Raw genomic sequence first — 140698 nt, 5'->3', positions numbered from 1 at the left:
AAGTTTACGCTGCCATTTTAAGCACTTAATGGCTTTGAAAATCTTGCAAAAATCAATTTCTCATCTTTACAAGAAATCGTGTGAAGAAATGGGAATATTGTATAGAAAATAGCACTGAAAGTAAAAATGATGTGTCATAATAATTAATAGAATAACGGAAAATAAAAGTTCTAAGGAATATAAGTGGATAGGTGATGTGGAAAAAATATATACATATATAAATGCAATGTCAATTTTTACAAAAAAAACTTTATGCATAATCTGCGTATGTAATTCCTTCATTATTTTATGTCAATTTATAGATCAGCTATTGAGTGACTGGATAATATTATTTGTGCACTTAAGTTATATAAATTCGATGCTAACTTTTATTTTTTTTCTGATTATTAAGAGACCGAAGCAATTTAAGGAATATCCTTGGATATGTCTAAAGTTGAAGAGATATATCTAAGTGACTGTACTTTAAAAATAAAAAAGACATAAACTGAGATTTTTGGAGTTTTATAGCTCACACTATGGAGAAAACATAAATAAGGTACATAATTTTTAAGGGCTGGAGTGTATTTTCACTGAGCTGAGGTGTCTTGAGTGGCATGGATGACCATTCAAATCATTGTCTTCAATTATTCATTCAGAAAATCTTGTTTCGCTTGAAATAACTCGTAGTAGTATTAAATAACTGTGGAAGGGTATCCAGGTATAGCTTAGTATTTATACTGTAATTGCTCTTTTATTAGGAAATTATAGATATATATGCTAACTTTTTTGAATAAATGTTTGTAGCACCTTGTTAACTTAAAAAATATAAATCTAAGTCACTCAGAGCATCGAACCAAAATCCCTGGTCTTTCATTGGCCACAAATCTTGAGAGCTTGAATTTCTAAAGTTGTACAAGTTTGCTGGAAACTCACTAATTTAGTCGATATCTGAATAAGCCTGTTGCCATAAATCTAAAACATTGTAGAAGTCTTACGAGTCTTTCCACAAGTATTCATTTGGAATCTCTCAAAAAGCTTATTCTTTCTGGCTGCTCAAATATCATGATTTTTCTAGAGCTCTTTTGTATATAGAGGAGTCATCTCTAGATGGATCTGCAATCAATGAACTGCCCTCATCCATTGAGTATCTATCCAAGCTTGTTATACTGAATCTTGGAAACTGCTCAAGGCTTGAAGGGCTCCCAAACAAAATATGTAAGCTGAAATCTTTGCAATACTTTAATCTCTCAGGTTGCTCAAATCTAAAGAGCTAGCCTGACGAACTTGAAAATTTAGCAGCTTTGAGGGAGCTGAAAGCTGAAGGAATTGGTACAAGAGAAGTATCTTCATCAATTGTATGTTTGAAAAATCTTAGTAGATTAGTAGATTATCTTTCGAAAGTTTCAAGGGTCGTGAGGAGTGTTGCGTTTATTGCCTGTTTCAGTTGGCTTAAAATGTCTAATGCATTTAAAACTAATTGATTACATCATCACAGAGTTACCTGACAGTATTGACCAGTTATCCTCATTGAGAATTTTATTTCTAGACAAAAATCATTTTGAGAGAATACCAGAAAGCAACATTCACTTGTCTTATTTGTATTGGCTTAGCATAAGCTATTGTGAGAGGCTCCAATCCTTACCAGAGCTAACTTGTGATCTTTGTGATTTTAAATTCTTGCACTTAAATTTGGCGAATTTGGCGATCAAATTCAGAAGAGCTTATCCAAACCATACTCAAGAAAGGAATTGAAAACAAAAGGCTGTGGCATTTAAATTCTGTTCCCCTAAATTACAGAACACAACGGTGCACATATATAACAAAAACTTTAACCATGGCGCAACATATATATTTAGTTCTGAGAAGTCATGAACTTTTGAGTGCTGTGCAAAAGGAGATCTATAAAAAGACTCCCCTTACAAAAGGTACCACCGGTGATTGACTTACAGAGTATTTCAACCTCTTGGGTGGTGGGGGTGGCTGCAATGGTAGTTCCCCTTGCTCATCAGAGCTAAAATTCCAAACTGAATCTTCTGTTGAATCAGCAAAATCTTGGGCGTACAACAAATGAATCCCGCATTTTGTCACCTCACAAAAATCTACACACCTCCGATCCTCGAGATAGAATTGGATAAAAACTTCATCACTGTAATAATATTCATCAAAACCATCTGAAAACATATAGAAATCGAAACCCACGAAAACGTGATCCGACCCAATATAACGAGGGCCAGGATAACCATCAGACCAACCAGTCAAGTGGCCAACTGCAACACGACAGAGTCCATCTTCAGTTTTGAGTTTGCATTCACAGAAAACTTGAAAACCCCAGCCATCATCATGATGGTCTCGAAATGCAACAACAGCACATAGAGCAAAGCCAACAAAGTTATAACTAAACCAATCCGGTGGTAACTTGAAGGTTGCAGAAGATCCCATGCTTTGAAACATAAACCATTCCGGAAGTTCACTTCCAGGGAAACAGATCGTACCACTCGGGATCTCGCAAAGTTGCTGTACCAAACAAAATCAATATTATTAACATTGTTAACTTTAACATCCCATTCCTTTCCTTAGGGGAAAAAAATTAACATCATTCAAAAAGAGAGTTAGAGAGACACCTTTTCAAGTTCTTCCCACCATGTAGTTGCTTCAAGCTGCATTTTCCGTTGAGCATCTTTGATAATTTCTTTGAGCTCATTCTTATCCAATCTTAAACAATTAACAAAATCAAAACACTGTGAATTCCAAGATGTTTGTGTGAAGAGAATTGATAGACCCGATAACGCTTCCAGTGATGAGCAACAATGGGCTTCAATGTCAGATAGATCACAAGGAAGCTCTGGTAAAGATTTAAGCCTCTCACAATAGCTTATCCTCAGCCAATGCAAGTGAGACAGGTAAATGATACTTTCTGGTATTCTCTCAAAATTGTTTTTGTCTAGAAATAAAATTCTCAGTGATGACAACTGGCCAAGACATTCAGGTAACTCTGTGATGCTGCAATCAGTTAGTCTTAGATATGTTAGACTGGTCAAGCCAAATGAAATAGGCAACAAGAGCCCCATCTGCTCATGACCCTTGAAGCTCTCGAAAGATAATCTACCCAGATTTTTCAAACAAACAATCGATGAAGGTACTTCTCTTATAGCAATTCCTTCGGCTTTCAGCTCCTTCAAGGCTTCTAAATTTCCAAGTTCGTTAGGTAACCTTTGCAGATTCGAGCAACCTGAGAGATTAAGGCGTTCGAGAGATTTCAACTTACATATTTTGCTCGGGAGCCCTTCAAGCCTCGAGCAATTTCGAAGATTCAGTAAGATTAAACTGGATAGGCGTTCAATGGATGAGGGAAGTTCTTGGATTGCAGTTCCATCTAAATATAACTCCTCTATATTACAAGATAGCTCTGGAAAACTCATGAGATTTGAGCAGCCAGAAAGAATAAGCGTTTTAAGAGATTCCAAATGAATACTTGTGGAAAGACTCGTTAAACTTCTGCAATGTTCTAGATTTAGGACAATAAGCTTATTCAGATATTGAATAGAAGAGTGAGTCTCGAGCAAACTTGTGCAGCCTCGGAAAGTCAGGCTCTCAAGATTTGTGGCCAGTGAAAGGTCTGGGATTTTGGTTAGATGCTCTGAGTGACTGAGATTTAAATGTTTTAAGTTGACAAGACGCTGCAAAAATTTATTTCAAAGCAAAAGTATTAGCATATAGGAAATGAATAACTATTTCACAAAAAGACTAATTGCAATATGAATGCTAAGGTATACCTGGACACCCTTCCATAGTTGTTTAATGCTGCTATGAGGCATTTCAAGCGAAACAAGATTCTCTGGATGAATTTTCGAAGACAATGATTTTAATGGACATCCATGCCACTGAAGATACCTCAACTCAGTAGACTCCAAACCTCGAAAATTATGTACCTTATTCACGTTCTCTCCATAGTGTGAGCTATAGAACTTAAAAAATCTCAATTTGTGCATCTTTGCTAGGTTATACAACCCTGGCATTCAGGTGTATATCTTCGACTTCAGACATATCCAAAGAGATACCCTCAATTGATTCAGTTCCCTAATGAAAATAATAATAATAATTTCGATTAATCTTAAACTACCATAAACTGAATTTATAATGCATATAAGGATACAAAAAACAAGTGATTTACTGGCGCAGAATATGCATTCAAACTTTTCTATGCATCACCTATCCACTTACATTTCTTAGGCTTTTTTACTTTTACCATTCAAATTAATGTCATTTTTCTATACGACATTACCATGCTAATTTTTAATGTCATTTTTCTGTACGATATTACCATTCTAATTTTTAATATTATTTTCTATACAATATTCTCGAACAAAATGCTAAACTAATCTAGCATAAATGAAATAGACATAAGTAATAGTCACTTCAGTGCTCACCATATTTTTTGTCAAAACATTGTAGATATCCTCATGATGCCACAATCGACTGCGCTTTCCAGGATCTTTGATGGATTCTTGTCGGACAATTTCCCTGCCCATTTCTTGTAGCAAATCATGCATCATTATCTTGTTATTGGATATAATCATGAGACACTTATCAACAAGAACACTTATTCCTATTTCAGCTGAGAAGCCACAGCCATCTAAGAATCTTATTACACAATCTTTGTCTTCTCCTTTAAAGAAACATGCAATATCTAGAAACATATTTTGTTCCTCGTCATCCAAGCCATCATAACTTACTTTTAGCACTTTTTGGATATCCACATGAGGGATTCGTTTCATTTTAGTCATTGCACTTTCCCAATCTTGTATTCTCCTTCCACATAGAAAGCGCCCCAAAACCTTAATAGCCAATGGAACTCCTTTAGCATACTTTATAATTTTGTTTGACAGCTCCATATAATCTGCATTGGGATGGTTTTTTCCAAAGGCATATCGACTAAAGAGCATAAGAGCATCATCATCAAATAATTCTTTGACCTCGTATATTGTATCCACTCCACAATTTCTGAGAACTTGTTTATCTCTAGCTGTTATTACAAGTCGACTCCCTGGCATTAACCAACCCTTATCTCCAATTAAGAATTCCATTTGTTCAGAAGTAGATACATCATCAAAAACAATTAGAACCTTCTTGCGGCTAAGCCTTTTGCTTCTAAAGTTTAGGCCAATACTGGGACATCCAATTGATACATTTCCATCATCCAATATTGCAGAAAGGAGTATTTGTCTCAGGTGAGCTAGTCCTCCAGATTTTTCAGATTCCTCTCTAACATTTTGAATAAAGTAAGAACCATCAAAATGAGTTGAGATCTTGCTGAATATAGCACTAGCAATTGTTGTCTTGCCTATACCACCAATGCCCCAAATTCCAAGACTGTAAACTTCTTTCGACCCAGTACTTAGTAAAGATTCAATTACCCTTATGCTTGATTCTACACCAACCAGCTGATCTTCACAATCACTTGGAAATATATCATTTAATCTCTTCAAAACATCTTTGACCAGTTCCTCTATGAGTACAGATTCAGGCCTAAGAAATATTGAAAGCAAATAGAAAGTTCAGATAAATTAATAGAAAGTGAAAAAAAAAAAATAGAGAAAGGCAATATATGTTAGGTTCCAAAGGGATAACAATTGGAAGTTTCACAAGATAATTACCTACCGTTAACATATATAGTTTAATATATATGTCAATTGTATGAATCATCTGTTTTAATGTCATTTACTATCTACAGACATGTGGATAACAATTATTCAGTACAATATAACTAAATTTCTTATGCTTTTATCCATTGATTCTGTACCATATATAGCTTTTGGTAGTAAATCCTGATTTTACAAAAGCTTAGGTAGTTTTAAGGGAATTTTCCCAAACATCAAAAACTTATCCCAAATTCTCAAATATGCAAATCCTAAGCACACATTCTGTAAAACTGAGCACAGTTAACATTTTTTAATCAACTCGCAACCATTTCCATAAGGATTTTATTTCTATCCATCAATTAAAGTTAAAGGTATTTTTTTCTTCAAAGCCATACGTGGACAGTTGCTTCGCTATATTGAGTTTATGCAGACAGTAGGGTATTCTTTGAGAAGAGATTACCTAACAGTATTAGAATCAAAGCCAGAAATATTGGCAGCTTCCCTCAGTGCAATCCTCCATGTTCGCAGCTTGTCTACCCTCCCCACAAATTGTCCTTCAAGCATTGAAAATGCATCCCCAAAAATCCCAGTTTGGTTTCTTACATTTGATGGCTCAACATGATAAAAACCGGTATAACAATTTGTCCATATTTGTCTTTGCATTCCAGGATCTTCACAAGTTCTTCAAGACACCATCCGGAAGAAGCATACCCTTTAGAGAAAATGACCACCGAAATCTTTGATCTTTCAATTGCATCCAAGAGAGACGGGGAAATGTCCTCTCCTCTAATAAGTCGGTTGTCAATGAAAGTTTCAATCTTTTTCCGGCACAAAGCTGCGTAAAGATGGCTGGTGAAGTTGTCTCGGGTATCCTCACCTCTGAAACTAAGAAAAACATCGCATTTCACTTGAGGAAGAGTAGCGATGGGAGAGAATGAAGAGGAAGCCATCATGTTCAAACTGATCAGAGACTGCATATGGATCTGATGTCTTAACATATTTCATCTATCTTTCTTAGATTTAAGCTAACAAGAAAACAATATAATACTCCCATGCTTGTCGTCTTAACTTCTTTTTTCACTTTAGTCTTCGTCCATTTCTCAAAAGATACCTTGATCGGCAGCAATGTTGACTTTGAGTTAAACAATAAAAATTACCCAAAAAAAAAAAAAATTGAATTCATGTATCTTGCTTCCAGAATGACCAAATGAAAAACAGGGAAATTATATAAAGGATAGCCAAACAGGTCTTAACAACTAGCTTAATCAATCTTCAAATTGAAAAATATAAATAAGATAAAACTACTAGCTTAATTATATATTCCAAATTCAGGCTCCATTGACTTGACTTTTGGGAGAATGAGTAATTTATTTTCTTCTTAACAAGTCATAATTCAGCCAAATTAAGTAATATGAGCCAAATACATGTATAAACACATGCATTCAATCAATTAAAATTTGAACATGTAATAAAAACTTTAGCACTTGAACACAGAGAAATATGAACTCACCAGCTGGAAGACGACCCATAATTTGACCAATATCTCTGCCAACAGGAAGCGCGATTATCTGATTTCATTAGTGATTGAAAGTAAAATCAAACAAAACGTTTTCACAATTTAATTATTAAATTTATAGAAAGTTTCATCTAGACCCCGGTATTTTTATATTTCTTTCATTGAAACCCTGACTTGACTTTTGCTCAAGTTCTTTAAGGTATCTTTGAATGAATTTGTTGAGGACTCGCTGAAGATTTGGTTGAATGAGCTTTGTTGCTTGGGTTTGCTTGATGAGTTGCAACTCAAGCGTTGCCCCTTTTTTTTTTAATAGGCAAACAAAGTTGTTTCTTGTACATCATCAGTATATTTCAAAGAGATAAACAAATTGATATCCATTTTTTTTAAGGAATATTTTACAATTACAGAATTCCTTTATTCTATTCAAGTAAGTGATAAATTAAAAATAAAAAAATATTAATAAAATATATTTTGTCTTGTAAGAACAAGCAAATAGTTTAACAAGGATTTCATAATATGTAAAAAGAGATCATTGTAAAATTGACATACACTATCAAAATCTATCTCTAATTAAAGAATGAATTAAGAGAGCAAACGAGTCTCATCATAATAACCTAAAGAAACTACAACATACTAGAGATTATAACCGGTTATAGAATGTAAGTATTATAATATGAAACTTATACTAATTTAAGATTAATTCAAAATTCTGCTCTCGCTAATATTTGTAAAAAAATTTATCTCTACCCATATTTATGTGAGAGAAAATAATTGTAAGAGGGAAAACATGAACTTGTGTACTTAACCCCATCACTAAATCAAAGCTTTCGTTTTTGCTGGTGTAAACTTTTTGAATCGTGAGGAACTATTGGCATTTTGGCCCCATCAGTGATTTTTGGTAAATTAATAGATAATTGGTGAAATTTTTCTTTTGCTTTATATTAAAGGAAAAGAAGATTATTTTTAGTATAAAAACCCGAATTAGGAAATGACTAACTAATGAGTGAGGTGAAAACGGGGAGCGTGCGCCGTACGCCCCGCATGTTTGTTGAAAACGGCAACGTTGAAATCATGAAAATAAAAACTAGCCGTTGGAGACCAAAATACAGACAACAGGAATCTACGCCGACCCATAACGTTCGAAATATTTTTCAAAAAACAAGCACCATCAAACCGACACCGTTTTATGCCATCCACATTCTGTTTTAAACCAAACCCACAGGAATCTGCTTCTCATCTCTCGCTCTCTCGCAAACACTCTCTGAAGAAGAAGAGAAGATCAATAAAACCCTAATTCGTTCTCTTCTTCTTCTTCTTCTTCTCATTGTCACTGCAATTGAGCAATCCGACAGCGTTTTCTTGCCCTTTCTTGATCTGGGTTATTGAGTTTTCTTTGTTTGAATCAAGAAACAAAGAAGAAAGAAAAATAATACAAAAGTTATGGCTACAGTTAACGGTTACCAAGGCAATACTCCGGTGGCCGCTTCGACAACGGCAACAGCACCGAAACAGCCCGTCAACACTTTAAAGACTGTGGATACGCAATCTGTGCTTAAAAGGTACTTTTTTCTTTGGTTCTCTTTGTTATGATTTGAATTGGGTTTTTGTTAAATGTCACTTTATTTTCACTTGAGTAATTATCTGATAATTTTTTCTCTTATTCTCATGTTTATTTAACAGGCTGCAATCTGAATTGATGGCCTTAATGGTGAGCACAGCAACCTCCTATTTAGTTACCCTAAATAATTCCCCTAATTTTCTGTTTGGATGCCAAGAAAACTGACAAGGAAAACATCAAAAATATAGTCTTGGACCTCAATTTGTCTTAGCTAGTACATGGTTTCTACGTCCTTTTTTGCTTTCTTTGATAATAGATGAGTTGACTGACAAAAATTTTCTTTTTGAATGCTAGGAAAATTTATTGATTTTCAATAACATAAGAGGAAATGTTCAGTTTCAATCCCAGGAATTTTCTTACCTGTGAGCCAATTAAACAGTAGACAATTAAAAAAATATAAAAAAGAGTCTGAATATGTTTTTTTCTTAAGCTAAAATAGGATTTCTAATTTTTTTCCTCTTTTTTTTTTATTTGTTTTTTCTTAAGCTAAAATTGGGTTTCTAATTTTTTTCCTCTTCTTTTTGATTTACTTATATAGATGAGTGGGGATTCTGGGATATCTGCATTCCCGGAGGAGGATAACATATTCTGCTGGAAAGGTACGATCCAGGGCAGCAAAGACACTGTTTTCGAAGGAACTGAATACAGGCTTTCCCTTTCATTTCCCAATGATTACCCCTTCAAGCCTCCTAAAGTGAAGTTCGAAACCGGCTGCTTCCACCCCAATGTTGATATCTACGGCAATATTTGCTTGGACATTCTCCAGGTACCCTTTGCTTTGCAGCAATTATCTCTTTCAAGATTATGGAATGTGCTTTTGAGTTGATTTGATCTGATTTGATTTATACAGGATAAATGGTCATCAGCTTATGATGTGAGAACCATTCTGCTATCGATCCAGTCTCTGCTTGGAGGTATAAATTTTCCTTCTAGGAATTAGCTGAGATAAGGATTTTTGTGATCTTTTGGATGTTAATTTCTTAATTGATTGTTTCTCTTTGTGCTGTGTATTATTTCAGAACCAAACATTAGCTCTCCTCTAAACAGCCAGGCAGCACAACTTTGGAGCAATCAAGAAGGTAATATAATATGCAATCTGGATCATCCTTTCTCTTTATCCAACAGCATATACCTTTTTGGTTGCTTTTGTATGTCTGAACAAGGTTTTTCAATGATCTTGCAGAATATAGGAAGATGGTTGAGAAGCTGTACAAGCCTCCAAGTGCATAATTCTGAGAAGATTTGAAGGAATTAGAAGAGGGGTGTGAAAAAGGGATTGATACAAGATCTTTTTCTTTCTTTCTGTAAGAGAGGATTAAATGAAATTTTCTTTCAGTTTGGTTCATTCTTTCTTTGTTTCTTTGTAGATTTAAAGAGCCCTTATTTTCTCCTTTATGAATTGATTTTATTTTAGACACTTTATCTTTCCAAGCTCTCATATTCTTGGATTACCAGAAAAAGAAACACAGAATATTAAAAAAATTTAAAAAAAAATGATGGAATATGCAGAATGTAGTGAATGAAGCCTAAAAGTAAGCAGACAACCCAAAAACACCCAATATCTAGCAGTAGAAGTGATGAGTATTGATAACTTCACATTGATGTACAATTATTGTCACGTTTGGCATTGGCTAACACTATTAGTGGCTCTGTGTTTAACAAAATAATAGAGGCACATTGTACATAGAATTAATGCATTTGAATTGTTTTATTTTGTATATCAAATTTAAATAATTAATAATATTAAATTTAATATAATTAACAATATAAAACTTTAAAATATTAATAAGTCTAAATTATATTAATTTTTATAAATATTTATATAATAAAATATAATATAATATTAATTCAATATATCGTAATGTGTGTAAAACACCCCCTGAGATCATAAAATTATCTTTGTAAGAATTAGGAACCTAATAGGTGTCAACATTATGCAAAACATTCTAACTTTTCCATCAAAAAGGAAAAAAAAAATGGCAAAACTTTCTAATTAGGACTGCTCTCATTACTCTGGCCATTCTTCATGATGTAAATCCTCTTTCAAAATTACGCATATGTTTCAAAACATTAGTTGGAACATAAAAGTGAAAGTCTACGCAAGTGTCTTAAATATTCCATGCTCTTCTGACTATTGCTTTGGTGATGTCAACTGCCTCACGTTGTACTTTGCCAATTCCTTGTACTTCTCAACAACTCCGATCATGCACACGGTCTAACAAAAATTAAAGAAAAGTGAATCAGGTTCATCATCAAAGAATGCAAATTTCAACAAAGAGAAATATGCATTAAAAAAAAAAGGCAGAACCAAGATCTGGATGCATAATAAAAAGGAGCTGGAGGATTTGATGACGGAACAAACATATAAATTATTTGTCCTATTATTGAACCCACAAAAGATGCAACAAGGTGAAATATTTCCCAATTACCTCGTCACTGTGAAGGTTTAGAAAAAAATAAAGGAGAAACTCCTCTCGTATACTTTTTTCTTGCAAGTCTAATAATCCTTGACAGAACATCATATCAACAAAGAGGATCCAATTGGAAAAAAACAAAGAAGTGAATATAGAGTGACGAGAGAACTATTCAAGCATATTCACACTAGTACTTAGCATGAATATGACAACTTTCTTACCTTGACGATTTCAACTACAATTGTCTTGTCAGGATTGCTAAGATCAACTTTATGAGGTGCAGGAACAGATTTTGCAACGGCATTTATTATTTTCATCCTGTCAATACCACTATTTGCACGAGCCTCATACAATACAGCAAACTGCAGAGAACAAGTGAAAAGTTTACAGGCCATTGCAACAGTTATAACTGAAAACCCATGGTGTGACCAATAGGTGGAACTAGAATTAGTGTTCCAAAGTCCTTTGAGATTCTCCTAACTTCAATTTTCCATTATATTCCCCAACTTTCTTTTTCCGTTATACTTGAAGGAGGGGGTTTACCTGAGACGACCTAAGATGAAAACTCCGATAAGTGAGTAAATGAATACTATTATGTTTGCCATTATTCCACCATTAAGTATCAAAAAGGGCTTCCTTCAAAAGGAAAAAGTATCAAAGGAGGCCTAAAATACTTTCTAATAAGGACAAGCTCTTGAAAACTATTACTCATATTGATAAAATGACGAATATAAAAGTAATTTTGAGTTGTAAAAGTATATGTTGCAACTCATGGAAAGATGTTTCTTTGGCAGATTAACCTTAAGAAAATTTAGCAAGCATGTTGGAGGAACATCACAACATCATTACCATATACAGAAAGATAAGAAATGATTAGACTGATAAAAGATCGCACCTTTTGAGGGCTTTGAGTTTCCAATGGAAAATACTGTGCCACAAGAGGTTTAATTGCTCTTGAAATTTCCTCTTCAGAAGTATAGCATGCCAATTCAATGGGTAGCACCCTTAAGATGGACCTTCGGACAAAGATACAAAGGGTACACAATTTAGTTCCAGTCACCATTAGATGTTTATTAAGTGCAAGTTCACGATATTCTAAAGTATAAGAGAGAGTAATGCATGAACCTTGATATTGGTTTCCTTGTCGATGCAACAGATGTCATCATATGTTGTACAATATCTTTGGGACTGGGGTCCCCATCTATTTTTCGCATTTGAACGACAGCAACACCGTTACAGCCAGAGTCAAGGTTTATAAAGCGCCTCTGTTGAAACCAATATATATATATATAATGTCAGTTCGGAGAAAAAAGAAATCATATTTCCCCAGTCCCCACCAACTTCAAAATGTATACATGTATAATAAGTAAATATTCCCAATTTGTCTTTGGTAGATTGACTATAATAAGTACATATATATGAATCAGTTCAAAGATTTAAACTCCAGGTACCAAAGATAAGATGACTACAATGTTGCAGCACTTTTTGATGCCTCATCCATCACAAATCATTTGGTGGAATTATCGAATTTGTCTCTTTTGATGTGGAACCCATCAAATTTACTTCATGAATAAAATATGATCATTTTCATATTTATATTCTAAGCAATAAAATAAGTCATTAACTTAAATGGAAAGTTTATTATATTATTAGTGCATATCTAGTATGACTAGATCCACCTAAATAAACGTCTAGGGTTAATTAATTGATGGTATGTTTCACACCAAGTGCTCTTTTAAAAATTCTGAATATCATAGGATGAACTAATTGAATAATTTCATCATTTCTTATGGCAGCATAGAGGTTGGTTACAATTAAACATTCTTTGAGGTTGTGAAAGAATATATAAGTATAGAAGTGTCTGCATCTGTATACACCTTATTGCTCTTCCTGTAAAATTTAGTATCGAACACCATATTAGAGCTTGAATATAGTTGTGGCCCTTACCCGTATTGTCTTAAGCTTAGAGGTTAAGTGCTAACTCAAAAAACATGTTGTTTGTTCATCTTGTTTCACAACCCCGTTTGTGAATTATGAACACTTCCAAAAATCAAAACCAGAGAACCTAAATTTAGAGTTCAATTACAGCCAGTCTTTTGCATAAAATACTTCTAAACGAAAACATACCAACTAAAATCGCCGGAAAAGGCACACACACAAGCAGATGTGTATTTGCACCAGTGTATTAGTTTGACATATATTTGAAATCTATAGAAACTCAAAGCGCATAATAAGGAGAAAAATAAGAAGGAATGTCAAAACTGAAACTAATAGACACTCATAATTAACCAAAATCATATTCCTGCAGATAGGAAAAACAGAAGGGAAGGTAAAATAATTCACTCACCTTATTCTTGTCTCCAAGCTCTTTAAGCTCAGCTTCAATTAGCTTATCGATGGACTGCTCCTCCACTTTGTCATTATTCACAGATTTCGATGCACCTGCTTCTAGACACTGTTTCTTGGCTGGTGGCTCTTCAGCTTCATTTGTTTGACTTTCATGATTTTTATCATCCTCTTTATTTTCAGCAGTCACTGCCTCCATTTCTTTTCCACTGCACACTTTTTCTGCATCATGAGGATCAGTCTTCTTATTAGTTAAACTTTCATGACTTCGATCATCATCTTTACAAGTGTCTGAATGTTTCCCTTCCCCCTTTTGATCTTCTCCACCCTCCTTGTCCTTCCCCTCCCCCTCTACTGCCTCCTCCTTCTCCCCGACATCATTATCGTTGTCATCTTCATCGTCACTTGATGATGCAAATACAATCTTTTTATTCAAAGGTTTATTTGGGATCCCAGCAGGTTTCACACCAGTACCCTTCCCGTGGACCAGCTCTTCATAGAACTGTAAAGCAAACAAAAACAGCAGTTCAATTAAAAAAACAACCTGGAAAAAGAACAACCTGGAAAATGGAATACATTATTAAGTATTTTGGCCTTTCCCGTATGTAAAGTATAACAATAAAAGATCTATGCTATCAAGTTTAACGTTTTAACTCCTTTATAAGCAACAGAAATCATAAGGGGAAGAAAACCAAAACACAATGAATTTTAGGCCAATAGTAAATGGGGTATCTAGTAGAACCTACCAGGATCATCAAGTACGATAAGAATTATTAAAAACAAAGGGTCAAGGAGACCCTTTTACCCTCGTGCCTCAGATTCACACTGCAGACGCTTTACTGAAATTTTTTAGTGGATTTTAGAGACTCCAAAATTTGGCACAACTTTACTCCAAAGTCTATTTCACACAGCCAACAGTCAATTAAAAAAAATCAAATATTTTCCTTTTTACCTATTAAGAAAATTTGGAGGACCCAAAAAAAAAAAAAAACAACTACCAAACCATGGTCCTTTTCTATAAAAATTTGAACTCTACCCATCTTCAAACAGAGTTTTCTAGTTTCAAGAAATTAACAAGATTTTTTTCCTCTTTCTAACATTAAGAACATCAATACTGAAGGAATCGATCATCAGCTGTATATACAGAGGAATAAATCATCACCTCGTAGGCGAAAGTCATTCAAAATATGACTGGATCTGGATTTGATACTCTGGTGTTTAAAACTATAATTATTGCAAAAAACAAAATCCAAAAATAAGAAAAAATATCAGCCTACCATCTCTGATTTGAGTGTAATAAAAAGTTAACAGATGGCTTTGCATCCATCTACAACTCCTGACTTAATCATGAAGTAAGAAACCTATATGCAATATTACTCCACTTCCTTCAAGAATCTACCACATTATAAGTGCAAAATTTCATCTACTTAGGTCTAAAAATTGTTTCTGCTCAAACAAATGGGGTGCAAAGAACTTCCATCATATAAAGAGGCATCTATTTGTCTCAGATCTTCCCCTTCAATTGGACACAACAATCTTAGTTTCTTTAACAATGAATGTGTTTGCTAAGAGTAGACAGGTCCTGGAACACTAATGACTCAGAGACTTCAGAAGTATATAATAGATGTAAAAGAGTTTTAAGAGAAGAGGAAATAAGTGATGGAAACTCCTTTCCTTCACAGAAAATTAGGAAAGTTAAGAAGAAAAGTAGAACATAAACTCATTTCCTTGACAACCAAATTTGAGGGATTTACCTTGACAAAGCATAAAATTACACACAAAAAAAATTTGTGAGAGTTTTTGCAACACATTAACTGAGGTCATAATCTCAGAGACACTGGATATATAACTTTTAAGTATAAACACAGGCTAATGCTAAGTTACATGCATGTACCTTACACCCCTCTCACATGAATAGTGAATGATGTGGGTCCACTCACTATTCATGTGAGAGGGTTGTAAGGTACATGCATGTAACTTAGAGGGATCCATAACACACAATATTGCAGTGACCAATCAAAAAGACTACTAAAACGGCAAACACCAAGCTAAGGCTCTGTTTGGGGCTGCCGTCAACAGCTTTAGCTTTTAAGCTACAGTTCTAAAATGCTTGGTAAATATTTGCATCAATGGTTAAGAAGTTAAAGTGACTTCACTCCACAGTTGTTTGATGAAATTTAAATATGAAACCTTATTATTAATTTAAATATGAAACCTTATTATTTTGTCAAAATTATTAATTCACAGCGCCATAATACCAAATGGAGCCTAAGTAAAGTAAGCAGATTGTTTACTTATTTCTGCAATATATGTCTATATCATGACAGTCAAATTCCCAAGACTGGACCAAACAAACAAAATATTCAAGTAAAATATACCCAACAAAAAAATGAACGAACAAAACAAAGCAAGAGAATTTGAACTTGGAAATAAGAAACAAAAATACCCAGATGAAAAATAAGCGAAAGAAATAAGAAAAGATACAGAATCAAGAACGTATATGGCTTCGTGGGAAGCTTGGCGTTCTCTGCCACCATCACAAGTGATGAAGAAGCCTTGAATTCCAGGCCTTAAAGGGTATGCCCCTTTCTTCTTCACGGGTCTGTTATGAGGAAGAAATTGCCTTCTCTTCTTGCCCTTGTCAGCCGCCATTGGAGTTTGAAGCAAGCTTGAAGCACGCAGTGTCGTTCGATTGGTCGAAGGATTTTTATTTTATGTAACTGTCTTTCAGAACGAGCTCCCTTGAGGTTTTGTGAAGTAAAAGACAATTAATTGTCAGTCCCTAAACTGTAACTGTTTATTACATTTTTTCATAAATATGTTAACTTATTCACATAAGTCCCTGACTACAGTGAGAGCGGTGTAAAACGACATGAGAGCCTCTAATGGTCTTAAATTTTAGACATTATAGCCATTCTTAGTAAGTGGATCGACGCAAAATCATAGAAAAACTAATTAAATTTTTTTAAATATTTAATCAAATTAATATACCAATTTTTTTTTTTAATTACAATTACTATATTACTGATATTCTAAAATCAAAAACCTAAATTTTTACTATTATTACTACATTACCGGCTTGAGCAGCATAAGAAAAATAACTTAAAAATTAGACTAGTTAAAGAATTTTTTTTTTCAAGGATCAAATTCTACCATCTTCAATAATAATTCTTAAATAATTGTTCATGATATAGTTTAGGGATATTTTAATAATTTAAATTAATAAAATCTATGATAATTAAAATAATCGAAACCCCGAGCATGAAATGGCATGAATAATACTCGCTAATAAGTCGTGCAAGGGCTATTGAAAATTAAGCATGGCATAAGCCAAAATTAAGCATGCCAAACCAATATGGCATGACATGATTTGTAACTCTATCCTTAACCTCTCGTAACCGCGGACTGCGAGTTTAGTGGTGGACACAAAGCCTCTCCATACGTTGAGGGTACAAGTTTGAGTTTTCATAAGCTACTAAAAGAGTGGAGTGGAGATAGCTACTCACTTTATCTAAAAATTTAGATGATAAACGCTATCTGATTATCTAACATCACAAATTTATCATCTTGGATTGATTAAATACCAAATTCAAATTTAAATATATTCTAAAATCACACAAATCTCATCCATTTATAATTTATTAGTTCAATTACATAATGTAAATGTCCAAAACCCAATTTATATCCATTAAAAACAAATCCTAACATCAAATTTGATATTTGATTAGCCAAAATGTGCAACTTAATATTACAAGTAATGTTAGGGATCTCATCTGTTGAATCCCAACTTAAGAAATATTAATTCTATCAGTTATTAGGTTCACTATTTAATATATGAATGACACGTAACAGTTGAGACTCAATTATTAGGATCTCTAATATTGTTCTAATATTAAAAATCAATCAAAATTAAATCTATTATCTAAAAGAAAACATAACAAAAACATTTAAAACTATATATTTGCTCTCCAATCTTCACAATTAAGCTACTTTCTTTTAAAGCTTTGGTTTTCTTAAGACGTGTTAGTTGAAATACTGATAAAATTATAAAAGCAGTGAAGTAAGGCTATAAAGTTTTTCCTGCATAATATTTTATATTAGTCATTTTACCCCTAATTGTTTGATTGTATGGCTACAATAGTGCGAGTTCCTACGATCATTTATCCAAATTTTTGAATAGAGATAAAAATATAACCTATGATCCTTTCTTTTCAATTGTATTTCCATTTTACATAGCTCCTCAGCTTCTAGATAATTATGCTATCGACAATTTGTGGTTTGTATCTTAAATAATATGTTACATACATTGGTTATCATGTATAAAGTATTTTATTATTCGTTATTTCAATTTAAAATTTAATAAATGAACCCTTATCTGAAATCGTACTAGAAATTGAAAAAAAAAAAGAAAAAAAGAAAGAAGTGCAATGTCGATTGGTTAGAAAATGAAAAAAAAAAAAAAATGGGTGGTGTTTAGTTAACTAGCACCAAGCTAAATGAGTGACAATTACTGATTTCAATTCATATCTTTAATCGTTTGAAGTTCATTTTATATGTTTTAGTAATTTCACTTACTTTTTCAATAGCAATGTGGTGATGTGGCAGCTTTGCTTCATCGGTACTGCAGGGATAGTGTTCTTGACGTCGTCGTTGACAGAAGGCATCTACATGAGGACGATTTTGGCCATGAATGTTATCGAAGGGTTATGGTTTACGGCGACAGCTTTAGCAGTGTTGAGGCTGTTTCAACTGTGCTTTGTGCTAGGGGCCTTTGCTCTTGTGTGTATAGCATGTAATTTCATAGAAGTCCTAGAAATTGAAGAAGACATTGAAGTATGTTAAGTCAAAACATGTGAATAAATTAAAAGGTTCGTTCCCTCAAATAGATTGGGGGAGAATTAGCTCAAAGAAATTAATTTTATCGGAGAAAGATGAAAATTGAAACTATAATATTAAATTTGACTTTTTTGGCATTTATTTAGGATAAAATTTTAATTTTACTTTTGGGGGCAAAAAATCATTTGCCTAGTTTTCCGTTAGTTATTTTAACTGTGTGTATATGGAAGTGGACTGGTATAAGAAAATGTAACTTCAAACGTGGAATTGAGATATAAAAAATAAAATATGTGTTTTTTAAAAAGTATGAAAAAATAAATGGTCGGTAGATAATTTTCCTATAATTATTTTTGTGTGAGCTAAAATTTCAACCAGATAAGGGCTTCCTTTTTGTGAAATTGAAGGTTTGCTGGCAATGATTGTCGGTATTTTAATGGTCGTAATTCATTCAAATAGAAGAGAGTTTTGAATGCTTTTCTAGGTACTATGTGACTTATCGATTATGTTTATTCTCCGTCTATTGTTATTGGATATTATATTACTTTTACTATTTTTAAAATTGATATTTTATGTACTAAAACGATATAACCGTGCATGTCTTTTATATAAGAAAAGTGTCAAAACCACTTAATAATATCCGTTGAATTTGATTATAGTGTGAAATTTAAAATCTTATATTGGATTTATAGTGTATTTACTTCTTAGATTAGGAAATGAGAATGATTTTCACTCCTCATTGATAATGTTTACTGGCTAAAAACATCAAAGAATGAGAATGGATTTTGGATAGGACCCATAAATTTAGGAATGAAGAATGCAAATCATATTCTCATGGAGAGGTGAGAATGAAAATGGGAAATAAATTAACACTTTTATCCCTAAAGAAAATTAAATATTCCTTTTTACCCATTTAAATAATAATAATAATAATTTAAAGAGGAATAAATTTAAACTTTATATTTGTCCTTTTATATAGGTATAAAATTCTAACAGAATTCTAATTGCTTAAATGAAAATGAATATGTTCAAATGTTCGTAAACAATGTTATAATACTTTGTTTTGTTAGTTACAACTTTCTAATTGCATGTTTATTTTTCTTAAAAATGTTTACTTATTTGTTTTGTTAGTGAAAAATATATAATTTTAACTAAAGACATTTTAGTAACTTATAACAATCTATTCTAATTCATATTCTCGTCCATTCCAATTCTATCTCATTCCAATTCCTACTTATTCCAATTCGGGGGAAATAAACGCACCATCAGTTTTATTCGATTACAATATGAAATCTACTTTTCAACTTTAAATTTATACTATATATAAGATTGAGTGGATTCAATGAATGAATATATGACAATAAAAAAAAAAAGATCATTACTTTTATTTAAGGGAAAATATATTTTAATCCAACAGTCCAAGAAGAAAGATTGAAAATTTGTTAAGTTACTAAAGATCTGTGATTCGATCCTCATTTACATAAGTAGGGAATGGATTAGTTGATAGAGATAGGAAGTCTCAATCCCTAAACACCAACCTTTATCCCACTATTATCAATTGAACTCAGATGACCACAAGCGCATTGAGCATTCGTGTTTAATTGAGTTATGCTCAATGGGCTTACATATATATTATATTATATTATACAAATGTATATATTAATGTCTTAATTCTTTGTATGATATTGAACAATTTATTTGTACTTATCCAAGCTTATACGAGTCATCACTGGTAGCCACCACTAGAACATTTGAAAGTGCCCAAGGCTTCGATCTTTCCTTTTCATTGCCTACAATATGCTTTGATTAGCAACCACCATCAAAGTTTTTTAAGGACTCTATTAATAGACGTTGACCTTATATTCTCCACCGAACTCATAAGATGAGGTCAATGATCAACTGCCCATTATAGTGATAGGTGGATAAAGAAATAAGATAGGTCCAATTTTTATTTTTTTTAATTTTTTTGGGAACTAGTATGGTACGATTATGACTTTGTTTAGGGATACACTGAGTCTATGTTGTAAAATCAATGTGATACATTATCATATTCAAATGATATTGTATGCTTTTATCATATTTTAATGATATTGTTAGCTTTATAGGTATTTCGCGTCCTTATAAGATTCATTCAATCTAATAATAATGCACAGAACTTAAGTGCATTAACATACATATAGAATGCATTCAATTCCTTATATTTCACTAAATCGCATTGCATTAAAATATTATTTTTTTAACTAACTCATATTTTACTGCAATTTTTCATTGCATTACACTGCATTAAAAAAGTAGTTAATACAATAAAAAATACCTAAAGTAACCCTCGCGTGTAAATAATATTATTTTATATAATATAATTCACATTATACCAAATATGATATTATATTACAACTTAATGTAATGTATCTTAATGCATCACGTCATAATGTGATATAACTAATACAATATAATGTAATATAACATGCCAAACGCACCTATAATGTATTTCGTTCCACAAAGTTAAAACGCAGATTTTGAGGCTAATTACCTCAGAAAACGCAGATTTTGAGGCTAATTACCTCAGTTAAACTCTAATTTAACATTATTGCAAGCCTTAACAAGCTTCAAATCTCCATTATAAAATGACATACAATACATCCAAGGGTTCCACTCAAGGCATCATATCGTGAAAAAAAGAAATAAATAAAAATTAAAAATATTAAAATTTTCATTTTTCTGGTAAGGCAAAGAACAATAATTTTCACATTGCCAATGCTAGCTTCACTGTACAATGACTTCAAAAGAATTTTGAAAAAAAAAAAAAACATAAGGATACAATGAGGGAAACTTGAGAAAGATTAACTAAGAGACGGACCTTTCCTTTATATATATGAAACAGATAAAATGAATTCTACATTTACAGGGGCTATATTTATATATAGATAATCATATATATATATATTTATAGCGGCTGTACGGTATCCACACTATAGGATGAATGCGAGGCGGCTAAAAGGGCTGCTCCAATGCCTGATCCGTCTTCTGTAACCTTAAGTATGACATGTTGGGCAATATCGTCACCTAAAATGTCAGTCAAGGCTTCGTGCAAGTACTCTCTGAATAATGTATAGCTTGAATACAAACCCCCTTCGATTGCAACAACCGTTCTTCTCATTCGAATATCACTCCTACTTCGCCCACTACTAATACCACCACTCCCGTCCCGCCCAATCTTCTTCAAGATCCCAACAATACCAGCTGCAGCTAATCTAGCAGCTCTGCGTGTTACTACGTCACATATTTTTACAATGAGCTTCCGGACCTTTAAAGGTACGTCTGGAATCTGAAAAACACAAGATAAAGCAAACAAAACAAGGATTGCATCAACCAAGTGATCCCATTGACCCAAAAAAAAAAAAAAAAATTCATTTGATGGACGAAAAGCCCAAGTGAAGAAACAAGTGACTCATCTACCTCGAGAACATCATTCAAGATTCTTGCTACTTCTGTCAACTCTGGGGAGTCATCTTCATGCATAGCTGCCATCAACGGTGTCCTGCAAATCAGCAAGTGATACATTATCTGTCTGTTGACAGTTTTGTAAAGCTCATAGTCCTATATTGAGCAAGCAGATGGTATTTAACAAATATATCATATTTTACAACTACCACACTGCACATTACAACTTTGGACCCCTTATTCATGATGGAAAAAAAAATGCAATAATGTCCATGCATCACAGATCCATTTGCATCATGAAACTGGCCAAATGTAACTAATGGAACCCTACCCCAAGAAACAACCCCAACAAGCATCAATTAAGAAATGCATGCTTATTGGGATGCAAGAATGTGTCTATGTTCATAAACGAGGGAGAGAGAGAGAGAGAGAGAGCAAATTAAATATCAAAAGAATACCTCAAGATGAAGGGCATTGATAACCTGGAAGAAGCAGGTCCAAAGATATCAGACTCCTCTGACATCCTGAGAATCACTCTCCTAACGATATCACCCAAATACATTCCCGATATCATTTTCTCAAAACCCTACAGCAAAAACCTAACAAGTTAGAGCTGCTCCTTCAATTATTATCAAACAACAAAAAGTGAATATAAGGCAAAAAAATCCTCACCTGATCATTTGGATTAGGACTTTCTGCATCTAAATCAATATCATATGAAGTTCTAGGCAAATGAGATGACCAGAAATTACCCCATTCCATATTGACAACCTAATCAAGCAAAAGAGACTCAATGTAAGCGTGGGATAATATCTGACACATAAAAATTGATCACACCCTCAAATAAAGCAAGGAGATAATGTCTGACTAAGACAAAAGAAAGGATACCATGCCTCCAGAGGTCGTAAGAAGTCCCTGACACTTGATAATCGCATCTGTCCGTTCCAAATAGCATGCATTAGTGCCCGTTCCAATTATCACTGCAGCAACAGTGTCCTCATCATGATAATGCCCAAGAGCTAAAGTCCCGACAGTATCATTTACCTGCTTGGCAACAAATAAATTTGGGGAAAAAAAAAGTATTCTCAACAACTCATTTTCATAACCCAAACAAATAAAAGGTGACTTTCCCACAGCTTCAATTCCATCTCAAGCATCATTTTCTAGAGGGATAGATTATAGTAAGCCAAAAGACATTATCTTCAGTTCACTAATGAAACAAAGATAAATCGTGTAAAATGTCCAGGGTCAATCTTGGATCCCCACTAATTGCGTTTTAGACTAAAACTTCATTGGTGTAAGTATACTCAACTATAGTAATCAGCCATAACCCATACGAGAAGGTGTGATAACTGCAAACCAAATTAATGAAATTACAACATAACCAATAGCTATGAACTTTATTCCACTCATAATTAATCCCAACTATTATGTAAAAGCTTCCCAACAAGACACTGCAAATATTTTAATAGGCCAACTTTATCCTGAAAGGTCTACAAGAATTTCATATATGGTCATAACAAATAGCTCAAGCCCCTAAACATACTAAAATTTATTATTGAATCCAACACACCAACTATTTCCTTCTGCCACAATGATAGATCTTTTAATTCTTATTACATTGTGATGCTTGGTCTCAGAAACCAAAGAAACCATAAACGGATAAGACTACACACTTGACAAATAGAAGAGACAAGATCCATATATGCATTATGTATTTTGAAAGATGTGGATATAACCACTAGAGTGGTCTCAATATAAAAGTTATCACTTTAGATTTTGGATATGATCAAGGGACCTCAATTCTATATCATGCAAATTAGTAATCCTTGCTGTTTTCGAAGTAATATGGAAGTGAAAATGTAATTTTTCCGGTCTTTGTAATAAATTTGCTTATAGTTTTCATCCCTAGATGTTACATTTAGCCTCTTTACGTTTGCTACCTTTCTTAGAGTCGCTTTGTTAAATTACAACCACAAGAGCATCAGCCTAACTCAATTCAACAACTTGTTGATTTGACCTCATAAAATGTCATGAAAAGTACATAAAAGCATAGGAAAAACTAAAGCGACAAATTCAAGACACTAAAGCATACTTAGGACAGATACCAATATCCATTTTTTATTCTAATGCCCCTAAAAATTGGAACTTGCATGCGGACTTAACTCACAACTGAATAGCCAAGTTAATTATAGACAAGGACAAAGTACTCACCAGTGCAGCTACCCGCATATCTAAGCCTCTCTTGTCCAGAGCTCGTTGTAAGCTTTCAGCGACTTCTTGTCCAACCTACAATGAATTGCTCCATATGTGTCAAGGCTAATATATAAAAAGGGCACCTGCAGTTATGAAGGGCAGATTTGAACTATGTTCACCTTCTGACAAACATAGTTCACATCCACACTTTATAAGTTGCGTCTGTCCAAAGTCTAACCAACCAAACAAGTCAGCATAGAGAAATTTCAAACGAAAAAATGCACAACTAACCATGCTTTCAATTGCAAATCCTTTGGTCCATTTGATTAGAATCCCTGATGACACAGACGTCTGTTTGACGGGGAAAGAGAATGTAAATCCAAGTTCTCTTCTTCTGATTGGAGAAGGCTCAGAACCATTTCCTTCTTTTTCAACAAATTGCTGCAACGCTGAAGCTATAAAATCAAAGAGATCCTGCAAGCATTTAAACCAACTAACATCTGTTAACATCAGAGCATAAAAGATTTCAAAAGCTTGACAAAATAAGTGAATATACGAGGCAAATATATTCACCTCACTTGTGCCAGTCATCAATTCTGGGGGAATGGGTTGTCGTTCCACATCTGATGATAGAATAGAGGACCTTTGACCTCCTAACTGGACCCTTAAGACCCTAAAATTAGTACCCCCAAGATCAAGAGCATAATAAATTCCTTTCTCACTCCTGTTAACAGATCAACTGTTAATTCACCAGAATAACCTATGGACACATTAAATCAATAAATGACCACATAAAATTACACAAATCAAAATATTAATCTCATCAAAAAGAAGTTTAATAATGTTAGAATACTATTTTGTCTTCTTAGGGTGATATAATTTTCAATACAAGTTTTTACCTAACATAGCTCAATCATAAGGTAAGGAGAAACACTACTTGGCAACAGTAGTATGCTCACTGTAGCCATTATTTTCCAATCATGCCCAAAACTGAAGCAACATGAATGCATACAGAGCATGTATATTTCTAAACAAATCTATCATTCAATTGCTAAATTACATCTACAGTTGAAGATCTTAGGATAGAGAGTAGCTAGCACTAACATAGCCTTACCAAATAGGGATTCACTAAGTTTTAATTAAAAAAATTAAAAAGTAAACAAGATATTACAGATTCCATTCAGAGTCTCTTCAAGTAACAAAACCTCATATCCCCATGGGAGAGAGAACTTAGAGAAACCACTTCAGGAACCTAACCACAGTACCATCATGCAAATAGTTCGACCACAATAAAAGAACTGAACAGGAAAAAGTATAGCTTTGAAAAAAAAAAATTCCCTACTCACAATGTGGAATGTCAAAAGAACAGATAGCATTATATTAACGTAGATAATCATAAAGTGAAAATCTTTACATCAATGCCAATTCCAGAAACTCTGTAGATATCTCCTAAAAGAATGTAGCCAAAAAAAAATACATATACATAAATTTTTTTTTTTAAAAAAAAAAAACTAGTTAAAGCGAAAGGGAGTTACAGCAAGACCAAAAAATGATATCAAAACCGAAGTGGGAATGGCAACGAATCATTAACTTAGCAGTTAAATGAGACAACCCACATCCAAAAAGTTCAAATAACAACGGAATGGAAAAACAGACATAGAAACAAATAAAAACAAGCACCCACAAACAAAGGTGTATGATCAATATTCTTGATAATAGAAGAATTTTGAATTTTCGACATGACATATAATATTTCAGAGGAAGGGATTGTTTTGATATACCCAGTAGGAAGGTTATCAACAAAAGTGAGCAACATTTTGAGCTTAGAGCCACCTTCAGAAGCCAAGCCAGCATGCATCTCAACAGCCATAGCATCAACAACTTGCCTTAATCTTGAAACAGTAGTCTCACAACCTTCTTCCAACTCTCTCAAAACACCCATCACTCTCTTCCACTTCCTCCTGCTCTTCACTCTTTTACCCACCACCACTCCCGCCACCACACACGCCGCCACCGCCACCCCAACCGCCGCCACCGCTACCACCCCTCTTCGCCCCATACTCTCTTTCTGCCAAATATATTATTATTATGATCATATATCAAATACCCATATAATAGTAATAAATAAATAATCTGTTTATCAGTTGGTTGATCAATTAGGCCAACTAAAAACGACCCAGTTTTGCAATGAACCGTCTGTTTTATCTGTGTCTCTGTGCATAAATACAAACTATGAAGAAACCCCAGAAAAGATCATTGATAAAAATTCAATCTTGTTTGGGATTTTTTTTTTAGTGAAATTTTGATTGTAAATAACCTGTTCGATGAAATGCTTAACAGAGAGTTTTTAATGATTTTATTAAAATTTTAAAAGAGAAAAAAAAAATAAAAGAGAGAAAGAACGAAAGAAACAAAGAGGAAATGAGAGAGTTTCTTCTTAACAAGTTGTAGCGTTGGAAAGCGAACTCTACGGTACTTATAGGGCAACTGAATTTACGGGTTTGCCCTTAGAAAAGCTAATTAATGGCAGATTTGTTAAGAGAATCTTTGGATTTTCCTTTTTTTTTTTAAATTTACTGAGGTTATTGCCTTAACGGGGATTTTGACTTTGGGGATGTAGTTGGGTTTGGGATTTGCCACTAGATTTGGTGGATATTACGGTCTTGCCACGGACAACCTTTATATAGAAGTCGGTTACCTTAAAATCGTGTTTGAAAATTGAAAGTTGTTGTTTGATTGTTTGACCGAAAGATTAAGACCCTTTTGAAAGCTTTTAATTTTATTTAATTAATTATAATAATCGGAGTTACATCCAGGTTCGAAAGTTTGGGGGAATTATTCGTGACTGTGACTTGTAATCACGCCTAGCTTAGTGGATTAATCCCATTATTGATGCCCAAACAAAATTTATTTGAGTGACGATAGAATTTTAAATTTTTGTATAAATTTTATTTTATAAAAATTAATATGACCTAAATTTATTGATTCAATGACAATATAAAATAATAAAATAAATTATATCGGCCAAGATCTATCTAATTCAATTAATTAAATCATACCACATCAATTTGTACAAATAAATTTACAAAGAGTTTACATCTTTATCTTTACTGTGTTTGAGTATACAACAAGGTTATAAGAAATTCAATATCCAACAAGGGTGATATCAAGATTACGGTTATAAGCCTTAATGCCACGGATATTGATATTATTATTATTATAAAATTTTCTTTTGTTGATATACACAAGATTATTGTAATGTTATTGTCATAAAGTTCCATTGTACACAATACTTTTTCAATATTACCATTATAAGGATGGATCAGGATCCTCTCTTGATCTGATCTTTATCTGAGCAAATTCTGTTAACATGATTGATGGTTAATAAATTAAAAAAAAGTAGTTAAATAATAATCATCCACTAACACTAAAATACAAGTGGCACAAAATCTGTAAAAAATCAAAAGTGTTCAGATCAGGAGAGAATCCTAATTCTATAAGGATCTCATTGCAAATAAAATTATTTCAATGTTACCGTTATAAGGATCTTACTATACACGAGATTATCTCAATATTACCGTTGTAAGGATTTCATTACAAATGAGATTGTTTCAATGTTGCCGTTATAAGGATTTCATTGTACAAGAGATTGCATTAATGCTACCGTTACAAGGATTTCATTGTACACGAGATTGTTTCCATATAGCAGTTATAACAATCTCATTGTGCATGAGACTGTTTCACTATTATAGTTATAAGGAACTCTCGTGCACGAGAATGTTTCAATGTTATAATTATAAAGATATTGCCTATACATAAGATTGTTTCAATGTTACAGTTATAAGAATCTTATTGACTAAATTCATACCAAAAAATTAAGAAATTGTATATCTAATTTGTATATTTTGAAGTAAAGACTAATTTTAAGTTCGGAACATTCAATTGCAAATAAGTATGAATAACCCTCATCATATAAAAAAAAAATTAACAAAAAAACCGAACCAACCATCAAGAATAAATTTATAAACACATATAAATGTAATGAAATTATATTTACTTGTGAAATGAAGCTTGAGATCGCAACTTTATAATTTGAAATTGAATTTTGACGATGTTATTTAAATTTTGTAGAAGTAAGAATGACAATCTTATTATTTATAATGATTAAGTCATAAAATTGTATAAAACAAGACAATTATGGAGGCTAAATTCTCTGCCCTCCTAGAACAATTAATTACCTCAAACAAGCATTGAAGTAAATAAAAGTAGAGCAAAATACTTGTCGGCATCAAGTACAACTGCAATAACTAGTGTGAAAAGGTACTGTACGACATCGTTGCATGAAAAAACTTAACCGAACCGGTAAGGTTTGTCACTAATAATCTCTATCAACACCTTCCTCTTTCGTTAACTCTTTCTCCTATTTTTGTCACATGCTTCACGTTCGGTCTTTCTTAACTACAGTAATTTTTTTTAGTCACCTATAATTAAGTTTAATTTCCATTTTGATTAATCTTTTACTACATTTGAGTAAGATATGAAACTTTAAGCAGCATTAATGCGTAATTTAAAGCACCACTAATGTGTAAAAATTATAGTATGAGATCAATGGTTAAATTTTTTTTGTTGAAAATTTTAATCGAAATTTTTAATTAAAGATTAAACTAGTTCAACCCATCTAAGATAGATTTTATTTTTTGAATTACTCTTAAATAAAAAATTAAAATGTCAATATTCATGCTCACGGGCCTTTTAGTAAACTTGAACGAAATTCCTAAGGTCAATTGTATTAAAGTCACTCATTTTTTCATACTCCCACACAAAAAAAGCAAAAAAAAAGAAAAAAAAAAAGTAAAGTACCCATTTGTCTTAAACCACAAAAGGGAGGGCAAAATAGGAATAAAAATTAATAAAGAGGGGACAGGAAGGGAGGATTTTGCCGTAGGATTTAGGTTCTTTTTGGGGCATAAAAAAATAAAAGGAAAGAAGGGCTTGTTTGGGACTTTGGGTTGCCAACTTGATGGACAGCACCGCAGCAGAGCCAGCTACACTCAGAAGAAGAAATAATTATAAAAAGACATCAAAACGGCGACGGTAGCTGCGTATCCGCCGCCGTACACTGCCAGCTGTGCTCCGCTAATTCCAGCTGTGCTCCTCACTCACAGCTCCCAAATTAATAAAGCCCTGTACCACATCATTTTTTTTTCTTGTTTTTTTTTACTAATTTCTAGTTTAATTACTGTTGCCGTCTCTTCATTTTTACTATTATTTTAATACTTTTTATTCTCTCTACTTTCAGTAAAACGCTGTCAAATTATATTAAAAATATTAATAATCATCAATCTTTCAACATCATCACTAAAACATAAATAAATTTCCAATAGTGAAAGTTTTATAAAAAACATGTTATTAGATTTTCCAGATTAATTTTAGATTTATAAATTCTTTTCTCCAAAGAATTTTACTCCAAAATAATTATTTCTATATTTTGAATGCATCGAACAATCAATCAAACGACTGAATTTTTTTAATCTTTTGCACACAGAAAATTATTCTTTATTGAGACAGGCAGGCATTGTCGCATTGAGCTGTTTTCTTTAACGATGTTCTCTTTTTTTTTTTTTTTTTTCAAATAATTGTAATGTCTGATTTTTTTAGTTAAATTAGAAAAACAACATTTAATTGGAGCCAAATGTTTCCGGCGAGTGAGCCGATACATTCCACAAATATATTATCACTTGTCGCGATATATCCTGCAAAATGTCGAGGGGTGCGGTTAAGTTTCGTGCGCGTTGTGGGCGTTTGTTTCCTGAACACGTGTGAATAGGACCGGCGTTGAAACATCAATTCGGTAGAATTTGGTGGGGTCCACGTACAATGATGTTCATTAAATTCTAATCTACCGTTGGATTGCAAATACCTTCTTTTCATTCACTTTTTCTTCGGAACAAAATAATAAAAAGTCGTTGACTGAAAGACTTCGACTTTTCTATTCTACACAATACCTCGAGGTATCAAATTCTAGTCTGCTAGTCTGGATTACTGTTGGATAGTTAAAAAATTAATAAAAGATAATCATCGCACGGCGGTTCAAGTTATAAAAAGGAGGGGTACAATGGTCATTGTGAATGTTAAGAATTATAATTGCTTTTACTATTTTTTAAAAAAAATGAAAACACAATTATTATCAAAATTATTTTAAAAAAAATTCTAAGATAGCCAGCGATTTTGACTTGTCTTTCAAAAATTAGCTCAAATTCAAAATTTTTTACTTTAATTAAGAGAAAAATGAAGTATTTTGGAGGATAAAATACACCAAACTTGTTGACAACTATATGTCTATCAGCGTCAGTTACCTTACAGTCATTTAACGTCTCTTTATTATTATTTACATTAATTTTATTATTTATAGGAACCTTATACATTATTCGCATAATATATTCAAGATATTCAAACAACGAGAAGCTTTTTTATTCACATGCACAAACAAATTAGAAGAGTATTATACCTTCTATGAAAATAAGGAGGTGCTAATATCATACTATGTTATAACTACTAATCATAATCTGTAATATAAAGATACATACAAAATTTCATTTAACCAGCCAAAAACATATCATTCCCACACTAATCTAATGTGGATCTTACTTAGTTTAACTAGTAAAATCTTTTTTTAAGATATTATAAAAGATTTGGCTTGATGGTTCCAATTTTCCGAAGATTACAAACTTAAGTCCATAACAAACAATAATTGGTGCACAGAAACTTTTCCCATCTAAATATCTTAATTTTAACTTACTGATATGATTCTTCTTTTACGTTTGAAAAATTTTCCTTTCTTATTATATAACAAAGAAAAATAAAAGGGTAATTTTCCTGTGATTGTGATGCGACTAATCGAGATATCAAGGTGGGGTATATGGATTGTGATTAAAAGGCATATACAAATCAAATTTTGCTACCTATTGTTTCCTGTTTGCTATCAATTATGGTAATGACTTTGCATTTTTACGTGGTTATAAGAAAAGTCAGCAAGATTGATTATGATTCTATTTTTATGAAACGTGTGAAGTTGCTATCAGGAAAAGTCATTTCTAGAGGCCTTTATTCAATTTAAAGTAGGAGTGCTTGGTTAGAAATTGATTGATTTCTAACTATATATTTCCCTTTTTCACTTGAAGAATTTTCTAAAGGCTTCTCTAATTGGCTATCAATTATGGCTTCTCTAACTATCATTGAAATATGGTTATTTTATTTTATTTTATTTTATAAAATTTACATTATTATGTATTAGAAGTATAACGTTATGTATCATTAAAATGTGATTTAACTCGAGGGTTTAATTAACTGGAGCAATACTCAAATTCAAAGATGACAACTTTGTTTAAAATGTTGATGATCTCAATAGGGCTTTTGACCAAAATGGGGGCCACCAATTCCGAAGCACCGGCTAACCAATTTGAAAGAACATTCAAACCCTAGAGTCTAAAATTCCCAAATTGGCACCTAATCATAAAGATATATATATTTGTCGTCCGTCTTGGTGCAACTTTTATTTACCTTGCAATTTTGACTTGACCAATCAAAACCTTCCCCCCAATCAATTTGTTATTTTAAATGAATCATTCAATTATTTACACGACTCAGTCTGTTATTGGCCACTACTTAATCGCGTGCTTAATATTTTATTATTTACTTCTTAAAAAATTTAAAATTCTATGGAGTTGTTAGTTTGCTCGTTCCAACTATCATGCATGCATGTACGACATGTCGCTTTTATCAAACAGCGTGCGGTTGGTGCCCAGCTAACTAATTTCAAGTGGACTCGTTAAACAAAATACCAAACGACCAATTATACATGGAGGGCACAAGACCCATGATGCTGACCATCTCTACTAGATTTTCATTTTCATTCTTTTTTTTTTGGGGGGGGTTATATATTATCCTTTTGTTATTTCAAGGTTTCAACCATGCAAAAACAAAAACAATTAATTTCAATCATTTTGAAGTGTGTTATTTCTATAAATAAATTATGAAAAATAACATTTTAATATTATTTTTTTCAATTACCGTCGTCGGTCCAATAATATCATCACATGGTGGTATTTGTCTTTAACAATTACGCCAAGGAATGTGAGCAATAATTACTGTCCAAAACACTTCGGAGGCTAGTGGTTGAATTTGACCCCGGCTTCTTCGTTCTTAAAATTTGCCAAGTGTAAAAATGTATCAGAGTAATTATAGTTTATGGATGGGCCTGTAAGGCTGTGACAATTTAATTGCACTTCGATTTTTAAATGTTATTAAATTCGCGAATTGTGTGAGAAAAGAATGAATGAACGTCGTCGCCAGATAGCCGTTGTAACCCAGCGGAAAACCCTAAGAAAAGCTGATGACTTGCGATTCGGGGATATGTTAAAAGTCATAATCATTATGATGACACACAATCAAAAAGCCATGAAATGATGAGCAATTTTCATTTTCGTGGGCATCTTCGAGATCTTGGTTTGACTTCTGCAACAGCCAATGAGATGCTTCGCATTGTTGAGGTGTCAAAGTGGCGTGTTCTGTCTTTTAATAAAGTATAAAATAAATGTGGTAGCGACAAATGCTGATGATGATTCTAGTTGTGAGAACTTGTGCACCAATCAGACATCAACAAATGGAAGCTAGTTCATAAATACCCAAAACTCCCCATTCTTTGTCATAGTTATTGTGTTGTTGCCTTTTTATAATCAACAAATGAATACACATTGGAACTTACTTATTTTGTCATTTGATTGAGCTCTTAAATGATGATAAGAGATATTTATATAAGTTTTTCTCATATACGAAATGAATATATTTGTAGATTATAGGTAAATGATTAATATGTAAACATACTATAAATTTATAGATTCTAATTAATTTTTGTATTTGCATAAAAAGTCTTTGAAATTAATTAATTGATATGTTAATTCTTAAGGAATATTTGTTGAGTAATGTTGGAGATATAAGATCTAAATGGAAAAATGTGCCATATCCATACTTTCTAGTGAATAAAGAGAATAAAATAAAATATGTGAATGATTTAACCAATATTTGTGACTCATGGGTGTCAATATTACGAAAAATCATGGTAAAAAAGAAAAGGGTTATTTTGAGAATTACAATATATCAAATGACTACAACAAGTATTTTAATCTATTATTTTGTTATTAAATCTTTACAAATCCTATCATTTTACTATATTTTCTTTAGTTGACCAGTTAGTTGATTAATAGAATACTAATTTTACTTTTTTTAAAAAATTATACAAATAGAGGTATCAAATATTATATTCATGGGCTCATAAGGATTATTTTTAGCTACTTTATATTTTAAATTTATAATATTGTAATACTTTGCGACTTTGTGTGTTATTTTTTTATAAAATTATTCATATAAAGAATAAAATTGGTATTTTAGTTTTACCAATTGACTAGCTGATCAATTAACGGTAAAAGTATGATAGTAAAATTATATTTTTTTATAGTCATTTAATATATTGTAATTCTTAAAGTAGTGAAACAATAATAAAAAAAATTGTATAACATGAGTGGCTGAGGTAACTAAGCACCATTCACTTCTATATGTTTGTAATAATTTAATTTGATTCAATTTCTTAAGGACGTGTGAATCTCATAGACCAAAAATTAGTTGATTTCCCTTTCTATCTTTCTTGAAAATACTTAAAAAAAAAAAGGGGAGAAAAAAGAAAAAATAAAGTAAAATTCATCAACCTGCCGACCGAAAGTGCACATTTAATAATAATTAGGGTTGATATCTATGTGGATATTAGCGTCCAAAAGTACTTTAAAAAATTTCCAGTTGTTTCCATCATTTTGGCTCCACGCACGCATTCACAGACCGCAGTCCAAGCCTCACGATGAAAACATACACAACACAAAAAACAAAACTTTGTTGTAGGAAAAATCGAGTTGGCCATTGGCCTTGGCATCAAATTGTGGGCGTCATTGTCAAATAAAAGTGGGTCCAAGTAATTGAAAATAAATCACAGGAGACCCAAAATTAACATACTTTGCAGAAGCGCAGTCACAGCCGATTAAATTATGTTTTGAGATAATAACGAACTATTTACGTGTTCTATTATAATTTGTAAAAGAATAATGTTTGAGATCCAAGTGATCTGACAATTTATTTAAAACTATTATTTCAAATCATTATAATTACTAAATATTTATAAAATTAACATCCAAAATGATTTGATAGTTGCAGTTAAATCAGCATAATTTGGACTCAAAATATGTATTTGAAATTCTCTCTCTATCAACTCTTATCCATTATTACGAGATAAATAACAGTAATAATATAGATATAAATTTATTTTATATAAATTGATGTAGCATAATAAAATTAATTGAATTAAATATTTATAGATTCACATAATTTATTTTTATTTTTATTCAACCAATAAATTAATGCTAAATTAATTTATATAAAATAAATTTATACACGAATTTATAACTGTATCAACACTACAAAATTAAAGTCTTATAAGTAAGAGAGAAACTAAAATCCTGACGGCCGACACTAATTTTTTTTTTTTTTTTGGTTGTGGTAGGACTCAAATGTATATTTCTTAATTTTCAAGATTAAGGTTGCGAAATTATGATTCTCTCATGCTCCTCATAAGTAAAAATTTATGTGAGTGATGGCGATTAATATAAAAAAAAAAAAAGAAATTAAATTTTCATTATAACAATTACCAAAAAACACATGATACGAAATTTTTAAAAATCCAATAAACCTTTGTATTAGGAGAGGCTGCTGATCCAATACTTGAGATACAATACAATACTTGCAAGCTCACCATCTCGCTAAAATCTCGCGAAAAAAAGAATAGTCCTTCTGTCTCAAAGCCGTTAGCCGCGTTCGGAAGCGGAGCCGAGTCGAGGCAGATTGCTTAAGGGCTACATGCATACAGAAGTATAGCGTCTAATCGTACGCACCCGTGCGTACGGTATCTCAGCAGACATCGCTGTCACAGACAACATTGACGCACGTTGCTAAAATAAAGATGAAAAACGGTCTCGTGTCGGTAAAAGAAAATTATAAAGGCCTCCAGCTATAAGGGGACCACCCCAGACCCGGAGAAACGACACGTGTTGGTATCTGCGCCTTGACAGCTAATAATCTTTGATTGAATTTTTTTTTAAAATAAAGAGGGACCACTCTACTAGAAGGTGACTACCACCACTGCCCCATTCTGTTAATTGATTTCCCCATTTTGCCCCCTCTCTTCCTTGAACCTCGTGCAGAGCTGCGCATACATCATACTCAAGTCACACGATTTTCCGCGTGCCCCGTCGGATTCGTGATATATGTGTGGTCACGTGATGAGCCACGTCAGACACCAGTCATCGAGTTGTTTTCTTTTCTGTGCATCACTCGAACGTTTATAATTTTGCTAGCTTCTTGGGAACCGTCTGATCAGTAAATCGTATTGATCAACGTTCGATACTCGTAAGTTTTTTAACAGGGGCTCGTGCCATCCACGAGAGGCACGTCAAAAGTAATTAACGTCTTTATTTGCTGAGAAAATGGCACAATAATATTAGGAGAGAAATATTTGAAAAATATGGATGGTTTTTTAGTAAACTTATATTTTATGAATTTTTTGTTTTTTACTCGTTCAAATTGTTTTTCTCAAAGCTAAATAAATAGAGACTAGAGAGTGAGCCAAAGTAAAACCGACAAAGTGATTTGAGATAAGAAATTCTCACATTTAAAATGTTTCACTATTTTGAAGACGATGCTAGGAAAATGGTGAAAACACTTCAAACATGTTTTTTTTTTTTTTCTATTCTCTCTGATTAGAGTGAAATTCTTTTTAAATTAAGATTCACACTTCTTTTGCAATTAGATAATAGACACGACTTAATTTTTTTTAAAAGATTTTATTTATGGTATATTTAAGATTATAATATCGTAGCTTTCAGTCCACAACTATTGTCAACTAATAAATCAGTAATTAGAGGGCGGATATCTTATGATCTCATGATTAAAATTGAGGGTTCGAGTTTTTTCGTATGTTTTTAAGAAGAATAATGATATAGTCACAAACTCTTGTATAAATTTATCTTGTACAAACTAATGTGACATAATAAAATTAGTTAAATTAAATATCTCTTGGCCCACATAATTTATTTATATTATTTTATATTTTCATTCAACCAATGAATTAATGACACATCAGTTTGTATAAATTAAGTTTGTACAAGAATTTGTGACTGTATCATCACTCTTTTAAGAAATAATTTTCTTCTTCTCTTTAAAGTTAATATTTTTTTGGCTTAGACTTCCATTACAATACATAATCAAGGTACGCCTCTGTGAGGCATTGAATTGAGACCTTCAAGTTCTGTCAGCCTTTCTGATTCATTTATCAGTAATTTGTATTATAATTAACATTTTCATAAAAAAGAAAAGGTTAAAATGCATAAATTAATACAGGCTTCAGTAATTACATTAGTTTTCTACCAGCTGGTCAAGTTTAGGCTGGAATCGGACCTAAAAACATACATAATTTGGGCTGTACTTAAAGGCTTTGCCTAGGCTACTTTGATCCATTTAAAGACAAGGTCTGGGCCAGTTAAGAGATGGGCCTTCTGAATTAAGGGACGGTAACTGAATAAATGCTTTAATCAATTGGCTAGTACTTTTCACACCCCTTCATTATCCTCATAAAACTCCTTTCCTCATGTAATTATATTTAAGGACAAGCATTTTAATTTTAGCTAAACTCATAGTTTTCCTTTCTCCGAATCATTTACTGCTTTTAGCTAGAATGAAAAAAATTCAATCTTTTTTGGGATTTTCCATTTTCCAAAAATAACTTTCTATAAATATCTTTGTTGTAGCAATACAAAGTATATGGCCCAACAGCAGTCTGGATCCGTCTCTAAATTATTTCAAAGCTACATAATATGGCTAATTTTCAGACACGATTTGTTTTGAATTATTGAATTATTGATGTCATGAAACAAACATATTATTTTATCGAATAAAATTAAAAAATAGTATAGCTTATATAGTAATTTAGGAACTAAAATCCTTAGGATTTGGTCAAGCTGTGCATTACAAAGAGTAATAATAAACATCTCAAATTTTTTATCCAAAATTTCATCTCAAATGATGTATTATTTAGTAATCCTTTACAAGATCTAAGTAAATTTGTTATATTGTCTCACTAATCAATTGATGAACATCACATTATTTGAGTTCTATTTAAAAACAAAAAGTGTTTTTGCCCATTTATGGTTAGGTTAAAAACATTAAAAAGATTGTCTTTAGGAGGTTTAAAGAGGACTAAGAAATGGGTCTTTAATGCATTGAGGGAGACGAGGCACGACTTCTTGGTGGTGCCTATGAGTATTGAAATAACCAAAAGGTGGTCTTTGAGCTTCTAAAGACAGAAAGAAACCTCTAAGGGAGGTTAACATCTCTTCAGGAAGGACAATGAACCATTGAACTTAGAAAAAAGAGAAAAATATGTTACAAGGTAGTGCCGACAATGGCTTGCAACGACACTCAGATAGTCAAGTCAGTGGTGTGGTGATAAATGGAGAAGACCTCACTTGGAGGCCATTAAGCTGAAAGAAAAAATAAAAGTAGTTGAGAGAGTTCAAGAATGAGAGAGAGCATGGAAGTCCTCCTTTTAGTTTATCTTAACTTTATTTATAAGAGTATCCCTACAGGCGTTCTTGGTCCATCCAGATACGTGGCGTGGGCTTATTGATCTCTCCCTTGCTCAAATAGAGGTATTTTAGTATATTTTTATTTTATTCAAATATTTAGATTGCATCCTCTCTTTGCGATAAACTCATATTAATTCCTCAAATTATATAAAAATAAGGTGTTGACTGTCCTTTTCCATGTGGCAGACTGTCATTAATCCTTTAGATTATGTAGGGATAAGGCATAGGTTCTTCCCACATGGTAGTGTCCTATTGGTTCCTTAGGCTTGACAAGCATGTCATTTGCACAGGGACGCTCTAATACAAGTTGACTTATTTGTTCCCTTATGGTCCCAAGTTCGTACAATGACCAATGGGATAGATGTACAGTTCTTGCGGGAGAAAAATGATATAGGACTCCCTGGGGAGGACTATCAACATCTATTTGGAGAGGATCCTTTTTAGAGATTATCTTTTCGAAAAATCCTTATGATGACTATTCTTTTAGGGAGGATCACTAGGATCCCTCGGGAGAGGTTCCTTCTGGGGCATCTTTATGGTGATTACCTTTCTTCAAGGTATCCTCTTAGCGTCCATAGTGCATCTTCTATTTTCTTGGTTCATCCTTTTCATTTGAAACATTTTACTTCCTAATTGGCTTACCTAAATTGAACTACAAATAAAACATTTAGAATATTTAGCACTACTTATATCACAAAATCTTATGTGATCATTTGAAATTTAAAAGTTTTTATTTGCACTAAATACAAAGTTCTCTAAGCCCTAACCTTTTAAAGTCCAAAAGAAGAGTTCGTGTCTGTCACAGTCACATCTTTTAAAAATTATTATAAAAATTTTTTGGATAAAAGATTTCTATGAAAATGAAGAAAAGAGCAAAGCAAACTTCTGCTAGTGCCCAACAGCCCAAGAGATCAAATTGCTTAAGGTAAGTTACACTAATATTTCTCATGTTATTAATTGATTTATTATAAGTAGTATTGTCATATTTTGTTGCCATTTATGTGGACTTCATGAGGGTCTATCGAGAATCTAGGCATATATGATAAACCATAACATATATAGCATTATTAGATTCACATCAAGATTGCTGAGTCTAATTTTCTAAAGAAAAGTTATTCTTTAATTATTTACAACTGCTTTCAATAGAATTTTTTTCTTTATCCCAATTTGATTAGAAATAAAATAAAAAACGTAAACATTAAAAATACATTTTTATTAAAAAAATAAATCACCTTAATGCATTGATAAGATTACCAATGGTGCCAATTAATGTGTTTTATCATTATCATTATTACTATCAACATCACTTCATGAGTAGTGTTAGCACTTGTACACGGTGGTGATGACAATGATAGTGTTTGTGTGTGTAAATATTTTTTTACAATTAAATATTTTTTTAAGTAAATAACAAAGAAAGATAATTTTAGAAAGCAGTTTATTCAAGATAAAATCTATCTTCAAATTGTTAAATTTTCTCTAATAAAAATGTAATTGTCCATCTATATCAATGACATCTTTCATCGTGATCTCACCTTTATTGAAATGATCAAATTATCCTTGACTTATTAAATTTTCACCATTATAATAGAGAGTATCTATGCTATTTAAATTCGAGCCTTATGGAGACTTTTTCACCTTTCTACGAAATATTTAATAAATATATATTTCTTATTATTTGTTAGTGAGAGTAGATTTTTGAGATATATTAAATTAACATGCAGACTATACTATAAATGTATTTGTCTAGATTCTATAAATTCAAATTGTGATACATATATTGTAACTTGTTGAGTTGTGTCCCACATAGGCTAGTAAAGGGAGATATATGAGTTTATAAGGAGGATATATCACTTCACCTAATAAGTTAGTCTTTTGGGTTGGATACCTAGAAATCCTAGGTCAAGACCCCCCAATTGGAATTAGAGCAAGACTGCTCTTAAAGATCGAAGTATGGCAACATAAAAAATAGATCTTGAAAAGTTCAATGGCAATAATGACTTTAACATGTGGAAAGCGAAGGTGGAAGCTCTATTAATGACTCAATGTTTGGGAGATACTCTAAAAAGGGGCACAAAAAATAAGGGAAAAGAAGCTTCTTCATCCAAGACTGAACAAAAACTTACTGAAAAAGATAAGAAAGCAATGAGTATTATCATCTTGAGTCTTGTTGGCTCAGTGATAATGGAGGTGACAAAAGAAGAGAATAACTGCATTATGGGAGAAACTTCACTATGTTTACATGAAGAAGTCACTAATTTACAACATTTATATCAAGAAAAGAATGTTTACACTAAAGATGGCAGAAGGATCATCACTTGATAAACACATTGATGAGTTTAATCAAGTATGTGATACACTTGCCACTACTGATGAAGCTTTTGATGATGAAGGGAAAAAAATTCTCCTAATAAGCTCTTTACCAGAGTCATATAAGCATTTTGTGGATACTTTACTTTATAAAAGATAGATTTTGTCACTTGATGAGTAAAATCCGCCCTCAATACCAAAGAGCTTCAAGAAAAGCAAGGCAATATGGTAAGTGGCTTAAGTGAAGGCTTGGTGGCAAGAGGTAAAATTGAAAGAATTAAAAGAAAGAAAAAGAAGCAAAACAAAACAAAGAACAAGAACTTGAAATGCTTCAGTGCCACAAAGAAGAGCATTTTAAAAGAGATTGTCTAGAGAAGAAAAACAAATCAAAAGATTCAGAGTGGAAATGATGTTGTTGCTGAAGAGGCAGAATATAAATCAACATATGTTCTTATTGTGTCTGATGTCAAACAAGAAGACAAATGGGTACTAGACTCAGATTGCTCTTTCCATATGTGTCTGTTAAAGAATATTTTACTGATTATCAAGAATTTGATGGAGGTAGAGTGATGATAGAAAATAATGCCATGTGCAAAATCACAGGTATGAAAATTGTAAAACTTAATATGCATGATAATTTTGTCTTTGAATTGAAACAAGTGAGACATGTTTCTGACTTAAAGAGGAGCTTAATATCCTTGGGTATGATTGATCAGATAAGATGCAATATTAAGATAAACATAGAGTATTAAAAGTGGTTAATGGATCTACTATCTTGATGAATGGAATAAGAAGTAATGGATTATATGTCTTGGAAGGGAAAACAATTACTACTGAGTTAACAGTGACATCAAGTGCTAGTATTGACAGAACCAAACTTTGGCACTTAAGACTTGGTCAAATGAGTCAAAAGGGACTTAATGAGCTCTTTAAGTAAGGGCTCTTAGGTGATGATAAGATTGGTGCTCTAGTATTCTATGAGGATTGTGTTCTTGGTAAATCAACAAGGACAAATTTTAAATCTTCAATGAATACATCCAAGGATATGTTGGATTATGTGCACTTAGATTTATGAGGTCCAGTACATGAGTCATCTCTAAGAGGATCAAAATACTTTCTGTCAATCATTGATGACTTCTCAAAGAGGGTTTGGGTTTATAGACTCAATAATAAATATTATGTGTTTGAGAAGTTCAAAGAATGAAATGCATTAGTTAAGAATCAAACAAGCAAGAAAATGAAGAAATTAAGGACTGATAATAGAATTGAGTTCTATAATCATGATTTTGATATTTTTTTGTTCAAAAGAATGATTAGCTAGACATAAGATTGTGAGGTTAACAATTCACTAAAATAAGCTAACTGAGAGGATGAACAGAGCCCTCATGGATAAAGTGAGAAGTATGTTAATCCAATTAAAACTTCTTAGAAGTTTATGGGCTGAAACCTATAACACTACTTATTATTTGGTTAACTTGAGCCCCTCTACTGCCATAGGTTGCAAAATTTTATTTAAAATGTGGAGTGGAAAGCCTACAAGCTACAAAGATTTAAATGTATTTAGTTGTCAGGCTTATGCACATATAAGCCAAAAGAAGTTGACACTTAAAGCTCTTAAAAAAGTTTTCATTGGTTATCCAAATAAAGTAAAAGGTTATAGAATTTGGTGTTTATATTTGTCTTTGCCAAAATGTACAATCAGCAGAGGTGTGGTTTTTAATAAGGAGAAAATTGTGAATAAATCTCAAGCAAGTGAAGATAAACAAGCTGTCAGTACTGATGATGTTCAGTTTGAGGTGGAGGCACATGCTTAAAGTAACTCAGATGATGCTGTAGACTTATATGAAGCTGCTGAAGATTCATATGAGCAATATACCTTTCAACAACCTACTTAAGAACATTCTCAATTGCAAGACTATCAACTGACTAGAGATAGACAAAGAAGATATGTGAAAGCCCTAAAAAGATATGGATATGTAGACTTAATTGTAGATACTCTTTACTTGGCACTTGACATTAATAAGGAGAAACCTAAAAGCTTCAAGAATGCTGTTAACAATCAACATAATAAAGAATGAAGGTCAGCAATGGATGATGAAATGTGCTCTTTAAAAAGAAACAATACCTAGGAATTGGTTCAGAAGCTAAAGAATAGAAGAATAATGGGTTGTAAATAGGTATACAAGATCAAGGATGATATGACAAAATCTGATCCGAGAAGGTTTAAGGCAAGACTTGTTGCAAGTGGCTATACTCAAAGAGAAGACCTAGACTTTAAGGAAGTATTTTCACTAGTAGTAAGGCATGCATCAATTATGATATTATTGTCTTTAACTGTAGTATTTGATATGGAGTTGGATCGGTTACATGTCAAAATAGCCTTTCTACATGGTGAGCTACAAGAGAAGATTTATATATTACAACTTGAAGGATATATTGCTCCAGACAAGGTTGATCATGTATGCTTACTCAATAAGTCTCTCTATGGCTTAAAGCAGTCTCCAAGGTAATGATATCTCAAGTTTGATGAATTTATGGTCTCACATGAGTTCAAAAGGTGCAGTTATGATTGTTGTGTGTATTTTAAGCAATATTAGGCTGGAAAACACATATATTTATTTTTTTATATGGATGACATGCTAATTGCATGTAAAGAAAGAACTGAGATAAATAAAGGACTTGGGTGTTGTAAGAAAGATATTGGGTGTGGAAATGATCATGAACAAACTAGAAGAGATTATCTTCTTATCTCAAAAGAACTATATGAAGAAGGTGTTGGAAACATATGATATGCTTCATGCAAACCAGTGCAGAGTCCTTTGGCTACTCATTTTAGGTTATGCAATCTATTTTGTCCAAAAACTGAAGATGAGAAATCTGAAATGCAGAAGATTCTATATGCAATTGTTGTTTGATGCTTAATGTATGCTATGATCTTAATTAGACTTGATATCTCATATGTTGCAAATGTGGTTAACAAATACATGGCAACACCTGGTAAAGAACATTGGAGAGGTGTTGAGTGGATATTAAGGTATCTCAAATGCACTTTAGACATTGGTCTGGTTTATGGCAGAACTACAGAATAAATAGAACTGAAAAAGACTTATGAGGTTATATAGACTTTGACTATGCTAGGGGTTTAGATAGAAAAAGATCACCCATTAGCTATATGTTTATGTTGAATGGATGTTTGATCAACTGAAAGGCAAGTTTGCACCATATTGTAGCTCTTTCCACCACTAGAGCTAAGTATATTGCTGCAATATAAGCAATAAAAGAGGCAATATGATTGAAAGAGCTATTAGCAAAACTTGGACTGATTCAAAAGTCCATTACAATCTTTTGTGACAACTCAAGTGGCCTGTATTTGTGTAAAAACCCAGTTTATCATGAGAGAACAAAACATATCGACATCAAGCTTGATTTCATAAGTTCATAAGAAATGAAATTTCAAAGGGTACCATTAAAATGGCCAAAATACACACAAGAGAAAATTCCTCTGATATACTTACTAAGGCGATCCCAATGGCTAAGTTCAAGGTTATATTAGACTTAGCTGATTTGTGCAGTATCTGATCTTGCTGAATAACTAATGAATGGGTCAGTTTAGGTGTTTGATTTAAGGTGGAGAATTGTTAAGTATGTAATGAATCCAAACACACTGTGAATGTGCGACATTGTTTTGACTCTTTGGTTCTGGCTTAAGAAACACATGTGATTAAAATGTGAGTTATTAAGTCATCAAAATGGCACACATATATTGAAGCTTGGTTGCGTTTTGAGCTAAGGACTCTACATGTATTGCTCACGTGGTAACTTAAGTGGTTCAAGAATTGTTAAGTTCGTTATGCCACGCGTCATTCATCTGTGCAAACTATAAACTGAAGTTAGTTATAGATTCAGTTTTACAGCTGATAATAGAGCTGGCTTCAAGCATGTATGGAGTTGTTTACGGTGAGCGATATAAAGGAGAAAGAGGATATTCCTGTTCCTTATTCTGAATCTGTTCATACTTTGTAAAAGTTCTTATTTGAATCATTAATAAAACTTCCTGATAGACTTCACTCGTGGATGTAAGTTTTGAAAGAAACCAAACCACGTAATTGATCTGTTTTCTTGTGATTGCTTCGCCAATTGTTTCTAATTGCTTGAGTGATTACAATGAGTGTTAAGTTAGAATTCCTGATGTGCATTGATTAATTCACATGTGAAAATTAAACAAGCATTGCATCTTAATTGATGATTGAAAGCAACTTAGGTGTAAGAGTTGATTTTGTGACAAATCATACATAGGTCAACTGCAACATAATTATTTATAGGAAAAAAAAGAAAATGATGCTCAGACATAGGGATGGCAAAATTCGGGTCCGGGTCCGGGTTTGGCCTTCCCAGTTCCGGACCCGGATACTAAAATGTTATACCAGATCCGGATTTAAACCCGATTTTTGTGACACTGGGTCCGAAACGGATTAAACCCGGATTATTACGGGTTTTCGGATTGCGAGTTTTCCACCCGAATCACATACAAATAAAAAAAAATCAAATACTGCAAAACCATATTCAACATAAATCAAATACAAAGTAATAAACCATTTTAATTTTATAGATTTTTAATTTCAAAACAATAAACCATTTACAAATATAGATCCATGACATACACTCACAAAATACAAATCCATGTCTACAACTTAAAATCGTGACTCACGGATTTAGTTCATAAACTTCAACAATCGGTGTTCGGCAAAGTAACGAACATCGGTGGCTGATGATATAATGATGATGAACACGTCACAGCCGCCTGCGCGATTCGCAAAAGGAGAATGAACGGCAGCCAAAACAGAGATCGCAATGGACAAACGACGGCCAAATGAAGGCTGGTGATGATGATGAATGCGAACACAGCGAAGCGAAGCGATGAGGAGTGACGACGATGATTTGATTAAGAGAAGAATTGAAGAGAAAAAGGATGATTTGATGAAGAGAAGAAGTGAATGGGAACGAAAATGATGATTTGATGAAGAGAAAAGAAAAAGGTGAAGAGAGGTGGCTGTGAAAGTAGAAAATAAAGAGAAGAGAAAAGAAAGAGGACGAAAAGGATGATTAGGGCATCAACATTTTTTTCCCTTTTTATATTAAAAAATTATTTAAAAAATTGTTAAAATAAGAATATTCGAGTCCGGGTTCCGGATATACGGGTTATCCCAAATCTGGAACCGGATCCGAATCCATCCGGGTTATTAAAATCTATTTCGGACTCGCATTTTTTTACATTCCGGTATGGGTCAACCCGGACCGGATTATCCGGGTTCTTCCGGGTCCGAGCCGGATCCGGATTATTTTGTCATCCATACTCAGACAGGACCTATTTGATACAAAATAAAAATTGTTTAATACGTTGAAACAATATAAGAAATTGAGAATCCCCTTGTTATTTTGCGCCGAATAAAAAGGGAAATTTACAAAAATGGCCATAAAAATTTTGCGTTTTTCAACTTTAACCCCCCAAAGTTTTTTCTATCATAACTAGCCAAATACCCTATATTTGGACTACATTACCCTCGTCACTTTCATCAAATTTACAAAGGCATGCCACTTTTTCAATTCCAGCAAAAGTAAATACAGATTTTCCTCAACAACTTAACAAACCTTCATCACTCTCAACAAACTTCATCATTCTCGATAAATCAATTGCATAATCGAATATATAATTATCAATGTGAGAGCTTCTTAAAATTAGTTTATGCTCTTATACAATGTAAACCTTTAATCTATTAATTTTATCAACTAAATTCGAAATTAAAGTGGGTTTTGTTGTAAATATTGTTATTTTTCATTTATAAAACAATGTGATTTGTTAAAGTACTTAGTTTGAGTTGAAAAATGAAGAAAAACCATTGAAAACACAGAAAAATCGGGCAAAAAATGAAGTTCAGAACAAGTGAGACATGCAAGTGGGACAGGTGCATGTCTCACATAAACGCACTGCATTTATGTGCGACAGGCACCTGTCCCACTGCCTGCCGCACATAAACTCACGGATTTTTTGGAGTACATTATTTTGAATTTGATTTGTCTCGTCGTAAGCTTCGAAACGGTATATTATACGCCTAAAACGGACATATATAGCTCAAGTTATGGCTTTCGAAACATAAATGAAATTTGGTGAGACAGGCAAGTGGGATAGGTGCTGCGTTTATGTGCGACAGGCACCTGTCCCACTGCCTGCCGCACATAAACCCACGGATTTTATAGAGTACATGATTTTGGATTTGATTTGTCTCGTCGTAAGCTTCGAAACGGTATATTATACGCCTAAAACGGACATATATAGCTCAAGTTATGGGTTTCGAAACATATATGAAATTTAGTGAGACATGCACCTGTCCCACTTGCCTGTCTCACTAAATTTCATATATGTTTCGAAAGTCATAACTTGAGCTATATATGTCCGTTTTAGGCGTATAATATACCGTTTCGAAGCTTACGACGAGACAAATCAAATCCAAAATCATGTACTCTATAAAATCCGTGGGTTTATGTGCGGCAGGCAGTGGGACAGGTGCCTGTCGCACATAAACGCAACACCTATCCCACTTGCCTGTCTCACCAAATTTCATTTATGTTTCGAAAGCCATAACTTGAGCTATATATGTCCGTTTTAGGCGTATAATATACCGTTTCGAAGCTTACGACGAGACAAATCAAATTCAAAATAATGTACTCCATAAAATCCGTGAGTTTATGTGCGGCAGGCAGTGGGACAGGTGCCTGTCGCACATAAATGCAGTGCTTTTATGTGAGACATGCACCTGTCCCACTTGCATGTCTCACTTGTTCTGAACTTCATTTTTTGCCCGATTTTTCTGTGTTTTCAATGGTTTTTCTTCATTTTTCAACTCAAACTAAGTACTTTAACAAATCACATTGTTTTATAAATGAAAAATAACAATATTTACAACAAAACCCACTTTAATTTCGAATTTAGTTGATAAAATTAATAGATTAAAGGTTTACATTGTATAAGAGCATAAACTAATTTTAAGAAGCTCTCACATTGATAATTATATATTCGATTATGCAATTGATTTATCGAGAATGATGAAGTTTGTTGAGAGTGATGAAGGTTTGTTAAGTTGTTGAGGAAAATCTGTATTTACTTTTGCTGGAATTGAAAAAGTGGCATGCCTTTGTAAATTTGATGAAAGTGACGAGGGTAATGTAGTCCAAATATAGGGTATTTGGCTAGTTATGATAGAAAAAACTTTGGGGGGTTAAAGTTGAAAAACACAAAATTTTTATGGCCATTTTTATAAATTTCCCGAATAAAAACGGCCCTCAGACGCTCAGTAGTCTTTCATTTCGATTTCTCTCCTGTAAGCAGCTACCCCACTGAGACGAGCCAAAACATTTAATAGTATCCAAGTTCACAATTCAACCCATTGCAACTCTAACTGGGGAAGCTTTCACTTGCAAAACTCAAAAATTTTTCAGAGTGGGATGACAAAGAGAACGCGGCATAAGGTATCATTTCTGATTATATATATTTAAATATATGTATATGTCAATCTTTATTGTCTTTTAATAATTTTATAATGCTAACATGGGTTCTTATTTATTACTATGTGGGTATTATTTTTCTTAATTCATTTGTTTTCACATTAATTTGATACTCTAATCAGGAGGAAATTTCGGAGGATTTGATCAATCGACTCCCAGATGATATTCTTGTTAATATTATATCACATTTAACTCTTAAGGAAGCTGCAAGAACCAGTGTTCTTTCCAATAGATGGAGAAATTTGTGGACATTTACTAATTCACTTGAGTTTGATGCTTCCGAGTCGCTTTGGAATGTTGGGTTTGGTAATTTAGAACAAGAAAGGTCTAAGTACATTAACTGGGTGAATAATGTCTTAGAATTGCATAGGGGCTCCACTATAAATGAGTTTAAAGTACGTTTTGATCTGTGTGATTTCCATCAAAGTGACATTACCAATTGGGTTTACACAGTATTGGGAAAGAGAGTTCAATACATTAAGTTGGATTTGTGGCCGGGAAGATATGGGCACTATTACACATTTCCGAAAGAGTTTTATAACAGTATCGAGAGTGGTCGTGGTCTATCTGGTATTAAGTTTCTAAGATGTCTTCACTTTAAAACTGTGAATGTTAATGGAAAGGATATTGAGCTTTTTATACAGAATTGTCCACTTCTTGATCGGTTATGCGTGGACCACTCTAAAACTTTGGTAAGGTTAAGGGTTATTGGTTCATCAATCCAGTTGAAGTACTTGGAAATTCAGTCTTGTTACTTAATGGAAGAAATTGAAATCTCTGCCCCGAGTCTTTTATCTTTTAGATACTATGGACAAGCAATCAAGATAAATATTGAGAATGTTCCCCAACTTGTTGATGTATCAATCCGTGGGAGTCACACATTTCGAGTGACGTATTTCGTTGGTCCAATTATAAGCTGTTTCCCTCAACTGAAGACCCTTGAGTTGGACAGCTGCAATGAGGTTAGTCTTTAAGATGTTGCATGGTTTTTTAATCTAACTTTTAAGTCTGTTTTCTTATTTTAATTCTAATTTTCAGGTCTATATGCAATTTTCACTGTTTGAATTACCCAAACTAATTGACTTGAGACTTCGGGTTACAACACCTAATCGTGAAAGCCTACTTGGCTTGACTTGCATTATGAAGGCATGTCCCTTTTTGCAGAAGCTTATACTTCAGGTAAATGGTTTGATATATTACTCGTTGAGTTGGGAAGCTTGGGATAATTGACTAATTGAGATGGTTGTTAGAGTAGCTGTGGCTTGTTCATCTCTTAAATATTTGAGTCCTCTCCTTTCTTTATTAAGTGTATGAGGCATCGATAAAGCAACCAATCTATCTTTGTATTTCGCACTTCAGAACTTGCATGTTTGATGTGGTGACGATAATTCTCATGATATTATCCAATTATTAATTTAAGATTTCATTATGAAGTAACATGGTACTAGAAGATCATATATGTTGAAGGTTAATGCTTTTCAAAGATATTCCTATACCCTTCCGGTCATTAGCAATCTCCCATAATTCTCTGTCAACAATATTACATTAGAATGGATGTGTCAATAGAAATTTCAAAGTTAAAGTAAGAGTGTTAATGTTTGAGCAACTGTAATGAATTGCATTACACAACAATAATGAACAGCTTTCATAGAGCTGTATAAATCTAGTAGAGATTTGTTGTTTCATAAGGATCATTCATGTAGATCCTTTAATGTCTAGTTCTATTGTATTCTATATGTTCCCTGCTTATTAATGCTTGTTTTTCAGTCAGCTTGCATTTTGCTTTAGTTGAATGAAGCTGGAGAATCTGCAAGACAGTTGCATTGGATCTTGTTATGAGTCTCTATGAATCTGACTATATTTTATTTTATTTTAAATGTTATGGCCAACTTTCCAAGTTTTAGAATTTACCAATCCAGTTATATATATATTTTTTTGTGGGAACCATTTAGACATGACATGGTGTACTTGATTTTTGTCGTTTCAGTTAAATGATCATGGCCGCCGACTAGGAAAGAAAAGACAACAGTTTCCTAAATACTCGCATCAACATCTCAAGGTGGTGGAATTACATGGTTTTCTTGGGCGTCAATTTGATGTTGAACTTGCTCAATACTTATTTCAAAATGCGACCATGCTTGAGAAATTGATCATTGAACCTTCTAGATATGTGAGGAAAAAAGTACTAAGAAATTGTGTAAAGATGCTTGAGGCTAAGGTACCTCACAGTGTCAAACTTATAGTTGGTTCCTTGTACACAGACTAGAATTGATCTGAACTGAAGACACTGTTATGCCCTTGTTAAGTCTACATTTGATATTATTGCTTTATAGTTGTAAATTTTTTATGTAAATCCATAGATATCAATAAGGTCAGCTACTTAAAACACTAGCAAACTGACTTTTTGTTTCTGCCAATATGAGGTGCATTTTAATTCCCTCATCAGCCTTTTGATTGATAGTATTTGTGCCTTTATATTTTATGATGTTTAGTATTGACCCGAATACTTGAACTCTTGGTTTAGTAAAATTTTACTCTAAGGTAATGAATTCGAGGGATAAAATAAAATTTGCTAGTTTAGTTGTTCACGGCAGCCATTAGACCCATCAACCATTTTATGATTCATATGAAAACTGAAAGAAGCCAGCTCTAGAGCTCACCAAGATATCAGTTTGCTTGTTAGGAATCCCCTTTTTCAATAAGGTAGTATTTGTCTTTTCGTTTGAAATTTGAGTAAATGTGAACTTGACTTAAATTTAAAAAGGAACCGTCTTGCATTGATCGACGTTAAATATTTCTTGAAGAGGCAATTAATTTAGATCTTTGAAATAATACACAGCCGTAAATAAAATTTAACTCGGTTTGTATTTGAACTTCAAACTTCTAAAAGATATTATCTATTGAAAGGATCTTATGTTGATTCCTTTAAACCTGGCTCGGTTAGTGCACTCTCATAGCCACTCCTTTCTTTTCCATGGCTTCTTACTCTTTTGTTACAGAAAATTTATTATTGGATAATTAATTGCATTTATCTGCCTTATATGTTTGTTTTGACTTCAGTTTTATCAAGCTATAAATCAAAGATTCAGAGCATGGGGTAACTTATTAATGAATGACTTATTAATGAATCAAGAAGATGAATGAATCCATGTCTACGCCAAATGTGGAAGAAAAAACCATATTCAAAATTATACTCTGTGAGTTGTAATAATAAGCTATGAAATGGAAGTGCAACCCTTTGTGTGTGGGGGGGTGGGGTTAAAAAAACAATATCTCTGCTAAATTGCAAGCTACAAAATTTCCTTTCTGTGAACCGGCAAAGCATAAATAACTAATTGATTTGCTACAAGTCTCCGAATTACAAAGGAAATGAATATCCACGAAGATACTTGGAATCCACGCCTGATTCACGAACCAATGCTACTCGACCGGTTCGTGCCACCTGCAATGTTAGGGCAAAAATTTGAATGACATTTTGAACAGCAACAAAGATTCTACCAAAGCCACAGACAGCGAATTTATTAGATCAAGGGCACAATTAGACCCAAGAGGAACAACAGGGAAGAGTTAACTCTAACTTCGTTTGATGACATACTTCACACCCCTGTTGGGCGCCTAAGATCATGGCTGGACAAGAGAGATAAAAATATTCTAGGAAGCTGAAACTTGGTCTGCAACCACAGTCCTGTGCTGGAATGTATTAACAAAATTAAAGATTAAAAAACTGTAGGCAAACCTCGCAAATTCCATAAGGCTCTAACAGTCTCTGCAGTGCAACCATCTTGTCCAAATCTCCTGTAAGCTGGAACAAATATAGAATGCAGATTCATAAGTATGCAGAGAAAGGATTGAGCTTCGAAAAAGTAGTAAAAAATCATAGAGGAAAGCATCCGAGAATTCATTTACAGTAAGCAGGCAAGCGTGGCAGAGGGCATGAGGCAAAAAAAATTTAAATTAAAGACCAAATTCTAACAATGATTTTCTCAAACAGTGCACAGTTAAAATATCAGGTATCCCCATATACTGGATAGAAAATAAAGAGGATAGAAAACTGATGCAATGATGCCCGAACAATATATCGATATCTACAAAAAAAGTGAGTTTACCTCAAGAGTAATCGTGTGATCGGATACATCAACTGCTTTGGCCCTAAATATGGTGGCAATGTCAAGAACATCTCTTCGAGCAGTGGTATTTACAGCAACCTTTATCAACATCAATTCTCGTTCAGCAAATGGCAAATGAGTAAGATCCCGAACCTAAAGGAGAGAAATATTACTTGTAAATTCTTCAATTCAAACACTAAAATCATAAGCCCATAAAAACAACATTCCTTAAAAGCCTGCCCAAATATTTTGATCTAGAGAGAAATACAATACACTGACGCAGAACATAGAAGGATCAAAATTCATATAAGATGATGGGACCTGTAAATGCATCTTTTAATAATATAAGATGGTTCCTTCCTAATAGTTTTCTCACCTCATGTAGATCTATTAGCTTATAAAGTTGCTGCATCAACTTGCTAATTGATTCATCTGTAGCGGGAACAACTGTTGTAATTCGTGAGAGCCCCTCAGTTTCTGCATGTCCAACAGCCAAACTCTGAGAAACAGAATAATTGAACATATTAGCAACCCTTAGATTAATGACAGGAAGGAGAGAAAGAGGGAGCAAAAACGACATCATATATACCTGAATGTTATAGCCCCTTCGAGCAAAAACCCCTGTAACAATGTTAAGAACTCCTGGAGAGTCATTCACAAGCATGGATAAAGTATGTGATCGAAGTCCACTTGTCTGAAAAATAATAAACCAAGCACTAATGAAAATCGACAAGAAAACTACCACCCAGCCAATTGCCCCAAGCTAACCGCAAAGAAGGAAAAAGCTTTTCACTGAAGTTCAGGTGACTACACATATAAACGACATCCATATATAAGCAAAAAAACTAGCAGATTTTAAACCACTGACTCTCCTATTTCCAGATAAAAATAAAAAATAAAAAATAAAAATAATATCCTAATTGTCCTTTTCTCCCAAAGGTGTACACTCTGAAGGCTCTAAAAAAATTTTCTTTTGACACGATCAATAGGTGTTCCTCATGGGCTTTTTGCTGAAAACATTAGGCTCTTCTGTACTTTGGATGGAATTTAAAAATTGTCACAGCATTAGAGACTTGCATAAGCACAACCTAGCTTTGATACAATGTTAAGTTGCCCCTTGACCCAACAAATTAAGTTGATAAAGGTGCAGAAAATACTATTTAAACCCTAGAAAACAACATTGAACCATGCTCACAAGTTCCAATTGCAGGTAGCTCGTACATTTGTAACAGCCAAAGCACCTTCAGACGCAGGCAAAGATAAGGGAGATATACAGGAAGGGTTGGGGATAATAAAACCCAAGGAAATGATGAAAAGGAAAAGGAGGAATAGAAGAAATTTAAGCCATGGAATATTTTCTTACATCATCATCATTTAGAACACCCCAGTGCGGATCAAGAACTTGATTTACAGTCAAGCCATCAGATGGTTCAACCGGATAAACATCTCCCTTCACAAACAAAAAAAGAATATCAAATGCTCAATCCATAAATGAGTTACATAAGATCAATTAAACAATATATAAGACAAGAAGCTAGGATTGATGCAAAAGAACAAACAAGAGATTAATTTGAAAGTTAATATTCACCAGAACAAGCAAGATCCATTAAAACCAACTTATGGTTTCATTATGGACAAGTATAGAAACCCAAGAATGGAAGTGTGAATATCCACGTGACAGGACATTTGAACAGGGCAATGGTGTCCATTCCAAACATAAATACAACATAGGCGATAGGATGGATATGTGGAAAAGTAAATACATAACAAGAATTGTCGTTAACAGGTCTCCAGTAGTTAATTAGTGGACATTCATTTCCAAGCACACACATCTGTCCCCAACCAATAATAAAACATTCGTAATCTAACATGAAGACAAATGAATGAAAAATTACAATAACCAAGAAATTAAAGCATTACAGGTGTGTATTATGTAACGGTAAATAAAATCTGGCAGCAGGATATCACAAGAAATTTCGCAAACAGTTTTTCTGTTCCATTTAAAAGCACATCTTTCTCTGCACCAATATCTCATAAACAAGCTCACATAAGAGAAAACACAGAAATGTGATGTGCTAGTAATTTATATATTATTTTTATTTTTCCCTAACTTAATTTTGTGTTAAATTATATTTTATTTTGTTAATTTTAATCTTAATTTTTATATTTTGCTATTTTAGGTACAATCTAGGATTAAAGAGTAATTAAATAGGAACATTCAGGAAGAAATCTGCTTGAAGGAATCAAAAAGGAAAAAAATAAAGAAATTTAATTGAAACAAACTAAGGAAGATTTAATTTAATTAATCATCATGCATGCAATCATGTGGGGAGCATTAAAGAATTAATTGACAATTTAAATGGAAAGCATGTGGTGGGCCTAATGTTGGCGGCTTGGCTTGATTTCTTTTAAATCCTTTTGAGTTAAGGATTTGAGGCCCAGCATTAGCATATTAAAGAGGCGGTCAGCATTATTAAAAGGGAAGGTCACCGATTGAAGCAATATTAAAAAAAAAAAAAAAGGCATGAGCAGAACCGAATTGGGAGAAGAAGCAGCAGCCGCAAAACCGAGAGCAGAATTTTGGAGAAGATGAATTGCATAGATTAGAGAGAGAGATAGCTTCCTGAGTTTATTCTTTCTCTTTTCTTTTCCAAGTGTTTTGCTTGAATGTTTCCTATCATATTTATGGGTTCTCTTTATATTCCCATGAACTAATTTAATTTACAAAGGCAACGATGTAGCCTAACTATGAAAATTTAATTCCATAAATCTGAGTTACTTTTTGTATATTATTTCATGATTGAGTGTTCATTATTGTATTTAATACTTTTAAATATCTGACCCATATTTGAATGATTTGAAGATACATAATGTGACCAAGAGGAGATTTATGTATCTTCGCTCTGTGTAATGAATGCCATGAATTGAATGAAAGACAGAGATGTGCCAACGTGATTCGCACAGTTTTTCTAAGAATTTCTATAAAGGTTAATGAATCTTAGTAGATTTAAATTCACATAGAGATATAATAGGTTAATATGTGAAGGTATTTTTCATATTACTCGAGAGAGGATATTGAATAGATTAGGGAAATTCACTGTCAACATGGGTATTAAACTTTAATAGAATAGATGGAGGATTAAATTAGATTGGTTATGGTAAAATCGGATGTCCTAGTGTCTTAATCTCTTGGTGATTTTTATTACTGTCTGTATTTTTATTTAATTTTCAGTTACTTTATATTTTATTTTAGTTTTCAATCTAAATTCACTTAATCGGTTATTCACATAAATTAGGGTTAGAATAATTTTGGTAGCTAATAGGGTATACAATCTCTGTGGGACAATACTCTACTCTTCATTGTAATTCTTGTGTCGACTAGTACATTTGCTAACTTACGCAACAAAATGCCATGTTAGGATGGAATTTTAAGCAAATCTTAGAGACGCACATACCTCTACGGTATCAGTTTCACTGAGAAGTGGTCTATGTCCTGCCCCAACGAGGCCGTCAATAGTAGGCGTTTCATTAAGATCTGGATATGAAGCTGCTGAAAATCGCCAAAATGGAGCAGAAGCACCCAACTTTTCCCTTCTCAAAGCAATCTACTAAGAATAACAGGCGCATAAGTTAACAAATGAATATTTCTCCCTCCCTCTCTCTCTCTCTCTCTCTCTCATCATAACTAATAAAATGAGATTATTCCAGCCCATCCCTTTACTTAAGTTAGAAACACGAAATAATGTCTTGACAGGTCTTTTAAAATGCCAAAGCAATGAAAATAACAACAAAGTACACGCGTTTTTTCAAGGCAGTTCATAACCTTTCCAGTTCTCGCAATTTCTCTGATCCCAAACTTGCTTAAGTTTCTTTGAACAGCAACCATCTTCCCCGGATCTCCAGTTACCTGGATTATGCATAAGATAATAACTTATGTCACAAGAGTTTTAACAATGAAAGGAAGCAAGAAGGCAGAAAATGCAGATTATTTATAATGGCAATTTAAATCGTCTTCAGACTTGGAAAGCATTTGACAGGGCCAAATAGTTGAGATCAAGAATCAATATTTTTTGCGTCTTCAAGTTTATTGTGTTTTGAGGCATTTACTTCTCACAAAAAAAAAAAAAAAAAAAAAGGTAGGGTGGGGGAAGAAATTGCTTCAGCTTTTTCTTCATTGAGGCAAGTCAAAACTATCCAAATACTTAGCTGTCATCGTTGTTATTATCTATTCCTTTCCAAATACTCAATTTTCATGATGGAAAGATGCAATCCAAACTTCTGAGTCCATATCACACTATACCAAAGCAGAAAAAATTAAGAGTCTTGAAAAAGGTCAGAACTGAAGGACATCCAAAGTCAATATTGCCACAGTAAATAACATGTCCAAGTAGCCCTTTGCTCATGAGGCATCAATACGATATAGAATGGGGATCAGGGGGAGAAGAGGGACTGCAATAAAATTCTAACAATCATCACCTCAATTGTCAGAGAGTATTCTGAGATATCCACAATTTTCGCTCTAAATATGTCCACCAACCACCTGATCTGAAGATGAACACCAAGACATGGAAATAGAAAAATCTGAGAAAATGAAAAGAAGAAAACATGAACCTCAATCTCCAACAATCAAATGAACATGCCGTAGCTACCTCAGCACGGAACTTTGGATCTGCATTCACTTTTATGAGCATTAATTCACGTTCAACCTGGGGTTCATTTGAGAGATCTTCAACCTGAAGATCAGATTTGAGGACAGAAGTTGAGAAATCAATTATAATGCAAAAAAATTACTTTTAGAAGGCAGAAAATCATAGGAGATGTTAACAGCAGAAATTGATCAAGAAACTTTAAGGAAATCTGAGAGGCACATACATCTAGAAGGAAGCAGTTAATCCTAAAAAATTATAAGGTTAGGATATCCACGTGCCAACTTGAATATAATTGAAGAATGAAATTCTGACGGAAGAAATAAATTTCGAGAGGGGGATTCCAGTGTAATGTGATAACCTTCAAAACATTAACAAGTTTCTGAAGCTGCTCCATAACTTGCTGCAGCACCTTATCAGTTCCATAAACAACTATGGTGAAGAGTGCCTTGTCCTTGTTCAGACCGACAGCGAGGGACTCAATGTTATATCCCCTCCTTGCAAAGACCCCAGCAATCCGGTTGATCATTCCACTTTCATCCCCGACGAACACGGAAATTGTGTGCCGTCGCACACTGAGTTCATAACAGTAGTAGCAGAGAGCCAAGGCAAGCATATTAGAATTAGCATCCAGAAGAAAACTCAATAGTTATTAATTATTTAAAAAAAAAAAAACTTGCCGGCACAAAATCAGCAAGGTGGCAGCAAGTTTTGTACATAAACAAAATAAAAGTTCGTAACAAACTTGCATAATTTATGAATACGATTACCAATTTGCATAATTTCTCAACGTAAAGCCTTTATCAATACAAACTTACAAATCAAAAGCAAAATATATACAATGAACAATTAAGGAAAGCATGGTTATCACGATTCAGCTTGACAACCCAAATGAGAAAAGCAAGCATGTAATTGAAAAATACATAACAAATGCACAAGCTTTCTTTACTGAAAGAGTCATTTGCATACTTCATTAAGGCGCTGCCCTACAGAACCCAAACACACCCCCAGAAAGGGGAAAAATAAAATAAAATAAAAGAAGACTACATTCCCCTTTTAGAGTGCTTTTGTAGAAGGGCCTATCTGATGGTACACCAAGGAATTAAGTTTAAGCACTTCATAAAATAATGTTTTAACAAATAAATCGCTTATCGAGAGTTTCTCCATGAGAAACTTCAATCACTTTTCAATCCCAAAAAGCACCTCCTTTATTTCATCTAAATATCATAAACAAAAACAATGGTTTGAAATTCGATTTAATAGCACTTCTAAGGATATCAAAAGTCGTTCTCAAATTTGCAGAGGCTCTGTATGGTATTGTCGTTTGGACGTTATCCTTACAAAACAAAGCTGCTAGATTGTTCGATAAACAATTACAATTTACAGAGACTAAAATGTAGACTCATAGCCAGCACGCATGTATACAAAATTATCTTGACCTAACTGAAGAATCGCACATGCAATCATCCACCCAGAACCAAAACATAACGTTTATTTATTCACTACAATAAACTTGTCCAACATCTAAACATATCCATGCAACCAATATACAAAACTCCACACAAAAAATCACCTTGTCCCAGTTGAAGAATCACAATTTTACGCTAGCTACATTACCAGCACAATAATCTTATCACAGAATCGGCTTAACTGGCGGATATATGAATATAAACACATATTAGAAAAAGAATGAGTGAAGTGAATACTTGGTGCGGTTAGTAGAACGGGAAGTGAAAGTGCCCTCAGTGATATTCTCATCGGCACTTCTTGCAGAGACAGCGAGTTTCTTGGGCTCAGAGTGAAGAAATATTTTGTTCGATTTTGAGAGCGAAGAGGAAACTGACGGCGAAAAACTTACAGATATTGAGAACCCAAGATTAGGAAGCGAGTCGGAGCAGGGTTTTAGGAAACAGGTTGATGGTGATTGCAACGTTGGATTTGGAATGGCCGCCATTAAAGAGAAGGACGAGGAAAGACTGAAAGCAAGCGAGAGAGAAACTGAAGAACGAAACTAAAAATTAGCATATGAATTAATTTTATTTTTTAAATGTTTATTTACTTAGGTAAAAAATTAAATTATTTTTTATAAATTCTTTAAATAAAAATAAATTAATATGATCATAATTAAATAAATGATAATTAAAATATTTTTGTGTAATAAAAATAATAAAATAAAAATTAAAAAAATAATTTTATAAAATTAAAGAGAGATTATTTTTATTTAAAATTTTTTAATTAAAATATTTTTTAAAATTTTAAATATTAATATACCTTTTTAAATAAATAATAAAATATTATTTAAATTATCTTACGGATGTGATCTAAATATAAATGACGTGGATTATAATTTTTTTAATTGATGACATGGATTATTATATTACAACTATGAAAATCACAGTAAACGAGTCCAGTCCGGCCCGGCCCATTAGCTCATTTCTCCAGCCCTAAATTCGCTCAGCATTAGCCATCTTCTTCATCTCTCTAGTCTCTACTCACTTAGAAAAACTCTCACGGTGGCCGTCACCTTTCTTCTCAGTGTGATCACCCATCTTTCAATTCCACAGCATTCTTTTCTCAGCCGTGGGGTGCTTTAGCTTCTGTCACCGCCGGTAATCTTATCTCAGCCTGTTTCTCTCTGTTTAATGTTGTTTCTTATGCAATTTACAGAATTGAATTCACTTTTTCGCATATGGGTTAGATATATATTAACAGTAAAATTAATCCTAAATCAGGTTTTATCTTGTAGTATGTAAATTTCATGTAAATTTTTCAGCTTTACGATTGTCATATATTTAAAGATCTAAATTTTGTTTCGAGATTATATGACTTTTAGATTGTTTTGTTGCATTTTCATTTTTGTTTTGTTTTAAATTTTTTGCTTTGTGTATAGGATATCGATTAAGCAAGGTAAGGTTCATTATCGACTGATTAGATACATCCGTTTTAATAAGATCATCTCATTTTGTTAAACTTTGCTTGAACAAATATCTAAATAGTGTCGAAAGAAGTTTACTGGGAAAAGAATTTGTTAAGCCACCCAAATACAATTTCTCACCATGTCTGGCTTTGTATGATTTAATCAGTGGACATGGATTTTGATCTTGTGTTGCTTTGTTGCTGGCAGGTGGCTAATTTAACTTCATATTAAACTTTCTCAATTATTAGTTGAATTATTTAGATTTGAAGCATCAAGTTCTTAACAAACACCATTTTAATAATTGATCAAACAATAAATCTTCAAGGACCAAGTATTATGACCACGGTGATAATGTTTCTGACATGCAGGCAACATGTTGTGATAGACAGTGAAATCAACAGAAGAAAACAAAACGTAGGAGAAAGAGACACAGAAAGAGATCAGCAGAAATGGCTTTGTGCAGAGTACGCTCAGCTTCATCGACGCTCTTCAACAGGCTTCTCTGTCCTTCCGTTCTCAACAACAACACTACTTATCGCTATCAGTCCTCTGGTAATCTTGTTTTTATATTATGGATCAATATCAGTCTTCTGGTACTCTTGTTTTTTATATTATGGAATCTCACTCCTTTATCCTCAAAAGATTGAACTATATTATATTGCCGTTGTATTTCACAGAAACCGAATTAGTTGGTGATCCTTCAAAACAAGAAAAACCAAAAAAAGAAACTGTGCGTGATAAGATAATGAGACAGATGGCTCATGTTGATATAAATTCTCAAATTGGAAGTTGCATGCCACTTGCTTGTATGCGTATTGGGACCATCATTCACAACATTGAGGTAAACCCAGGACAAGGTGGCAAGCTAGTTAGAGCTGCGGGGACGTCAGCCAAGATTTTGAAAGAACCCACTTCAAGCTTCTGTTTAGTAAGACTACCTTCTGGTAATGAGAAACTGATTGACACTAGATGTCGAGCCACCATTGGTACAGTGTCTAACCCAAGCCATGGAGCTAAGAAGCTTAGGAAGGCTGGTCAGAGCCGTTGGTTGGGTCGAAGACCTGTGGTTAGAGGAGTAGCCATGAATCCAGTTGATCATCCTCATGGTGGAGGTGAGGGACGAAGCAAAAGTAGTGGTAACCATGGACGGTGTTCACTTACACCTTGGGGCAAGCCTTGCAAGTCTGGGTATAAAACTGCATCTCCTAAGAAGAAAAAGAAATTAGCCTTCTGATAATATTGTCCTTTTGTGCTAGTGAGCATTTTTAGTATTGTTACATTATTTTGTTTTCTTTGCAGTTAGTTTTTATCCAGTTTTAACCGATCAATAATGAAACTGAAGTTTAACTTCCGATTGAACTTATTGTCATCTAGTTTTACTCTTCTGTCATTTCAATTTAGCATGATTCAAGATGCTGCATTCTGTGCTTGGAACTTGTAACGGGGAAAGAGAGATAATATGGGTTAGAATATAGATTTCGTGTTTTGCTTTCTCAGGTTTAGAGATACTCTGTTCTTTTTCATTTGTTCAATTTGGTTAGTGGTGATTCTTAAAGCGTCAATGCATGTGTATATATTTTTCTTTTTCCTTGATTCTGTTTGTTGGGGAGTTTATAGAGATTCTCTTTTTTGTGCTTCGCATGCCACATGAGAGATCAAGCCTTTGTGTGTGATGAGTATTGACTTGCATCAAAGTAACTTTAAACCACTGTAACATTTTAATAATAACAGTCTGAGATCTCCTTGAAGGATTCAAGGCATTTTGTTTGATAGTCTTGGCTTGCATTAAGCTCCTTTGTGGTCTCCTTTAAAGCAATTCCTGTTTTAAGTAATCAAAAACTGTGATTTATTATTTGATTGAAAGTGTATTTAAAGTACTTTAAAATGCTAAAGCGATAATTCTGTCTGATTGAAGTACATGAAAGTACTTTTGGCTAATAATATACACCTGGGGTTTTTTTTAGCAAAGTCTTCAACATCTTTTTTTTTTTTATTATTTATCCTCAAGGTAGTTTTCTAGTTATTCTCTGAAAGAAATTCCTACATAAGCATTTCTCAGAAGCACTTTTATATGTCTGCATTTAGAAAATTATATTACAGTGTTCGCTTAATTTACATAGAGAGTTAGTCAAATCTAATAGGGTTGGTGTTGATCTGAATTCTGAACTCTGAATAAATATAATAGCTCCTTGAAACAGCCCCTGTGACTACAAATTTTTTACCTGTTCCATAGTTTATATTGTTCTACATGTGAACAAATGTTATTTAATTTAAGATTGTAACTGATCTTGTATTTATCGGCACCCGTTTGTGAGCCTATGCTTGTGAGACCAACTGAACAGAGTTTTGCAGGCACATTTGGATATGTTGCTCCCTGTCTTTATGTGTAACATTCGGTTGTTGCCATTTTGAGGAATATTATTGTGTTCTAAGTGCGGTAAAGCAAACAATGTAACTAGATATGTATTGTTGAAAAGAAAATATGTAATACATTCGATCGACTGTTATAAAACCTTATTAGTTCAAGTGACTTATATACATATTTATCTTAAAAACAGAGTAAACAGAGGAATCTTTGCTTTTCATTTTGATTAGGTTTGTGTTTCGAGCAGATAAAACTCGGGTCTACATTCCAAATATCCACGTTCTAAAATTTTATTGTTGTATAGTCCCTACTTTTTATTGGTAATCTGATCGCCCCCATAAAAGGTTTTTACCTTTTGCCCCAAGGTTTTGTTAGATATTTTTGATGTGGCTACTTTCCATGCAAGTTTGGATTTTTCAAAAGCTATACAAGAGCTTCCCATCAAAGAAAGTGCAAACCGCGGATTGTAAATTTCCAATATTATTCTCCTTCCATTGCAAGGACATCCTAAAATTAATTTTCCTGAAATCCTGACCATTAAAAGGTACCCTAATCCAAATTATTAGATAACAAAACAACTCCCTATAGGTTTGATTGGGTGAAAAAAAAGAAAAAAAGAAAAGAAAAAAAAACTCTATAAATAAGTAAAACCTACGTTAAAAATCAACCGCATACACATTTCACCTTCACCACATCACACTCTCATTCATTCTTTCGGACAAGAAGAAAAATTCAACCAAACAAAGAATTTTGTCTGATAAAATTAATAAATATATGGCGACTTGCCATGGCTACTATTCTCAGAGGAGGGCAGCTTCCCCCACTCCCCGAAGCGTGCCAACATGGGAGCAAAGATTCTGCTGGGAGGTGGGCCGCGTGCCGTGGAAGAGAGTTCTGAACTCCAAGAAATATATACGCCACTCACACAAAGTCATGTGCTGGAATGATTCGGCAGGCGAAGAGGCTTTCAACGCCGCGAAGCGCCGGTACTGGGCAAAGATCAAAGGGCTACCGTGCAAAATACCGCTGCCAAGTCCGGACGAATACATTGATCAAGTTAAATGGAGCGTCCCTAACTGTAGTAGTAGTAGTAGCAGTAGCAGTAGTAATGTTATTGATGATGCTGAGGTTTTAGATGGTTTGGATGAAGCTGCTCGGGTGAAACGAGAACCAGACGAAGAGAATCATGTGCTGCAGAAGAGTAGTTTCGAGGTTTCGTTTCATCAGATAAAGCCTACGGGTTGGGACGATGATTACGTCGGCCATGATCGGAGATATCATTCGCTCACGGGGATGATGGTCGGAGAATGATTACATACATACATATATATGCATGTGTACATGCATGGTTGCTAAAATAATGGAGATACAAATGCATGATGGTGACTAGCTGCTAATTCATAAACTGTTTACGTATTTTGTGTAGGGTTTTGAGTTTTTTAAGTACGTACTAAATTTGTAGGGAGTGTAACACTTTTTTTGTTTCTATTTAGCGAACTTATTTGCTTTCCTCTATGCTCCATTTTGAGAATTTTTTTATTATTATTATTTACTTTTTAATTACTTATTAGATTCTTTGAAATAAGATCATGTGAGATTCGTGCTAAAAAGAAAACTAATTGACCAATAATAGCAAACTTAAGTAAAGCAAAACCTAGCTAATATCTAAGACTAATCATTTTCATTCTCTCTTTAATTTTGGTGCTAAACTATTTAAAAATGTCATAATTTTTTTTTTAATTAAGGAGAGGTAGAATGGTAAGTAAATAAATGATAATTTTATATGTTATCTCTCAACAGGAAGAATTAAATAACTAATTAAAAGTTTAGTAAGAATATAAGTGATGAGTATGGTATTTTATTAAGAATAAAACGAGGATCCTTCAAAAAAATCTATACATGCCAGAATGTTACAAGTTTCATAAGTATACAGTATGTAATGATTAGAGGGGGACTCTATAATTGACTCTTCCAGTTGTTTCTACCTTCTAGAGATAATCTTTAAATAAAATGTGGGTATTGTGCTGGCCCTCAAGATCAACATGGAGGCCTGTCATTAAAACATTCCTACACAAGTCAATTAAAAAGGGTCTTAAAGGAACCAACATATTGTATAATGTGAATAATTTCATTAAAATACAGCTTTAATAATACAATTTACGAAAATTGTATGCGTCAGCCGCTAAAGAAAGATCGTAAGGGTAAGATCAATCTTATATTTTATATATTAATGGGATTTTAAATTTTATAAATAATTTTGGTATTGAATAATACATTTTTAAGATGTTATTCGCAGTCGGAATTATTATTATTTTTTTAAGTGTGATGTTACAGTTACAAACTCTTGTATAAATTTATTTTGTATAAATTGATGTAATATAATTTACTGGTTGAATAAAAATATAAAATAATAAAAATAAATTTGTACAAAATAAGTTTGTACAAAAATTTATGACTGTATCATTATTATTATTTTTAAATAATGCAAGAGAGAGAGAAAAAGATTAGGAGAGATAATAATTTAATAAATTATGTATAATGATGTATGATATAATAATTAGTACAACATTTATAAGAGACCAAAAAAAAAAAAATTCTCTTGTAATGAAGTTTTTTTCGTCTATCTCTATCTCTATGATTTAGTAACAAAATTTCGTGAAAACTCGTGTAAATAGAGTGTTAAGACCAGACAATATATAGTGTTACTAAAAGTTAATCATGCCGCATGAATAAAACATATGAATTATTGTTTTTTATTGCAAACTTTCTACACATTGTAACATGACTTTCACGGATCATCAAATTCATCAGGATTTTTAGATCAATGAAGCGAATATTACTACTGTTAAAAAAAAAAATTCTTATCATCAAATTAAATAAAAGAGGAAAAAATATTCTTGGATAATTTCTATTTTTACGAACAAATTCCCGAAGAAACTTTTCGTTTACATCATCAGCTAATTATTTTTATTCCAATAAAAAAAATTGATAAAAAAAACAAATAAACTACTAAAAATACTCTCTCAAATTAAAAAAGCATACTTGATTAAAAAAATTTAAAAATTGAAAAAAAAAAGCAAAAACCAAAATTTTGATTAAATTAAAAAAAAAGGCACCCATGAGAAAACTTGCAAAGGCGTCTCTTTCTGGCCACTGTCTCTGTATTTCTTCGAATCATACATAATTGCATATGATCGATCAATCATTTATCATTAATTCTTATTATTTTTTGTCATAAAATCTTGGCCGTCGGATTTGATGACCCATTCCCGCTTTGGCGTGACATGTTCCCGGCGTTGCTAGGCCCCGCCGGAGACGGTCAGTTTTCTCATTATCATTCTATATCCTCTGGTTCTACAAAAGACGTCGTCTTATTCGTCACAAGCAATGAATCCATTGTCAAAAGAGTCGATTTTCAGCTTCAATACTCGTTCAGTTTCGAATTCATCGAAGCCCACGAGGCCGAGATTGCATAAGACGCGAAAGCAATCGAAATCGAATTCCCAGAATTTTAATTTTCCAGGGGTTTCGGTTTCAGAATCCGGAACCGAGTCCGGGTTCAACCCATTTCGGGCTGAACCGGGTATGGGTTTGGGCGCACACGAGTCACTGGAGAAAAACAAAGGTGGGATTCTGTTTGGAAGTAGAAATGGTTTTGAAAGTTGTGATATTGGTGAATTGAAGATAGAGGAAAACTTGAGAAAGTTGAAGATTGATGGTCATCGCGGCAATGTGGAATCTGAGCTTGAAAATGAGTTGAAGCAGAAACTGAGTAAACTGACATTTAAGGATAGTGGGGAGAAAGATGATGTGAAGAATTTTGTATTTAGTGGTAGTAAAAAGAGCAGCGATTCATTTGCTGCAGCGAGTGAACTTCCTGATCAAATGAAGAATTTGAACATAACTAGTAAAGGTGGCAGTGGGTATATTGTTGGAGAAAGTGAGAATATGCTGTCAAATGAGATGGGGAGAAAGTTAAAAATTGGAAGTGTGAGTAGTGATTCTTCTGCTGGTCAAACCGATATGGGAAGAATGTCATCTCATATTTTTGTCAAGGATAAACAATCTACAAATTTGGGTGATAAGAAGTTACATGATTTGGGTAAATCGGTTCCCACAGAAGTTGATTTTCAGGCAGGATTGCAGGGTAAGAACAGTGGTGGTGGTGAAGATCCTGTAGACAAAGCGAAAGATGGTGCAATACCCAGTGAAACTGCCTCATCATCATCTTCTTTTTCATCTAGTGGCATCCCGTTTCAATCAGTTGATAATGCATCAAAAGTGCCTGATGTTGATAGAACTGACCGAATGAATGAGTTTAGCTTTATGAGCAAGCAAGATGGGATGGCGGCACCCTTTGTAGGATTTAGAACTCCAAATCAGAAAATTAATTTATTCTCCGGGGCAGGTCAGGAGGTGGAGTTCAGTGCAAAGAGGGGTTCTGTTAGAGACACAAAGGTAAAGAAAAAGAGGGGAAAGTTGAGGAAGCCAATTTCCATTCCGCTGTGGCACGGACAGGATTTTGTCTCGAGGGATAGCAGTTCCCCGGAGGATCCAGAGCCTTCAGAATCTTATTCGCCTATGGATGTTTCACCATATCAGGAAACATTGGCTGATACTAAATGTTCAAGAGAAACGTCTGTGGCATCAGATGAGTCTTTCAGTCTTGACAACAATGATGCATCTACTGATTCACAACCTGCAGCTCCAAATGTTGCAGTTGATGAAGAGTTGGTCGCTGCTACAGAACGGATGGATATAAATGATGAGGATGTTGAATTTAGGGATACAAAAGAGGATCATTCTGACAGAGGTGTTGGTTCTGAAGTTCCTCAAGATGAGTCTGTTTCTGGGACTGAGACTGAAAGTTTTAAATCCGCAAATGAGGAGATCGATGACGCCACTGATAATTCAGCTGAAACTGAAGCAAGTTCAAGTGCAGGCATTCAGAGGCAAGATAGTGACAGCAGGATGCAATTTAGTTTTCCTTCTCATTCAGAAGACATAGGCGGTTCTAACTTCACCTTTGCTGCATCTTCTGCTAGTCAAGGTCACTTAGCATCAAAACGCCACCCTAAAAAAAATTTGGTGAAAATTGGTTTTGAGTCGTATAGTACCACGCCAAATTCAAAAGTTCCGCATGCATTGTCCTACCTACAGTTTTCTTCTTTCTCTGGAGCTTCTCCGCTTTTGTCTTCCGGGCAGGAGGAGAGAGGAGATCTATTTTCTTCTCGACTCAAAGGAGATCGTAATTCTGAGGTGGATAGAGGACAGGAAATCAAGCAAGAGCCTAATTTGGCTTCTGCTGAAACTATTGCAGCTCAGGAAGCATGCGAGAAATGGCGATTAAGGTTTTTCTTTATTCCCATTAATTTTTCTCCCCTTCTGAAGCTCACATTAGAAAATTCTCATTTGATTCCTTTTAGGAAATCTCGGTTTAGTACTTTGATTTAATGACTGTAAAATACGCGCATCCTGTCTTCCAGCTAACAAGTTATTTTATTTTTGAAATGTTACATATATATCAGGGGAAACCAAGCCTATACAAATTCAAACTTGTCCAAAGCTGAGGACTGTTACACACAAGGGATAAACTGTATATCTGAAAGTGAAACTTCTCAAAGTTGTCTCAGGGCATTAATGCTGTGTTATAGCAACCGTGCAGCAACACGTATGGCACTTGGAAGAATGAGAGATGCACTGTCAGACTGTATGTTGGCTGTTGCCATTGATCCAGACTTTCTCCGAGTGCAAGTTAGAGCTGCAAAGTAAGGCTGTCCTTTATATCTCTGATTTCTCATTTTGAGTGAGCAGTAAAAATAAACTCCTATTAGTCGTTCCATAATAATCCTAATATCTGAAGAGTTTCTGCTGTTGTAGGGTTTGTTCTTCATGAGAACCTTAGTTTTACATAAAGATTCCATCGCCTTAATTCCTTGTATGGGCGCAAATGCTTTTGCATTTTGTACTGCTGACTTTCCGAATGTGCTATTTGTGAATAACAAATTAAGGGTTTTGAAGTTTCTAATTTTTCTTTACTGCTACCAGATCATCTAGCTTTTATTGAGTTTTTGTTATACTAATTAGTATTAATGTGCTGTAACTTTGTTGAGCTGCATCATTGGACTTACCTATTCTGCATGTGTTTGATCTTTGTCAAACATATTATCATCTAATTTGTGCTTATTTTTACTTTCTAAAAGTTGTCACCTTGCACTTGGGGAAATTGAAGATGCATCAAAGTATTTTAGAATGTGCTTACAGTCAGGAAGTGATGTCTGTGTGGACCAGAAAATTGCAGTAGAGGCCTCTGATGGTCTTCAAAAGGCACAGGTACCATGAATCCTCTAACTGAATAATATTTTATCTTTATCTGTCCTATTAAGCAGTTTATGATAGGTGTATATTGTATTCGACATCAGTTATTAATTGCAGTTCAGTCACCAACTAGATTAAATTTTTGCATATTATTCATAGCAAGTTGTTTCCTAGTCCTGGCTGGTTTATGTTAGAAGGTTTGCTGTTGTTATTCATTCACATTCTTTTTCTAGCTGTTCAGATCCTATGGTTATCTTCAGATATATACAATGTTATTCTAGCATTGTTTGTCAGAATTGGCATAGAAATTTTAATCCTATTTTGCAACTTCTCATATCCGTAATAAATCATGCTAAATGTTTTGCTAATATTTTCCCCCATTTTTTCACTTAATTTTGAGGAAATTTATGGTTTCTCCAATGACATTGTGACTTATTTAGTGTTCTTCCTGTTTGGCAGAAAGTGTCAGAATGCATGCAACGCTCTGCTCAGCTTCTACAAAATAAAACATCCAACGATGCTGAAATTGCTTTGGGAGTAATTGATGAGGCTTTGTTTATAAGCTCATACTCAGAAAAGTTGCTTGAAATGAAAGCAGAGGCTCTTTTCATGGTTTGCTTTACAGTCTTTTGAGGCCTGATGCTTTTACGTGTACAAGAAATTGTTGTTGATTCAGAGTCGTCTATGCCAATAGGCATTTACTATTGTGTCAGAGTAGAGGTATATTTGAGTTAACTATTTTTTTCTGCAGCTACGAAAGTATGAAGAGGTAATTCAGCTGTGTGAACAGACCTTTCATTTTGCTGAAAAGAATTCTCCTCCATTGGATGCCAATGGCCAATCAATGGAGCTTGATAGTTCTGAATCCACAAAACATGTCTCCTTTAGGCTTTGGCGGTGCTGCCTAATTTTCAAATCCTACTTTACTCTGGGAAGACTGGAGGAGGCAATTGCCGCACTCGAGAGGCATGAATCGGGGTAATTCCTAATTGTCGTGCAAAATAAATTTCTTTCACTTTTATTTGTGATCTACTATTTTCTTACTGTTTCATCTTCTTCATCCTTTTCTGGTTTTCAATTATTTTAATTTTATTTTTTGCCCCCAGGAATGGAGGAAAGATGCTGGAGTCATTGATTCCTTTGGCTGGCACAGTCCGTGAGCTGTTATGCCGTAAGGTATGCCTACTCTATGCTTCGATATACTCGCTCTCTCTCTCTGACCCTCTCTCTTCTCTCTAGTGCTTTATTCTTTCAATCTTTCCATTCTAGCAGTGAACGAATGAAATAATATTTGGTGCATAGGAATATTTTTTGTTTTTGAGTATTGTATTTGTATTATTCTGTTGTAGTCTGCTGGGAATGAAGCATTTCAAGCAGGAAGACATTCAGAAGCTGTTGAACATTATACGGCTGCTTTATCTTGCACTGTGGAGTCACATCCTTTTGCAGCTATTTGTTTCTGTAACCGAGCTGCTGCATACAAGGCATTGCGTCATATCACTGATGCTATTGCAGACTGCAACCTAGCTATTGCTCTCGATGGAAATTATCTGAAGGTTTGGTTCTAAACTTATTCTTTTTACTCTTAAGTGAGTAATGAATTTTTCCCTTGAAGTTCTCTTATGATTCTAAATCCACTGGCCCATTTATGTAGTAATGTATCTGAGATTTTAATGATTCCATATCACCCACTGTGATTAAATGGGACATTAGAAGCCTATTTGATCTAACTTACTCATGAATAAGCCAGTTGACTAACTCTTGGAGCTTGAACTACTTGCAGGCAGGCTGTTCATGCTGGACAGCAGTCTAATCCCTTCCATGAAAGTACTATACTAAAATGTACCTTTAGTACTTTCTATGTGAGTTGAGTAGTGTGTTTTATTACACAAGGAAAGCATGTGAATTGCAATTTATTTGTTGTATAATTATGAATAGAATACTACTAGCAAAGATGGTGATTATAATCATATAACTTTTGGATAGGATAACTGTTGTGCATTTAAGTGCTGAGAAGAACTTACCAGGTAGAAAGGTTGTTAGAAGTAATTACATCTTTTCCGACACCTCATGCTCATGACAGCTTTTTTCCTTGGAGCCAGTTAGTTGGCCAAAGTAAATTTCAGTTTAGTCTAATTTGTATTTTTTGTTTAAATTAACTTGCAAGTGAACTTCACACAATAATACCCTGGAGATGATCTACTTATTTTTATTTTTTACTCTTTTTTAAGGTTCTGGAATATTTTATTGTTCCTTCCCATGATCTTTCAAGGTAAAATTGTGGTTGCTCTCTCTTTAACAACATTTTAGCTAAAATGTATGACCTGTTTCTACTCTACAGGCAATCTCCAGAAGAGCTACTTTATATGAGATGATTAGGGATTATGACCATGCAGCTAGTGATTTTCATAGACTTATCGCCCTTCTTACTAAGCAAATAGAGAAGAGTAATCAGTCTGGAGTGTCTGACAGATCAATTAACTTGGCAAACGATCTCAGACAAGCTCGTATGCGACTTACTGCTGTAGAAGAAGAAGCAAGGAAGGACATTCCCTTGGATATGTACCTTATTTTGTAAGTTGCTCTCTTTATTCATGTTGAGAGAAAGTTATCCTGGAACATGTAATGCATGAAGATTTATGGGATTTGTGTTGAATGCTTAGGGAAATAGGTAGATCTTGTTGTCGATTTGCTTTGATGCACAACAAATCTTGATATGAACCATTTTATTAAGCCTTTTCTTTTCCTCCCTATGAAGTTGTTGTGCATGATATGAACTAGTATAGCAGTGTGAGATGCTGAGAGTGAGGACAGATAATTAACTAAAGGTTTTCTTTGCCATGGATACAAATATATTAGGCATGTTTGTTGGCTTCATGGCTTGTCATATTCTGGTTATATCAACTTTACATCATTAGGACACTATTTATTGATCTGTAAGAATTTTCTGCTAACTTAAACTTTTGCACATTGCATTTGAAATTTCTTATTTCTAAGCACTCTCAGTTGAAAGTATGAAGTTTTTTTTCCCTCACTTTTTTTTTAAAATAAAAAGAAGGTTATTATTAGTGGAGTTAATGTATGCTAGTTATATATTCATCATTCTGTTTCCACTCAAAATGTAGCTTCCACAACCAGGGGCTAGCTGCTGCTTTACAGCTAAGATAACGCCGTCTCTTCTTTTCCACATCCTCCTTCTTTCCGGATACTTATCTAATGCCACGGAACCTTCTTTCCCAATCAAGAAATAGAGTATACTTAGATTATATCCATATGTTTATGCATATACATGAATGTGTATTTTGGCAGGTTTTAGAAAAGAAAAATGGAAAATGGTTGCTACATACATAAATATCCTTGCTATTAGCTTACAGTCTTCTCCACTCCAGAGTGTAACCTGAACCTCTTCTCAGTATGGTCAGACTGTTCCATCTGTCTTTCATTTTACAGGGTTTAGGGGTTAAGATTTAGGTGCCTGAACAGTTGTAAATTTTGTCAAATTCGTGCCTGCTGAGAGATTGAACTCTTTGGCATTTTTTGTTTTTTTGATTCTAACTCTTTGGCAATTTAAGTGAAAATAAAATTATTGGGACAAGAAATGAAAGGGGGTATTTAGCAAAGAAGGATGCATTTGGAACTACTCTGCCTTGATCTATTATTTCTTATGTACCCTGTATGGAGTTATTATGAGTAATTAATGACTCTTGTACATTTTCTATACTTGTATGTTGCATTAATGTTAATTGCCTTCTGAATTTAATGGAATATACTGTAATTGTTAGTGAAGTCATAACTAGAGGCAATCATTGTATTTTAATTTCATGGTCTTAGATCCCTACTTTACATTATGTGGCAGAGGAGTTGAATCATCTGTTTCAGTGGCAGATATCAAAAGGGGTTATCGGAAAGCTGCACTTCGACATCATCCTGACAAGGTTTCATAAATTAAATGCTCTACTTACTTGCTTACTACTATTCACTCATCTAACAATCCGCTGTTGATGTAGGCGGGTCAGTCCTTGGTTAGAAGTGATAATGGAGATGATGGGCTTTGGAAGGAAATTGGAGCAGAAGTCCACAAAGATGCTGAGAAACTTTTTAAAATGATTGCAGAGGCATATGCTGTACTGTCAGATCCTTCTAAGGTCCCAAATTCATCACTATAACTCTCTTTTCTTTTCGTGCATTATTCTCTTATCTGACAAACTTTCAAGAGTTTGGGCATTCTATTACCATCATTTTTACTCTCTTTGTTTTTGTTTCCAAATCCTCTGTAAGAAATTTTTGGTGTTGCTAGCAAAGTGTTGTTAAGGATCATTACTTGGGCTGGGCACTTTGAATTTTCTTGCAGTGGTGTGCCACTTCATGTTAAGCCCTAAAGAAACTGTGCATCCCCGACAGGGCACTGGGTTAAATTTGTCTTTGGTCAAAGAATGATCATTAAAACTATTTTCTCTCAATGTCAACATGAACATGAAGTCTAACAAACAAGTGCCCAAAGAAGATGTGTATTTTTGTTGGAGCAAAAATGGTATACTTGGGCCCTCACCTAGGATCTCAACTTTGTGTGAAGTGGTATAGGAGATGTTCAAGTCACCCCACTGTAGTCATTAAATTATAGTAAGTCATAATATGTGTATGCTATGTTTGCATTCGTAATTGATCCACGCGATTTATACGTTAGGGTATTGCCAGCTACCCATAAGCTTATACATTAGGGTATTATTTGAATCTTAGGCTTAAACCTTTTAGCCTGTAATCTGTATCAGCCTTTATTACAAATGATTGACCTCATCTTAAATTTACAGATCATAATTGCTTGCTTCAATAAGTGGTTGTTACAAGTTTAGTACCCTCAAATCTTGCATCACCTGCCCTTGTCTATGCTAGGCCTAGTTCATGCTGCCCGTCTGTTTTATGCTATTCTGTTACTGAAGCTGTTTATTGATTGTTCTTGTATTATTCTCTTTTTATGCAAGAATAGCATTGACGGAGTCAACTACTGTTTTATCTTTTCAGCGGTCACGGTATGATCTTGAGGAAGAGACAAGGAACACCCAAAAGAAACAGAATGGAAGCAACACATCCAGAACACACGCATATGCTCAAAATTACCCATTTGAAAGGAGCAGTAGTAGGCGACAGTGGAGAGAAGTTCGGAGATCATATGATAACTCAGCTGCGAGAGGTACAGAAGGCACTCGATCAAACAGATATTCGTGACAACTGTTGTAGCCCCCGTTTGCTGATTGAGTTATAAACAAGGCTCTTCAGGTGACATTTATTCAATTAGCTTCAATCTGCGTATAGCCTCAAACAAGAGATGCTACAGGCCTTTTGTCACTATCCGAGAGTTCATGGCATGTGCGTGCCAATGGAGGTACCAGATTGTCGAAAGCCAGACCGAGGATTGTGGTTAGTTCTTCTAAAAGAGATTTTTGCTAACCAAAAAAGTTTTGTTTGTTAAAGTTCAAAAGATTGTTGGAGTTTTGAGAAAGGATTTGTATCATAATATCAAGATTCTTTTACTGAAAAGGACCCAAAAAAAAAAAAAAAAAAGTGAGTTGGGGGTTTTTGTGGGGTGGGGGGTGTTAGAGAGGCACTCAGTTACAAGATTCTGAGATAACAGGGTCACTAACTGTTTTTGTAAATTGAACACTGACCCATCAATATGTATGTTATGTGATGACGTGTGACAATGCAATCGAGAAACTTAGAAATCAGGTTCATACTGAGCAATTGGATGGTGGGGATCTCTGATGGATTGCAGAAGAGTCATATCAAATAGTTGAACAGTTTTGGTTTGATTACACATTTTAGTATGGTTGGTTTCATTCTTTGTTCATTTAGTGAATTTACTTTCTTCTTTTGTTGTATTACACAAACGAAAATTGCTTGTTTGTACAGTAGTTTCTTTGGGTGTTGCTTGCATCTTGTTGAATTTTCAATGAAGATCATTCTATTGTTTCACATTTTGCGTTTTCTTCATTTGTTAAGTTAATTGATCTGGGGTAATAAACTAATAATGAACTAGCCTGTTATAGAATTTAATATATGATTTGTGTTGTGTGCAAGCGTGAGACTCACGTCATGAGCCAATTCCATAAACTCCTTCTTCTTTGAAAATATCAAACATAAAATAATCAATGGTGTAATGTAACTTTGTGTATTTTTCTCCGAAAAATGAACTCTCAATGGTCCCCACTCCCCTATATCTAAAATTCTGTAGCTGGATCATAGGAAACGTATACAAACTATTATCAACAGGTTACATTCATGGCAAACAATACTTGGAACTTCTACCTTAAAGTACAGATAGAGAACTTCCTTTCCAGCATTCTCATATGTATATTCCTAATCCGAGCTCTTTCGGCTCTGTTTCCACCATCCATGGCGCCCTATTGAGAAGAGAAAAATAAGCCACGACTACCAAAAAACTGGAAATAAGACTAAAAGAACAAAACAGAGTTCAATTTGGGGATCAGAATCATTACTTGTTCATTACAAAATTTATTGTTCCTTGTGAAGCGCGTTTGAGAAGAACTTCCCTTGCCTCAATTGCAATTCCTTCAGGCTGCACAAAAAATTCAATGAGATGGTGTAACAGTTAACGGTAATATTTGAGTTGCTAAATCATCTAGTCATTCTGCATACCTCTTCGGGGAACCATACTCCTGGCTGCGTGGCTCCCTCAAGAACTGCAAGGACAAAAGCAGCTATAGCTGTTCCCACAGATCTGAAAGATCAGAAAATTCTGTGCACATTAGATCCAGTTTAAAAGCATCCAACAATATGTTTTGGCATTTATTTCGAATTAGCAAGAATCATTAAAAAAGTAGAACATTTCACCGGAGTTTTATGCAGTGAGATTACTGGATATGAAATATAGAAAACGAGATGAGAAGACTTACACTGAGAGCCTCCTGTGACTAAATATACCAACTGTATTCCGTCCATCCGTGCATTCTAAATCAACCTGCCAGGAAAAAAAAGGTAATGACAAAGTGATGTATAGAAGATATTTGTAACGAACCACAAGGTGGATTTATACCCTCCACTAAAATTGAGAAAGGTCAAACACAAGATAATAAAAATGATGGATTGAAGATATCTCACCTCATTGATACACGTTCTCCAGCAATCCCATCAAACGCTCGAACTACAGGATCAAACAATTGAACTAACTGTTGGACTTTGCTTCGGTCTCTTAGATATTCCTGCAAGATTAATGCGAAACAACATATCCTTATCAAGAGGAGCTAAAAGAAGAGTTTCTCATTTGAAATTGATGTGCACTGTTTATTTCTTAGTGCTTAATAATAGGTATCCAGCCAGTTCAGTGTACGGAATGGCTTTTATAGCCAGACAAATTGTTGTTAAAACTTACTGCAGGAAAAAGCCTTTGCATGGTTACCATTCCCCAATTCCAGAAGAATGGTGCAGTTCCAAATCGAGCACTGACGGTTGGTACTCCTAGGACCTCACGGGCACTTCTCACCTCTGGTAAATTCCTAAAAATGAGATTCTGTTCAGTTGAATTGTTACAAGGAGGCAAACCAAGCAGACACACCAAATCTAATTGATAAAATTACATTCATTTTAAGCAACACAATAAAGCAAGCCTGAATTCCGAGATATTATTATAATGGAAACTGATTAATTATAGGTATAAGCTCCAAACATAGGCAAGAAAATTCGCTAGCTCAGAGAGCACTGAACTTACAACAGAAAGACATCTTTCCTTCCAATCCCTTTCCCGAAGTCAACACTGAGCATTCCACTATAAGGCTCTAATGTGATTTCCTCTCCTGCTTGGATTATGCATTGTCACAGTCAGGCGACATAAACAGTAGACCAATTAAAACAAAACAGACATAAATAATTTTCAATATGCTCTCGAACGAACCTTTATTATATGCAACAACTTCCTCTCCAAGAAGTAAAAAACTAGTGGCTAATATTGTTGGGCCAGCACCACCCGTGCCTGCTGTATAGTAGGAGAATCTGAGAAGAGCATATTTTCATGTAAATTGTAAATTACAGCAGAAAGGAAAAGGAAGAAAAGGAGCCATTATATATTTTATAAGGTGATGCAAGCATAATGATTATGATTCCCAATTCTTTCTGTTGTAATAAGTGACCTGATTTTTTGACATCTTTTAAGGGTTTAGTGCAAAAATTTGAGTGTATATCTCACCAGGACTATATATACCAGTGACACCACCTTGAACTCAAAAATTTAAGCCATTGGTATAGGAGCCAACATCTTGTATACAAACACAAGTCTGGTATTCTTATTATTTTTATATGGGATTTACAGCATACCTACCCACTTGTGTAATTCTCTTATGGAATCAGAAATACTCCACAGACTCAAAGAAAATTACTCAAAGAAGAATTTCAATTTGTCATTACAGTTAGATACATTTTCAGAATTTTAAAATCTTTAGTAGCAACTGTAGCATCCCTTGGCACTGATTAGGGATGTCAATTTAACCCGGACCCGGAAGAACCCGGATAATCCGGGCCGGGTTTGACCCGCACCGGACGAAATAAAATCCGGAATCCGGATGTGATTTTCTAAACCCGGACGTTTCCGGGTCCGGATCCGGATTTGGGTGAACCCGCAAATCCGGAACCCAGACCCGGGTGTATTTATTTTTATATTATTTTTTTATTATAAATAGAAACAATTGAAAAAAAAATAGCAGCCTTGCCCTAGTTTCAGTTTCACAGCCGCGCCGCCAAAGCCAACCAAATATTTCCTCATCAAATCACCGTGAATCATGCTTTGTTCCTCATCCTCACCGCCAAAGCCCGAAGCAAATCGCCGACAGTTATCACCAAAGAAGGCAGCACAGTCGAGAAAAAGAAGAAGCATGCAAAGAAGACCAATCCTGAAGCAGCTCCATCTCGATATTGCAATCTCCAGCAAGGCCACGGGCAAGCAGTTTCATCAACGATATTTTCAAGAAGTTGGCCCAAGAACATGATTTCATTCATTTTAGGTTCTGATTATTGGAAGGGTATTTGGTTGTGATTTGATGGGAGTATGAACAAGGCAATTGCAGAACAAGTAAAGGCTATAAATGGGATCTTGAAAAAAAAATTCTCTTTTAAGATTGTGAATTCGAGAAGCTTTGGTTGAGTGATATTGTGAATTCGAGAAGCTTTGGTTGAGTGATCTTGTTGATAATAATCTGGCTTTAGTTATTCAATTTTCATTACTTCATCGTTTACTCCTTGCAGGTTCTAGTAAGAAAAGTTTGATAAAGGATTTTTCAAAGCAACTGAGAAATTAGGTTCAAAAAACATTATCCGGGTTTTAAAACCCGGAATCCGGGAACCCCGGATTTTTTCCGGGTTTAACCCGTACCGGACCCGCACTCAAAATATCCGGGTTTTAGCCGGGTCCGGTAAGACGAATTCTCATCCGGGTCCGGAACCGGAAAGGCCAAACCCGGACCCGGACCCGGATTTGCCATCCCTAGCACTGATGGGTTATATAATTAGGCCAATGTTTTCTCCTTGACAGTCCCTATCAATTAGTCAATGTGGATAGATTCACCAAAACATGAAAAGGGAAAAAACTGCCAATCTGAGCAGGAGATAACTTGAAATCACTTCATCAAAGTAACTGTTCTACGACTTTACCATAGGAAAGTTACCGGACATAGTACCTTAGCCTCTCCGGCTCTCCCTTGCTTTCATTTCTTGCAACACGAACTAGCTCTGCTGCCATCACTGTCATGTAACAGATATCAGTTAGTATAAGGATCCAAAAGCAGCATAATAGCAGATACAATTTTTCACTCCTCAAAAAAGGACATAGCATAGTCCAATTTTAAAAATTGCTGTAATCTCATAGATTGTACGAGTGTCACAAGCAGAGCTCTCACTTAGCTTGCCTAAATCTAAGTAGAGGAGGCTTTGCATCATCTTGAGCAAAAATCCAACATCCAAAATTAAATAAACAGATCCAAAGAGCAGGGACTGGGCATCAGATAATTCAGCTTAGTTGGAATGTAAGCATGAAAATAGAAACCATCTCAAGTTTAAGAGCCCTACCTAATTAAGTGTCATCTAAAGTGTTTAATATTGATACTTATTTCAGCAGAAGCAAAATGGCTATTCAGGCAAGATATGCCCTTGGAGATCTGAAAGAATCATTATGTAGTGCAAGTAGCTCAAGATTTTGAAGACTTTGTCAAAGAAAGCTTTGAGCTTTATCTTAGTTGCAATACTCCAAGTTAATGATATAAAGTCACTAAAACTATCTGTCAAACCAATATGTGCACCCATATATAAGAACTTTGGACCCAGGTCTATGAGTTTACCAACAATTAAGTTTTAGCTCCTAAAGCAAGAATTGGTAGTCTGCACATGTTTCAATTAAAGAATTAGTACTCTATCCATATTCTTCACTTAATCGTATAATTTACAGTGCTAGAAGTGCGGATAGCAGGACAAGAATGTCCATGTTCATAAAAGCACCATTGCTCACTCCTGGATAGATTCCTCCAGTGGTTATGGCTGGAATGTTTGCAGCTATTGCTCTGTCCTTGAAGGATTTTGCACGCTGGGAGTAGATGGTATCGTCACAAACATCAATGTATGCTGTCTGTTAGGAGACACAAAAAAGAACACATAAGATTACATCTTGGGTACATAGTAAAGTTGTATACATGCTTCAATTATCACATATACAAAACATAGAAAACTGGACTTGGAAAAGAGATATTCAAACACAACATTTACCTTTCCTCACCTTGGTCTCTATGGCAGCTTCCAATACAGTGCATTTCGGTGCCTGTTGAAAAGGTCCTGCTGCATGAACCACAAGATCCACATCTGACGAAGCAAAGTTACAGCATTTCACATACAGACTAAAATATCATCAAAATATTGTCAATAACGAAATATCTGCTTCAAAAGAAAAAAAAAAATCCCTTTACTTCGACTCTAGAAGAAAAAGAATTATTGATGTGGAACAATAGAAGATACATCTAGTCAGTGAGGAGTGATCTCACCTCTTAAAGCCATTAATAATGAGCCTTCATTGTAAATGTTAACTTCAGCAAATTCAGAATTCTTCCCCAATGTAGAGACCATTGCAGCACCTTTTTCCCTGCCGGTATGCAAAATTTTCTCAGCGACACTGTAAATTAGGAAATATTCCAGCCATAACTATTTGAATTTACAACTCCATGTCCCCATAGTTCCATCCAAGAACTAGCATGTTGACAGCATTCTAAATATTAACATATCACAGTCAAAGCATATCAATCAACAAAAACAGCCTTTCGAATGTTTAGGAAAACCAAAAAGAGACAGAATTACAAATTTTGCATCATTGGCAATATTATTATGGACTGTTTAGGTTCTCTTTTTTATTACCATCTAATCACAACTTTAAAGTATTTGGTAAACACTCACAATTACAGTTTGAAAATTATGACGATTTTACCCACAATTGCCCGACCTATATTAGCTTTACTATTTTTGTCGAAATGATTATTTAAAGGTAGCATTTACCAGACACTATGAACTTTTATTTCATAACTAGAGCTCTCATTTAAGAGTAGATGTCTTAACAAGCCACGACCGCACAACATCACTACCAATTGGAGCCCTAATCTACAACTGTGGGACATGATAATCACTTGTAGTTGAGTGACTGTTTAGAAATGTGCTTTCAGAACCATGTAAAAGCATTGCAGTTTACCAGTAGCCATCACCATGAATTTTAAATTTTAAAATAACCAAAGAAACATAGTAAACGTAAAAAAAAAAAAAACAGAAAAGAACAAAGCTTGAAAATTTTCCCTCCTTTATTTCTTGCTTTTTTTCGGTGACCAAACAGAAGAAAGAAAAGGGTATTAATTATTTAACCTGTTTCGAGAGCCAACTACAATCTGAAGGTCGGGGCAGAGCTTCGAGAGAGCAACAGCAGTGGATCCACCGACCCGACCCGTACCTCCAAGTACCAAAACGCGGGCATTTCGGTTCTTCATTTGAAAGTGAGCTCCGTCAAGAACTGTCTCTTTAGTAGCACTTGTAGCACTGGCCATTATGGCCGTGGCCGTGCTATTCAAACGAGGCAAAGCTCGCGCCATTTTGGTTTCTCTGTCTTTGGTGCTCTCCCGTTGTGACTTGTGAAGAGACCCAATTCAACTGTTTTTCTTATCCAAATTATCATCAGTTACAACCGCTTGAATGATGACGTGGCGAGAGCGCTGAGGCTGGTGACGTGGATGAGTTTTCACATGTTGACGCGGCACATACTGAGCCATTTGAACAAGCATCAAATAAGTCAAAGCTTTTTTGGACTTGAAAGTTATTTCGATTATTCATGTGCATTTTCTTTTACGTCCAATCAATTTTCATCCACTAAATATCTAATTAGAGTGAATGAGTGATCATTGGCTCACTAACTCTTGGACAAATTGGGTATACCTAATTCAAAGCTTACTCATGAGGATGAGGGGTGAGGAAAACAGCACTGAGATATAAACAGTGAATATCTACCCAGTGTCCACGCATCACATGACATTCCCATAGAATTTTGTATTTTTAATTTCTAGTTTTATAAAATGCAGAATAGAAAAATGATTTTGAGCCCTAAAATAGTAGAGTTTGAAAATGCAAGAAATAAAGAAGTAAACTTGATCAAGCTTTGTTATTTTATGTTATTTTTACATTTACTATGTTTCTTTGGCTCTTTTAAAATTTAAATTCAAGGCGATGGCCAACGAAACTGCAATGCTTTTACATGGTATTTATAATTTTATTTTTTTAATTCAATATTTACATGGTATTTATAATTTAAAATTTAAACACATTTTATTATTAGCACTCTTATATAAAGAGATCATCGCTCAAAGGTGTGTGTGTGTGTGTGTGTGTGTGTGTGTGTGTGTGTGTATACATATAAAGATACATGTGAAATATGTATATTGTATGACAATATTTATTCTCTTATTCTCTTTTCTCTCTTATTATTTATTTACTATCATGTTATTTTTAATCTTTAACTTAAGTATCGGAGGGTCTACAGCGATAACACCCCCAAGCGAATCCTGATGGCTTATTGTTTTAAAAATTTCCGATTATCAAGCTTTTCACTCTCAATAAAGGCAATTATGAGTATATCAAACTCTCTCAACTTGTTCCCTAAGTAAATAAATTTTTTTCAACTCTTATTCCTGATCTATATTTTCGTATCAACAATCACATTAATGCATACATTTATGAAATCATGATATTTATAATTTTATTTTTTAAAATCATGATCATCTATTCATTTAGTAAATTATAAATGTAAAACAATTAGAGAATTTTTTTTAAACTAAGAATTAAATGAATTTTTTAAAAAACTATGCTAATGAAATATATAAAAGGATTCAAATTTAAATTATTTGTAAAATCATAAAATTTCAATTTTACTTTCATAAAAAAAAATCACTAAAATATGTATTGGCCCACATGTTATTGATGGTCTGCAAGCCGTGTGTTAGCCCAACAGATATACGCTCTTATTGCGGACCTTTTCATGTGTTGTGTTTTATACTATCTCTAATCGTACTGTGCTTGTTAGGCACATGTACCTAAAATTATTAATCCAGCCCAGCTCAACCCGCGTCGTGCCACGTGCCCTATCAAAATGTGCTCATACTGTGTTGTACGGACACATGTTGTTCTGGTACCGTACTGAAACTCTGCCTGTATTGTGCCATGTGCTGTACTTGTGTCATGCCAAAGGCCACCAGGTTCATTGGTCATCTTAGCGAACTTCCAATCAAACTAGCTCGAATTATTATCTCTTTTGTCCAATCTTGTTAGTAACAGTTCTAATTGTTATCCCCTAAATCTTTTATAACATCCAGATTAAATTACTGAGAAATACGAAAGCGGAAGCGTACCTGAATCCATGGTGATTCGTAGTGGTTCTTGAGTGTAGGAGATGGACTTCCAATCTTCTATTTCTCTTGAGTTTATAATTCTCTTTGAGAGGATTAGAGAATTGCAAAGGATTATTAGAGAGATTGGGGACCATAACCCCTTTTTATATACATATCGTGACTATTAGTTTTATTTTAGAAAACCCAACAGTCACGTATTTATGATAATAATCACTTCAGCCCCTCATTAAAGTGATGATTAAATTCTGGTATCTATGCATTTAATCCACAATAATTATACCCTTAACCATTTAATGAACTTCAATTAGATCACTTAATTCTTGGCTTATTAAATAATAGCACACACATTTTATTTATTTCATGTGTGGCCCCAAATATATTAGATTAATATAAAATTAATTTAACAATATCTCCCACTGGGCCACAAATGAAAAACTGAAATGTGTCCAACTTAATGAGCTCATGAAATTGCTATTATGTCCGTAGGGTATATATGAACAATCTAGTTCAATAACTACATCGATATAGGATCATAGCGGCCTTTGTTACATTAATCGTAACGCAACCATCCATGGTCACATATATCAATATAGTTACATAACATAGATCAATTGTGGATGCATAGCATGGAAATTACATGCAATGTGATCTAAACATGTCTATTCCCAACTGGTCCTAATTCCCTTTATTGAGATCTAAACTTAAGTTAGTCCAACAGAGTGTAAGGAACCGAAATACTGTATTTCTGCAGAAAATAATCTAAATAATATAATCAAAAATCTAAAAGTTGCACTTAGTAATGATACAAACTCCCACTAAATCTGAATATCTTCAAGTAAAATCACACCCATATGAGCAGTGTGCTCATGAAAGACTTTAGGTGGTAATCCTTTAGTGAGCGGATCCGCTATCATGGAGTTTGTCCCAATGTGCTCTATAGATATTTGTCCACTCTGCACTCTTTCCTTCACAACAAGGAACTTGATGTCAATGTGTTTTGACTTTGTAGAGCTCCTGTTGTTGTTGGAATATAAAACTGCTGACTTATTGTCACAAAATATCTTGAGTGGTCTTGCTACACCCTCTAGAATACGTAGCCCAATGACAAAATTACGCAACCATATGCCTTGATTAGACGCCTCATAACATGCTACAAACTCTGCTGCCATAGTCGATGAAGCTACAAGTGTCTGCTTGGCAGATCTCCAAGAAATTGCTCCACCAGCTAACATGTAAATATAGCCTGATGTGGATCTTCGGCTATCTTGGCATCCAGCAAAATCAGAGTCGGAATACCCAATGATCTCTAACTGATCCGACCTCCTATATGTGAGCATGTACTCTTTTGTTCTCTGTAAGTACCTCATAACCCGTTTGGCTGCTTTCCAATGATCTATCCCGGGATTGCTCAAATATCTGCCCAACATGCCAACTATGAACGCAATATCTGGACGCGTACATACTTGAGCATACATAAGACTCCCTATAGCTGAAGAATAAGGAATCTTCTCCATTTCCTGGATTTCAAAATTGGTCTTAGGTCATTGACTAAGGCTGAATTTATCTCCTTTGGCGACAGGGGTGTCACCTGGTTTACTGTTTTGCATGCCAAACTTCTTTAAAACTTTATCGATATAGTTCCTTTGTGACAATCCCAGAATACCCCGAGAATGATCCCGATGTATCTCGATTCCTAAAACAAAGGAGGCATCACCAAGATCTTTCGTTTCAAAATGTTTTGATAGAAAACTCTTGGTGTCGTGCAGTATGCCTATATCATTTGTGGCAAGCAATATTTCATCAACATATAAAACCAGGAATATATGTTTACTCCCACTGAACTTGTGATACACACATTCATCAATAACATTTGCCTCAAAACCATATGAGATAATTATTTGATGAAACTTAAAGTACCATTGACGAGAAGCTTGTTTGAGCCCATAGATGGATTTGGTTAGCTTACAAACCATTTTCTTTGGGTCTCCCAACATAAAGTTTTCTGGTTGTACCATATAAATTGTTTCCTCAATGACACCATTAAGGAAAGCAGTCTTAACATCCATCTGATGTAACTCAAGATCAAAATGTGCAACAAGTGACATAATTGTCCTAAAAGAGTTTTTCGTAGAAACTGGAGAGAAAGTCTCTTTATAGTCAATTCCTTCCTTTTGAGTAAAGCCTTTAGCTACCAGACGTGCTTTATACCTTTTCACATTACCTTTTGAATCCCTTTTGGTTTTAAATATCCATTTACAACCAATGGGCTTCGCACCAGAAGGTAATGAGATGAGTTCCCAAACTTTATTGTCTTGCATTGACTTGTACTCTTCATTCATGACTTCGATCCAGTTATGAGAATTGGAGCTTTGCATGGCTTGATGAAAGTTAATTGGGTCATCTTCCATCACTCCAGTTTCATCCTCATGTTCCTGAAGAAATACTATATAATCATCCGAAATAGCATTTCTCCTTTCTCTTGTGGATCGTCTTAATTGCACAGGCTCTTGAGGTTGTTGAGTTTGTTCCTCAGGAACAATCATTTCATGTTGATGCTGGGGTTGAACAATATTGTTAGATGGTTGAGGATATGAATTTACTTCATGATCAATGACAGGTATTAAAACTTGTACATTGTCAAAAGCAACAGTAGATCCCTCTTCATCTTCAAAGACAATGTTTCTTACTGGATTTCTCCCCCAAACTCAACATCCTCAAAGAATGTAGCAGTTCCCGTCTCAAAAATTGACCTTGTACTGGGATCATAAAACTTAAAACCCCTTGATCGCTCTGCATAGCCAACAAAGTAGCTGTTTACTGTTTTGGAATCCAATGTCCTTTCAGGAGGTCTATAAGGCCTCGCCTCAGCTGGACAGCCCCAAATATGTAAATGGTTTAGACTAGGCTTGCGACCCGTCCAAAGCTCATAAGGTGTTTTAGCAGCCGCTTTAGTTGGAACTCGATTTAGGATATAAGCTGCTGTTTTTAGTGCTTCACCCCAGAGTGATTCTGGTAAAGTAGAATGACTGATCATACTTTTTACCATATCCTTAAGAGTGCGGTTTCGTCTCTCAGATACACCATTCATGTTAGGCGATCCTGGCATAGTATATTGAGGGACAATTCCACATTCCGCTAAGTATTTAGCAAACGGTCCTGGACGTTGTTCACCTGAACCATCATATCTACCGTAGTATTCACCACCACGGTCAGACCTGACATTTTTAATCCTTTTGTTGAGTTGTAACTCAACTTCGCCTTTAAACGTTTTGAACACATCCAAAGACTGTGATTTTTCATGAATCAGGAATATATAGCCATATCTCGAATAGTCGTCTATGAAGGTAATGAAATATTGTTGACCATTCCAAGTAGCTGTAAGGAATGGTCCACAGATATCTGTATGAATTAATTCTAAGACGGCTGATGTTCTGTAGGCTCCTAATTTCTTACTTTTGGTTTGTTTTCCCTTGATACACTCAATACAAACATCAAGGTCTGTAAAATCAAGAGATCTTAAAATCTTATCAGACACTAATCGCTCAAGTCGAGCTTTAGAGATGTGACCTAAGCGTTTGTGCCATAATGAGGCTGAATTTTCTTTTTCTAATTTACGCTTTATACCTCTGGAACTAAAATGCAGGTTTTCATTATAACGTGAAACAGTGTCTAGCAAATATAGATTGTCATAAGCATTAAGTAAACCGGTTCCAATAACATTAGAATTGATAGATAAACTAAATTGTCTGTTTACAAATGAACAAGAATAACCAGATTTGTCCAAAACAGAAACTGAAATCAAATTCCGTCTAAAAGACGGAACAACAAAAGTATCTAACAAATCCAAATAACAACCAGTTTTCATAAGTAATCTAAAATGCCCAATTGCTTCAACTTCTACCGTCTTGCCATCTCCTACATAAATGCATCTTTCAGCATCACTTGGCGGCCGGTAGCTCAGGCAACCCTGCAATGAAACACAAATGTGAGTAGTAGCACCCGAATCTATCCACCATGTGTTTCTTGGTACTGAAGCTAAATTAGTTTCAGAACAAACCAAAGTAAGAAATGTACCTTTCTTTACGCGCCATGCGTGATATTTTTGACATTCCTTCTTCACATGTCCAGGCTTGCCGCAGAAGAAACAGCCATGCTCGGCCTTTGGTTTCTTTGGCTCTGGACCCTTACAAGTAGCAGCTTCACCTTTTTTCGTTCTTTTGCCCTTATCTTTAGAAGTGCTTACCATATGTGCATATTCGGATTTTTCTTGCTTCAGTCTCTCTTCTTCTTGCACACAAAAGGAAATCAGTTCATTGAGATTCCATTTTTCTTTCTGACAATTGTAACTGACTTTGAACTGATTAAAATGTGTTGGGAGAGAGATAAGGACCAAATGCACAACCAAATCATTAGATAGGTCGAGCCCTAATGCCTTAAGCTTAGAAGCAAGATGAGACATCTCCATGATGTACTCCCGAACGTTTCCCTTGCCTTTATACTTCATTGAAATCAAGCTTGCTAAATGCGTACTTGTTTCAGCCTTATCGTTTTGTGTAAAACGTTTCTGAATTTCGGTAAGAAACTCACTAGCACTTGTAACCTCATCAGTTATAGCACTCCTAAATACTTCTGGAATACCGCACTTCATGATCATAAGACTCATCCTATTAGATCGATCCCACTTCTCATAGTATAACACATCCTCAGATGTACTATCATCAGTGAGTTCGTCCGGCTTAGGGTGTCTGAATGATAAGTCTAGATCCATGCAGCTTAAGAGAATCATCATATTCTCTTTCCAGTCCTTAAAATTAGTCCCATTTAGAACCGGGACACTATTCATGTTTGCAGATATAGAAGTAGCAGACAGAAAAGCTGAATAGAGAAAAATAATGCTCACATTAAATAACTCAAGTAATAATCTTTAAAAATTAAAAAAAAAACAAATTATAACATTTCAAGATACCTAGCACAACATTAGTAACAAGTCTTTGGACTATAATACTAATTGTAAATGGTACTCTTGTTGCAATGATCAAATTTTGACAATAAATTATGTCAAGTAATGAACTAATCTTTGGATTAGTAAATTACTCACATTAAGTTATCTTAATAATCGTCACAAATTTACCATCACAAGTGTGTGTGTAATTAGGCCAAATATTAACCTGCCTTTGGGTCGATTAACATCCGCAGGAATTACACAAACACAAACATCTAACACTTTAAATAAACTACTCTACACAAGAGATATCACTTTGGTGACTTCTTGTTTTAATTAGCATATCATCAATGTTAGACCAATAATAAACTTATGTTATAAATCATTTTAATTTAAAGATTATAAAACCATAACCGAAATAATTGATAAAACCGAAACCGAAACGTGGTCTAACCACAACAATTACAAAATTCCAAGCAAAATGATATTAATAACTCAATAATCTAATCATGGATGTGGCTCTGATACCACTTGTTATCCCCTAAATCTTTTATAACATCCAGATTAAATTACTGAGAAATACGAAAGCGGAAGCGTACCTGAATCCATGGTGATTCGTAGTGGTTCTTGAGTGTAGGAGATGGACTTCCAATCTTCTCTTTCTCTTGAGTTTAGAATTCTCTTTGAGAGGATTAGAGAATTGCAAAGGATTATTAGAGAGATTGGGGACCATAACCCCTTTTTATATACATATCGTGACTATTAGTTTTCTTTTAGAAAACCCAACAGTCACGTATTTATGATAATAATCACTTCAGCCCCTCATTAAAGTGATGATTAAATTCTGGTATCTATGCATTTAATCCACAATAATTATACCCTTAACCATTTAATGAACTTCAATTAGATCACTTAATTCTTGGCTTATTAAATAATAGCACACACATTTTATTTATTTCATGTGTGGCCCCAAATATATTAGATTAATATAAAATTAATCTAACACTAATGTCTCAATGTTACAGCTTTGTGATAATGAAAACCACACAACCTCAAGTTTACAGTATAAAAATCGTTTGAAAATGTAGTTAATTGAGGTCCTTGAGGTTTATGTCCCTCAAGCTGGTTGTACAAAAAATTTAGCAAGAAAAGAAATTTCAGACTCGCCAATTGCATTGGAATCAGCCCAATAAGCTTGTTTGAGGAGAAGTCAAAAGGTTCAAGCTTTGACAGATTTCCCAACAATGATGGAATGACACTTGTCAGCTTGTTGTGAAAAATGTTAAGACATTAAAGTGAATTAAGTTATCTCACCACTTCTAAAATTTTCCTCGAAATTGATTGTTCGACTTCGACAAATCAATTGGCCTGAAAATGATTAGAATCCTCTCCATTTGTTGGTCGGTTCCTTCTATGGTCAAAATTATTAATTCATAGTAAGAGTTGAAATCAACATTATTGTTATCCCCACGCATTATGACTTTAGAATTTTTAAGATACTGAGTTGGCAAAACACCAGTGAGTTAATTCTGAGAGAGATCAATTATTCGCAACTTGGGGAAGGGAACTTTTGTTTTAATATGACCAATGGCATCACGAAATTGGTTAGATCGTAATATAAGCACTTACAATTTATGAATAATTTCTAACCAATAAAGAAAGATATTATTAACATGATAATTTTTATTATCAAAAACTTCCAAATACCAACAGTTAACCAAAGAGAGAGGTAATAGTCCTTCTAATTGATTGTCATTAAGGTTAAAGATTTCTCAAATTACAACTCTTTGCAGCATTTCTCAAATGTTTTGCAAAAAGCTGTGACTTCCTAAGTTTTAACCTTAATAGCAATCAGTTGGAAGGACTATTGCCTCAATCTTTGGTTAACTATCAGCATTTGGAAGTTTTTGATATTGTGAACAATCATGTTAATGATACCTCTTCTCATTGGTTAGAAATTCTTCCTAAATTGCAAGTAATTATATTACGATCTAACTGATTTGCAGTCCCATTGGTCATACCCAAACAAGAGTTCCTATTTCAAAGCTGTAAATAATTGATCGCTCTCACAATCAACTGACTAGTGTTTTGCCAATTCAGTATCTTGATAATTTTAAAGCATGATATATGGAGATAACAATTGTGTTGATCATTAAGCAAAATTTATGAGGCTTAAAGATTTCAACTCCTACTATGAATCAATAAGTTTGATCATGGAAGGAATAGACCAACAAATAAAGATGATTCTAACCATTTTCATGTCAATTCATTTGTTGAGCAATCAATTTCAAGGGGAAATTCCGTAAGTAGTGGGAAAGTTTAATTCACTCAAATGTCTCAAAATGTCCCACAACAACTTGATAGGTGGGGCTCCATTATTGTTGGAAATCTAACATAACTTGAATCTTTAGACCTCTGGTCAAACAAGCTTATTGGGTTGATTGCAACGCAAATGGCGAGTTTGAAAAAAAAAGAAAAGAAATTCAGAGAAGATTAAGGTGTAAACTGAAATTAATTAAAAACGCAACAAACGGAAGAAGCTTAAGATTTTGTTATGAAAATAAAAGTACAAATCTTAGAAGTTTTCTCAGGGCTTTAATTTAAAATAAATTCAAATGCAATTTTGGGTTCTGAAATGGTATAATTTCCTAAAAGTCGGATGGATAGTCAAAGGCAATGAGTAACGTTGTTCATCTTGTCACTCATCAGCTCTGAAATGGTATAATTTAAAAGTCGGATGGATAATTTCACAAATTTTTTAGGGATATATGCTCTATTTATATGGATATAAAAAAGTGCGTCCCACGAATTAATTGCTCTCAAGATTTGAGAGCATGAGTGCTGTCAACGGGCTACGAGCCTATTGGCAGATGAGGAGGATTTCTATTAATACAGCCAAGACGCAACGTCACATTAAGCATAAACATTGATAGACTATGTTTGTATTTTACTTGTTTCCTTTCTTGTCGTCTTTAGTAGACTTTGATTATTCGAGTTTTTCTAATTTTCACTAACCAGTCCAAATTAAAGGTCAAACGATATATAGATAAGAGAAATGTTAGTTGTCTGTTGTGCATGGTGACGTGGCAGCCGCCTAGACTCCAGTTGTTGTTATTATTGTTTTATACAAGGTAGAGGAGGCGGTATCCATATATATGTTATAACACGTACGATATATAGATAAGAGAAATGTTAGTTGTCTGTCGTCTTTTCCATGCTATGAAACCAATGGAATCCATAAAAAAGGTTGAAAGTTGCTGAAGAAAGATTGTTCAAATTAAGAGGGATATATAGAACAAGTCTTTCTTTCTCAAAGCCATTAATAATGAGCACTTTATTCAAGTCCCCCTTACAAGAATAAAAAACTTATCGTAGCCATCTCTTTAACTCACACCAAAACAGGGGAATCTAATTAAATACAACACTTTTTTTTTAAAATAGTAATAATAAATATAATACTTTTAGACTTACAGTACCAAGTCTTGTTACTAAATGTAACTCGTCATCTTGTTTTGGAGTCTAGTTGGTGCATTGATTTGTCGCCAGTTTTGTAAAATTGCAGACTATATACTTTAGCTTCTTTTCCACGGCTATATGTGCACTCATTGGAAGGATCAAAAAATGAAAGTCATTAATTAGGACTTTTTCATTTTTTGATGATGGATTTTATTAAACATTGATCATATTTGTAATCTCATCTAATTATAATGTTTTTCAATTAATTATTGATAAGACTAGGAGTACTCTGCTGAATCATATATGTACACGCACACTTGAGTGCTGTCAATGCTATACAAGCCCACGGGTAGATGTGTGGGATTTCATTTAATACATTTTCTCCAAGAAGAGCAATGCACACACTTAATAGAGTTATTGATTGGCAAAGAATGTTTCCTGCTCATAAACTTTGAAATAGTACGTTCTACGCCCAAATTTGAAGTACGTGGCCCAAGATAAAATATGAGTTATTAATTAAGCTCTGAGTTTTTAAATTGATATCACTGAGCCAAAGACAAACAACGTTGTCTGCTCACAAACTTTGAAATAGCACGTTCTACGCCCAAATTTGAAGTACATGATTACAAACCAAAGTTACCCCCGCACAATTTCCTGCAACAAGATTACTTCAAATCATTTTACCATGAAAATGTACATCCGTGACGACATGTTCTAATGAAATGGCAATAAAAGTAAAAACAATCGCATCAATAATTCAGTTAAAATTTTCTTTCTTATACATTATCCTCATTTTGTTTCTCACTATAGATGTTGATAATAAGCATAATTTGAAATTAATTAGGATTGTGATTTTTGCAAGTCAACTGTTAGATTACGATAATATCAGCATGCTATCTACTTAAAGAACAGTAGAAACCAGCTTATAATTCCAAAAGACAAACTAATAATTACTCACCTGGGCCTTTAGAGATGCACCAACAAACTTCTTCTACCAGCTCTGCCTCGTCTGATCACCCTTCTCAGCTTCCTGGATTGCTGCCTTTCGATCATTCTTACAAACCATTGTGGCCTTCCAGTCACAAATGCCATGTATCCGATGGACAAGCCGATCACCACTCCAGATGCGTAACCCAACATAGCGAGCTTCCAATCAAACCAGCTTGAAGCGTCGTCTCCTTCGATAAATCCTGTTGGTGTTGTTGGTTCTGGTGCCTCATCAATCCTGCAGATTTTTGATAATGGGAATCCACACAGCCCCACGTTACCAGAATAGGAATCAATTCCAAATGTATTAAATTGGGGTCCTCCTGGTATGGGTCCCTCGAGCTGGTTGTTCGAAAGATTCAACACCGAAAGATAATTGAGACTCGCCAGTTGTGTTGGGATACGTCCAGCAAGCTTGTTTGAAGAGAGGTCTAGAGATTCAAGCTCTGTTAGATTTCTTAGCGACGATGGAATACCACCTGTCAGGTTGTTGTGAGAAATGTTGAGACTTTTGAGTGAATTAAGCTTTCCCAACACTTCTGATATTTCCCCTTGAAATCTGTTGCTCGACAAATCAATAGTTGCAAAAGTGGTTAAAATCCTCTCCATTTGTATGTCATTGCCTTTCATAGTCAGAGATATTGATTCATAGTAAGAATAATTCAACGACCTCATATAATTGACTTCAATACTATTGTCATCCCTGCGCATCATGGCTTTAAAACCATTCAAATACCATATTGGCAAAACACCGGTGAATTGATTGTAAGAGAGATCAATTATTCGCAACTTGGGGAAAGGAACTCTTGTTTTGGTATCACCAATGGGACCGCAAAATCTATTAGAACGCAATGTAAGTACTTGCAATTCGGGAAGAACGTCTAACCAGTGGGGAAAGGTCTCATTAATCTGATTGTTCCCAACATCTATAACTTCCAAATGTCGACAATTAACCAAAGATGGAGGCAATGGTCCTTCCAACCGATTTCCATTAAGTTTAAGACTTACCAAAACACAACTTTTTCCAAATGTTTGAGGGAGGCTGCCGCTGAACTTGTTCATTCTCATATCCAAGACTTCAAGTGTTGAGTTTCCAAGATATTCCGGAATTGGGCCGCTCAAGCTGTTATTCCCAACATCAAGAAAAGACAAACTTGTTGAGTTTCCAAGACATTCTGGAATTGGGCCGCTCAAGTTGTTATTCCTAACATCAAGAAATGACAAACGTGTTGAGTTTCCAAGACATTCTGGAATTGGGCCGCTCAAGTTGTTATTCCCAACATCAAGAACTTGCAAATTGACACAGTTACTCAAAGATGGCGGTAATGGTCCCTCCAAGTGATTGCCACTCAGCCGAAGATAAGTCAAGTTGCAGCCCTTTGCATATGTCTGTGGGATGGTACCTTGGAAGTTGTTCATTCCGAGATCTAAATTTTCAAGTGTAGAGTTTCCAAGACACTGTGGAATTTGTCCACTCAAGCTATTGTTGGATAAGTAAAGATATTGAATGGAACTCAAATTGCAAAATGATGAAGGAATCTCTCCAGTCAAACTATTGTTGGAAATTGAAAGCTGTACCATGTGAGGTGGTAGATTTGGAAGTGATCCTTGAAGTAGGTTCGAATCAAGGGTAAGAAATTCGAGATTTTTCCACGGAAGATGGTCTATGCTTGTCAGGAAGTTTCGTGAAAGATCTAGGCGAAACAAAGTATGTACTCCTATATCCCACATCCAACTGGGAATCCTACCACGGATTTGGTTTTCAGAAAGGTCCAACCAGTCTAACTGATGTTGAGTTTTCAGGATGTCTGGAAACTCACTTATATTGCAAGCCGATAAACCCAACGCCCAAAGATTAGGGAAAGACGAGTTGACTGTTAATTTGGTGCTAACTGATAAACTAATATTAGAAAGAATAAGATATTTAAGATTTTTGAGCTTTGCAAAATCGTAAAGCTCAACGCTACCACTGAAATTGTTAAAAGAAAGAGAGACAAATGTCAAATTAACAAGTTCAAAGATTGAACTTGGAATCGAGCCAATCAGTTGATTATCTGCCAAGTTTAAAGAAGAAAGTTGGGTTAGGTTGGTAAACATATCCGGAATTTGACCAACAAAGTCATTGTACCGAAGATCTAAATGACGAAGCTGCTGGAGATTCGAAAAAGATGATGGAATCTGACCACTAAAACTGTTAATTGAGAGATCCAAATAAGCAAGTTGAGTAATATTGTTACCTAGTGAGGCAGGAATTTTACCAACAAAGTGATTGTTCCCAAGATCTAAATGTCGAAGCTGCTGAAGATTTGAAAAAGACGATGGAATCTGACCACTAAAACTGTTAATTGAGAGATCCAAATAAGCAAGTTGTGTAATATTGTTAGCTAGTGATGCAGGAATTTTACCAACAAAGCTATTAAACTGAAGATCTAAATGATGAAGCTGCTGAAGATTTGAAAAAGATGATGGAATCTGACCACTAAAACTATTAGATGAGAGATCCAAATAAGCAAGTTGTGTAATATTGTTACCTAGTGATGCAGGAATTTTACCCACAAAGCTATTGAACCGAAGATCTAAATGACGAAGCTGCTGAAGATTTGAAAAAGATGATGGAATCTGACCACTAAAACTGTTAGATGAGAGATCCAAGTAAGCAAGTTGTGTAATATTGTTACCTAGTGAGGGAGGAATTGACCCCGTGAAATTGCTCCGAGTGAGGTTAAGGATTGTCAAACTCGGAAATTGAGCAGTAAAACCAGAGGAAATCTCAGAGTAATTGAAATCATTGAAGGCTAGGTTGAGCTTTCGGAGGCGAGGAAGCAAGGAAAGGCTACTGTTGGAAGGGATGTTGCCGTGAAGCCAACTGCAACTGAGGTCGAGGCCAATCACGTGACCCGTCGCCGAATCACATGTTACTCCATCCCAGGAGCAGCAATCAGCGTCCTCTTTCCAAGACATCATCTTTGGACGAGATATTTGTTGAAATATTTCACAATCGAATGAAGAATCTTTTTCAAAGGAAAAGAGCTGCTTAAATTGGAGTAAAGCAGAACTTTGGTCGTGAGAGCAAAGTATTGCTGAACATTGAGAATAGAAGAGGAATAACCGGAGGCAAATAAAAAGTTGATAAGGCTGAGTGATATAACCCATTTTTTTTTTTTCTCGATGATGAAATCACAAGAAGAGAGAGAGAAATAATGAATATTTATAGAAGTTGAATATGGTGTGTAATTAATTAATAATATAATATTTATTGACTTACGGCACCAAGTCTTGCTTTGGAATTTAGGTGGTAAGTGGAATCCTACTCATTTTGATTTTCCATCATCCTCTGCTTTAATTCTGTATAGTATTTAATGTTAGATTATACTTTATCAATTTTGTATTAATATTGTTTAAATTTATTACTGCTTTATTATTAATTATATTAAATTAATTATTAAATTATTATTTTATATTAATTTCTAATGTGCAAATATAATATGGTAATGGGCATACGAAATGATTTCTTTTTACATATGATTCTCGTTTTCAATTTTCCTATAGATGTTGATTATAATTATTATTTGAATTTAATCAGGACTCGGGTTGTTGTAAATCAATTGTTAGATTATGAAAATTTTTATTCTGTTAATACATTATTCCAATTTAAAAACAACATATGAGCCGATGTGGTAAGAGTTTCACCAGTCAAACAATACACAAATTAGCCCCGTTCAGCCGCGAAGCTAAATGCTTTTTTTTTTGGGGTAGCTGATTTTTTTTTAATTGATTATGAGAGAATTTTTTAAAAAGAAATTAAAAATACAACTAATGGGAGGAGACATAATGAGCCTTGTTCCTCAAAATATTTATTTAATACATCATTTGAGATTGTTTAGATAACACATTTACTACTAAACTGGTGAACTCGAATAAGAATTTGGTAATAGTTGAAGACGTGATAGAACTAATTTACTACTTAAAAATAGTTTTATGGGTTTCAAAAAAAGTAATTTTGTAGTTAAATGAAAAACTAGCCCCAATGTTTTAATAACTGTTTAACTCAAAGATATATTTAGTATAAAAGAATAACGTCCACCAAAGACGTTATAAAGTTTTGCATTTGGAAAACTAAAAAAGGCCATTGTTTTGTGATAAAGTTTTGTGGGATAAAACTAAAAAAGGTACATACATTTGGAAGGTGCCTCCTCTTTCTTATTACTGAACTTAAAATATGAAAAGGGATAATCGTTTTGTGATAAATTGTATTAGGAAAGTTAAATGCTTGATTAGCCCAGAGGTCAACATTGTGTTAAGAAAATAAGAATTGGTTATGAAAATAAAAGTAGTAAAGTACAAATCTTAGAAGTTTCCCGAAGTGCTGGAATTTGAAATAACTTCAATTCTTCAAATGCGATTTTGAGTCCTGAAATTGTACAATTTCATCTTGTTAATGCCCCACGGACATCAGAGTCAAAGGCAAATGGACAACATTGTTCATGTTGTTACCAGCTTTGAAAAGTATATACCATACGCCCAATTGAAAAAATGTGGCCTAAATGGCACCAAATGAATGTCGCCCCAAATCATTTCCCACGTCAAAATTATTTTTAAAATAATTTTTTTTCCTGAAAATTTTGATCAAGTTAACCATCAAAATGTAAGTGTGTAGTATCATGTTCTTATGCAATGGAAATGAAAGCAAAACATATTTTGGTACCTGGACATTATTTGACTTCCACTACTAGCTTCCAAAAGTCTAAAATTCCTAATCAAGAGAACACATCCTATCAGTGATTTCTTATATATGACCCTCATTTTCTTTCTCTCTATAGACTATAGATGCTGATTATAAGCATAATTTGAATTTAATCAGGGCTGTGATTTTTGTAAATCAAATGTAAGAATATGAAACATATCAGTTGGTTATCTACTCCATGAACAATACATAAATTAGGCAAGTATTGTGGCATATAAAAACAAAAAACTCTTGAGCAAATTGTTGGGTAAACCTCGATGGTGGGGCAAACCTCAACGAGGACGCTGAGTCCCCAAGGGGGGGTGTAGGAACACCCTAGGCGAATCCCACATCGGCAAAGCACGGGAAAGATGCTGGGTTTATAAGGAGTGATATACACCTTAATTGGCAAGACGCGTTTTAGGGTGTATGGACGCCCCAAGAACAAATCCGTGCGGGCCTTTTTAAGACCCAAAGCGGACAATATCTTCCCAAGTATGGGTTGGGTCATGACATTATGGTATCAGAGCGTCTCCGCGTGTCCTCTTGAGCGATGGGTCATGAAACGGTCCTCTTGAGGTTTGCCCCACCATCGCTCAAGAGGACACGCGGGGCCGCTCTGATATCATAATGTCATGACCTAACCCAGACTTGGCAAGATATTGTCCGCTTTGGGTCTTAACAAGGCCTGCACGGATTTGTTCTTGGGGCCTAATTACACCCCAAAACGCGTCTTGCCAATTAAGGTGTGGATCACCCCTTATAAACCCAACATCTCTCCCGTGCTTTGCCGATATGGGATTCGCCTAAGGTGTTACATACACCCCCCTTGGGGACTCAGTGTCCTCGCTGAGGTTTGCCCCACCATCGCTCAAGACGACACGCGAGGCCGCTTTGATACCATAATGTCATGACCCCACCCAGACCTGGCAAGATATTGTCCGCTTTGGGTCTTAACAAGGCCTGCACGGATTTGTTCTTGGGGCGCCCATACACTCCAAAATGCGTCTTGCTAATTAAGGTGTGGATCACCCCTTATAAACCCAACATCTCTCCTGTGCTTTGCCGATGTGGGATTCGCCTAAGGTATTACATACACCCCCCCTTGGGGACTCAGCGTCCTCGCTGAGGTTTGCCCCACCATCGCTCAAGAGGACACGTGGAGCCGCTCTGACATCATAATGTCATGACCCAACCAAGACCTGGCAAGATATTGTCCGCTTTGGGCCTTAACAAGAACCGCACAGATTTGTTCTTGGGGCGCCCATGCACCCCAAAACGCGTCTTGCCAATTAGGGTGTGGATCACCCCTTATAAACCCAGCATCTTTCCCGTGGTTTGCTGATGTGGGATTCACCTAGGGTGTTACATACACCCCCTTTGGGGACTCAGCGTCCTCGCTGAGGTTTGCCCCACCATCGCTCAAGAGGACACGCGGAGCAGCTCTGATACAATAATATTATGACTCAACCCAGACCTGGCAAGATATTGTCCGTTTTGGGTCTTAACAAGGCCCGTAGAGATTTGTTCTTGGGGCGCCCATACACCCCAAAACGCGTCTTGCAAATTAAGGAGTGTATGTAACACCCTAGGCGAATCCCACATCGGCAAAGCACGGGAAAGATGCTGGGTTTATAAGGTGTGGATCACCCCTTATAAACCCAACATCTCTCCCGTGCTTTGCCGATGTAGGATTCGCCTAAGGTGTTACATACACCCCCCCTTGCGGACTCAGCGTCCTCGCTGAGGATTGTCCCGCCATCGCTCAAGAGGACACGCGAAGCCGCTCTAATACTATAATGTCATGACCCAAACTAGACCTGGCAAGATATTGTCCGCTTTGAGTCTTAACAAGGCCCGCACGGATTTGTTCATGGGGCGCCCATACACCCCAAAACGCGTCTTGCCAATTAAGGTGTGGATCACCCCTTATAAACCCAACATCTCTCCCGTGCTTTGCCGATGTGGGATTCGCCTAAGGTGTTACATACACCCCCCCTTGAGGACTCAGCGTCCTCGCTGAGGTTTGCCCCACCATCGCTCAAGAGGACACGCGGAGCCACTCTGATACACTAATGTCATGACCCAACCCAGACCTGGCAAGATATTGTCCGCTTTGGGTCTTAACAAGGCCCGTACGGATTTGTTCTTGGGGCGCCTATACACCCCAAAACGCGTCTTGCCAATTAAGGTGTGGATCACCCCTTATAAACCCAACATCTCTCCCGTGCTTTGCCGATGTGGGATTCGCCTAAGGTGTTACATACACCCCCCCTTGGGGACTCAGCGTCCTCGCTGAGGATTGTCCCGTCATCGCTCAAGAGGACACGCGGAGCCGCTCTGATACCATAATGTCATGACCCAACCCAGACCTGGCAAGATATTGTCCGCTTTGAGTCTTAACAAGGCCCGCACGGATTTGTTCTTGGGGCGTCCATACACCCCAAAACGTGTCTTGCCAATTAAGGTGTGGATCACCCCTTATAAACCCAACATTTCTCCCGTGCTTTGCCGATGTGGGATTCGCCTAAGGTGTTACATACACCCCCCTTGAGGACTCAGCGTCCTCGCTGAGGTTTGCCCCACCATCGCTCAAGAGGACACGCGGAGCCGCTCTGATACCATAATGTCATTACCCAACCCAGACCTGGCAAGATATTGTCCGGTTTGTGCCTTAACAAGACTCGCACGGATTTGTTCTTGGGGCGCCCATACACCCCAAAACGCGTTTTGCCAATTAAGGTGTGGATCACCCCTTATAAACCCAACATCTCTCCCGTGCTTTGCCGATGTGGGATTCGCCTAAGGTGTTACATACACCCCCCCTTGAGGACTCAGCGTCCTCGCTGAGGTTTGCCCCACCATCGCTCAAGAGGACACGTAGAGCCGATCTAATACCATAATGTCATGACCCAACCCAGACCTGGCAAGATATTGTCCGCTTTGGGTCTTAACAAGGCCCGAACAGATTTGTTCTTGGGGCGCCCATACACCCCAAAACGCGTCTTGCCAATTAAGGTGTGGATCACCCCTTATAAACCCAACATCTCTCCCGTGCTTTGCCGATGTAGGATTCGCCTAAGGTGTTACATACACCCCCCCTTGCGGACTCAGCGTCCTCGCTGAGGATTGTCCCACCATCGCTCAAGAGGACACGCGGAGCCGCTCTGATACCATAATGTTATGACCCAACCCAGACCTGGCAAGATATTGTCCGCTTTGAGTCTTAACAAGGCCCGCACGGATTTGTTCTTGCGGCGTCCATACACCCCAAAACGTGTCTTGCCAATTAAGGTGTGGATCACCCCTTATAAACCCAACATCTCTCCCGTGCTTTGCCGATGTGAGATTTGCCTAAGGTGTTACATACACCCCCCCTTGGGGACTCAGCGTCCTCGCTGAGGTTTGCCCCACCATTGCTCAAGAGGACACGCGGAGCCGCTCTGATACCATAATGTCATGACCCAAACCAGACCTGGCAAGATATTGTCCGCTTTGAGTCTTAACAAGGCCCGCACGGATTTGTTCATGGGGCGCCCATACACCCCAAATTGCGTCTTGCCAATTAAGGTGTGGATCACCCTTTATAAACCCAACATCTCTCCCGTGCTTTACCGATGTGGGATTCGCCTAAGGTGTTACATACACCCCCCCTTTAGGACTCAGCGTCCTCGCTGAGGTTTGCCCCACCATCGCTCAAGAGGACACGCGGAGCCACTCTGATACGATAATGTCATGACCCAACCCAGACCTGGCAAGATATTGTCCGCTTTGGGTCTTAACAAGGCCCGCACGGATTTGTACTTGGGGCGCCTATACACCCCAAAACGCGTCTTGCCAATTAAGGTGTGGATCACCCCTTATAAACCCAACATCTCTCCCGTGCTTTGCCGATGTGGGATTCGCCTAAGGTGTTACATTCTTTCTCAACGTCATGTCATTAATGAACACTTTAGTCAAGTCCACCTCATAAGTTAAAATAACCTTTTCTATCCATATCTTTTAATGACACCACTAGAGGGGAATCTAATTAAATAGAACACCTTTAGAGTCAGAGCACCAAGTCTTCTAAATTATAAACTAAATTATTTGTTTTTGTTGTTATATTTGGGTTAATTATTTTTAATTTATATACTTCTTTATTATCTTTTCTAATGGGATTATTACCTATTATCTCTAATTTTTCTAACTTTCTACTTTTTTCCTCGTAATCTTGTTCTAGAGTCTAGTTTATTTGTGCATTTGCCACTGGTTTTGTAAAATTCCAATTAGTTGCTAGACCTTCCATTTACTCTTAATTGTTTACTATTTATGTGTGTAATCTCTATTCTGAAATTGCTTGATCAATACTCGATATAGATCTTAAACCCTTTTCCTAAGTAAGGCTCACTAAATATGTGATATTTTTCTCTAGTTTGAATTAATTTTGTACTAATATTACTCTATTTGTAATGGTATATAGCTTCTTTTATGTAGGCGTTAATATGCTCTCTTAAGTTGAAAAAAAAAAATTCGGCAAAGTTTAAGGTGTAAACTGAAATTAATTAAAAACGCAACAAACGGAAGTAGCTTAAGATTTTGTTATGAAAATAAAAGTATAAATCTTAGAAGTTTCCTCAGGGCTGTAATTTAAAATAAATTCAAATGAAATTTTGGGTCCTGATTCCTGAAATGGTATAATTTCCTAAAAGTCAGATGGATAATTTCGTAAATTTGTTAGAGATATATGCTCTATTTATATTAGTAGAAAAAATCTACCCATATCTAATTATATTGACAGAAAAATGTGAGTCCCACGAATTAATTGCTCTCAAGATTTGAGAGCATGAGTGCTGTCAAGGGGCTACGAACCTATTGGCAAATGCGGAGGATTTCTATTAATACAGCCAACACGCAACGTTACATTAAACATTAAACATTGATAGACTATGTTTGTATTTTACTCATTTCCTTTCTTGACGTTTTTAGTAGACTTTGATTATTCTATTTCCACTAACCTGTCCAAATTAAAGCTCAAACAATATATAGATAAGAGAAATGGTGATGTGGCAGCCGCTTAGACTCCAGTTGTTGTTATTATTATTGTTTTATACAAGGTAGAGGAATAGACGGTATCCATATATATGTTATAACACCTACATCCCTTATGATCGAATAGCGAATCAAATAGAGTTATTTGATTAGTACACGAAAACAGTGTGTTAAACTGGCAAATTCGTTTTAATACAAAATAATGTGTCCCAATTTTAATGCAAGAAGGCATTGGAATTTGGCAAAAAGTCTCGCATACATCACGAGAAGGAAAAGATTTTTATCCATCTCATTGCGTACTTCAAATGACATATTAAATGCACAAATCTTACAATTATATGCAAGAAGACATTGAAGTTAGCCTCTAAATATTATTTGATTTTCCCAATGGCGCATACAAAGAACAATTTGTTAAACGGGCAAATTCGTTGGGCTTATAAATATTTCTAAAGTGAGACGAAAAGAAGAAATAAAGTTTCTGAATAATATGTTTAATTGATAAAAATTGTTTAGCCATGAGGTTTTATAGCCTGTTAATGCCTAATCTACGAACGCAGCAGATTCTAACCATTATTAGAAAAATACTGGAAATTAGAGTAAGAATATGTATTTCTTATAAAATAAAAATAAAAAGAAAAATCATAGAAGATTCCTAAGGTGCTGGAAATTAAGTAAATTGAAATGCGATATTCAGTCCAGAAACATTGAAATTTGTCAATAGTATCATGGGCAACAAGGACAATGACAATGAATGTTGTTCATCCTGTTGCAGGCTTCCAAGTACGCCCAAATTCAACATTTCATAGCCCAAAGATGCACTAAATCAAAGTGATCAGCCCACGCCATTTCCTACATCAATAATTTTTCGAATAATTTTTTCCCTCAAAATTTTTATAAATTTAATTACCAATAAAATATAAGTGGTAAAATATTCTAAAGATATGGAAATAAAGCAAGGCAAGTTTGGCACCAGGAGGATTGCTTCACTTCCAATGCTACCTTCCATGAGTCTAAAATTCCTGTACAAAAAACACGTCACATTATATAAAAATCACACTGAGGTCTTCCAGTGGCAAAAATCATGTATATGAACGCAAGCACGCTGGATCCTGTCCATAATATATAAGAGCTTTGGAGCCAGGCCTATGGGTTCACCAACAATGATGTTTTAGCTCTAAAGCAAGAATTTGTAGGCTGTACATGTTTCAATTATAGAATTTGTGCTCTATCCATCCATACTCTTCATTTCATCATATATTTAATTTTCTGCACTAGAAGTGCAGATTGCAGGACAAGAATGTTCATAAAATCACCATTGCTTACTCCTGGATAGATTCCTTCAGAAGTTACGGCTGGAATGTTTGCAGTTATTGCTTTAACCTCGAAGGACTTTGCGGGCTGAGAGTTGCTGGTATCGTCACAAACATCAATGTATGCTGTCTGTTAGGAGACACAAAAAGAACACATAAGATGACATCTCGGTTACGTAGTAAAGTTGTATACATGCTTCAATCATCACATATATAAAACGTAGAAAACTGGACTTCGAAAAGAGAGAATCAAACACAACATTTACCTTTCCTCACCTTGGTTTCCATGGCAAATTCCAATACAGTGCATTTCGGTGCCTATTGAAAAGGCTCTGCTGCATGAACTACAAGATCCACATCTGCAGAAGCAAAGTTGCAGCATTTCAACTATAGACTAAAACATCATTAAAATATTGTCAATAACGAAATATCTGTCCTGAAAAAATTCCTTTACTTCAACTCCAGACTAAAAGTCAGTTTGTTATCCCAAAAAAAGAAAAATCTGGATGAAAAAGAATTATTGATGTGGAACAACAGAATACATATCTAGTCTGAGACGAACGATCGCACCTCTAAAAGCCATTAATAGTGAGCCTTCATTGTCAGAATTAACTTCAGCAAATTCAGAATTCTTTGCAAGTGTAGCCACTGTTGCAGCACCTTTCCCTGCTGGTATGCAAAATTTTCTCAGCAACACTCTAAATTAGGAAACATTCCAGCCATTGCTATTTGAATTCACAACTCCATGTCTCCACAGTTCCATCCAAGAACTAGCATGTTTGACAACATTCTAAAACAATAACATACCGTAGTCAGAGCATATCAATCAACAAAAACAGACATTATTGCCTTTCGAGTGTTTAGGAAAACCAAAAAGAGAAAGAATTACAAGTTTTGCGTCATTGGCAATATTATTATGGACTGTTTAGGTTCTCTTTTTTTACTGCCACCTAATCACAATTCTAAAGTATTTGGTAAACACTTGCAACTGCAATTTGAAAATTAAAGCGATTTTACCCACAATTACCTGACTTGTATAAGGTTTACTATTTTTCTCAAAATTATTATTAAAAAGTAACATTTACCAAACACTATAAACATATATTTCATAACTAAAGCTCTCATTTCACAGCAGCTCTCATTTAAAATTAGACGTGTCTTGAAATGCTACGACCGCACAATGGCACTACCAAATTGAGCCTTAATCTACAACTGCGGGACATGATAATCACTTGTAGTTGAGTGACTGTTTAGGAATGTGCTTTAAGAAAGATGTAAAAGCATTGCAGTTTAGTAGTTTACCATTAGACATCACCTTGAATTTAAGTTTTAAAATAACCAAAGAAACATAGTAAACGTAAAAATAACAGAAAATGACAAAGCTCGAAAACTTTCCCTCCTTTATTTCTTGCATTTTTGCGGAAACGAAACAGAAGAAATAAAATGGGTATTAATGATTTCACCTCTTTCCAGAGCCAACAACAATCTGAAGGTCGGGGCAGAGCTTCGAGAGAGCAAAGGCGGTGGATCCACCGACCCGACCCGTACCTCGAAGTATCAAAACGCGGGCGTTTTGGTTCTTCATTTGAAACTGAGCTCTGTCAAGAACTGCCTCTGTAGTAGCACTTGTAGCCCTGACCAGTATGGCCGTGGCCGTGCTATTCAAATGAAGCAAAGCTCGCGCCATTTTGGTTTCTCTGTGAAGAGTGAAGGCTATTAATTCAAATGTTTTTCTTATCCAAATTATCGTCCGTGGGAACCTGTTGAGTGATGACGTGGCGAGAATATTGAGGCTGGTGATGTGGATGAGTTTTCACATGTTGACGTGGCACGCACTGGGCCATTTGAACAAGGATCATATAAGTTCAGAGATTTTGGACCTAAGTTACTTCAATTATTCAATCCATTTTCTTTTTACTCCCAATCAATTATCTTATTGTGAGTTTCAGAACAGTAATATTACACATTCAAATTCAACTTACAAAATAGAAGATGTACACCCAAATTAAGCCCATATCGCCTCCTACATCATTATTGCTGCAATTAATTGATTCAGGATTATTTGATATTTTCCATTGTTGCATATAGAGAAGGACGTGATTTTAAAGACCATGTGCTTAAAATTCTCAGCCCAATTCAATTTGTTTGTGTGCACACCATTGCCACATACCCTACTAAAACATACTCGCACATACGACCCGACCCATTTGCCATATCTATGTCCAATAATATTTTGAATGGGAAAAATTTCACAGTGTCTTTGAAATTTGACACTGGGGTATTTAGATGTTAGAATGAACAATCTTTATGGTAGAATCCCACAAACATATGCAAAAGGCTACAATTTGTATGCTTACCTAAATAACAATCACCTGGAGGGACCATTGCCACCATATTTGGTTAATTGTATCGGTTTGATGTTTATTAATTTTGGAAATAACAACTTGAGCAGCTCAATTCCACAATGTCTTGGAAACTCGATATTTATTACGATCTTGAATACGATAATGAACAAATTCAATGTCAGCATCCCTTAAATGTTTACAAAGAGCTGTAATTTGATAAGTCTTAACCTTAATGGTAATTGGTTAGAAGGATCATTGCCTTCATCTTTGGTTAACTGTCACCAATTGGAAGTTTTTTATTTTGGGAATAATTATGTTAATGATACTTCTATTTTTGACTAAAAATTCTTTATAAATTGCAAGTGCTTATATTACTATCTAACGATTTCGGGGTACCAAAACAAGAGTTCCATTTTCTCTTCTTTTGCCATCACCAATTGGATTCGAAATCGGTTAGATCGTAATATTAACACTTTCAATTCATGAAGAATTTCTAACCAATGAGGAAATGTATCACTAACATGATTATTCCCAATATAAAAAACTTTCAAGTTTGACTGTTAATCAAAGATGGAGACAATGGTCCTTCTAATTGATTGCCATTAAGGTTAAAGACTTCTCAAGTCACAACTCTTTGCAAACACTTGAGGGATGCTGCCTCAAATTCGTTCATTCTCATATCCAAGACCCTAATAAGTGTTGAGTTTCTAAGAAGTTGTCGAATTGGGCTGCTCAAGTTGTTATTCCCAACATCCATAAACATTAAGCAGGTCCAATTAACCAAAGATGGTTGCAATGGTCCCTCCAGTGATTGTCTTTTAGCCTAAGCAGACAAATTACAGTTTTTTTGCATACGTTTGTGGGATTCTACCATGAAGATTATTCATTCTTAGATTCAAATGCCCAAGTGTAAAGTTTCCAAGACACTTAAGAATTTGTTTTTATGAAGGCAATAGCACTTTCTCTTTATGAAGCAATCGGCATACTCGAAAGTAATTAAACATTCATGGGTTATCTTTATTGATCATCCCCTCTGTTTACTTATAGAGCAGACTTTGATTCCTCAAGATTAGCATTTTTTTTTTTTTTTTTTCAGTTTGTACAAACCAGACGAAAGCTGAAACTGCATCCAATTAGTAACCATTTTGGCAGTAATTTATTCATGTAAAAAGATAGTTTAGTGAGAAGTAAGTTATTTGTCATATATGCTGATGTAACAGCGAGCTAGATCATTGTTAGTCATTAAAGAAAAAAAAAACAAAAAATTAATTTTTCCTCCCCTGTTTTGACTCTGTTTCAGTTTGTTAAGCAAGTTGTTAGACCTTCCATTTACTTCTTAATTAGTCAGACTACAAATTAATATGTGTAATATTAATTTCAAAAGCTTGATCAATACTACCTTTTGAAATTAAGACGGAATAGTCTTAATTAATTATAGTTCATTTAGACTTAGAGCGCGCTCCAGGTCTTGTTATTGAGAGCCTCATGATATTGTTTGGAATCTAGTAGGTCATGAGTTTGAGGCCAACTTAAAAAAATTTCAAACTATTTCAACTTCTTTTCCACGCTATGAAACCAATGGAAAGCATAAAAAAGGTTGAAAGCTGCATGAATTTGTAGCCAATTTAAATAAAATTCGAAACTGCTCGTGGAAAAAAAGGTTGAAATAGTTGCATGAATTTGTGGCCAATTTAATAAAATTCGAAACTGCTTTAATTTCTTTTCCACGTCTATGAAACCCATGGCAAGGATAAAAAAGGTTGGAAGTTGCTGAAGAAAGATTGTTTAAATTAAGAGGGGTATATACGACAAGTCTTTCTTTCTCAAAGCCATTAATAATGAGCACTTTATTCAAGTCCCCCTTACAAGAATAAAAAACTTATCGTAGCCATCTCTTTAACTCACAACAAAACAGGGGAATCCAATTAAATACAACACCTTTGAAAAAATAGTAATAATAAATATAATACTTTTAGACTTACAGTACCAAGTCTTGTTACTAAATGTAACTCGTCATCTTGTTACTAAATGTAACTCGTCATCTTGTTTTCATTTGGAGTCTAGTTGGTGCATTGATTTGTAAAATTGCAGACTATATACTTAAGCTTCTTTTCCACGGCTATATGTGAACTCATTGGAAGGATAAAAAAATGAAAGTCATTAATTAGGACTTCATTTTTTGATGATGGAGATTATTAAACATTGATCATATTTGTAATCTCATCTAATTATAATGTTTTTCAATTAATTATTGATAAGACTAGGAGTACTCTGCTGAATCATATATGTACACACACATTTAAACAGCTATTATATTGTATAGCGTTCAAATCATCTTCAAATAAAATCACTTGTTTGTAGAACATTAATCGTCATCAATTAAAATCACATGTTTGTAGAACATTAGTGATAAATATGAAGAAGAAGAAGAAGAAGCAAATTCCCATATTGGGTCGGATCATGATCATATATATTTGTAATTTAGTGTACCAATTTTATTTTTGTAATATCGAAAATATATGATCATAAAAAAGAAATGACACATACGGCATTTGTAGAAAATTGAATGTTGATTTATAATCGATATCAATATTTGAAATTTTTTAATATATTCCAAGTAGATACTTAAAAGTTAGTATCATAGTTTCTCCTAATTTTCTCTCAAAACCTTCTACAAAATTCAATTAGACCACATCGGATAAGTTACAATAACCAAATCCCAACGCTATGATCATATTACATAAGTTACATTTATTGTATAACCAAATCCCGAGGTGATTGTTTTCTGATAAATTTGATTAGGAAAAATAAATACATGATTAAGAATAAATTTGATAAATGCTGAAGTTGGATTATATATGCTGAATTTGTAAGCTTGATCAATTGAAGCTGCCATGAGTTGACTGGAACAGAAGAGAATTTATCAATCAACAAAAATTTAATTTCGCAACGGAATTGGACATTAATTTTTTTCCCCACTGTTTTTAATTTCATTCTTAATTTGTGTAACCTTGAATTTGAAAGAAATATTTAATAAAGCAACTAAATAACATAAAAAATAATAGAAAAGAAAGTACATAACTTGAAAGCTCTTGTCAAGTGCAGCTATGTCACGATTAAATTGTTTCCTGAAGAAAACAATCGCATAAATAATTCAGTTAAAATTTTCTTTCTTATACATTATCCTCATTTTGTTTCTCACTATAGATGTTGATAATAAGCATAATTTGAAATTAATTAGGATTGTGATTTTTGCAAGTCAACTGTTAGATTACGATAATATCGGCAAGCTATCTACTTAAAGAATAGTAGAAACCAGCTTATAATTCCAAAAGACAAAACTAATAATTACTCACCTGGGCCTTTAGAGATGCATCTACAAACTTCTTCTACTTGCTCTGCCTCGTCTGATCACCCTTCCCAGCTTCCTGGATTGCTTCCTTTCGATCATTCTTACAAACCATTGTGGCCTTCCAGTCACAAATGCCATGTATCCGATGGACAAGCCGATCACCACTCCAGATGCATAACCCAACTTAGCGAGCTTCCAATCAAACCAGCTTGAAGCATCGTCTCCTTCGATAAATCCTGTTGGTGTTAGTGGTTCTGGTGCCTCATCAATGCTGCAGCTTTTTGATAATGGGAATCCACACAGCCCCGAGTTACCAGAATAGGAATCATTTCCAAATGTATTAAACTGGGGTCCTCCTGGTATGGGTCCCTCGAGCTGGTTGTTCGAAAGATTCAACACCGAAAGATAATTGAGACTCGCCAGTTGTGTTGGGATACGTCCAGCAAGCTTGTTTGAAGAGAGGTCTAGAGATTCAAGCTGTGTCAGATTTCCTAGCGAAGATGGAATACCACCTGTCAGGTTGTCGTGAGAAATGTTGAGACTTTTGAGTGAATTAAGCTTTCCCAACACTACTGATATTTCCCCTTGAAATTTGTTGCTCGACAAATCAATAGTTGCAAAAGTGGTTAAAATCCTCTCCATTTGTATGTCATTGCCTTTCACAGTCAAAGATATTGATTCATAGTAAGAATAATTCGACAACGTCATATAATCGACATCAATACTATTGTCATCCCCGTGCATCATGGCTTTAAAACCATTCAGACACCATATTGGCAAAACACCGGTGAATTGATTGTAAGAGAGATCAATTATTCGCAACTTGGGGAAAGGAACTCTTGTTTTGGTATCACCAATGGGACCACGAAATCTATTAGAACGCAATATAAGAACTTGCAATTCAAGAAGAACGTCTAACCAGTAGGGAAAGGTGTCATCAATCTGATTATTCCCAACATCTAAAACTTCCAAATACTGACAATTAACCAAAGATGGAGGCAATGGTCCTTTCAACCGATTGCCATTAAGGTTAAGACTTACCAAAACACAACTTTTTGCAAATGTTTGTGGGAGGCTGCCACTAAAATTGTTCATTCTCAAATCCAAGACTTGAAGTGTTGAGTTTCCAAGACATTCTGGAATTTGACCGCTAAAGTTGTTATTCCCAACACCAAGAATTTTCAATTTGACACAGTTAGTCAAAGATGGTGGTAACGGTCCCTCCAAGTGATTGCCATACAGTCGAAGATAAGCCAAGTTGCAGCCCTTTGCATATGTCTGTGGGATGCTACCTTGGAAGTTGTTCATTCCGAGATCTAAAGTTTCAAGTGTAGAGTTTCCAAGACACTGTGGAATTTGTCCACTCAAGCTATTGTTGGATAAGTCAAGATATTGAATGGAACTCAAATTACAAAATGACGAAGGAATCTCTCCAGTCAAACTATTGTTGGAAATTGAAAGCTGTAACATGTGAGGTGGTAGATCTGGAAGTGATCCTTGAAGTAGGTTCGAATCAAGGGTAAGATATTCGAGATTTTTCCACGGAAGATGGTCTATGCTTGTCAGGAAGTTTCGTGAAAGATCTAGGTCATACAAAGTATGTACTCCGATCTCCCACATCCAACTGGGAATCCTACCACGGATTTGGTTTCTAGAAAGGTCCAACCACTCTAACTGATGTTGAGTTCTCAAGATGTCTGGAAACTCACTTATATTGCAAGCCGATAAATCCAAATCCGAAAGATTAGGGAAAGACGAGTTGACTGTTAATTTGGTGCTAACTGATAAACTAATATTAGAAAGAATAAGATATTTAAGATTTTTGAGCTTTGCAAAATCGTAAAGCTCAACGCTGCCACTGAAATTGTTAGAAGAAAGAGAGACAAATGTCAAATTAACAAGTTCAAAGATTGAACTTGGAATCGAGCCAATCAGTTGATTATCTGCCAAGCTTAAAAGAGAAAGTTGGGTTAGGTTGGTAAACATATTCGGAATTTTACCAACAAAGTTATTGTTGACCCCTCGATACTTATTGACCCCTCGATACTTATTGACTTAGGGAACCAAGTCTTGCTTTGGAATCTCATATTGGTCAGTGGAATACTTAAAAAATCACTCGATTAAACTCCTTGGGACAATAGAAGTCTTTCATCGTGAAAGTAGTCAACACGCTCGAATGTAACTGAACATTGATGGATTATCTTTCCTGAGATCCCCTTTCTTTACGTATAAAGTAGACTTTGATTCTTCAAGAGGAACACTTTTCAAATTTTTTCAATTTCCACAAACCAGTCCAAAAGCTGAAGCTGTATCCAATTAATAACCATTTAGATATTTACTTAAGTTCGGCGAGATGTTCGTTATCTGTCATATTTGCCGGTGTAACAGCTAGCTAGATTAACAGTCATTTACACAAACACAATTCATCTTCTCTCCCCTGTTTTGACTCTGTTACAGTTTGTTAAGCTAAGTTGTTAGACCTTCCATTAGTTATCATATATGTACGTAACCGGTCAAAACAATACATAATTTACCAAATCAAAAACATGTTCTAGTTTTTCCACGAACCTGTCCAAAAGCAGATGCGTTTATACTAAAAGAAACCCGAACTCTCAGATATTTTAAGTCATCATATATGTATGTAACTGGTCAACTGTATGAACTTAAGCTGAAAACTTATGCCAAGTTGCCTGCTCTTTCTTACTACTGAACTTAAAATAGAAAGGCATCTTTCCTTCAATCCCTTCCCCCTATAAGGCTCTAAAGTGATCTTTTCCCCTGGTCAATTGTATGAATTGCGGAGCAGTAATCTTAATTAATATTTTTTGCGAATTTTGTAAAACTCCAAACTTCTTTTCCACGGCTATGATAGTGAAACTCATGGGAAGGATCAGAAAAGTTGAAAGTTAGTGATCTAAGATATATCCAAATTAAGAGGTATGTATAGAAAAACTGAACAAGTCTTTCTTTCTCAAAGTCATTAATTAGCATTTCAGTCAAGTCCACCTTATAAGTTAAAGATAATTTTTTCTAGTCATTAATGAGCATTTCAGTCAAGTCCACTGAAGATATAAGAGAAATAACTGGAGGCAAATCAAAAGTTGAAAAGGCTGAGTTAAATAATCCATACTATCTTTTTTCTTATTGAAGTCACAAGAACAGATATGCCATGCAGGTGAATAAGGGAGTTACCAAGTCTTTATAATACTTTTAGACTTTGAGCACCAAGTCTTGTTGCTTAGGCTTATAATCTAATGGTGAACTCGAAAATATAAAATCCGATTGGTTCGTATGCGGTTCAAACCAATACATAATTTGGCCCCTTTCAATGGTGACGCTAACAACATTTTTTTTTGGCAATGCGTGAGAATTTCATTAATAAGAAATTAAAGATACAACTAAAGAAAGGAGCCATAATGAGTCTTATTTCTCAAAATATTTACTTAGTACATCATTTGAGATTATTTAGATAACACATTTATTCCTTAAATAATGAACTCGAATAAGAATTTGATGATAGTTGAAGAAGCAATATAACTAATTAATATAAATACTCTTATATGGGTTTCAATAAGGATAATTTTGTAATTAAATAAAAAAACTGCCCCATTTTTTTGATAGCTGTGAACTCAATTGTATATTTAGTATTAAAGAATAATGTCTACCAATTGAGTCTTCTGTTGTCAATGTTAACTTCAGAAAATTCAGAAAACTTCAACAAAGTAGACACAATTGCAGCACCTTTTTCCCTGCTAGGATGCAAAATTTTCTCAGGATGCTAGCTCTAGATTAGAAATAACATTCCGGCCATGAGCTAATTAACTTCTCAAGGCACATACTTTATTATTTGATCCAAAACTTGCAAGTCGAACAACAGTTTAGCAGGAGCTTAGTGCTTCTGTGCTTCTGCTCTAAATTTAATTTATTAAGTAATCTCTCATTCTTTACCTTTTCTCCCCCCTAAAATTAGGAAAAAAATCAAATAAAAAATAAAAATTTGAACGTTATCAATGAAGAACTCAAAATTAAACAAGAATATGCAATTTCGTAAATGATAGATGGTTTAGTGGGTGCCAACCTAGTTGAGATGTACGGTCAATTGTAATGATGCATATGATACGTATTTTTATTTGAGCTATTAATATTGTACTTGCACTTTAACTCCATTGAATAAAAATGCAACTTCTATTTTATCATAAAACACATTTCATTCACAATTTTATTTTTATTTTTTGTGTATAAATGGTGAAAAATATTTTGTTTGCAATGAAGCTTATTTCTTCTAACTAATTTATGATTTCATAAATAAAATATTGAAGTTGTAAAAGTTTAGATGTGTCATTTTATAAAGTCATGATATTTATAATTTTATTTGTTAAAATCATGATATCATTTAATTATTTAATAAACATAAAACAATTAGAGTTTTTATTGTTTGAAACTAAGATTTTTATGACCTTAATATTTTATGCCTGTGTCGTGCCACGCACCACTTAACCTGTTGGCCATCTTTATGTCTAACAATAGCTTAATTGGACAAATTCCACAATGTCTTGGGAACTCTATAGTTGGGTATTTAGATTTTAGAATGAACAATTTTCGACATTCATGTCATATTAATTTAGAATGAACAACTTTAATGTCATATTAATTTATCGATTTAGATATCTTTAGATTATATGGTATTTCGACATAATGTTGACACTTCAATATAGTTGTGGCACATTAGGTACTTGGTCTCATATTTATCACACTAATGGTTAGTTAAGATTAAGTGACATAATAATTAACTGGCAAAATAAATGCAAAATACAATATATGAGAGTGTTATATCCATAATTAGAGTGTTATATCCATAATTTAAAATCTGAGAGTGGATCCCGAAATCGTAGCATATTTTTAAATTGATTGTTATTAATTTCCTTTCCCTCATTTAATTTTCTTTGTTTACTAATTAACTACTAGATTTTAAACTTCCTGTGGTTCGACCTTAGGCTCACCGGGTTAGATTATAACCAGACACTCTTATACTTGGTAATAAACAACACTTTTGAGTTGTGTCAAAAACCATCCTTGAACTTTTAATCAAAGCTTCCATAAATTACATTTAAGTAATTGATAATTAGTGATAAAATCTATCATATAAATCATCTAGAGTCAAACTTTAGATCTAATAATTAGCAATAAAATAAAGTTTTTGAGTTTAATAAATATCAACTTATGAATGAAGAAATGGTGTGATAATAAAAAACGTGATCGTGTCTATAGTCCTAGGTAATTACAATGTTTTTCAATTAATTATTGATGTTCAACTTAAGATTAAGAATACTCTGACACACACACACACACACACACGTAGGTATGTATGTATGTCATCATTTTTGGGTGTTGTGGCCTTATTTTCTTAATGCGGACATGCTCTTAAGCAGTGCAACTTTAAAGAGTTATTTTTGAAAGAACGGTAAGGCGGCACGGTTTATTACCATTAAAAATTAACAATCTTAAATCGCATAGCCTAAAAGCATATCTACATAAAAAAAAAAAAATGAAGGCACCGGCACTAAAGAAGCGTGTGTGCACACATACATATATAAACGGCTACTATTTTGTGCAGTGTTCAAATCTTCATCAAATAAACGACTTGTTTGTAGAATGTTAGTAATAAATATGAAGAAGAAGAAGAAGCAAATACCCACATTAGCTCGGATCATGTTATTTGCAATTTCATGTACCATTTTAATGTTGTAATGTCGAACATATGTGATCATAAAAAACAAATGAGACATGCAGAGCATTTGTAGAAAATTAGATGTTAATTTATAATCGAGACCAATATTTGGAAAATTTTAATATGACCACTTGATACTTAAAAGTTAGAATCATATTTTCTATTAATTTTCACTCAAAACCTTCTACAAAATTCAATTAGTCCACATCAAATAGGTTAAAATAACCAATCCTAACGTTATGATTAAGAAATTCTACAATAAATCAGAAAGGATAATGTGCTCTCCGAGGCTGAAAAGCAAATACAGAAAAAATTCTACGCCCAAATTTGAAGTACGTGGCCCAAACCAAAGTTACCCGCACACAATTTCCTGCAACAATGTACGTCCGTGACGACATGTTCTAATGAAATGGCAATAAAAGTAAAAACAATCGCATCAATAATTCAGTTAAAATTTTCTTTCTTATACATTATCCTCATTTTGTTTCTCACTATAGATGTCGATAATAAGCATTATTTGAAATTAATTAGGATTGTGATTTTCGCAAGTCAACTGTTAGATTACGATAATATCGGCATGCTATCTACTTAAAGAACAGTAGAAACCAGCTTATAATTCCAAAAGACAAAACTAATAATTACTCACCTGGGCCTTTAGAGATGCATCTACAAACTTCTTCTACTTGCTCTGCCTCGTCTGATCACCCTTCTCAGCTTCGTGGATTGCTTCCTTTCGATCATTCTTACAAACCATTGTGGCCTTCCAGTCACAAATGCCATGTATCCGATGGACAAGCCGATCACCACTCCAGACGCGTAACCCAACTTAGCGAGCTTCCAATCAAACCAGCTTGAGGCGTCGTCTCCTTCGAAAAATCCTGTTGGTGTTGTTGGTTCTGGTGCCTCATCAATGCTGCAGCTTTTTGATAATGGGAATCCACACAGCCCCGAGTTACCAGAATAGGAATCATTTCCAAATGTAGTAAACTGGGGTCCTCCTGGTATGGGTCCCTCGAGCTGGTTGTTCGAAAGATTCAACACCCCAAGATAATTGAGACTCACCAGTTGTGTTGGGATACGTCCAGCAAGCTTGTTTGAAGAGAGGTCTAGAGATTCAAGCTCTGTCAGATTTCTTAGCGACGATGGAATACCACCTGTCAAGTTATTGTGAGAAATGTTGAGACTTTTGAGTGAATTCAACTTTCCCACTACTTCTGGAATTTTCCCTTGAAATCTATTGCTGGACAAATCAATAGTTGCAAAAATCTTTAGAATCCTCTCCATTTGTAAGTCAATGCCTTTCATAGTCAGAAATATTGACTCATAGTAATTAGAGGAATACCGCCAACTCATATAACCGACTTCAACACTATTGTTATCCCCATGCATCATGGCTTTAAAACTATCCAAATACCGTAGTGGCAAAACACCGGTGAGTTGATTGTGAGAGCAATCAATTATTCGCAACTTGGGAAAGGGAACTCTTGTTTTGGTATCACCAATAGGACCCCAAAATCTATTAGAACGCAATATAAGAACTTGCAATTCAAGAAGAACGTCTAACCAGTAGGGAAAGGTGTCATTAATCTGATTGTTCCCAACATCTATAACTTCCAAATGTCGACAATTAACCAAAGATGGAGGCAATGGTCCTTCCAACCGATTGCCATTAAGTTTAAGACTTTCCAAAACACAACGTTTTCCAAATGTTTGAGGGAGGCTGCCGTTGAACTTGTTCATTCTCATATCCAAGACTTCAAGTGTTGAGTTTCCAAGATATACTGGAATTGGGCCGCTCAAGCTGTTATTCCCAACATCAAGAAATCGCAAATCGACACAGTTAGTCAAAGATGGTGGTAATGGTCCCTCCAAGTGATTGCCATTCAGCCGAAGATAAGTCAAGTTGCAGCCCTTTGCATATGTCTGTGGGATGTTACCTTGGAAGTTGTTCATTCCGAGATCCAAAGTTTCAAGTGTAGAGTTTCCAAGACACTGTGGAATTTGTCCACTCAAGCTATTGTTGGATAAGCCAAGATATCGAATGGAACTTAAATTACAAAATGATGAAGGAATCTCTCCTGTCAAACTATTGTTGGAAATTGAAAAGTGTACCATGTGAGGTGGTAGATCTGGAAGTGACCCTTGAAGTAGGTTCGAATCAAGGGTAAGATATTCGAGATTTTTCCACGGAAGATGGTCTATGCTTGTCAGGAAGTTTTGTGAAAGAATTAGAAAACACAAAGTATGTACTCCAATATCCCACATCCAACTGGGAATCCTACCATGGATTTGGTTTTTAGAAAGGCCCAACCACTCTAACTGATGTTGAGTTCTCAAGATGTCTGGAAACTCACTTATATTGCAAGCCGATAAACCCAACCCCAGAAGATTAGGGAAAGACGAGTTGACTGTTAATTTGGTGCTCACTGATAAACTAATATTAGAAAGAGAAAGAACTTTAAGATTTTTGAGCTTTGCAAAATCGTAAAGCTCAACGCTGCCACTGAAATTGTTAAAAGAAAGAGAGACATATGTCAAATTCAAAAGTTCAAAGATTGAACTTGGAATCGAGCCAGCCAGTTGATTCTCATCCAGGTCTAAATAAGAAAGTCGGGTTAGGTTGGTAAATATATCCGGAATTTTGCCATCACAATTATTGTGCCAAAGATCTAAATGACGAAGCTGGTGGAGATTTGAAAAAGATGATGGAATCTGACCAGTAAAACTGTTATACGAAAGATCCAAGTAAGCAAGTTGTGTAATATTGTTACTTAGTGAGGGAGGAATTGACCCTGCGAAATTGCTCCAAGAGAGGTTAAGGAGTGTCAAGCTCGGAAATTGATCAGTAAAACCAGAAGAAATCTTAGAGTAATTGAAATCATTGTAAGCCAGGTTGAGCTTTCGCAGGCGAGGAAGCAAGGAAAGGCTACTGTTGGAAGGGATGTTGCCGTGAAGCCAACTGCAACTGAGGTCGAGGCCAATCACGTGACCCGTCGCCGAATCACATGTTACTCCATCCCAGGAGCAGCAATCAGCGTCCTCTTTCCAAGACATCATCTTTGGACGAGATATTTTTTGAAATATATCAGAATAGTGCGAAGAATGTTTTTGAAAGGAAAAGAGCTCTTTAAATTGGAGTAAAGCAGAACTTTGGTCGTGAGAGCAAAGTATTGCAGCTGAACACTGAGAATACAAGAGGAACAACCGGAGGCAAATCAAAAGTTGATAAGGCTGAGTGATATAACCCATTTTTCTTTTTCTTTTTCTTTTCTGGATGATGAAATCACAAGAAGAGAGAGAGATATAATGAATATTTATAGAAGTTGAATATGGTGTGTAATTAATTAATAATATAATATTTATTGACTTACAGCACCAACCACCAAGTCTTTTAGCTTTGGAATTTAGGTGGTAAGTGGAATCCTTTCAAGAGGGGGATCTTGACGACATGCTGGACGCCGAATGATATTAGTTATGTGTTATATATGCTGATGTGGCAGGCAGCTAAACTCGTAGTTAGTTAGTTAGTCAGTCATATACATTATGCACAAAGCACAATTGATTTTCCATCCTCTGCTTTAATTCTGTTTCAGTATGTTAAAAAAGTTGTTCGGCCTTCCATTTACTTCTTGATCAATACTACCATGAGAAAAAAAGATGAGGAGGAATAATCTACATGGATGCATTGATAAGACTAAATTTAGAATTCAATGTTATACACCGTTAACATCAAATAAAAGAATCCGAATCAATATTATAATTAACGCATGGATGTTGGCAGCGAAAGAGAAATTACTCAGTTTATACTCCCTCGGGGTAGTTAAAGAATCAATATCAAAGCACATGCTTGTTGAAAATTAAAGATGGTCCAGAATCTACCGATTTTTCCAGAAGACGAATGAGAAAAATGAACAGAAACAAATTAGTTCAAGACCGGCGTGGAATGTAGGACAGGGCGTCCGGCCCTCCATGTTTAATTTTTATGAATAATTATTGTTACCTTAATTAATTGATTTTCTTTTTCTTTTTCTTTTTCCTTCAAGGCATAAATTATGAAGTCTTCTTTTAGGTAACTTGTCATTTTCGATCCAGTTCTATAGATATTCGCGTGACGCCATAACACTTGTGGATCAGAGACAGAGCACCCCTACATTAATATATGTAACAATATTGTTAATGCGCAGCATTGTTCATCTTGTTACCAGCTTTGAGAAAGTATATACTATACGCCCAATTCTGAAAATGTGGCCTAAATGGCACCAAATGAATGTCGCCCCAAATCATTTCCTACGTCAAAATTATTTTTAAAATAATTTTTATCTTTACTGAGATCCCCTTTCTTTACATATAAAGTAGACTTTGATTCTTCAAAAGGAACACTTTTCAAACTTTTTCAATTTCCACAAACCAATCCAAAAGCTGAAGCTGTGTCCAATTAATAACCATTTAGATATTTACTTAAGTTCGGCGAGATGTTCGTTATCTATCATATTTGCCCGTGTAACAGCTAGCTAGAGTAACAGTCTTTTATACAAACACAATTCATTTTCCCTCCCCTGTTTTGACTCTGTTACACTTTGTTAAGCTAAGTTGTTAGACCTTCGATTAGATGAAGTGAATATTGCAGTCGTACTCTTTCATTCTGAAAGCAGCCGCTCGAAAGTCATTAACCAGCAACTTAGTCAACACGCAACGTTACATTAAGCATAATCATTGATAGATTATGTTTGTTTTTTGCTCGTTTCCTTTCTTGGTGTCTATAGCAGACTTTGATTATTCGAAAGCAGCATTTTCCAGTTTTTTCAATTTCCACGAACCAGTCCATATTAAAGCTGAAATGATATATAGATAAGACAAATGTCAGTTGGCTTTCGTATATGGTGATGTAGCAGCCGGCTAGACTCTAGTTATTATTATTATTATGGTTTTATAGAAAGTAGATGAATAGACGGCATCCATATGTATGTTATAACACATATCTCCCTTATGATCGAATGGCGAATTAAATAAAGTTATTTGAGAGTTAGTCGACTAAGTCCGTAGAGTCCAATTACATGTACATGGACACACTGTTCATTTTCCCTCCTCTGTTTTGATTTTGTTTTAGTTTACTAAGCAAGTTGACTTAGAATAGACCTTCCATTTACTTTGTAGTTTACAGTAAATATGTGCAATCTATATGCTGAATTTGTAAGCTTAGATCAATTAATATGCAGAATTGAAAGTGCTACCCATGTGGCCACGCTCCTAAGGTTGCTTAATTGGTCACATACCCCCTTAATCTTATAAATAACTCTTATATCCTTTGATTACAATAACTGAAGTAAATATAAATATAGCAATAAGATAAAAATAATAAATAAATAGCATATGATATAAAAATAGTAAATAAATAGCATATGATATAAAAATAGTAAATAAATAGCATATGATACAAATAAATTATTACAAGAAGTATAATTAATAAAATTACATATATAACGAAAATTATTTTTAGTATTAAGTTATTATTAGTCTATCCCAACGGACTTTATTAATACTAAAATCTATTAATCCAAAACTTTGAGTTTAAGATTTATACTAATATAGACATAATTAAAAACGATATTACAAATAAAATAATATAAATTTTATAAATTAGTGTGAATGTTAGGTATAATTATTTAAATATTATTAATATGTCAAATAGATTAGTACTATTAAAAGAATATGAAAAATTAATAATATTAAAATAACTTTTCTAATATTCAAAATATTTTATAAATTTTATCTTATTTATATATTATATTATTTTAAGTTTAATTTATATTGATTACATGTAGAAGTTTAATTAAGTCAATTATTCGGTTGTTGTAATCAAGGGTATAATAGTGAATGACCTTTCCCCTATTGCTTATAATCAAACATTTTCAAGCACAGCAATCTCACGAGAATAAACGCCAACAATTTCATCTTTTGTGTTTGAGAGCAAAATCACTTTCATTTGAATAAACTTTGTTTTTAAAGTAGATTAATGACAACTCTTCTTTTTCTTTTAACATAGGATGATTTGAATTCTAGATCTCCTTTTTAGACTGAAGAGATTTTACCAATTGAATTCGTTAGTACAACAAAACAATGTGTTAAACTGGCAAATTCATTTTAATACAAAACAATGCGTCCGACTTCGAATACAAGAAGACATTGGAATTTGTCAAAAAGTCTCGCATACATCACGCGAAGGAAAAGATTAAGAGTCAAAGCTTATTTGTTAAACGGGCAAATTCGTTGGGCTTATAAATATTTCTAAAGTGAGACGAAAAGGAGAAATAAATATTATTTAACCGCCTGAGTTTTATAACCTGTTAATTCCTAACCTATGAACATAGCAGATTCTGTCCATTACTAGAAAAATACTGGAAATTAAAGTAAGAAAAAGACAAAACACAGGAGTAAGAAACGAATTTCTTATAAACAAATATAAATAAAATTCATAGAAGATTCCTAAAGTGCTGGCAATTAAGTAACTTGAAATCCAGAAACATTTGAAATTTGGCAATAATCTCATGGGTAACAAGGACAATGACAATGAATGTTGTTCATCTTGTGCTATTCAAACGAAGCAAAGCTCGCGCCATTTTGGTTTCTCTGTGAAGAGTGAAGGCTCTCAATTCAGCTGTTTTTTCTTATCCAAATTATCGTCAGTGGTAACCTGTTGAGTGATGACGTGGCGAGAATATTGAGGCTGGTGACTTGGATCAGTTTTCACATGTTGACCTGGCAAGTACTGGGCCATTTGAACAGGGATAATGTAAGGTTAGAGATTTTGGACCTAAGTTATTTCAATTATTCAATCCATTTTCTTTTTACACCCAATCAATTATCTTATTATGAGTTTCAGAACAGTAATTTTACACATTCAAATTCAACTTACAGAACCGAAGTTGCACACCCAAATTAAGCCCACATCGTCTCCTACATCATTATTGCTGCAATTAATTGAGTCAGGATTATTTGATACTTCCCATTGTTGCATAGGCAATGTCCTTCTAATTGGTTGCCTGTTAAGACTTCTCAAATCACAACTCTTTGCAAACATTTGCAAACATTTGAGGGATGCTGCCTCAAATCCACTCATTCTCATATCCAAGACCCTAGCAAGTGTTGAGTTTCTAAGAAGTTGTGGAATTGGGCTGCTCAAGTTGTTATTCCCAGCATCCATAAACATTAAACCGGTACGATTAACCAAAGATGGTTCTAGTGATTGTCTTTTAGCCTAAGCAGACAAATTACAGTTTTTTGCAGACGTTTCTAGGATCCTACCATGAAGATTGTTCATTCTAAGATCCAAATGCCCAAGTGTAAAGTTTCCAAGACACTGTAGAATTGGTGCACCCAATTAGCTATCGTTGGACAAGTAAGGATGAATTGGTAAAATTACAAAATGATCAAGGAATCTCTCCAATCAAATTATTATTGTAAACCGAAAAGAACACCATGAGAGGTGGTGGAAGTGGTAGATCAAGTAAGCGATCCTTGAAGCAAGTTCGAATCAAGGCTAATATATTGGAGATTTTTCCACCGAAGATGTTCTATATTTTTCCAACAAATATATTGTGCCAAAGATCTAAATGAAGCCGCTGAAGATTTGAAAAAGACGATGGAATATGACCACTAAATTTTGTGAAAGATGTTCTATAATTGTCAAGAAGTTTTGTGAAATTCAAAGTATGTACTCCCATATCCCACATCCAATTAGGAATCCTACCACGGAATTTTACCAATAAATATGTTGTGCCAAAGATCTAAATGAAGCCACTGAAGATTTGAAAAAGATGATGGGATGTGACCACTAAATTTGTTATCTAAAAGATCCAAGGAAGCAAGTTGTGTAATATTACCCAGTGACGCAGGAATTGACCTCATGGAATTGCTGAAAGAGAGATTAAGGAGCGTCAAGCTCGGAAATTGATTGATAAAACCAGAAGAAATACTAGAGTAATTGAAATCACTGAAATCCAGGTTGAGCTTTTGCAGGCGAGGAAGAAAGAAAAGGCTACTGTTGGAAGTGATGTTGCCATGAAGCCAACTGCAACTGAGGTCGAGGCCAATCACGCGACCCGTCGGCGAATCACATGTTACTCCATCCCAGGAATACCAATCAGTAAAGCAAAACTTTGGTCGAGCAAATTATTGCTGAACACTGAGAATACAAGAGCAATAACTGGAGGCAAATCAAAAGTTGATAAGGCTGAGTTAAATAACCCCCTTTTTTGCATTTGCCGGTTAATGAAATCTCAAGAAGAGAGATATGACTATTTATACAAGTTGAACGGGGTGTAATTAGTTAATAACATAATACTTGTTGATTAGCACAAAGTCTTGTTTTGGAATTTAGCTGGTGTGTGGAATCCTTGCATGGGAAGATCGATTAAGAAAGTTGAAAGTCATAGTGGGATCCTTTGAAGAGGGGAATTTGACGACGTGTTTGACGGGGAATCACCGTTGAGATTGATTTTAAGTTTAATAGCAGCTTGGTTCCGTTTTACACAAAATTAATTACTTTTGTTTTCACAAAATGAAAAAATTTCCACAAAATTAATTCTTTTTTTTTTTAAAAGAAAAAATTGGATGAGGGGATTTCAATTAAAATATTATTCTCTCATATTCTTTAAATTCGAACTCGAGAGATTAATCAAATAAAATTATCCATAAATCACTTGACTAGGCCTTCGAGGTAATAGAAGTCTCTCTTCATGAAAAAATCAACATACTCGAAAGTAATTGAACATTGATGGGATATCTTTATTGATCATCCCCTTTCTTTACGTATAAAGTAGACTTTGATTTTTCAAGAGAAGCATTTTTTAATTTTTCAATTTCCACAAACCAGACTAAAGCTGAAGCTATATCCAACTGGTAACCATTTTGACAGTAATTTATTCATGTGAAAAGATAGTTCAATGAGATGTAACAGCGAGCTAGAACACAGTTAGTCATTGACACAAAATGCAATTAATTTTTCTTCCCTGTTTCGACTCTGTTTCAGTTTGTTAAGTAAGTTGTTAGACCTTCCATTACTTCTTAACCAGTGGACTACAAATTAATATGTATAATATTCTTGTAAGCGTGATCAATACTACCTTTCGAAATCAAGGAGGAATAATCTTAATTAATTATAGTTCACTTAGAGCATGCTCCAAGTTTTGTTATTGAGAGCCTCATGATACTGTCTTGGAATCTAGTAGGTGCATGAATTTGAGGCCAATTTAGAAAAATTTCAAACTATTTCAAATTCTTTTACACGCTATGAAACCAATGGGAAGGATAAAAAAAGTTGAAAGTTGCGCGAACTTGTGACTAATTTAGTAAAAGTTCAAACTACTTTAACTTCTTTTCTATGCCAATGAAACTCACGGGAAGGATAAAAAAATGGAAAGTTGTTGATGTAAGACTGTCCAAATTAAGAGGGATATATAGAACAAGTCTTTCTTTCTCAAAGCCATTAATAATGAGCACTTTAGTCAAGTCCCCCATATAAGGATCAAAAAAGTTTTTGAAGCCATCTCTTTTACTCACACTACTAACGGGGGGAATCTAATTAAATATAACACTTTTTTTTTTGGGTTAAATCAAACATAATACTTTTAGACTTGGAACACCAAGTCTTTATTCATACTACTTTCTGACTTAGACCACCAAGTCTTTATTCTTACTACTTTCTGACTTAGGCCACCAAGTTTTGTTACTAAAATTATGTTGTTTTGGAGTCTAGTTGGTGCATTAATTTGTCGCGAATTTTGTAAAATTTCGGACTGCCTACTTCAGCTTCTTTTGAGTAGACTTTGATTCTTTAAAATTTCACTAACCTATTTAAAAGATTAAGCAAGTTAAATAAAAAACTACAACCTACCATATCACTCAAGTGAGAGTTTAAAGAAGACGAAAGAATTTTAGGAAAGAAGCAAATAAAATTCCAAAAGGACGCGTTCATGCAAAGAAGAGATAAGCCTTGACGAAGACTTCGGAAGGGAATGATGGAACCGCGTGGGAATGGCTTAAAAACTTTCAGTAAGTGAAAGGTCGTTTGGAATGGCTTAAAAACACGTATATAACAAGTTTTAGCAAACACCAAAAGTCGTTTCATTAACAATTTTCAGTCAAACACGAAAGTCATCAATTGGCAATTTATTTTCCATTATTATTATCAGATCTTTGTCTGTCTATCGTATTCTTTTTTTCCTCTCTTTTGGCAAAGATGGAAGTACTCTTTCACTCTTTCTTTCCGGAAGCAGCTGCTGATCGAATGTCATTCACTAGCGATTGTTAGTCAAAAACGAAAATCACCAATTGGCAATTTAGTCAAACACGCATCAGTAAATATTAATTGAGAGACCTTTCTCATCCCCTCCTTTGCGATTCGAGCAGACTTTAATTCTTCAAAATTCCACTTACCCATCCAAAAGCTGAAGCAGTGTCCAAATAGCTAGAACTGTCATATACTCAACGTACAGTATGTCAGCCGCAACAAATTGACCAAGTCACAAAGGAGCATCATTTTCATTTTCTTTATACGGAATGGTAATTAAATTAAATATTGCTTTAGTTTGAAGCATTAGATTTTTGTAGCAGAAATTGTTGGTGAAGGGTGAGACACGTATAAGTCGTATCCATTAAAGCACTCATTTGTGTAAATATCGGTTCATGAAAATGAGTAAAAACGACATATCTATCAAGCAACATCACATTAAAACTCTTAGCAAAGCACATATATTTAATAAAAGAATGACAATAATGCAACAAATAAGTTTATAATATAAATTAATAAAATTTATATTAAATACATATTTGAATTTTTTTTAATTTTAATGTAGTGAATGTGAAACATTTGAATAATTTGATTTAATGAAAAGGACAAAAAATAAGTATGACTATGAAGGAATGGACTGTGAAATTATGAAAATGTTGTTAATTATTAATGTATCATTTTATAACTGTCTAATACCATTATACCAATGATAATGTTATAATATATATATATATATATATATTACTAATATAATTTTTTTTTTCAATTAGACCAAACCATAGTATTTTTTATCATAAATAAAAGTAGTACTAACATTTTAGATCCCTAATGAAATTTATTTATTCCATAAATATATCATATAATTATTTTATAAAATAACTCTCTAATTTAAAAAAAAAATTGAATTGGGACATTTTTAAAACTTATTTGAAAATAAAATAAAAATAAATTATTATATAAAAAATTCATAAAAAAGTAAGGGGTATAAACAAAAATTTCCTAGCATAGATCCGGCTCGGATGCTATGAATTAATTTGGAATAAGTTCTTATTATTGACAAGAATAATGATCAATTATTATTTAGTAGGCATAACAAATTAACAATATAAACATGGAACAAGAATAATAATCACACGATTTAGTCTTGTTTGCCCCCTTATTTTATCTTCCAAATGTGGCCACTTACCTTAATGTGCCTCGCATTTGATAATACCATTGTTATAAGAAAAAAAAAATACATGAGTTCTAATTAATTTTTTCACTATTGAAACAAAATTTTATTAATTAAGAGTGTTCTCATATGTATGCGTAAAACACTTAGATTTTCTAATATATCTCACATAATAGGAAAAAAGACACCTACACGCACAAGATTTGAAGAAATAGTTATGTGCACTCTCAAATTTTTGATGAGGGATATCAGGATTTTCTTTTGACTATATACCCTTTATAAATAGTAGGCAAAAAATTAACATTAAAATTTTTAATAAATACAAATATAACTTAAATAGATTAATTTATCTGACAGGCTAATAATATTGGAACGTTTTTAATATATAAAATAATTTTTAAAATGTAAATTATTATATTTATTTTAATAATATATTTGGATTTATTATAAATATTTTAAATAAATCTATGGGTTAAATAGATTTTACAATTAATAAAAATGTCTCATGTATTAATACAATTAAAATTATATTATACATATTGAAAATAATATAATTTTTTATATATTCAGTTCAATACAATATAAGATTGTAAAGTATTAAAATATCTTTTTAAACATTAAATTATTTTAAAATGTATACATTATTACATCTATTTTAATATTATATTTCTATTTATTATAAAATATTGGATACATTTTTTTTTTTTTGAGTTATAGGGTGAACGAGTATTATAATTAAAACAGAGTCTTGATATTCCTTATTTAAAATTTAAGGATGTACATAACTATTTCCCCAAACCTTGGGGGTGCATGTGTCTTTTTTCCCTTATATTGATATTATTATTATCAACAATAAGGTGTTAGAGAATCTTAATCCCACCCAAGATCTATCAGGTAAAAATATCAAACAAATGATGAATAAAAAATAGATAGAGAATAAAACCAATCACGGTACACAAAGAATTTATTCTGATAAGTTATTGCTAGTGTTAGATTTCTGTCTTTAAATCCAACGGTTCAACTCAGTTGGCTTTTACTAACAAAATTTGTAACTTACCCGGACCCCTAAATATATCCTATAAATCATTTGGAATCAAATTTTATATCTAATAATTAGCTATAAAATAAAGCTTTTGAGTTTAATATCAACTTATGAATGAAGAAGAAATGTTGAGATAAAAAAAAAAAAAAAAACATGATCGTATTTGTAATCTTAAGCGATTACAATGTTTTTCACTCGACTGCACCTTGAAGGCAGTCGAGTGAAAAATTTAATTTCCCAACAGAATTGGACATTAGTTTTTTTCCACCAGTGTTTTTAATTTCGTTCTTAATTTGTGTAACCTTGAATTTAAAAGAAATATTTAATAAACCAACTAAATAACATAAAAATTAATAGAAAACAAAGTCCATTGATTTGAAAGCGCTCTCTTCCTTCAATATTTCCTGCGGCGTCATTGCAAACATTATTACTCATTATCAACTGTTTCGTTTTCGAGTGAAGCTATGTCACGAGAATAAAAGCAAACAATTTCATCTTTTGAGCAAACATTTTCATTTGAGTGGACACTTTTTTTTTTTTAATTATAGTTATGACTACTTAATTTCCTCCACATCCATAGGATCCAAATTCAAATTTTATATCTCTTGTTTCCACTCAAAAAATAGTACTAAGTAACTCGTTAGTTAGCCCAACCTTGGAATTGAAAGAGAGGTTAAGGACTGACTGTAAAGGTCGGAAATTGAGTAAAAGCAGAGGAAATCTTAGAGTCGTTGAAATCATTGTAGGCAGGCGATAATAAAATCATCACATATATAAAACATCCATTAATATTTTAATCTAAATTTAGTGGATTCGACGTGAAGATCTACTGTTATGTCACATGACAGAACTTTTTTAAATTGTCATACTAGGGCAATTCCATGTAAATCCTCTCTCCTACTTGTAACATACTCTAATGTCTTTAATTTAGAGTTTATTGAATATAGCTTGAAAATTCAAATCATCTCATATAAAGAAGAGTTATTCTTTCTCCAATCATCACGTATATAAAACATAGGAAAAGAGATAATCAAACACAACATTTACCTTTCCTCACCTTAGTTTCTATGGCAGCTACCAATGCATTTCAGTGCCTGTTGATAAGGCCCTGCTGCCACGAACAAGATCCACATCTGCAGAAGCAAAGTTACATCATTTCAACTGTAGAATATTAAAATATTGTCAATAATGAAATATCTGCTCCTGAAAATAATTCCTTTACGTTGACCCTAGAAGGAAAAGAATCATTGATGTGGTACATCTAGTATAACAGGAATGATCGCTCCTCTTAAAGCCATTAATAATGAGCCTTTATTGCCAATGTTAACTTCAGAAAATTCAGAGTTCTTCCCCAGTGTAGAGATCATTGCAGCACCTTTTTCCCTGCCGGTATGCAAAATTTTCTCAGCACCACTCTAAATGAGGAAACATTCCATCCATAACTAATTGAATTCACAACTCTTATAGTTCCATCCAAGAACTAGCATGTTTGACAACGTTCTAAAATAATAACATGCGATAGTCAAAGCACATTAATCAAAATAACTATTATGGCCGTGGCCGTGCTATTCAAATGAAGCAAAGCTCGAGCCATTTTGGTTTCTCTTTGTCTTTGGTGCTCCCCCTTTGTGACGCGACTCAATTCAACTGTTTTTCTTAATCCAAATTATCATCAGTTACAACCGCTCGAGTGATGACGTGGCGAGAGCGCTGAGTCTGGTGACGTGGATGAGTTTGCACGTGTTGACGTGGCACGTACTGGGCCGTCAGAACTGAGATTTTGGACCTATGTTATTTCAATTATTGAAACCATTTTCTCTTTACACCCAATCATTTATCTTGAGAACGTGTTACAAGGGGAATCATGGGCCGCAACGTACGTGGGGAGTGCTGTTAAGTAGGGCAGCGATATGAAAACCCCTCTAAATTTAATGGCCGTTTGGTTTCATTTTACGCATAATTATTTTTGTTTCTATAAAATGAAAAATATATATATATAGTTTTTGAAAGAACAAAATGAAAAATCTTGATATATGAAAAAGTGCAGATTTTTCTTAATTAAATTTGGATGACGGTGATTCTTCCTATTGAAATACAGATGCATATTAGAATAAAAGATCTACAAAAGTTTCTTTAAATTAAATTTATCATGACACAAGTCAATTTCAACCCTCATATGTATACTCCAGAATTGAGAGCATGAGTGCGGTCAACGCTGTACAAGCCCTTTGGCAGATGTGTGGGATTTCATTTAATACATTTTCTCCAAGAAGAGCGATGCGCACAAACTTTGAAATACGTGGCCCGCGATGAAACAATTTCCTGCAACAATATTACTTCAAATCACTTTACCACCCAAAACATACGTCCGTGACAACTTGTTCTAACGAAACAGAAATAAAAGTAAAAACAATTTCATGAAATGGAAATAAAATTTAAAAAATTTCAGTACCTGGAGGATTATTTGGCTTCCACTGCTAGCTTCCAGAGTTTATAATTCCTGAGGAAAACAGTCACATCAATCATTCAGTTAAAATTTTCCTTCTTATACATTATCCTCATTTTGTTTCTCACTATAGATGTTGATAATAAACATAATTTGAAATTCATTAGGATTGCGGTTTTTCTAAGCCAACTGTTAGATAATATTATTTTAATCCAATACTAATTCAATACTACATAAAGTGATATACTTGCATTAAATGACATAACACGGTGTAAGTAAAGAGTAATGGATTTTAGTTGGCAATAATGTATGCCCATTACTATAATTTTGTATTAAATTATATAATATTTAAACTTATTATTATTTTATTGTTAATTATATAAAATTAGTTAATAAATTATTATTTTATATTAATTACTAATGTATAAATATAAGGTGATATTGTGCTATTGAACAAAAATATTATAATATAACATATTTTATATTTTATTTATTATAATTAAAATTAAAAGATAATTCAAATATATTTAATGCCTCAATTGAGGCAAAAGTTGGCGCATTATGGTGCATATGCACCACAATGTAGCTTCTAAATTACCAATCATAGGTTAGTGATAAATTAATGTGAATAGTATTACAATAATATGCAATGCTATGCTCCAAACACACTTTTAATACACTAACCACTAAAATTTTTTAAAATTAGTAATTCATATTTTTAAAGATTACAACCGTTAATTAACCAAATAAATTGCTTACACAATCATCTATGAACATGTCCATTCAAACTAATATCTAACCAAAAATAGTATTTAGTTGAGCATTTTCAAAGGAAATTTAATCAAAAAATTAAAACTAAATTTTGGTTTGAAAATTGGAAAATTGGATTCGCTGATAAAGGTACAAACTAAAATTGAATCCATTTATTTGTAAAGCTTATGATTTAGCCCCCTTAAATTTACAATATTTATTTCGTGAGCCTCTAAAGTTTGTAATTTCTATAGTATTTACGGTCATATCAAAGTCAAACCAAAATCGTCTATCCCATGTAAATGTGCATAATTTTTTGTAAAGGTGCATACATTTGGAAGGTGCCTCCTCTTTCTTATTACTGAACTTAAAATATGAAAAGGGATAAATCGTTTTGTGATAAATTGTCAGGTCAACATTGTGAGATGTAGTAGCTTTTTGCTAGGTTATTAGGTAAAAATGATTTCAGTTGTATGTTCTCCAAAATGTGTTAAGAAAATAAGAATTGGTTATGAAAATAAAAGTAGTAAAGTACAAATCTTAGAAGTTTCCCGAAGTGCTGGAATTTGAAATAACTTCAAATGCGATTTTGAGTCCTGAAATTGTACAATTTCATCTTGTTAATGCCCCACGGACATCAGAGTCAAAGGCAAATGGGCAACATTGTTCATCTTGTTACCAGCTTTGAAAAAGTATATACTATACGCCCAATTCTGAAAATGTGGCCTTAATGGCACCAAATGAATGTCACTCCAAATCATTTCCTACGTCAAAATTATTTTTAAAATAATTTTTTTTCCCTGAAAGACTCAACCATGTACTTGTATTCTTGAATGGATAATTTTGCCAGCATGTTTCCTTGTTTGTTGGGTCAAAAATAAAATAGCATATGATACAAATAAAATTTTATGAGTATAATTAATAAAATTACATATATAATGAAAATTATTTTTTGTATTAAGTTATTATTAGTCTATCCCAACGGATTTTTATTAATACTAAGATCTATTAATCGAAAACTTGAGTTTAAGATTTATATAATATAGATATAATTAAAAATGATATTGTAAATAAAATAATATAAATTTTATTAAGTGAACGTTAGGTATAATTATTTTAAAATAACTTTTCTAATATTCAAAATATTTTATAGATTTTGTCTTATTTATATATTATATTATTTTAGGTTTAATTTATAGTGATTACATTTAGAAGTTTAATTAAAGTCAATTATTTGATTGTTGTAATCAATGGTATAATAATAAAAAAGAGACGTGTGTGATCATTTAAGCAAATTTTGGGGGTGTGAATGGCCTTTCCCCAATTGCTTATTATCAAACATTTTCAGGCACAACTATCTCACAAGAATAAAAGCCAACAATTTCATCTTTTGTGTTTGAGAGCAAAAGCATTTTCATTTGAATAAACTTTTTTTTTCAAATGTAGATTAATGATAACTCTTTTTTTTTTTTTTTACACTGGAAGATTTGAATTCTAGACCTCTTTTTTACACCCGAGAGATTTTACCAATTGAATTGGTTAATTCAAGAAAACAATGTGTTAAAGTGATTTTACCCATTGGTTCATACAAAGAACAATTTGTTATAATCTCATGGCTAACAAGGGCAAATTCAACATTTCATAGCCCAAAGATGCACTAAATCAAAGTCAGCCCACGCCATTTCCTACATCAATAATTTTTCGAATCATTTTTTCGCTCAAAATTTTTATAAATTTAATTACCAATAAAACACAAGTAGTAAAATATTCTAAAGATATGGAAATAAATAAAGCAAGGCAAGTTTGGCACCAGGAGGATTGATTCACTTCCAATGCTACCTTCCATGAGTCCGAAATTCCTGTAGAAAAAACACGTCACATTAATATGCAGTTCAAATAAAAATCAGCGTGCAATCTACAAAAAGACAAAACTAATAGCTTGGAGCTGTAGTTTTGTTGTTCATTCTAAAATCTAAATACCCAACTATGACATTAATGTTGTTCATTCTAAAACTAATAGCTTAGATTCACAATTTAACTGTTTATCTTATCCAAAAATGCAACTTTTAATTTATCATAAAACACATTTCATTCACAATTTTATTTTTATTTTTTGTGTATAAATGGTGAAAATATTTCATTTGCAATGAAGCTTATTTTCTTCTGACTAATTTATGATTTCATAAATAAAATATTGAAGTTGTAAAAGTTTAGATGTGTCATTTTATAAAGTCATGATATTTATAATTTTATTTGTTAAAATCATGATATCATTTAATTATTTAATAAACATAAAGCAATTAGAGTTTTTATTGTTTGAAACTAAGATTTTTACGACCTTAATATTTTATGCCTGTGTTGTGCCACGCACCACTCAAACTTGTTGGCCATCTTTATGTCTAACAATAGCTTAATTGGAAAAATTCCACAATGTCTTGGGAACTCTATAGTTGGGTATTTAGATTTTAGAATGAACAATTTTCGACATTAATGTCATACTAATTTAGAATGAACAACTTTAATGTCATATTAATTTAGAATGAACATCATTAATGTCATAGTTGGGTATTTAGATTTTAGAATGAACAACTTTAATGTCATATTAATTTATAGATTTAGATCTCTTTAGATTATATGGTATTTCGACATAATGTCGACACTTCAATATAATTGTAAAACATTAGATACTTGGTCTCATATTTATCATACTAATTGTTAGTTAAGATTAAATGACATAATAATTAACTGGCAAAATAAATGCAAAATACAAATATGAGAGTGTTATATCCATAATTAGAGTGTTATATCCATAATTTAAAATCCGATAATGGATCCCGAAATCGTAGCATATTTTTAAGTTGATTGTTATTAATTTCCATTCCCTCATTTAATTTTCTTTGTTTACTAATTAACTACTAGATTTTAAACTTCCTGTGGTTCAACCTCAGACTCACCGGGTTAGATTATAACCAAATACTCTTATACTTGGTAGTAAACAACACTTTTGAGTTGTGTCAAAAACCATCCTTGAACTTTTAATCAAAGCTTCCATAAATTACATTTAAGTAATTGATAATTAGTGATAAAATCTATCATATAAATCATCTAGAGTCAAACTTTAGATCTAATAATTAGCAATAAAATAAAGTTTTTGAGTTTAATAAATATCAACTTATGAATAAAGAAATGGTGTGGTAATAAAAAACGTGATCGTGTCTATAGTCCTAGGTAATTACAATGTTTTTCAATTAATTATTGATGTTCAACTTAAGATTACGAATACTCTGACACACACACACATAGGTATGTATGTATGTATGTCATCATTTTTGGGTGTTGTGCCCTTATTTTCTTAATGCGGACATGCTCTTAAGCAGTGCAACTTTAAAGAGTTATTTTTGAAAGAACGGTAAGGCTGTGTGATTTATTAGCATTAAAAATTAACAATCTTAAATTGCATTGCCTAAAAGCATATCTACATTAAAAAAAAAATGAAGGCTCTGGAACTAAAGAAGCGTGTGTACACACATACATATATAAACGGCTATTATTTTGTACAGTGTTCAAATCGTCATCAAATAAACGACTTGTTTGTAGAATGTTAGTAATAAATATGAAGAAGAAGAAGAAGAAGCAAATACCAACATTAGCTCGGATCATGATATTTGCAATTTCATGTACCATTTTAATGTTGTAATGTCGAACATATGTGATCATAAAAAGCAAATGAGACGTGCAGAGCATTTGTAGAAAATTAGATGTTAATTTATAATCGAGACCAATATTTGGAAAATTTTAATATGACCACTTGATACTTAAAAGTTAGAATCATATTTTCTATTAATTTTCACTCAAAACCTTCTACAAAATTCAATTAGTCCACATCACATAGGTTACAATAACCAATCCTAACGTTATGATTAAGAAATTCTACAATAAATCAGAAAGGATAATGTGCTCTCCGAGGCTGAAAAGCAAATACAGAAAGGATAATGGTTCAAACTGAAATTAAACATATACATTACACACACACAATTTATTTTCCCTCCTCTGTTTTGATTCTGTTTCAGTTTGTTAAGCAAGTTGTTAGACCTTCCATTTACTTCTTAATTACATTACTTGTACGATTGATCAATTGAAGCTGTTATAAGTTGTCTGGAAGAGAAGAGAACTTATGGATCAACAAAAATTTAATTTCCCAACAAAGTTGGACATTAATTTTTTTCCACTGTTTTTATTTTCATTCTTAATTAAAAAGAAATATTTAATAAAGCAACTAAATAGCATAAGAATTAACAGAAAAGAAAGTTCATAACTTGAAAGCTCTTCCTTCTTTATTTCTTGCGACGACATTCCAGACATTATTACTCATTATCAACTGTTTCATTTTCAAGTGCAGCTATGTCACGAGAATAAAAGCAAACAATTTCATCGTTTGAGCAAACATTTTCATTTGAGTGAATACTTTTTTTTTCTTTTTTCAATTATGATTTTATGACAACTCAATTTCCTCCACATCCATAAGATCCAAATTCAAATTTTATATCTCTTGTTTCCACTCAAAAAATAGTTGGGCCAACTGACTAATTAGTTGATCCAACTTGGGAATTGAAAGAGAGGTTAAAGGAGTGTCAAGCTCGGAAATTGAGTAAAAGCAGAGGAAATCTTAAGAGTCATTGAAATCATTGCAGGCAATAACTACGAATGTATTGTAGAATTTTAGGCTGGTTGGGAGAGAATAGTGGAGGAGTTCTTAGGGAAGACAAGAAGCCTTTCAAAAACTTTCTCCCTTTATTCAATTAATTATTTTTATGACTTTTAATAAATTAATGTTTTGGTTTTCTGTTTCTGAAAACAATTTTTTCGAACCAGACGAAAGAAGAGAATGTGAGGAAAAAAGAAATTGGTTGATTTTTAATAAATTAATTTTTAAGTTTAAAAATTATCAACAAATATGCAAATATTATTAGTTAATAGTTCCACATCAGCCGATAACATGAAACATCGAATGTAATCTAAAATTTCTGCTAATTGATGAGTAGAAATCCTTGCATGGGAAGATCCATGGAGAATGTTGGAAGTTTGAAGAGTCCTATCATGGGCCGCACCGTACGTGGGGACTGATGTTAAGTATGGCAGTGCTATGAAAACCCCTCTAAATGAAAAATGTTGATATATGAAAGAGTGCAGGTTTTTCTTAATTAAATTTGGATGACGGTGATTTCTTCCTTTTTAAATACAGATATTACAATAAAAGATCTCAATTTCAACCATCGGATGTCAACCCTGTACAAGCCCATTGGCAGATGTGTGGGATATCATTTAATACATTTTCCACAGAAAGAGCAATGAACACACTTAATGGAGGATTATTTGTTTGCTAGCTTCCAGGAGTTTATAATTCCTGAAGAAAACAACCACATCAATAATTCAGTTAAAATGTTGATAATAAACATAATATGAAATTAATTAGGATTGTGGTTTTTGTAAGTCAACTGTTAGATTACGATAATATCAGCATGCTATCTACTCAAAGAACAGTAGATACCAGCTTATAATTCCAAAAGACAAACTAATAATTACTCACCCGGGCCTTTAGAGATGCACCAACAAACTTCTTCTACCTGCTCTGCCTCGTCTGATCACCCTTCTCAGCTTCTTGGATTGCTTCCTTTCGATCATTCTTACAAACCATTGTGGCCTTCCAGTCACAAATGCCATGTATCCGATGGACAAGCCGATCACTACTCCAGATGCATAGCCCAACATAGCGAGCTTCCAATCAAACCAGCGTGAAGCATCGTCTCCTTCGATAAATCCTGTTGGTGTTGGTGGTTCTGATGCCTCATCAATGCTGCAGCTTTTTGATAATGGGAATCCACACAGTCCCGAGTTACCAGAATAGGAATCATTTGCAAATGTATTAAACTGGGGTCCTTCTGGTATGGGTCCCTCGAGCTGGTTGTTCGAAAGATTCAACACCGAAAGATAATTGAGACTCGCCAGTTGTGTTGGGATACGTCCAGCAAGCTTGTTTGAAGAGAGGTCTAGAGATTCAAGCTCTGTCAGATTTCTTAGCGACGATGGAATACCACCTGTCAAGTTGTTGTGAGAAATGTTGAGACTTTTGAGAGAATTAAGCTTTCCCAACACTTGTGATATTTCCCCTTGAAATCTGTTGCTCGACAAATCAATAGTTGCAAAAGTGGTTAAAATCCTCTCCATTTGTATGTTATTGCCTTTCATAGTCAGAGATATTGATTCATAGTAGGAATAATTCAACGACCTCATATAATTGACTTCAGTACTATTGTCATCCCCGTGCATCATGGCTTTAAAACCATTCAGATACCATATTGGCAAAACACCGGTGAATCGATTGTAAGAGAGATCAATTATTCGCAACTTGGGGAAAGGAACTCTTGTTTTGGTATCACCAATGGGACCACGAAATCTATTAGAACGCAATGTAAGTACTTGCAATTCGGGAAGAACGTCTAACCAGTGGGGAAAGGTCTCATTAATCTGATTGTTCCCAACATCTATAACTTCCAAATGTCGACAATTAACCAAAGATGGAGGCAAAGGTCCTTCCAACCGATTGCCATTAAGGTTAAGACTTACCAAAACACAACTTTTTGCAAATGTTTGAGGGAGGCTGCCACTAAACTTGTTCATTCTCATATCTAAGATTTCAAGTGTTGAGTTTCCAAGACATTCCGGAATTGGGCCGCTCAAGCTGTTATTCCTAACATTAAGAAATGACAAACTTGTTGAGTTTCCAAGATATTCTGGAATTGGGCCGCTCAAGTTGTTATTCCCAACATCAAGAAAGTGCAATTTGACACAGTTAATCAAAGATGGTGGTAATGGTCCCTCCAAGTGATTGCCACTCAGCCGAAGATAACTCAAGTTGCAGCCCTTTGCATATGTCTGTGGGATGGTACCTTGGAAGTTGTTCATTCTGAGATCTAAAGTTTCAAGTGTAGAGTTTCCAAGACACTGTGGAATTTGTCCACTCAAGCTATTGTTGGATAAGTTAAGATATTGAATGGAACTCAAATTACAAAATGACGAAGGAATCTCTCCAGTCAAACTATTGTTGGAAATTAAAAGCTCTACCATGTGAGGTGGTAGATCTGGAAGTGATCCTTGAAGTAGGTTCGAATCAAGGGTAAGGTATTCGAGATTTTTCCACGGAAGATGGTCTATGCTTGTCAGGAAGTTTCGTGAAAGATCTAAGAAATACAAAGTATGTACTCCGATATCCCACATCCAACTGGGAATCCTACCACGGATTTGGTTTATAGAAAGGTCCAACCACTCTAACTGATGTTGAGTTCTCAAGACGTCTGGAAACTTACTTATATTGCAAGCCGATAAATCCAACTCCGAAAGATTAGGGAAAGACGAGTTGACTGTTAATTTGGTGCTAACTGATAAACTAATATTAGAAAGAAAAAGAACTTTAAGATTTTTGAGCTTTGCAAAATCGTAAAGCTCAACGCTGCCACGGAAATTGTTAAAAGAAAGAGAGACAGATGTCAAATTCAAAAGTTCAAAGATTGAACTTGGAATCGAGCCTATCAGTTCATTATATTTCAAGCCTAAAAAAGAAAGTTGGGTTAGGTTGGTAAATATATCCGGAATTTTACCAACAAAGTTATTGTACCGAAGATCTAAATGATGAAGTTGCTGAAGATTTGAAAAAGATGATGGAATCTGACCGGTAAAACTGTTAAATGAGAGATCCAAATAAGCAAGTTGTGTAATATTGTTAGCTAGTGATGCAGGAATTTTACCAACAAAGCTATTAAACTGAAGATCTAAATGATGAAGCTGCTGAAGATTTGAAAAAGATGATGGAATCTGACCACTAAAACTATTAGATGAGAGATCCAAATAAGCAAGTTGTGTAATATTGTTACCTAGTGATGCAGGAATTTTACCCACAAAGCTATTGAACCGAAGATCTAAATGTCGAAGCTGCTGAAGATTTGAAAAAGACGATGGAATCTGACCACTAAAACTGTTAAATGAGAGATCCAAATAAGCAAGTTGTGTAATATTGTTAGCTAGTGATGCAGGAATTTTACCAACAAAGCTATTAAACTGAAGATCTAAATGATGAAGCTGCTGAAGATTTGAAAAAGATGATGGAATCTGACCACTAAAACTATTAGATGAGAGATCCAAATAAGCAAGTTGTGTAATATTGTTACCTAGTGATGCAGGAATTTTACCCACAAAGCTATTGAACCGAAGATCTAAATGACGAAGCTGCTGAAGATTTGAAAAAGATGATGGAATCTGACCACTAAAACTGTTAGATGAGAGATCCAAGTAAGCAAGTTGTGTAATATTGTTACCTAGTGAGGGAGGAATTGACCCCGTGAAATTGCTCCGAGTGAGGTTAAGGATTGTCAAACTCGGAAATTGAGCAGTAAAACCAGAGGAAATCTCAGAGTAATTGAAATCATTGAAGGGTAGGTTGAGCTTTCGGAGGCGAGGAAGCAAGGAAAGGCTACTGTTGGAAGGGATGTTGCCGTGAAGCCAACTGCAACTGAGGTCGAGGCCAATCACGTGACCCGTCGCCGAATCACATGTTACTCCATCCCAGGAGCAGCAATCAGCGTCCTCTTTCCAAGACATCATCTTTGGACGAGATATTTGTTGAAATATTTCACAATCGAATGAAGAATCTTTTTCAAAGGAAAAGAGCTGCTTAAATTGGAGTAAAGCAGAACTTTGGTGGTGAGAGCAAAGTATTGCTGAACACTGAGAATAGAAGAGGAATAACAGGAGGCAAATAAAAACTTGGTAAGGCTGAGTGATATAACCCATTTTCTTTTTCTTTTTCTTTTTCTTTTTCTTTTGCTGGATGATGAAATCACAAGAAGAGAGAGAGATATAATTAATGACTATTATTTATAGAAGTTGAATATGGTGTGTAATTAATTAATAATATAATATTTATTGACTTACAGCACCAAGTCTTCTTGCTTTGGAATTTAGGTGGTAAGTGGAATCCTACTCATCTTGATTTTCCCTCCTCTGCTTTAATTCTGTTTCAGTTTGTTAAAAAAGTTGTTCGGCCTTCCATTTACTACCTTTTGAAATTAATTATGATTCATTTAAATTTACAGCATGCACGAAGTCTATTTCGGATTGTTAAGAAAGATGTTAGACCTTCCATTTACTGCATTCTTCAAAAGGCGCATTTTCCATGTGCGTTGATATAGTATTAATATCTGTACGTAGATTCCACACACATGGATTAAATGGTCATTACGATGTTAAATTTCTCAAATTCTCTGCTAAAAATTTATCAACTTACGTATTAAGTTATCTTAAAGTAAATACTATGAATAAATTGAGAAATGCAATAAAAAAAAAAGGATATGTAACAAGAGACTTGAGATGAAAATATTGAAAATTTTGGGGTATGTAAATAATATACGAGGAAATATAGAGAAATTATTTATGAGCAGTGAGATTATAGTTTGTACCAACTTAATTTTAGAATAATATCATAGGTACTACGGCACAAGTAAATCACATATTGACTTGTGTGCATTGATTTGAGATTAAAATAATTTTGCACTTGTCATGATAGTAAATAGTTGTTTATTTTTAGTAGAATTTCTCTATGTAGAAGGTTGTTCTATAACTATCGACATGAGTTCTTCATGAAATAGTTAGGATGCAAATCACTCGATTAAACTCCTTGGGACAATAGAAGTCTTTCATCCTGAAAGTAGTCAACACGCTCGAATGTAATTGAACATTGATGGATTATCTTTACTGACATCCCCTTTCTTTACGTATAATGTAGACTTTGATTCTTCAAGAGGAACACTTTTCAAACATTTTCAATTTCCACAAACCAGTCCAAAAGCTGAAGCTGTATCCAATTAATAACCATTTAGATATTTACTTAAAGTTCAGCGAGATGTTAGTTATCTATCATATTTGCTAGACTGACAGTCTTTTACACAAACACAATTCATCTTCCCTCCCCTGTTTTGACTCTGTTACAGTTTGTTAAGCTAAGTTGTTAGACCTTCCATTAGTTGACTATAAATTAATATGTGTAATCTAACTGTAAGCTTCATCAATACTACTTTTTGAGGAGGAGTATCTTAATTAATTATAATTCATTTAGGCTTAGAGCATGCACCAAGTCTTGTTAAACTGGGAGCCTCACGATATGGTTTTGGAATCTAGTAGGTGCATGAATTTGTGGTCAATTTAGTAAAATTTCAAACTACTTCAATTTCTTTTCCACGGCTATGAAACTCATGGTTCAAACTGACATTAAACGGACACATTACACAGACAAAATTCATTTTCCCTTCTCTGTTTTGATTCTATTTCAGCTTCTTAGCAAGCTGTTAGACCTTCCATTTACTTCTTAATTACTTCACTACAATTTTCTCCACATTCATTTATTTTATGGGTTCCAATAAAAGTAATTTTGTAGTTAAATGAAAAATTAACTGTTTAACTCAAAGATATATTTACTATAAAAGGATAATGTCACCAAAGACTCGAAATTCAATTATTCAACTGTTTTCTTATCAAAAATTTTCTTTTCAGTTTACAATGAGTGATGATGTGGCGCCACTATGGGTCTGGGGACGTGGATAGTTTTGTCTTTGACCGTATACGTTAATGCAAACTAAAATCCATTACTCTTCACTTATACCGTATTATGTCTTTTAATGCACTTTATAAGATATTGAATTGGCATTGTATTATAATAATATTGTATAATATTTAGTGTTAGATTGTAATTTATTAATTTTGTACTAATAGTAAATTAATATTATTTAGATTTATTATTACTTTACTAATAATTATATAAATTATTATTTTATATTAATTACTAATGTACAAATATAATGCAATATTGTGTTATTAAATAAAAACATTATAATTTAACTTCTATTTTATTTTATTTATTATTAAATGATAATTAGAATATATTTAACATCTCAATTGAGGCAACAGTTGGCACATTCCGGTGCATATGCACCACAATGTGGCTTCTAAAATTACCAAACATAGGTTAGCAATAAATTAATGTGAATAGTATTATAATACTATGCATTCCTATGTTCCAAACATACTTTTAATACAGTAACCATTGGAATTTTTTAAAATTAGTAATTCTCATTTTTAAAGATTACAACCATTAATTAACCAAATAAATTGCTTACACAATCATATATGATGTTCATTCAAATTAATACTTAACTATAA

The 140698-nt window shown here is 34.1% G+C and overlaps 11 protein-coding genes, 1 long non-coding RNA gene and 1 pseudogene across 30 annotated transcripts; 4 read left to right on the top strand and 9 right to left on the bottom strand.

Annotated features, from left to right (window-relative positions):
• Positions 1 to 1683: 1683 nt before the first annotated feature.
• Positions 1684 to 7426, bottom strand: LOC102621453 (disease resistance-like protein DSC1; annotated as a pseudogene).
• A 927-nt stretch (positions 7427 to 8353) lies between these two features.
• On the top strand, positions 8354 to 10169 carry LOC102627331 (ubiquitin-conjugating enzyme E2 20). Its single transcript, XM_006470639.3, has 6 exons — positions 8354 to 8693; positions 8815 to 8842; positions 9291 to 9518; positions 9603 to 9666; positions 9772 to 9831; positions 9936 to 10169. Exons 1-6 carry the CDS (start codon positions 8575 to 8577, stop codon positions 9980 to 9982), a joined length of 546 nt encoding a protein of 181 aa, XP_006470702.2. The 5' UTR covers positions 8354 to 8574; the 3' UTR covers positions 9983 to 10169.
• Positions 10170 to 10637: 468 nt separating this feature from the next.
• On the bottom strand, positions 10638 to 16241 carry LOC102627041 (uncharacterized). The gene is made up of 6 exons (XM_006470638.4): positions 15997 to 16241; positions 13514 to 14014; positions 12292 to 12431; positions 12062 to 12182; positions 11388 to 11528; positions 10638 to 10967 (listed from the first exon to the last, which is right to left on the bottom strand). The coding sequence occupies exons 1-6, from the start codon at positions 16162 to 16164 to the stop codon at positions 10884 to 10886; spliced, it is 1155 nt and encodes a 384-aa protein (XP_006470701.2). The 5' UTR covers positions 16165 to 16241; the 3' UTR covers positions 10638 to 10883.
• A 4770-nt stretch (positions 16242 to 21011) lies between these two features.
• Positions 21012 to 26436, bottom strand: LOC102626762 (hexokinase-3-like). Its single transcript, XM_006470637.3, has 9 exons — positions 25764 to 26436; positions 24556 to 24706; positions 24274 to 24456; positions 24001 to 24075; positions 22675 to 22830; positions 22459 to 22557; positions 22245 to 22372; positions 21802 to 21883; positions 21012 to 21670 (listed from the first exon to the last, which is right to left on the bottom strand). The coding sequence occupies exons 1-9, from the start codon at positions 26039 to 26041 to the stop codon at positions 21290 to 21292; spliced, it is 1533 nt and encodes a 510-aa protein (XP_006470700.2). The 5' UTR covers positions 26042 to 26436; the 3' UTR covers positions 21012 to 21289.
• A 20956-nt stretch (positions 26437 to 47392) lies between these two features.
• LOC102626460 (FBD-associated F-box protein At4g10400) lies at positions 47393 to 50030 on the top strand. Its single transcript, XM_006470636.4, has 4 exons — positions 47393 to 47552; positions 47711 to 48550; positions 48627 to 48767; positions 49576 to 50030. Exons 1-4 carry the CDS (start codon positions 47529 to 47531, stop codon positions 49852 to 49854), a joined length of 1284 nt encoding a protein of 427 aa, XP_006470699.1. The 5' UTR covers positions 47393 to 47528; the 3' UTR covers positions 49855 to 50030.
• A 722-nt stretch (positions 50031 to 50752) lies between these two features.
• LOC102626161 (acetolactate synthase small subunit 2, chloroplastic-like) lies at positions 50753 to 58362 on the bottom strand. Its single transcript, XM_006470635.3, has 12 exons — positions 58047 to 58362; positions 56702 to 56915; positions 56344 to 56427; positions 56171 to 56239; positions 55518 to 55601; positions 55150 to 55299; positions 53058 to 53144; positions 52284 to 52388; positions 52071 to 52193; positions 51695 to 51847; positions 51325 to 51390; positions 50753 to 51030 (listed from the first exon to the last, which is right to left on the bottom strand). The coding sequence occupies exons 1-12, from the start codon at positions 58292 to 58294 to the stop codon at positions 50947 to 50949; spliced, it is 1467 nt and encodes a 488-aa protein (XP_006470698.1). The 5' UTR covers positions 58295 to 58362; the 3' UTR covers positions 50753 to 50946.
• A 420-nt stretch (positions 58363 to 58782) lies between these two features.
• Positions 58783 to 60616, top strand: LOC102625872 (60S ribosomal protein L2, mitochondrial). 2 transcript variants are annotated; one of them, XM_006470634.4, is made up of 3 exons: positions 58783 to 58949; positions 59626 to 59809; positions 59935 to 60616. In XM_006470634.4, the coding sequence occupies exons 2-3, from the start codon at positions 59707 to 59709 to the stop codon at positions 60489 to 60491; spliced, it is 660 nt and encodes a 219-aa protein (XP_006470697.1). In that variant the 5' UTR covers positions 58783 to 58949; positions 59626 to 59706; the 3' UTR covers positions 60492 to 60616. The 2 variants fall into 2 exon arrangements, with proteins under 2 accessions (XP_006470697.1, XP_024951250.1); XM_025095482.2 differs by having other exon boundaries at positions 58798 to 58949; positions 59643 to 59809.
• A 4076-nt stretch (positions 60617 to 64692) lies between these two features.
• On the top strand, positions 64693 to 73910 carry LOC102625419 (uncharacterized). 3 transcript variants are annotated; one of them, XM_006470632.4, is made up of 11 exons: positions 64701 to 66973; positions 67151 to 67390; positions 67826 to 67955; positions 68400 to 68552; positions 68692 to 68918; positions 69047 to 69116; positions 69290 to 69496; positions 70282 to 70514; positions 71797 to 71875; positions 71948 to 72085; positions 72960 to 73910. In XM_006470632.4, the coding sequence occupies exons 1-11, from the start codon at positions 65010 to 65012 to the stop codon at positions 73161 to 73163; spliced, it is 3645 nt and encodes a 1214-aa protein (XP_006470695.1). In that variant the 5' UTR covers positions 64701 to 65009; the 3' UTR covers positions 73164 to 73910. The 3 variants fall into 3 exon arrangements, with proteins under 3 accessions (XP_015383351.1, XP_006470696.1, XP_006470695.1); XM_006470633.4 differs by lacking the exon at positions 72960 to 73910 and having other exon boundaries at positions 64695 to 66973; positions 71820 to 71875; XM_015527865.3 differs by lacking the exons at positions 71797 to 71875; positions 71948 to 72085; positions 72960 to 73910 and adding an exon at positions 69724 to 69802 and having other exon boundaries at positions 64693 to 66973; positions 70282 to 70420.
• Positions 73911 to 74087: 177 nt separating this feature from the next.
• Positions 74088 to 80120, bottom strand: LOC102624564 (hypothetical protein). 5 transcript variants are annotated; one of them, XM_052435043.1, is made up of 13 exons: positions 79833 to 80120; positions 78971 to 79098; positions 78709 to 78791; positions 78435 to 78561; positions 77609 to 77684; positions 75847 to 75944; positions 75664 to 75748; positions 75328 to 75451; positions 75057 to 75157; positions 74852 to 74917; positions 74595 to 74676; positions 74435 to 74514; positions 74088 to 74338 (listed from the first exon to the last, which is right to left on the bottom strand). In XM_052435043.1, exons 1-13 carry the CDS (start codon positions 80054 to 80056, stop codon positions 74281 to 74283), a joined length of 1332 nt encoding a protein of 443 aa, XP_052291003.1. In that variant the 5' UTR covers positions 80057 to 80120; the 3' UTR covers positions 74088 to 74280. The 5 variants fall into 5 exon arrangements, with proteins under 5 accessions (XP_052291003.1, XP_052291004.1, XP_052291005.1 ...); XM_052435044.1 differs by having other exon boundaries at positions 77621 to 77684; positions 79833 to 80119; XM_052435045.1 differs by having other exon boundaries at positions 78971 to 79068; positions 79833 to 80119.
• A 2557-nt stretch (positions 80121 to 82677) lies between these two features.
• LOC127900217 (secreted RxLR effector protein 161-like) lies at positions 82678 to 83376 on the bottom strand. Its single transcript, XM_052434570.1, has one exon. It carries the CDS (start codon positions 83374 to 83376, stop codon positions 82678 to 82680), a length of 699 nt encoding a protein of 232 aa, XP_052290530.1.
• A 7215-nt stretch (positions 83377 to 90591) lies between these two features.
• Positions 90592 to 138335, bottom strand: LOC102623900 (receptor-like protein 19). 2 transcript variants are annotated; one of them, XM_052435041.1, is made up of 3 exons: positions 137362 to 138335; positions 91219 to 93925; positions 90592 to 90914 (listed from the first exon to the last, which is right to left on the bottom strand). In XM_052435041.1, the coding sequence occupies exons 1-2, from the start codon at positions 138275 to 138277 to the stop codon at positions 91227 to 91229; spliced, it is 3615 nt and encodes a 1204-aa protein (XP_052291001.1). In that variant the 5' UTR covers positions 138278 to 138335; the 3' UTR covers positions 90592 to 90914; positions 91219 to 91226. The 2 variants fall into 2 exon arrangements, with proteins under 2 accessions (XP_052291001.1, XP_052291002.1); XM_052435042.1 differs by having other exon boundaries at positions 137656 to 138334.
• Positions 101593 to 104046, bottom strand: LOC112497183 (uncharacterized). Of its 11 annotated transcripts, none has more exons than XR_003063807.2 (5): positions 103775 to 104045; positions 102578 to 103101; positions 102315 to 102441; positions 101972 to 102020; positions 101593 to 101850 (listed from the first exon to the last, which is right to left on the bottom strand). It is a non-coding gene; the product is annotated as an uncharacterized LOC112497183 (long non-coding RNA). The 11 variants fall into 11 exon arrangements; XR_003063805.2 differs by having other exon boundaries at positions 102325 to 102441; XR_008052377.1 differs by having other exon boundaries at positions 101972 to 102441; positions 103775 to 104046.
• Positions 113880 to 116993, bottom strand: LOC102620875 (receptor-like protein 9DC3). Its single transcript, XM_025095051.2, has 2 exons — positions 114383 to 116993; positions 113880 to 114106 (listed from the first exon to the last, which is right to left on the bottom strand). The coding sequence occupies exon 1, from the start codon at positions 116983 to 116985 to the stop codon at positions 114403 to 114405; it is 2583 nt and encodes an 860-aa protein (XP_024950819.2). The 5' UTR covers positions 116986 to 116993; the 3' UTR covers positions 113880 to 114106; positions 114383 to 114402.
• Positions 138336 to 140698: the final 2363 nt, after the last annotated feature.

Source organism: Citrus sinensis, chromosome 2 (genome assembly GCF_022201045.2).
Source record: "Citrus sinensis cultivar Valencia sweet orange chromosome 2, DVS_A1.0, whole genome shotgun sequence".
Taxonomy (NCBI): domain Eukaryota; kingdom Viridiplantae; phylum Streptophyta; class Magnoliopsida; order Sapindales; family Rutaceae; genus Citrus; species Citrus sinensis.
This window is presented reverse-complemented; position numbering and strand designations above follow the sequence as displayed.

Bases quoted from the DNA above. Each gene is read 5' to 3' on its own strand.
- LOC127900217 (XM_052434570.1), bottom strand. From the start codon at position 83,376: ATGGAGAAGATTCCTTATTCTTCAGCTATAGGGAGTCTTATGTATGCT.
- LOC102626161 (XM_006470635.3), bottom strand. From the start codon at position 58,294: ATGGCGGCCATTCCAAATCCAACGTTGCAATCACCATCAACCTGTTTC. The intron at 56,240-56,343 runs GTAGCTACGGCA...GTTCATCTTCAG, and splicing joins ATCCAAAGTTCCGTGCTGAG to ATCAGGTGGTTGGTGGACAT. The intron at 52,389-53,057 runs GTAAGAAAATAT...ATTATTTTTCAG, and splicing joins GTGTTCTAAATGATGATGAT to ACAAGTGGACTTCGATCACA.
- LOC102620875 (XM_025095051.2), bottom strand. From the start codon at position 116,985: ATGGGTTATATCACTCAGCCTTATCAACTTTTGATTTGCCTCCGGTTG.
- LOC102626762 (XM_006470637.3), bottom strand. From the start codon at position 26,041: ATGGGGCGAAGAGGGGTGGTAGCGGTGGCGGCGGTTGGGGTGGCGGTG. The intron at 22,831-24,000 runs GTGAGTACTTTG...GTTGCCAAGCAG, and splicing joins ATATGCGGGTAGCTGCACTG to GTAAATGATACTGTCGGGAC. The intron at 22,373-22,458 runs GTGAGGATTTTT...TTTTTGCTGTAG, and splicing joins GTCCTAATCCAAATGATCAG to GGTTTTGAGAAAATGATATC.
- LOC102624564 (XM_052435043.1), bottom strand. From the start codon at position 80,056: ATGGCGCGAGCTTTGCCTCGTTTGAATAGCACGGCCACGGCCATAATG. The intron at 77,685-78,434 runs GTGCTTTTATGA...GTTACATGACAG, and splicing joins CTATCCAGGAGTGAGCAATG to TGATGGCAGCAGAGCTAGTT. The intron at 74,515-74,594 runs GTATGCAGAATG...TTTTTTGTGCAG, and splicing joins GAGTATGGTTCCCCGAAGAG to CCTGAAGGAATTGCAATTGA.
- LOC102623900 (XM_052435041.1), bottom strand. From the start codon at position 138,277: ATGGGTTATATCACTCAGCCTTACCAAGTTTTTATTTGCCTCCTGTTA. The intron at 93,926-137,361 runs GTAACAATATTA...CTCCCTCACTAG, and splicing joins TAAAATTCCTGCATCACTAG to GTAACAATATTACACAACTT.
- LOC102627041 (XM_006470638.4), bottom strand. From the start codon at position 16,164: ATGGCGGCTGACAAGGGCAAGAAGAGAAGGCAATTTCTTCCTCATAAC. The intron at 14,015-15,996 runs GTATCTTTTCTT...TTTGCTTTACAG, and splicing joins CCATATACGTTCTTGATTCT to TTCTATGAAGAGCTGGTCCA. The intron at 12,432-13,513 runs GTGAGTGAATTA...TGGTTTCAACAG, and splicing joins AGCTTGGAGACAAGAATAAG to AGGCGCTTTATAAACCTTGA.
- LOC102627331 (XM_006470639.3), top strand. From the start codon at position 8,575: ATGGCTACAGTTAACGGTTACCAAGGCAATACTCCGGTGGCCGCTTCG. The intron at 8,843-9,290 runs GTGAGCACAGCA...TTACTTATATAG, and splicing joins CTGAATTGATGGCCTTAATG to ATGAGTGGGGATTCTGGGAT. The intron at 9,519-9,602 runs GTACCCTTTGCT...TGATTTATACAG, and splicing joins TTTGCTTGGACATTCTCCAG to GATAAATGGTCATCAGCTTA.
- LOC102626460 (XM_006470636.4), top strand. From the start codon at position 47,529: ATGACAAAGAGAACGCGGCATAAG. The intron at 48,551-48,626 runs GTTAGTCTTTAA...TCTAATTTTCAG, and splicing joins AGTTGGACAGCTGCAATGAG to GTCTATATGCAATTTTCACT. The intron at 48,768-49,575 runs GTAAATGGTTTG...TTGTCGTTTCAG, and splicing joins TGCAGAAGCTTATACTTCAG to TTAAATGATCATGGCCGCCG.
- LOC102625419 (XM_006470632.4), top strand. From the start codon at position 65,010: ATGAATCCATTGTCAAAAGAGTCGATTTTCAGCTTCAATACTCGTTCA. The intron at 68,919-69,046 runs GTAATTCCTAAT...TTTTGCCCCCAG, and splicing joins CTCGAGAGGCATGAATCGGG to GAATGGAGGAAAGATGCTGG. The intron at 70,515-71,796 runs GTAAGTTGCTCT...ATTATGTGGCAG, and splicing joins TTGGATATGTACCTTATTTT to AGGAGTTGAATCATCTGTTT.
- LOC102625872 (XM_006470634.4), top strand. From the start codon at position 59,707: ATGGCTTTGTGCAGAGTACGCTCAGCTTCATCGACGCTCTTCAACAGG. The intron at 59,810-59,934 runs GTAATCTTGTTT...TGTATTTCACAG, and splicing joins TTATCGCTATCAGTCCTCTG to AAACCGAATTAGTTGGTGAT.